The sequence below is a fragment of the Manacus candei genome, unplaced genomic scaffold, assembly GCF_025592945.1.
Source record: "Manacus candei isolate 608988 ecotype Guabito, Panama unplaced genomic scaffold, ASM2559294v1 h1tg000119l, whole genome shotgun sequence".
Taxonomy (NCBI): Eukaryota; Metazoa; Chordata; class Aves; order Passeriformes; family Pipridae; genus Manacus; species Manacus candei.
The window spans coordinates 3,043,495-3,145,436 of record NW_026138167.1 but is presented as its reverse complement, the minus strand read 5'-3'; the positions used below and the strand labels follow the sequence as shown (position 1 = coordinate 3,145,436).

Sequence of the window (101,942 nt, the reverse complement as noted above, 5' to 3'; positions counted from 1 at the left end):
TCACATGGCAGATAAAAGAAGGGGGATTACAAACTGGTAATTACCTCTGGTATGTCTCTCTGACTTTGAAGAGTTTATTAAAACATGAGTAGTTAACCTGAGACTACTGAAAAATGCAAAAAAAAAATCTTCCTTGGCCCTTTCAGCTGTGCCTGTTTGGAAGTTCCTGCTTTACTGGTGTAAACAAAGAACACTTGAGGTCTCATAAAGCACACAGGCATCCCAGATATCACTTTATTGTTATTTCCTGTAAAACTGTGCCTGAGCTCAGCTCTTCCCTCTCATTTGCTCGCTTGAAGTGAGGACATTGTGTACCCAGAGAGGCTTCAGGCTCACCGGCAGTGCCACTGCCCTGCCACGGTGAGTCAGCACTTGGGAAAACAAATCCTGGTAAAGCCACAAGGAAGTGTTTTAAACAGTATCTTCATATCTGGACCAAACTCCTCCTGGGAAGAAACTTGAGAGTTGTTTGAAAATATCAGTGTGTCCTTTGGAGGGTCACTCCTATTTTCAGCAGAGAGCTGGTAGAACACTCAGTGTTCCTGCAGTTCACCTTTAGAATAACAGGGCAGGGAAAGTTAAGCCCATTAGCTGAGGAGAGCCTAGAAGAAAATCCTGCCTAAATAAAATGAAACTGAGAGGGTTGGGAATCCCTTGATGGAACTCAGGAAGCTTCATTCTGAGTTTTGAAGCCTACAAAACCTCCTGGTTTTCCCTATTCTATTTACCTTAAGATATAAGCAGGTGGAATTATTTAGTTGATGGCTGATCTAATAATCTACAAATGTGATTCTATGTAGCCTTTAATCCTAAATTATCTTCTTTTTATCTTTCACAAAAAAAGGGGAAAATGGAGGGTAAACCAAAGGAAAGAGTCAAGGTCTCTTCCCTGGTCATCTCCTGATTTATTCTGCCCCAAGCAGGACCTTCAGTCACCTCTGTGGCTGCTGAGGCAGCCAATTTCTAAACTCTGCTTTAGCTTAGAAATGTATTATAGGGCCAAGAGGAAAAGACAATTGTAGCAATAATTTTAAATCAAGATTCATAGGTGATTTCTTTTTTGTGAATGGGATTTGCTTTCCATCTAATATCATCCTTTTTTTTAATGTTTCTACTGTAGTAGTGTTGCTGGCTGCCTGGTTTTTCTTCTCCTTTTTTTCTTTTTTTTTTTTTAAATTCATTAAATAATTTATATCCCTTTTTAAAATTATTTTTGTTAGCTCACAATAGAAGTTTGGGGGTTTGTGGGTGGCAGCTTTGATTTATGATTGTGATGCATGGCAGGGATTTATCATTTGACTGGTTTGCATCTTTAATCCGTGAGCATAATGAGCTGCTAAAAAGAGTTTGTTTAAACCAGAAAAAAAATGTATTCAAACGTCAGTACCACTGAGAATGGAATTTTGGCCTGATGCTTCTTTGAGTGCACGTGGTCAGTGAAAGCAGATGAACAGAATGGAAATAGCTGGATGTGCTTCTGGAATATTGTCCCTGCTTTGGGACTGGAGGGTGGAAATTCCCCTTCATTGTATTTGTCTTCAATCCAGTTGAAATCCAAAAAATGCAGGGCACTATTAGATTTTTTTCTTTTAGGAGAGCTTTTCCAAAGTTCACAAGAAGGTATGAGGTATTTTGGTCAAAATTTTGGATAGATTCTTACAGAGGATGAGCCCAAACTGCTGCATCACCAACGGGTGAGTGCAGGGAGTTTTCTTATAAAAGGCTGTATTTTGTCCATTACTGAAGAAGGAACAATGTACAGTTTGTATCCAGAGTCTTCCAAAAAGCACAGGAGGGTCTGGACTCTGAGAAAGAGTCTTTTCTTGGTTAAGGAAGTTATTCCACTATAAGTACTGGCATTTTGTCTGCTGTAAGATTAGTGTAATTAAGTGCAATTAATGTAATTAAGTTTGTCCCAAAACTGGTCTTTTGGGGGGAGTTATTTCTTCTTTTACTTAAATTTGTTTAGTCAGCTGTAACTGCAAATGTGTGACAATACCTTGAGGATGTCTGAACAGAGGAATAACAACCAGGAAATCCTACCTTGGTGTAACCACAGTTACTGCCTCATGTCCTGCCCCTTTACTCCTTCCTCCAGGAAATTTATCACTTATTTCTTCGGGAACTGTGTCTCCTTTGGGACTGAAGAGCCTGGATCAACACTTAGTGCCCTGGCAGTAATTAAGCCATCTTAGTTGTCCTCATTACTCCTTACTTATTCTCAGTTCTTTCATCAACCTTCTCCCAGGTTCTCCTTCTCTTCTCCTTCTCTTCTGTCAGCCCTCTCTCCTTTCTGCTGCCTTTCCAGAGTGCTGTGCAGGAGTTATCCCTTTTTCAAGCAGAGGAGACAGAAATTTGAAGAGACAGAGCTGAAGTTCTTTGTTTTAATAAACCTGATGTCGCCATATACTCCCCAGACCCTGTCACTTCTCGTGAGAGATGAATTCCAGATGAAAACTCCCCAGGGATCCTCTGGGAAAGCTGCTGCTGTGTGCAGATGTTGCATGCAGGAAATAACTGGGTTATGGCAGTGCACAGCAGTCCTGTGACTGGGAAGCTGTCTGGGAAACCCTCGAGATTAATTCAGCAAAGCCTTCAGAGGATTCCAAACAAAAGTGTCTTTTTCTAGGATATGGATCTCTTTTCCTAGACTTTTACAGAATTTCCATTGACACTGGTGCAACAGGGTCAGAACAAGTGTTTCTCACTGCCAGGTAAGCCATGGTTTGATGTAATTGCAAATTTGGCATATATAGTTCTAGCAAAATTGGATACAGGAGAGCAGTTGTCTGGATATGATGGGATAATTTTCCCCTCACATTTTCTTAGATAATACTTGATAACATTCGATATCTGCCTCAGCTGGAAAGGTCTTGGGGTTAGTTTGGCTCTAGATTTGAATGTTATGACTTACTCTTGAATCTGTATTTCCTCAGTTTTCCTTGTGCTTCCTGTCTTTATACAAAGCCAAAGCCAGAAGTTCCAAAACAGAAACCCACAGGAAAAGCAGCTCTGCTAATGTTTGTCTTGAGCAGAAACAAATAGCAAGAGAGATTTCCTGCAAAATAATTTTCTTGTGACAAATGTAGCCTGGATTCTAGACCAAATAGTCTGGTTAAATCTGCCTATTTTTAGGTCAGATTGTATCAGTTACTGATTTTTATTTAAAACAAAGGTAAGTGTTTTTCAGTTAACCATCTGTAGTTTTTTCAATCCCATTCAGCTTTGACAAATACATTTAGCCTTTACTATAATATTTGATTTATTTCTTGCAAAGGGGTGAATGGACCTGTGATAAAGATAAAAATTCAAGAAGTAAAATTATTTGGAGAAAGCTTATTTGCAAAGAGCTGATGTGAATGATGTAACTTTTAATTAGTATGTTAAGCACTTCACAAAAGTTTTGGGTTTTCCCAGCAAAAGGAAACTCCCTGTCCAAAGCATTTAGACTGGAATTCATCCCACTGAAGTTCAAACCCTGAAACTGTTTGCTCTCCCTCAATATCTGCTGCTTCCCCATTGATAACAGATGGAGGCTGGAGCAAATACATTTATCACTTGCAACATGCCTTCCATGTGTGGATCACACTGAACTTGCCACTGCAGATTTAAGCCTCAGTTAAATATCTAAAGATTAGGGAGATAAATGTGAGCTTTCTGGACATTCCAAGTGAAGATAAAAGGGTAAGAAAAGAGAAAAACACACCTGGATCAGGATTCCAGCAGTGGGCACTGGTGGCACTGGGGCTGTGTGTAAACTGGAGCTGTGAGCTCATACAGACTCACCCACTGAGCTCTGGGCTGGGAACTGCTGCAATTCCTGGGAAAGACAACTGGAATGAGACAGTGAAGGTTTCCCAGTATGCCCATGACTGCAGTTATCCCACAGCAGCACTGAACCTTGGCCATGGGCTGTTCTGTCTTTGGAGAGGTTTCTGCTGGGATTTCAGTGGAGGGAGGGAAGTGAGCCACACCTGGGTCAAGGTGGAAGTGCAGGAGCTACTGAAGAAAGGTAGTTTTGTGGTTGCAGGTGAAAAGGTGTCAGCCAGGACACAGTGGAGTCAGAGATGAGTAAGAAAGTCAGGAAAGGGGCCACAGTGTGAGTGACAGGTGAGAAAACTGGCTGGGCCTCTGAAATGTGCTGAAAGGAAGAACAACTTAAACACTAATGGACTGTGTAACTGCTGTTTAGCAGTTGTAATCTGGTGTAAATCTAGGTTATCATAGAACCCTGACTGGGCACTTCTGTAAGTCCCCATTATATTCAAATATTCACATATTATTTGATTCTCCACTGGAAATCAAGTATTACATGGAAGTATATCCATATATATAATAATATAAATAAAGAAGTCCATATCCATGGGAGTAAGTTCCACTGTAAGCAGCTGAAACAATTATGTTTTATTAATTGTGTCATTATATGTGTTTATATCTGTTACCCATTAATCTTTGAATCTCCACAACAGTACTGTAAATTCTTCTGTTTTCCCTCTTCAGCATTCCTGTCAGGCACTGTAGCAGTTCCCCAGCCAGCCTGGATCCACAGGAATGCCGACAGGCCAACGATTATGTGCATATGGATTGCTCAGTTCCTTGCCCCAGTTAAGTAGTTCCTGCTTTTCTATTCATAAGGGGTCCAGTTGGACTCCCTCTCCTCTACAAGGCTCCCAACTTGCCTGGATATCTTCACAAGTCAGATCACAGATGTCCAAGCAGAAATCAATGCTGCCATTCACTGAATTGTATAATTGTTGCCTTTTCACAGCGAAGAGTTCTTGATAAGATGCAGTGCAACAACAACAAAAAAGTAAAATCAGTGCATTTAATGTTGTCATGTTCTGAACTGGGCTTAGATGAGACAGTTAAATGAAGTTAAATAAGATCTTTCCTACTGAATCAGAAACTGCAAGTAAGCTTCCCTGCTTATTCACTGCATCTTTTTTTCATTTTGAGAGGGGAACAAAAATGGGGAATGTGCTGGAGGAAAGGAGCACCATCTAGTGTTTAAAGAATGATGCTGGAGAAGGAAACATTGCCATCAGTTAAAGCACAGACCGTGGAATTCTTTGGCTGACTTGTTTGCACATAGGAAAACAAAATATTCTGGAAATGTAACAATATGCTGTTCTTCCTGGGCATTGTGGTGCCTGCAGGATGACATGTCAGACTGCATCAGGAACAGCAATTTGGAAAAATATTCTGCCTGTTTGTCTGTGTTGGTGAAAGGAAAAGCTGAGGAAAGTTTTTTGTTCCCCACCTCCAAATAATTTAAATACTAGCAGGCCAAACCCACTCAGCCTTTGCAATAATGTGCAATACAGGAGGTGAGTGCTGTACACAACCCTTGGCAGTGACAGTCAGGGGTAACACACTGCAGGAACCTGCAAAATGTTTATCAAAATGCAGCAAAAGCAGCAGTTAAACCAACATCCCAGCAGGCAGGTCTGGACTGACACTGGGGGGGAGAGGATTTGGGGGGAGTGTTGTCTGTAGGTCCTTTGTTCTGGGAGGCAAAACCCGACAGATGTTCTGTGCAAGCTCTGAACTCTGGGGTTCATCTCTAACTGAATCCCTGCTTCTGAAAAGTTATCAGACAAGAGACAAAGTCATTTTTGCTTTCTGTTTTGTGAAAGGAAGCAGTGTATGCTCTCAGCCACTCTAATTTTGGAGCGTGATCTCACTTTCCCAAAAGCGCAGTACAGATGTGCTGCTTGTAATTTATTGGTGTTTCCTGTGCTTCTGTAAACATGACAGCATGAGCCTGGCACACACACCAGCTGGGCTCTCTCTGCCTCCAGAGTAATGAGAGACTCTCTTTTTTTTCTTGCATATTTACCTGTTTTTTCCAGAATAAAACGTGATCTTATTTGAGAACTGTGAATGCTTACATTCATTATGAGATAAAGCCATTACAATTATAGAGAGTTAGGCCAGTCTCTCATTTTTGAGAGGAAATATATTTCTATTTTCATGTGTAGTAGATGGCCTTGTCAGCCAAAAGTGCTACTACTAAAATATCAGTTAATTTTTGGGAGAGAAGAACACATCAGAATAAAAGGGAATTTCAAGTATTTTCATGTCTGACAAGCTTTGTGGTCCTTTTGGGAGTATAACCACTGTTTGTGTATGTGTAACATTGACTTGCCTGTTGCACTGTGCTTAGAAGTTATGTGCACCCCAAAAGCTTCAGTGGCCCTTGCCTCTGGGCAGGGGGGAAATCCTGTCTTGTGATATTGTTATTTTTATTTGTGTTCTAGACATTTCTTAGCAACAGAATGTCATCTGTGTCACCTGTGCATCCAGGACAGGAAAACATGAAAGGAAGAAGCAGGTAAAGGAAAAAAGTATTGTTTTCATTTATATTCACCACAACAACTCAGACATAAGTTGCTGTTATTTACCAGTCCACATCTGGATTTGTTTGTGAAAATAAAGGGCCTACATGAAATAAGGAACTTATTTCCCAAGAAGGGGAACTTTCTGTTTACATGAATCATTTGTGAAATTAGGGGGTTCTCCTGCCGTGTGTTGTAAGGAAGCTGAACAGAAAATTGAAAAAGAGAAGTAGTGCCCCCAAAGTTTTGAGGATTTTGGATCCTCTGGTTCTGGGATTTTCTGCAGGACGTAATCACTGACAGCCAGCAGGAGTCAGGGGTGCTCTCCAGGCCAGGCTTCACCCAACTGATGAGATCAGGGGTAAGTGCTGGGGCACTTCAACTTGTCTAAATGACTGAGATAAGGAACCAGCTGCTTCTAAAGAGAATCAGTGTTTTCTCTGTGTACCTTGCCAAGAAAGATGCCACCAGAAGAGCAAGAATACTCTGTATTTGGGGAAGAAGATGCTGAGAAGTATATATGGAAAAAACATTACTGGCCTGTTATTAAAGCAGGATCAGCCCTTCTTACTGTCTGCATTTACTAAGAAGTCCTCACCTTTTGACAGCAGAATCACAGAATCTGATATTCTAGCCTGAAAAAAAAAGGGGAAAAAATTAGTCTTAGTTTGCAATGTTTAATCTTTTAGTGGATCCAACTTCATGTCATGTGAGCTGACTGGGGAGATAACCTCCACACCTCAGTTGCTGTAAGGAATCACTCCTGTTCTCTGCCAACACTGGTTATCTCCTCCCTTGGCACTTCCCTTACCAGTAGGTGATACCTGGAGGGGAGGACTCCAGGAATTCTGCAGTCCCTTATGGCAACCTCCAGGTAGAACCCATGGACAATCACATTGAATATTCAGGTGTTTTATATCCTTTACATCCTTTAGCAAGGAATGAAAATGTTGTCTGGCTGATGAGATGGTTACTGAGAAATGAATCAAGGCATTTAGAAATGAGGACAGAGTAAGAAGCTCTGGGGAATTTAGGATTTCTGGGTAACTTGAACTTCCAAACTGTCAGAATTCAGTCAGAGGAACCTATTTCATAAATAGCATTAACCTAATAAAAACACCATTGCAAACATCAGCTCCAGCCATCGTAACAACTATTTTGACAGCAACCCTTTTGTGCTGTATTTAAGGGTGAGAGTGAAAAGCTGAATGTCATTAAACATGGAACAGTCTCCTCCCAGTTTTGGATGAATGTGCCACATCTGACTGTTTTCTGTATTTGTACCCAGAGCATGTTTGAAGGAAACAGGCACACACTGTGTTCCAAACATAAGGAAAAACGATGTGAAGTTACCAGTGGCAGTTTGATGTCTTCACAGTGAAGTTTTCTATTGCAGAAGTTCTCTACCACTAACAGCAGAAGTTCCCTGGAGGGAACAATTACATAAAAACACAGTCTGGTCCGTGGTCATTCACGAGTCTAAACCCCATAAGCTGCAGCTTTTCACCCATTGATGCCGCCTGCATTTTCTGCATTTTCCGTACTTTTCCCCCACTCCTTCGGCTGCTGCTGCGTTGTCAGGCAGGGACAGGGCTCGGGCTGGGAGACGACACGAGACTGCAGGAGAAGGGCGTTAATCTGACCCCGGGCTAAGGGAGCATTTGGAGGATCGTTTTTGGGCGGTCTCAGCAGTGTAACAGCGCACGGTCCGTGCGGAGCGCGGGGAGGCAGCGCCTTCCCCCTCAGCAGAGCCGCTGCCGGGCAGGGCCGGGATCGGGATCGGGGCCGGGATCGGGGCCGGGGCCGGGATCGGGGCCGGGTCCCCCCTCTCGGGGCCGGTGCCGGGGCGGGTCCGAGCGGTGCCGGGGCGGGGCGGCCCCGGGGCGGGACCGCACTACAAGTCCCGAGAGGCCGCGGGCCGGGCCGGCCCCGCTCCCTGCGCGGCCGCGGCGATGCCGGCGGGCTCCGAGGGCGAGGACGGCCCGGCCGGGGAGCAGCCCGGCCCCGGCGGCCCCAAGCTCTGCGGGTACCTGCAGAAGCTGTCGGGGAAGGGGCCCCTGCGCGGCTTCCGCACCCGCTGGTTCGTGTTCGACCCGCGCCGCTGTTACCTCTACTACTTCAAGGGGCCGCAGGAGCCGCTGCCGCTCGGGCACATCGACATCGCCTCCGCCTCATTCAGCTACCACCAGCCCGAGGCGGGCGCGGCCGCGCCGGGGGACGAGCCCCCCGCCTTCGAGGTGCACGGGCCCGGCGGGGCCGTCGCCGTGCTCAAGGTAGGCCCGGGACTCATCCTCGGCCCGGCCCGGTGCGCCCCTGTCCCCGGTCCTGCCCCAGCCCAGTCCCCGTCCCCACCCGGTCCCCCTCCCGGCCCAGCCCGTGCCCTGCCCGCGGGTTTTGCCCGCAGTGCCCCGCGCTCTGCCCCGCCGTGCCCCGGCGCGTTGGCACAGGCAGGGAGGTGCCGCTTCGCAAACGGGAGCGGCAGTGCCGGGCTGTCCCCGCTGTGTGCTGCGGGTCCGTGGGTGTCCCCTCCCTGGGTCGGTCGGTGTGGGGGTGTCCCCTCCCCGGGTCGGTCGGTCTGTGTCTGGGTGTCCCCTCCCCGGGTCGGTGTGGGTGTCCCTTCCCCGGGTCGGTCGGTGTGGGTGTCCCCTGCCCGGGTCCGTGTCTTTGTGTCCCCTGCCCGGGTCCGTGTCTTTGTGTCCCCTGCCCGGGTCCGTGTCTTTGTGTCCCCTGCCCGGGTCCGTGTCTGTGTGTCCCCTCCCCGGCTCCGTGTCTGTGTGTCCCCTCCCCGGCTCCGTGTCTGTGTGTCCCCTCCCCGGCTCCGTGTCTGTGTGTCCCCTCCCCGGCTCCGTGTCTGTGTGTCCCCTGCCCGGCTCCGTGTCCCCTGCCCGGCTCCGTGTCCCCTGCCCGGCTCCGTGTCCCCTGCCCGGCTCCGTGTCCCCAGCGCCCCTGTGAGGGCGGACACGCCGCTGCCGAGCGCGGTGCGGGACGGGCTGAGGGGCTTCTGGGGAAACGAGTGGGTGGAAGGAAAAGATTTCCGAAGAAATCTGGTGGGTTGTGGTTTTGGAGGCAGAGAGGGAGGGGCCGGGTCCCAGTGTTGGGGTGTTTATTTTGCAAAGATGGTGCGTGGCACAAGTCTGTGTCTGGGTTGCACTGGGAGGAAGGAAGAGGAGGGAGAATTGTTTCCTGAGAGTAGCAGAGGCTCCTTATCTGTACAAGGACTCGGACCTTCGCAGGGCGAGAGGCGAATGTGGGGATTGTTTTACATATCTTTCCTCTATTGTCACGCCTAGGAAAAAAAAAAACAACCGAGGAAACCATTTCCACTCAGTGAAGAAGAAATAAATCCTCCCGAGTATCCGTGATTTTTGATTGCTGTTGAGGCAGATGAGCCCCTCAAGGAACGTTCTTGTGCATTGAGTGTGACTTTTCATGTGAATTTTGTACTTTTTGAGCATAATCCATTAAATTATTAAACAGTACCACTTGCTGTTGAATATTGGAAGATATCTCTTACACACTTCTTAACAGTGGAGAGCTGAGCAGTGATAGCACGTGCTGAGATTGTGGGACGTGATTGTATCAAGCTCTTCAGCATTCTGTTTTGAGAAGTAGAAACGTCAAAATGCAGAATCATCAACATACTTTACTGAAGAATAAGCAGGTTATTTAACTAGAAAACTAATATGATAATAATTTTAACTTATTTGGTGAAGGAAAAGCAGTGCAATCACATTGTATAGCCTTAACCAAAGACTTTATTGCTTTCTATAAATCTACTTTTGTAGCCTGAATATCTGTGTTATGCAAGTTAAAGCTGCGGACTTGGTGTGAGCTTTGCTTTTTGGTAGCTGGAGAGTGTTTTGCTCAGTTGGGTTTTTTAATTAGCATTTAGTGATTTTTGTGTGGAAATCTTCAGAAAGATATTTAATGCGTGTTTTTTGTTGTGAGGATCCTTTTTCAGTAGGAGGGCCTTTACTGAGGACCGTGGGATTTGTGATTAGGAGTGCAGTGGGATACAGTATCTGCCACCTGTGTAATAAATAACTAGTCTGACAGGCAGACAGGAGGAGCCTTGGGTGTTTTCTGCAGTCATGAAGACACAAATCAAACCCAACACTGATGCAGAAGTATCAGGAACAGGGGGTTTCCTTCTACATATTTTTCTTGGTATCTTTTGGTCTGTGATGCTACTGCTCTGCCCATGTTTTTTTGTATCAGGGGTTTTTTCTGTACTCTGGGAAAGAAGCTGCATAGATTGGAGCTCTCCCCAGGTTTCCCTTATGGGGATTGAGAAGAGGTGCCAGTTAAGAAAGTCAAGTTCGTTTCTGTAATTAGCAGAAAAAGCTGATTTTGCTTTGTGTGCCTCTTGTGTTATGATGATTGCCCTAAAGTGGTTGAGTGATTGTCTGTAAAAATGCTCTTATAGGTGTTGGTGTACTAAGTCAGGAATTAATGAAGATCTTGAGGGATGTTGCAGGACCTACTGGCCTTCCATGGCCATGTGATTCACCAAGGCTTTTGCAGCTGGAATTAATTTTCTTCTACCCACCATGGTAGTTCTTTAAGGCCTCTAAAAACATCCTTTGGCTAAATTAGGTAGATGTGGAATTAAGAATTCAAAATGTTAAAAAAAAAAAAATCAACCCCAAACCTCCCCCACTCTGATCCAGCCCCTGTTGAAAACAAATGTGATTTAGTCTGTCAAGAAAACATTACACACAGAGCACGAGGAATAAGGTGAAGTCAAATGGATTCTTCACCCTGTCACTCACATGCCTTGTTTTCCTCAACTTGCTGCGTGTTCAAAATTTCCACATCTTGTGATCTGGCCTTTCCCAGTCAGGATTGTGGACTCAGAAGAGCAGTAGGAAATTCCAGATTAAACTGATGGTGCTGTTGAGGAATGCATTATTTTTCATAATGCCTCAGTTTTTGGTTAATGTAATGATTTCATCATCTGGATTGCTCAGTCTTCTGTCATTTAATGGGAGCTGAGGGATATATGATGTACTCAATCTTTGTTTCTCAGTTAGATAACAATTTTGGGAGAAACATATTGCTGCCTTTACAGCAAATAAAGTAAATTCTTCATATTTTAGGACTGTAGATAACCAACCTGCCACTTGTGTGATTGTAGCTTTTCTCTATGTTTCCAACAGTTAAAGTACAGTAGAAGAACATAAGTGTGTGTAAAAAGCTTTTCTATTTAAATATATATAACAAGTACCATTCCTTTAGGTGAAGAAGCTCAGAAAATTGTGTACTTTATGAATTATGGATAGATGATGTTTGAGGATATTTTATGGGAGGCATGCAAATCCTGATCCTGCAGATACTTGGTGTAACAGAATGCTGGTAATACAGTCAAGTGAACATTTGGCTGTGTGCACACAGTGAGGCCTCTCATGAAGGGGGGAAAATATATATGTGTATATATATATTTCTAAATATTTTTAAAGCAGTGTCTTGTAGACACACAAAGAAACACTGGCCAGTGATGCTGGACTGTGTCTGGACACTCCAGTGTGGGTGACCTCTCTGTGAACAGTGGTGAGCTGGGAGGGGAACAGGAATTTTTTGAAAGAAAAAAAATCTTTTCTGGGTTATTGGCCGAGTGTCAGCATTCCAGGCACTGCAGATTTCAGAGCCCAGATCCTTGGAAGTATTGGACACCAGACTTGCTGAAAGGAGGATTACTTTGGAGCTTTTGCTCTAATTTGTCAGTGCTCTGGAAGGATGTGGGTAATGATGGGGGGTTGAGCTTGGACAGCATTGCTGTGGGAACTAAGGCAGATGAGAGGGTGGCTCAGCTGTGAGGGTGATTTGTTGCCTGAGCTGATGCTTTTTCCTTCAAACTCTGCTGGTTAGTGGTTGCAATGCTTTAATTAAGAGTTGGGCTGCCCTCCAGACAAAGCCATCTGGCTCCAGATTTGCTGTTTGAGTGTAGCAGGATTAGTAAATCTTAAGAAATGCAAACTTTCTGGTGATTAAAAAAAAGCTCAGGGGAGACTTTCCCTGTGTTCAGAGGAGGACTGTGGCAAGAATTCTCATGAGATTCCTCAAAATATCAGGTCTTGTTGCATTTCTTTGCACTCTTCATTAAAGTGTTTAATGTTGGCATACATGTTCCACTAGTGTGTCCAGGTACAGGAAGCCAGAGGGTGTTTGTTTTTTCCAAATCATTCTGCTTGTGTCGTGTGTGCATCAGAAGGTGGCAGTTCTTGCATCATTCTTAGTGGGGGGATATAGGGAATGGTTTTAATTAATTAAATGATAATAATTTTCCATCATTGAAGTTGAAAACTGCATAGTACTGTGTGTCTCTTCACTTAAGTGTCTCTTGCTGCTACTGTTGCTTGTAGGTTTGCAGTAGTAATTCTTTTTTTTACACCAGTTTGGGTGGCATTCATGGTGGGTTTTTTTCTCTCTGTTAAAATGTTGCTGGTGTGGCTCTGCAGTAAGAAAGCACCTTAGCAATAGTTTAGTCCCAATAAGGATGTTTTGGTGAGATTTGGTTGATGCTGCAGCTGGTTAAATGTCCTGGCTCTCGTGCTGGGCAGTAGCCAAATACTCAGAGAAGTCATGAGAAATGGGGCAAGCATGGGACTGTTCCTTTCTTGGACAGGTAAAGTGAATTAAAAAAAAAAAAGTTTGCAAATTTGTTGTGTTTAGGAGTGGGGGAAGAGGGAGACGTAACATGTTCCGTGTGTGTTGGGTTTTTTTTAAACTGTCCATTTCAAACAACAGCTTCGAAGATTAATTTTGTTTAAACAAAACTCATTTAAACAGAGATTTTCCAGGATAGTGTTTTAACTGTAAATAACTAAGATGCTTACATAAACTCAGCAAAAACCATTCAAAGGGAGTGGAGAACTCTGGAAGAGAAGGAAGGCTGTGCGTGGGAAGGCAGGAAGGCGAGGTAAGGGGCAGGGCAGGAGCAACTGGGAATTTAAAAGCAGCCAACAAGGAGCAGCTCCATTTAAATTAATTCCCGGTTCTCCAAAGGTGACTGGGGAGAGAATAACGGGCCAAGTGGTGAGAAAGGGTCATTAAGTTCAGGGAGTCGTGGGCAGAAGTTAATTGCAGGTGTAACTGGATGTGCTCCTGGTTAGCTGTGTTGTGGTAGCAGGGAATGCTCGGGAGCTACATCCCGTGTCAGTGGAGCTCCTGGAGCTCTGCTGGGTTCTGCTGGAGCACGGGAAAACACGGCTCTAGGAGGCCTGTGTGTGAGTCCATCCGAAGGAAATGGAAGCTCTCAGGCTGAGCAGAAGTGAAGGCTGGTTTAGCCACTGGCTAAAAGTGCAAAGGGAATCCTTGAGCGCAAGGAATAGCGGGGGGATGTTGCTCTTTGCAGGACTGCAGCCTGGGGCCTGGAAAAGCTGCTGTGGTCATTGCCACGCTGCTAGAGGTGGCTGTGGGACTGATGCTTCCCTGTGTCCAGTTCTGTGACACTTAGTGAGAAACCTTACAGACAGTTCTAAGCTATTCTTTTGCCAGGTCTTTTTTTTTTTTTATGGGGGAAATGTTTTTCTCTGGTTTCCCATGAGCAGGCAAGCAAGAATATATGAAACTAATTTCCACTTCAGATTAGAAGTGTCTCACATATCTTTCCTGTCAGCTGAGAACAGTGAACCTGCAGTGTCCTTGTGTATGACTGGTCGATTTACTAATGTTGCCACGATTTATTTATCTTATATCTTACCCTGTTTATGATGTACTGAGAGGAGCTGGAGCAGCAGCTCCAGGAATAACCGTTTTCTGTTTAACGTCCTTGCACGGTGCTTTGGAGCCATTTGCTGTGGAATGTTGGGGACGTTAAAGCTCATACAGGTACAAAGAGCCAAATGGTAAAACAAAAATGTGTGTCTCTGATTGCTGAACGCTGAGATGGCAAATTGCTGAGCCAGAGAGAGCCCCTGGGGAAGCAACAGTTCTTGTTTGCTGTGCTGTTTGGGCTTTGTCTTGTAATTAGTTACTGCCAGGGTCAAAATATGATGGCAAATGGGTCCTCAATTTGACCAGACCAAAAGTGTTCTATCTATGATGAAGACAGTTCTATGCCATTGCTGTGCTTCACTGCATTTCTTTCATAAGGAAATGTGTGTTGTTTGTGGCTTTTCACTCTTTTGTGGCTGTGCCTTGCACAGGTGCCCTCTGTGATAAATAGAACAGGAAGTTAAATTGTCTTTAAAGAGCAAACTTAGTCATTTGCCCAAGCAAGGAGGGTTTTTCACTGATAATTCCACCAAGCACTTGGGGAAAAGGTAGAAACAAGGCTGGCTAAAAGATAAGCACTATTTTTTCTTACAAACCAAAGGACTTAGAGGAGTGTCTCCTCACAAGTGGTAACCTTTTGCTCCTGAACAGACCGTGTCACTGGGTCAGGTGCTTGTCCCAGACTGGCAGCTGAGGATGTATGTTGGGATAACAATAACCTTTCCATGGGAGCACCTGCAGTGTCAGCTGCCATCACTTGTCTCATGGTGTTATTTGTGTATTTTCATTTGACGTGTTTTGAAAAGACTTAGAGCTGTTATTCAAGGTGTGTTTGAATTCTTGCTCACTTACTACCTGTTCACTTTGATCACTTTGGGCTTGTAGATTAAACATTCCTGTTGGGTTTTTTATTTGAAGTATGATTTTTCTATAGGAGCTGTTTAGCTCGTGGGATCATCAAGAAATACAATATGTAGATTTAGTAATTAAAGTAGGAGGTGTTGAGATGCATGATTAGTTTGTTGGTTTCTGCTGGTGAGAAAGCAATTTAAAAGGAAATGGGAATCTTCTTGAGTGTGTATGGGATCTTTTTTCCTTGTGATATGGACTGTAGCTATGTGTTCAAACAGTGCTTTGTGTGTAACTAAAAGATGCTGCTGCGTTTCCTAATGTTTGAGTGTAGAACTGGAGAAGAAGAATGCATGTGACAGCTTCTAATAGAAAATGAATTTGGCTTAAAAATTAGGGAGGGGTGTGTGTGTGTGTGTGCATGAGGTGCCTCTGGTACACTGGTGGTTATTTCTTGTAAATCCTGCTGGTTCTGAGTGATGGTCCCTTGCTGCTCTGCTCGTTATCTGGGTTGGTTTTCCTGCTGCTCTTGGAATTGCTGTGTTCATGCAGCAGAGAACACGCAGCGATCTCACCACTGCTCTGGCTCTGTGTGTTCAGGCTGCCACTCGTCAGGACATGACCTACTGGCTGCAGGAGCTCCAGCAGAAGAGGTGGGAATATTGCAACAACGTGGACGCAGCCAAGAGGGACAGCCGGACCTCCCCCACCCCCAGTGACTTCTCCAAAGGTCTTGTTGCCAAAGACAATCCCGGTACGTTGGAAACTGGAGTAAAACCAGAAGGATGTCTCTCTCCAGTGTCAGCTCAGCAGTACAAGGCTGTGCTGAGAACAGCCTTGGAAGGTTGTTTTTTTGCACCTTGTTTCTATATAGACTTCGTTTACGGTGCTATAATTATTTAACATAAATGTCATTTTATATGTGATTTCGTATCTCTTAAAAAATCTGTTGATTTCTTGTAAAACATATTTTTAGAAATGAAGTAGAATGGAGTAGTGTTATGACTGGGTTTCACTAAGTACAGCTTAGATTAGGCAAGTTGTCTTTCAGTGCTTACAATATCTTAGTGTAGTAAATATCCTGAGGTGTAAACTCCAGGTTTTAATGTGAAAAAGTATTTTTTGGGTTCTGAATGACCATACTTTGTTCCCTAAAAAGTACGGTATGGTGGATCTGTCTGACTCTGATAAAAATGTCTTGCCTTTTAAAACTGGAAAACTGTTTACCCTGATACTACACAAGTGAAATTCAGTCTCTGTAATATGTTTAGGCAAGGAAAATGTAATTTCAGTGTCAGTTATAAAAATGTATTGGTGTATTATACAAAGCTATTCTGTATTTTTTACTACATTGCTCAGGCACTTGTGAATTGTTTTATTTCTGAGCCCCTACAGAAATGGATTGCTTGCTGGTTTCTGTTCTCCATAAATAAGCCTGAGTAAAATCCTGTCCTGTGCCAAGTTAGGCATTAGTAAAATTCTCTTGGGTCAGACATATTTCATCACCAGATTACATATTTGGTTCATCTCAATTTGCTATGTTAAGTGTTGTTTTCCCCAGCCTCCTGCCCTCCCCCAGGTCAGATCCAGGCTGCAGGGTTGCTCTCTAACCCGCTTTGTGCTTTCCCTCTGCCATGGCTGTGTGCTCAGCTCGGCTGTGCTGAGCTCTGTGTCCCTGGGGGCTCAGCCTGGCTTTGAGCCCCTGCAGTGATCCCTGCTGGGAGCAGGGCCCAGCTCCTCCATGGGCAGTGCCCCTGAGCTGGCAGGGAGCAGCTGCTTCTCCACGGTGGTTTTTGGCCGGTGTAGTTTCCAGGAGCGGTTTACTGTAGGGCCAGGTGAGCGCCAGGATTATCCTGGGAAATTGTTGGGAATGCCAGGTGGGATGGCTTGAGAGCGCCTTTGTGGCCACACACAGCCTGGTTGGCAGCTTGTCACACTGGTTGGTGCTGGTGGTGGGAAGGGGAGCAGCCTTTTGCTCTCCCAGCTCTTTGCCTTTCTGCCTTCAGCCTCTCACACTCTGCTCCTCAGGCTCCCTTTTTGTGTCCTGTTGTCTGACCCTGTGCCGAGCTGAGGGAGCTCAATGTTAGCCAGAAAGGAAGACTTCTTTGTCATTTCTGCCAGATTAAGGAGTGGAATATGTTTACTGGGCAATCAGGTGACTGCCAGAGCTGATGGAAAGGAGGGAACAAGGCACAGTGGAAAACACAGGGAGGCAGAGCAGAGGAGTAGCAGCCCTGCCCTCTTGGCAGTGGATTGTTGGATCAGATCAACTGGAATATGTAACTTGGCCACAAATCCATTTGTTCTTGTTTGTGCTGCTTCCCTCAGAGCTTGGGTACAAGGTGGAATAAACCTGCTGTCACTGCACCGTGTGGAGGTGCTGCTCCCTCACTCCAGTTTGGCAGCAGATCCAGTACTTTAGTCACTGATCTGGTATTTTCCTTTCCTCTAAATTGTTGGGGAGTTTCTGGATGAGCAAACTGAACGTCTTTGTGTGATTTTTTTTTTGATTATTATTATCTGAATTTGTTTTTAATTTAAATTATTATTGTTTTTAAATCTAGGACAAGGAATGTCAAGGTAAGATAGAGGAGCTCAATAGGCCCATCCCTTTCAGGGACAGCCTGCAGTTAAGCTGCATTATGTGTCATTTGGAACTGCATCTTGAGTATCTCATTTTTTAGGACAGATCAGTGATGGCTTTATTGTCAGCTGAAGTGTTTAAGTAAGAATTCCTTCTGGGGGAAATGCAAAGAGCCTGAGTGATTGATGATTGTTTCTTCTTTTTAATCAAGTGCTCCAAAAGTTTCCTGTAGAATTAGGGGATTCTCTAAGGCTCTGGTTTGGTGTTGATGACTAAGATGTGCTTTATACTGGAGCATAGAAATTGGTTTGTTTTGCTGGTGCCTTAGTGCAGATGCTCTCACTAATGTTTTAAAAGGGGAAGTGGTCTGTCTTCAGTCCAAAACCAGAACTGCTTACTGGAACCTTGCCTGTTTTGTCCTCTCCCTGGCCTGTCCCTTCCCAGTTTAGAAATCTGGACTAACAGGAACATACATAAAGCCAAGGTACTACTTTGTGGATCAACCTTGAAAGGTTTTTAAGAACGTTCAATGTAGTGAAAATCACTTTATTTGTCAGAGTGGGATGTGGGAAAGTTCGTGTTGCAAAAATTAGACTGCAGGATTTGTCATGGAACTGCCTTGCTACCATGGAAGTCAAATTATTTATTCCTTATGGGAAATGGAATTATTATTTTTTTTCTTGAAATTGATTGAATGTTAATGTAGGTTTTATAATTTCAGTTCTTGGTGATGTTATTCCTCACCTCTTAATTTGCACTAATAAAAAATGCAATGTCATGCATTTATAAGATTGTTGCGTTTTGAGAGAAGTTTAAAAACAAGATTTTATTTATTTATTTATTTATTTTACGCGATGATTGCATTAACAAGCACATGAATTAGTTGTGCTCACCTGCTGTGCAGTCCCTCCCTCTGACCAAACCACTGGCAGGGATCAAGCACAAGGAGCAGCCTCAGGTTCAGCCACACCTGGCAGGTCTGGGAGAGGAAATGCAGGTGTTAGGAACTCAGCTCTTGAGCAGTTCCTTTACCTGGGCCATCCCAAAAGGGATTTGGCAGCTTTGGTGAATGGTGCAGGTAGAAGATAAAACAAGCTGTGAGTATGAAGGCAGAATGTCAGTATTCCAGCCTGGCTTTGGGTATCCATGAGTTTTTGTGCTTTGTTTGTGGTTTGAGGGCTTGTTTGTTTCCTTTTGGGATGGTGTTTGAGTTGTTTGTTTGTTTGGTTTTTTTTTGTTTGGTTTTGGTGTTTTTTGGGTTTTTTTTGGTTGGTTGGTTTGGGGTTTAGTTTTGTTTTGTTTTTTTAGTTTTGGTTTTGTTTTCATTAAAACCTATTGTCTTTGCCCTTTATTAGACAGTGAATATGACCAAAAGCTGGTTTTAGCTAACCTATCTTAGCTGAACTGTGCTCAGCTCAAACAGCCACAGTCCCAAAGAACTTGGAATTCTGCTTGGCTGATAAGGCCCTGAAGCTTCTGTTCATAACAAATCAAGGCAGTGTAACTTGTACTTCTGTTTGAAACACCACAATGCACTTCTGTGGCAGATACCACTTTTCAAGGGTTTGAGAGATTTCTGGTGTCAGTTATCTTTTATACTTTGTATTCTTTATTACAGAATGTTCTTTCTACTTCTAACCTTTGATAGGGCTAAATAAAAGTAACCCTCTGCTGAGTAACTGGAGGGGACAGTTTGCTTAAAGCTGGGCTTGCTGCTTGTGCCAAGTAATGGTGAGAGCAGTGATAAAAGAGGGCATCATGATTTCCTAGAGTTTTATTAAAATCAGAGCCCATCCCAATGTGTTACTTTGTAATGCTGAACAAGTCTGAGAGAGTTGTCAGAAAATCCTTAATCCTTCAGTTCTTTGTGAATTATATTGAGAAGAATCTGAAAATTACATTTGGGCTTGTTTAACTTGCCTGTTCAGAGGCTTTGTGTAAGGCCACAAACTGCTTTGTGCTTCTCTATAATGGTGTTGCTATTCACAGTATATTCCATATTCCCAATTTTTCATTCCCTCTGCCTGCTGGAGGGAGATAGCAAGTTATCCAGGCTAATGGAATCACTGAGGTAACACAGGCACTGCAGGCTCTGCAGTCCATGTTTGACAGTGTGCTGTGTTGGAGACCTGCCTGGCTCTGTTGGATCAGCCTGGATCCTCTGGAATTCCACAGCTGTGGCTCAGGGCTCGTGCCAGCCCTGGGCTGGTTCCTGTGGGGCCGTTTGGGGCAGTGTGAGCAGCTGAGGAGGAGCTGCCTCAGCTCAACCACGGCTGGTAAATCCATGCTGATCCAGGAGGCCCTGGGTGTGCCTGCAGTGCCTGTGCCAGTGCTCTTGGCTCTGGGAATGCCCAGGCTGGATTGGCTCAGAGCTGGCTCAAGGCCATAAAGCTCCTTGACTTGCAGCAGTGTCACTTGTAGGGTGAAGAACTTCTGGGGCGAAGCACAGCCTGAAAGATGTCAGTGTTTTTGTGGCACTGTTGCTGACTCATCAGAGCTAAGCCTGAGCTTGTTTTACCAGGGGGTTTTGCAGGTTAATGTAATGAATTCCCCTTAATTTTTATAGCTTTATAGCTGCTTAAGCTGGATGAATCAATATTGACTCATTGAGGTTGTAAATCACTGATGAAATAATGCCTCCTGAGCATCACACGAGTCCTGTTATCAAAAGTAGGTGGCTGTGGTGAGAGCTCCCTGAGGAAAACAGTTTGCTGTTTTTAAGGTTCATTTAAACAGAATGCTTTATTAAGTTATGTTGCAATCTAAAATAAAACTCGACCTACCCTGCTAGCAGGCTTAGCAGTATATGATTTTACATAGCCACTGTTCTTTTACTTATTGAAGGTTTTGCCTATTTTTCTTTTTCTCTATTTTTTTGTTGTTGTTTTTTTTTTTTTTTTAATACAGATTTGAGTATCCTAAGTCAAAATGCTTCAGCAGAGAGAGCTAGAAATATTCTAGCTGTGGAGACTTCTCCTACAGACCTGGTGGGGGAACAAGCAGCTTCCCAGCCTGCCCCAGTCCAAGCAAGTGCCATCAACTTCTCACTTAAACAATGGAGCACTGAACTCAAGTAAGTTGGGAACGTGGGAGAAGGAGTTATCAGGAGCGTGGTAGTTGCTGGCTGAGACTGTTCCCTACTGAAAGATGTCTGTGTGTGGTGGGTGGAGCTGCTTAGAAGGACAGGGGTGGTGGGGTGGATCAGGACAGTGGGATCTCTCCAAGTAAACTCTTTGTTTTACCTCCTGTTTGAAGGGTGTGAGTGAGAACATTGTCATGTGGCATCACTGATACCTGAAAGGGAGACTGGAGTCTTGGAAAGCACTTCTGGGGATGGCTTTGCCCTCTGAACCCCAGCAGGGAGCTGGGAGTTGTATCCTCAACTCCTGCTGCTTTTCCCAGGTGCAGCATTGTAGCAGGTGTAGTGTTCAGTGCACTGGAACTGTTTTTATTGATCAAAATCAAAGCAGGACAAATCCTTACTCTTCATCTGCTTCTTAAAATAAATGAAAGCACATGGCACAGATTTGAAGTCGATGTAATTTGAATTCCTGAGCAAAACTGTGTCAGACCCTTTCTGAACAACATCAAACCCACATATATTATCCCCTTACTCATAATGAGAGAACTCTTCAGTAATAATTGCTTTAAGGAAAGCAGTTCTGCCAGCTTTCAGCCCTCCTGTTACAGTTTCTTTCTAACTGATTTTACACTTTGCTTTTCCCACACGTATTTTCCACTTGTACTTAAAGGCTGTTGCTGTGCTGGAGCAGAGCAGGTCACAGAGCAGAGCTGTAGCTCTGGTTAACTCGACCACATCCCTCCTGAGCTGTAAAATGCTGCTCATTTTCAGCAGCAGTGCTGAGTTAAACAGATGCCTTTTAAAGCTTTCTTGTTTAGCACAGAGATCTGAGAGGTTACAAAGTGGTGTTGGTTTTGGCTCTTTTTCTGGCTCCTTTTCTGTTGTTGGTTTTGGCTCTTTTTTTGGCTCTTTTTCTCTACTGTGTAGACTGTAATTGAAGTTCGAGAAAAGATGGCTTATGGCTGGATTGAGAAAGATGTCAATCCTGTTACTACATGTCGTGTTTTAGCTGGTAATGTTGTGTGGTTGCTTGGGTTTGTGTGGCCACTTTGCTTTGGTAGAACTTAAACTTGATCATCTTAGAAGGAAAAGTACATGGAACAGTTTCTGTTTGGTGAATTCCTGTATACTTGAAATGAGGTTTATTTGCTTTTTAAATTTTTTTCTTGATTTTTGGAGTGTTGTTGGGTTTTTTTTTTGTGCTGTTGGTTTTTTTTTCCTGAGTTGCAGATGCCATGCTTTGGGGAAGTCCAGCAGTGCCAGGGTGGGCTGCTCGGTGCTGCCTTGTTGGTGTGTCAGTGTTTCTGAGCAGGAAGGCAATGGTGGAGCTGAGGGTGGAGGGAAATACTTCTGGTGGCAGTGGCCCAGCAGACCCTGTAGCACAATATTCAAGAGTTGGCCTTCTCTGTATAGCTCTGACCCTCATGGCTTGAAGTCCTTGCAGGTCTTGGGAATGAACACGTGGTTCTCTTCCAACTTGGAATATTCTGTGAATCTATGTAAAAATCTATGATTCTATGTAAGAAAACTTCCCACTGCAGCTCTTTGAGGCTGAATGCCACCAGCCAGCAGGTCATGAACACTTAAACTCCTGTATCTAGCAAGATAAATTTGTTTTGAGACTTGAATCTGTAGCAGTTTTCATGAGAAAGAAAGATTTTTTTTTTTAGCCTAGGTTTGGTCAGGGACTGGTGAATTTTCCTTCTACAGGCTGTCCTCAGCTGCTCCAGAGAGAGGGGAGGGCAAGTATAATCCTAATTTTGATTGATTTTGCATAAATAGTGATCATTTTTACATGCTTCTCCTGAAGTGAATGATGCCCAATCAGTCATCCAAACTCTTCAGTAATGGCACAGGGGTCCTACAGCCTTTCCTATTGCACAGCCTTGGTTTGTGCTCAAACCAGTCTGAACAGAATTCCTGTGGGAAAAGTACATTTAGTCTTGTATTTTAACATGTGTGACCTCATTTGATTGACAAGTGGTGTTCTTTCCCTGGGTAAACAGCAGTCTGTGAGTGTGTGTCAAAGGAGGGGCACTTAATGGTATTGGACCTTTCTGCAGAACCAGGACTAGATGGTTGATATTTTCACAGCAGTGAAAGCTAATTATGAACCTTGGAAAATTAAAATTAAAATTACATAGTAGTGTATAAAAGCTGTAACTGTAAAAGCTGGTGGCAAAAAAAACCCCACTAAAATGTTAGAATTTATTTTAGTAAACATCTCTAAGCAGCAGGACTGTCGTGGGTGATGGTCTTCCTCCCTTCTCCAGCAATTCTACACCATTTAGGGCAGCAGTGCAGCCTGGTGGCCTTGGGAATATGTGTGCACTCTCCAGTGTCTTACTGGATTGGGATGGGACTAGTTATAGCTCCAATGGATGGATCCCAATGTTTCTAGAACTGTGTTGCTGGGAGCATGTCTTTGTCTTATTTTTGCTAATTTGTATTAAGACATGTAGATGTTTTAGAGCCTTGTCCTTCCTCCTGAGCACGTTTATGGTGTGTCTGACAGAGAAACTGTTGCTGTAATAGCTGTGTTTGCATCCCAGGCAGCAGTGGGGAAGGAATAATGGGGAAAAAATGAAGAATATGTCTTGAAGTTAAGCTGTGTGTGTATTTGCAGTAACTGAAGTTGAACCATGCTTTTCTGCTTTTCAGAATGTATTTTCAAGTACTAGTTGACATATACAGACATTTGGGCCTGAGTTTTTGTAATCTTCATGCCCTCAGCTACTTATATCTCTTATATATGCAGAATATAGACTTGGAAACATACTGAATTATAGTAACCTCAAGTTATAGAACCATAAAATATGACTTAACCCCCAAACATTTAAAAATAGAGAATCATTAGATCATATGATCAACTGTTGGGTAGTTTGACTGTAGTGGTCACAGTGTGCTTAGGAAAATAAATATTGTTTTCAAATTTAACTATCTGATCTTTTAATCTTATTTTAATGTAATAGAAAGCAATGAAGCAGTGCCACTTCAGTGCCCTGAACAAACCTATGCAAAAGCTTTACAAAACAGAGCATCAGCTATGATTTTTCATGGGCTTAACAGCAGTTTTTTAAGCAGCTTTTCCAGAAGTCACTTGACTACTTGTTCTTTGTGGTTTGTTCAAGCTTTAGAAGGTGGTGTTCAGACAGGTTTTAAATCCTGGAGTTGACCAAGTGCAGAGCAGGGGGCTGTGGAGGTGCCTGGTAAGAGTCAGCCCCTGTTCCCAGAACAGATGGAGAGGTGCAGGTGACACCTGTTGATTTTGAGTGCCCTGGAAAATGTGTCAGTCACTGCCCAATTTGATCTGTTTAATTTCCCTGGAAGGTCTGAAAAACAAAATAAGGCTTCTTGCCCCCGACAGAAACTGTGATTCTTTCTGGGAGAAAATTAAAGTGTAGCATAAGTTGATCTTTGAGTTTGTAGATTGCTGGAATGGTTTTATTAATAACCTTTAGGGTTATTTTTAAGTTGTACTTAAATATTTCTTGGTTCATCAGATTATGAAAATCTTGCACTGCATAATAATTAGCTTAGAGTTCATGTTGATCAGGTGTTAAATCTCATGTGAAGCTGAAAGACTGGCTTGGATCATCACATCATCTTGAGAGTGTAATATGGGTTACCTTCTGCTTGAGATTTGAAAAGGAAGAAGAGAGAATGTGGCTCAGTGAGTGAGAGCATCTTTGTGGGCTTGCACAGACTGCAGAGAAAATGCTGAGATAGCAAATACATTTCCAATTTTATACCTGAGATATTAAACTGATTCCTATGGGTCAATGTAGAATCTCCTTGTCTGGCTGAACAAAGGCTTTACATACTGAGCTGTGCTAATACTCATGGACATAAGAGTGGACATTTCTGATTGCATGGTGGTTGTGGAGGAAGCTGGGTAAGGTAACCTCATCCTACTGGGAAATGTATGTTCTTCCATGGAATTATCTGGCTGGAATTCAGAGGATGCCTCTGAAATGTTCTTGCAGATAATTGGCCATGTTCCACCTTAGGAAAGAAAAACTGCTCAGGAGTCTGTCATCAGTGACTCAGCCACAGCAGGTCTCTTGGGTGATCCCAAGTTTTGCATTAACCCAGGATATGGAACTATAACATCCATGTTTTGCCTGCATGCTGTTCAGTTCAGTGCCTGGCAGTTCCTCTAAAATTCTAAGCTACAATAACTGATCAATAAAGAGATGCTGCTTGTAAATCCTAACTTTTTGTACTTCACCACTGCCAAAACAGAGGGAGATGCAAAATACCATAGTGGTCTCCTAGAAATTAATATCCCATTAAAGCAAAATAATTCTTCTGTTCTTGAAACCCGTTGATGGGGCGTGCTGTTTGGTAGGACACCCTTTGTTTTCTTTGAGCTTTTATTTGGTATTGGTTTGGTCTGTGTTTTAGCTTATTTTTACTTTGCACTGTTTGAACTGTAGTGCTTGTCTTGCAAAGCCCTTTACAGAATGAATGCAAAACACAGAAATCGTGGTCACCTTTTCCTGCTGCCTTTTCCACAGAAATTCCATGTCCTCTCTAAGGAAAGGAAACAACGAGAACCGCAAGAGCATATTTTACACCACCGAGGAGTGGGAACTGCTGGATCCAACCCCCAAAGACTTGGAGGACTCCATGGCTCTGGAAGAAAAGAGGAAGCACCTGGCAGAAGGAAGTAAAGGTAGAAGTGGGAGGAAGGAAGGGGAGCATTTGCCTTCTTTAATGTAATGTACTGTGTTGTGTCTGTCTCTAGGAAGTAGTGGAAGCTTATCTTTTCTTCACAAACCACATCCAGAGCTCTGTAAATCCATTTTTTAAAAAACTAATTCCTTATGATGTGTTTGGAATCTTCTGCCATTCAAATACAACAGAATGAGGACAAAGCCTTGTTATCCACTGTTCTGGTTTCCTGAGTGTGTTACTGGCTTTAGTTCTGTCACTTGACTTGCAAAGTTAGGAGATGAAGGGAAATGCTGAGACTTTAATTACTCAGTTGAGTGTCACTCCCTGAAACAGAACTGCCTTTATACTCTAAATAAGTATGTAGGTGTTACATTGTCTTGCTTCTGAAATGGGGAAAAAGTAGGGGATGTACATGCAGTGGCAGCTCATCTGTGAATTGTAACTGGGTCTCAAATATGACCAGTGTCTGCAATAACCTCATGAAGATGTTTTTACAGCTCCTTAGGAGCACTTCAGCTGGAATCCAAGCGATTTGATCTGTTAGAAAACATCCTTCTCCCTGAGTACTCCTGTGGTGATGTAAACAGAGGTGAATTGTTACCCCAGTGCCTCTTCCAGGAGCAGGGGGCTGTGATACCAGGGTTGGGTTTGCTCTGACCACTTTGGAACTGTTAATTATTTGAAGCAAAGTTTACTTTGCCATAGTTAGGGGTACCTTTTATTTTGTGTGATAAATTAGTACTTGGGGAGTAAGACACGAAGAGAATTTTACAATTCATGAGCCAAGTCTTTTGTCTGGGAGGGGAGGAGCCTTTGAGCTCTATACTTTTCCCACCAAAGGAAGCAGCTTGGAAAATGAGGCATGTTTAACTCTATTGTACTGGGTAGTTTAGAAGCTGCTCAGAGTCTGATGTTAATGAGTGTATTTTTTTTAAGGAAATCTGAATGCTTTGAAATGCCTTTTTACTAAGTGAACCGAACTAGAAGAAATTGTTTTGTGCAGGACTGACTAGTTCAGCTTTTCCATTTGAGTTTGGCCGCATTCCACACAAAGCAAGGCGCCCCTTGCTGAAGGACATGATGGGATCGAGCAAGAACCGCGCCGGCAGCGACTCCTCCCCAACAGAGTGGTGCTCTGGCAATGGCAGCAAACTGGTCTCTGAGCTGCAGCTCAAGTATCAAAGCCAGCAGGAAGAGCTGGAGAAGCTGAAGAAAGATCTTTTGAGCCAAAAGGTAATTAAGCCTTCAGGCAAAGTGCCCAAAGCAGATGGATCTGGCAGGTGACTGTGAGTTTAACCTTTCTGGCCATCGAACTGCAAGAGCTGGTTGGTTGGTGTAAAACGATGGTGCTGAACAAACCTTGGTACATAAAGAGTCTTGAGACAAGAAGGACCATTTTTACATCTGTTGAAGATGAGATCCCTGAACAAAACCTTTGCACAGTGTTCATTAACTTGGTTTATGTATCTTCCTTATTCTCTGAAGTGATTTTGTTCAGTGTCTGTTTTGTTCTGTTCAGGTAGACGCAGCTTCTTTTTCCATTAGTACTTATAATTTCTGAGAAACTCATCCTTTCAGGTCCTCTTTGTTTGTTTTTTGATTCTCTCAATGCTAGAGAGAGGTTGGGGAATGGGCCTGACTTCTCTCTACCCTAACTGCATCATCAGGAGTGGTTTTGTAAAGCATAATCATCTATAAAACATGCATATAGTACTGCACTCATAGTGTTCATGGTTGTATGCCTCATAACTCCAATTTATTCAGCACCTTGCTTTATCTAAAAGAATTTCTACTCCTTTTAAGAAGAATAATTTTTAGGTCTTATATGGAGCTGCTATTTGTATTTTCTGTTGTGTGGGATGATCGAAGAGAATCCAAAGAAGGAATGTGAGCCCCATGTTTATAATCATTTGAGGAGTTATCTTTCCCAGGAGTACATTTGAGCTCCTGAGCCAGCTTCTGAGAAATCTCACTGGTCTAAGTGCAACACTGTGTTCACAGTTGCTTCTGTTTTAATAAGAAGACAAATTAAAATGGTGTGGCAAGATGTTCTAAAAAGCCCTCTTCAGACTTCCTTTTTGGCAAAGCAGCATGTATTGTTTCCTGCTCTTATTTTCTCTCTCTGTTAGAGAAGAGCTGTTAGTTCCTTTGCCTTTTCCATTCTGGAATGTTCACCTGTTAACCTTTGGGGTTTAAGCCCTCTCCCTGTTCCTCTCCCTACAACAGGGCTGCTTGCAGGCAAGGATTTTTTCAGCTTCCAGGTAACTGCTGGGCCACAGCTGTCCACTACTTCTCCTTAACCTGTTGGAGCCTTTCTAGGCAGGATCCTTAGCTCAAAGACATTTAAACCCTCAGTGTAGGCCAGTCACTGTAAGGTGTTAATCTGCTAGAAATCATGTCATGTCAGTGTTTCCCTTTTTCCTTAAAACTCAGCCCGAGCTCTCTTAAAAGCTGTTTATTCAGATTAAAAACCCATTCCAGAGCTTTCTTTTGCTTGATGTTAACTTTGTAAGTTATAAACCTTAGAAACTTAAAACTTCATGACCTTTTTTTTTCTTTAATTCTCAGGAACTTGTTCGACTCCTGCAGCAAACAGTCCGCTCCTCCCAGTACGATAAATACTTTGCCAGCCGCCTTTGTGAGGGGGTTCCCAAAGACAAACTGGAGCTGTTGCACCAAAAGGACGACCAGATTTTGGGTCTCAACAATCAGCTTGAAAAGTTAAACCTGGAAAAAGACAGCCTCCAGCAGGAAGTGAAGAACCTGAAATGCAAAGTTGGAGAACTCAATGAGCAGCTGGGTATGTTGATGGAAACTATTCAAGCTAAAGATGAGGTGATCATGAAACTCTCCCGGCAGCTCAGTGAATGTGAGGACAGTTCATCCTCTCCAAGTGGAGCAGTAAATTCTCCCACGGCCACCAGTGCTAATAAGGACCTGCAGGAACTGGACAGACTGAAAGTAAGAGCAATGTCTCTGTCTCGATGCATAGGGGACTCTGTGCTCCCTGTAGGGGTGCTTTGAGGCTGCTGTGCTGCTTGAGGTCACTGCAGCAGCTCCCCAGGACACTTCTCAGCTGAGGCTTTCTCTGCTTGGCACCCCCTCTTTGAATGTCTGTGACAATCTCACTGAACTCCTCTCCTTTGGGCTGCTCTGTCTGCCTGTAGTGCAGGGTCCTGGGCTTCCAGGGAATTAATCCTTGCTGGGGAGGAGCAGTGATGTGAGAAATAATCAAAGGAGCAGGAAGAAGTGAGTGTAAGAGGAAAATATCAGCATGGGGGGAAAGAAAGAGAAAGCTTGCTTTTTTAAAGATTTTCAGTATCGAAACCGAGGCAACAAAGCATGTGGAATGGCAAAGGGAAGCTCTGAGGAGACAAAAAGGGAGGAATTTAAGAACCTGTTTTACTAATGCTCCTACAGATCTCATTAATGCCTTTTTTTTGAACCTCAATGAATGTGTCACAAGTTCTTAATGGAGTTACTGAAGTTATCCACTTTGCTCTAAACATGCTTTTTTTTGCCTTTGGATAAATGTTGTATTCCAAATTGATTAACACTCCAAGGAATTTGGAATACAAGTAAGTAACTTAAAATATGCATAAACATTCATCATACCTTTCCTATATGAGACCCTGGTAAGTTTTAAACCTGATAAATGCTATTAGTAGCTGCTGTTTCCATGTTCTGAGGTGTGCTTTCTCTGGCAGGCATTTGCTGTTTGTAAAATATTTTTTATTAAAAATCTAGTTTGCCTTTTTTTTTTTTTTTTTAATCCACAGGACAATCTTCAGGGTTATAAGACCCAGAATAAATTTTTAAATAAGGAGATTTTGGAACTTTCTGCTCTACGAAGAAGCGCAGAAGCAAGAGAGAGAGAATGGCAGGCAAAGGTCAGACTAACACAGCATGTTCTCACTTTGGAAATGTCTAAAAGGTTTTCAAAATTTTAGCTGTAAATCTACCTAGGAAAGTGGAACAAGTTAAAAATCCCCCTTAACTCAGTCCTTACAGACCAATCTTTCTGGACGGGTTCTTGAAAGAAGTAATTTGCTGTAAATTTAAATTTGCTGGTGAAAGTTTTTTTGCAACTTATGAACACAGGCATATATATTTCTCTGAAAACATTATTTCCTCAGAATTCAGGGTGTGATGATTTTTTTGAGGTATGACAGGATGTGTAGAGCTTTCTTCTGAGCATGAAGGGTGACTGTGATACGGTGAATGTAATTTTGGGAGTGTGTTCTTGTATAGATGAACTTGAATGTAGAGGTGTTGCAGGTGAATAATGAATATTTCCATTGCCTGGGGTTGGGAAAATAAACACACACATAGAGATGGTAGGCTTTGCCTCTGGTTTTTTGGAAGCAAAGCCCACAGTGGCCAGGTTAAAATGCTGTATTTCTGGCATGGAAGTGTGTGTTTACAGCTCCTACATGCTGTTGCCTAACTCATGTCTTTAAAATGCCATTTGAGTTGTTCTTGTTCCAGCATGCATAGGCTGAAGCTGTTACTTGAAAGGCACAAAATGGTTGAGTTGTATTTCATGCAGTGTAGTGATAATTTAAGCTGGCTCACATTTTCCATATGCAAAAGTACATCTGGTGGAACACATCAGATCTGCTTTGCTGCCTTATGTTTGCTGGTGCTACACAAATGGGAAAGTCAAGCTGACTGTTCCTGACTTACAGGTTTCTGAGCAACATAAACCAACAGAATCACACTGAACCAGGTTTTAAAAGAAGTGTAGCACAAAGTAAGTGTCTGAAGACTTACATAATATATTGTTTTCTGCAGTACACCAGCTTGGAAGCCAAACTCTGCCAGATTGAAAGTAAATACTTGATCTTGCTTCAAGAAATGAAAACTCCAGTTTGTTCTGAGGAGCAGAGTCCTGCTCGTGAGGTCATCACACAGCTACTGGAAGATGCCTTGAAAGCAGAAACCAGTGAACAACCAGAACAGGCCTTTTTCAAACCACACCTGGTCAGGTAATTTGGTCCTGTTAAAATAAATGTCTGTGTGCCTTGGTCAGTGAAGGGGCTGCAGTCCCAGCAGGGAAAGTCTCTGGTGTTGGGAGTGCAACTGCCAGAGTCTCCTGAATGGTCAGACTGGGAAGTTCCCTTAACACATTTATTGGTTTATTGAGATAGTATACAACTTAGACTCAAATGTTGCCATACAGCTGCTGAAGGTGAGTTACTGAAGAGTTGGGTTCATTTGAACTTGACCCTGTTCTTAAAGTGCTTAATTTGTATGGTAATACATACTGGAATATGGCCCCAAGTCTTTTATATATGGAATTGTGAAAGTAATTACTAAATAAAAGATATATTTCAGAAAAATGTGTAATAATTGTTAAAACTTGACAGCTATGGAGAGTGGCTGTGGACTAACTCTGATGGGAACGTGGGAGTTTCAGGGCTGCTGAACACATGTAAAACCTTTTTTTTTTTCCTTTTTTTTTCCCATTGCAGTGAATATGATATATATGGGTTTCAGACAGTCCCAGAGGATGATGAGGAGGAGAAACTAGTAGCAAAATCACGAGCTTTGGACCTGAGGTCACTTTCCCTCAGTGAAAATCGAGAGATCTCAGCTGGAGTAAAATGGGAAAACTACCTTGCCAGCACCATGAACAGGGAGATGATGCGCTCCGTGGAGCTGAAGAACCTCATCCGCTCCGGAATTCCACACGAACACCGCTCCAAGATCTGGAAGTGGTGTGTCAATCTCCACGTTAAAAAATTCAAGGACAGCACAGTACCTGGGTACTTCCAAACCTTGCTTCAAAATGCTCTGGAGAAACAAAACCCTGCATCCAAACAGATTGAGTTGGATCTCCTGAGGACTTTGCCCAACAACAAACATTATTCCTCCCCGACATCCGAAGGGATCCAGAAGCTGCGGAATGTGCTGCTGGCATTTTCCTGGAGAAATCCTGATATAGGATATTGCCAAGGGCTCAACAGGTGAGATATTGCTAATCCTGAGTAATGAGCCTTTCAAATCCCAAATGTAGCAACACGCCGTGGAACAGAGGTTTGCCTTATGGGCTGTATGCTCAGCATTTACGGTGTTTTAAGAAACAAATAACTGGCACGTTTTTTAAAACAATTAAAAAAAACAGATGACCTGGATAGTGAATTCTGTAAAATCAGCTTGGCAAAAAACATGGAACTGAAATTAACTCATGTAAGAAGTGGGATACTTGAATGTAGTTTTACATTGACTTTGTATCACTTGTAGGGGATTGAGTTGCTTTTGTGTGCAAGAATTTGTTTGTTTTTTTCTTAAAACGAGCAGAAATAAATGCTTGAAAGCTTTTTTTATATTGTTAAGGCCACAAATTTCAGTATTTCACTCTGATACCTTCAATCAGAATAGCAGAATTCTCTGTGTTGAGAGAGCTAAAATCAGCAGCACCAGCACTTGAAGAAATGCTTAGAACAAGTTCAGCCTTTAAAATATTTTAGGGCTTTTTATTTTCATTAAAAGATGATGGTGTTATTTATGTTTATCTTAAGGGAGATAAAGCAAATGTGCTAGAAAGGATTTTTCTAATCTTAAAACAACTTTGTGTGTAATTCAAGAGCCATCTGTTCTTTCTTCTCTTCAATAAGAAAAGACAAAAGTCTGGGAATCAAGTATTATATTTAGGACTTGGAAGCTTCTTATTATTTTGTCTTAGTTCCTGGGAAAATGGCTTCTAGAAGATCACTTAGCTCTTGCCTTTATCTGATTTCTTATTTAGCTGAATAAAAACACTTGGTGTGGCTGAGAAGGCCCCATCTGAAACTTCAGTCACAGTGTTGCTGTTTAGTGCTCTCCTGATCTACCTCAGCTGAACAAAACCACTTTATTGTAATGGTTCTTAATATAGTTTGTGATGCTATAATAATCTTTTTCTTCAAATAAACCCTATTTTCAGGTTGGTGGCAATTGCACTTCTGTACTTGGAACAGGAAGATGCTTTTTGGTGTCTGGTAACAATAGTGGAAGTTTTCATGCCTCGTGATTATTACACGAAGACACTGCTGGGATCCCAGGTATGTGCTCTGCTCCTGGGAACTGCAGCCAGACAAAAGCTTTCCTTTGCAACTGGCTGACAGGCCTTCCTGGGGGTGTCTTGAGTTGACAGGGGTGGGGTCCAGGCACCAGGGCCCTTGTTTGGACAAGGGCTTGACACTAAATAATTGTTCAGTGCCGTGCTTGCAGCTCCAGCCTTAACCCCGCTTCTCATTACTGACTTCACAGCATGGAGTGGATTTATCCTTCCTTTCCTCAGATCTGGGGGGATGGTGGTTATGGGCCCTGAGGGAGTATTTTGCTGTCCTGGGAGCAGTCTGTGCTGTGGCACTGCTCTGCCTCCAGGTGCTGCCCTGTGCAGGCTGCCTTCTCCATCCACATCTCTCCCAGCTCATTGAGTGCTCCTGCAGCAGTGCACCCCTGGTGACCTGCCATGGAAACACACCCTCTGTGTGTGAGGAGCCCTGTGGGACAGGGGCTGGCTGCAGAAGCTGGCAGTGTGTCAGCAAGGGGGGTGTGCATTGGGATGGCTCTGCATTTGGGTGGGTATAGCCTGGAATTGTTATCTGGACACTCCTGGATTTCCTGGTTACCTCTTGAAAAACTTGCACTTACAGGCTGGTGACAGCCCTACTTGGAATGACTGCTGAAAAATTAAGAGCAATAATAACCTGTTTGTCACCCGTTCAGGTTGATCAGCGGGTTTTCAAGGACTTGATGAGTGAGAAGCTGCCACGACTTCACGCTCACTTTGAGCAGTACAAGGTGGATTACACCCTTATCACCTTCAACTGGTTCCTGGTGGTGTTTGTGGACAGCGTGGTCAGCGACATCCTTTTCAAAATCTGGGACTCCTTCCTCTATGAGGGACCAAAGGTGAGCTGAAGGAGCTGAGATTGTTCATTTGTTACCTGAGAAAAACTGCTCTGCTGTTACTGAGCACAGGGGGGAGGAAGGTGGTTTCACAAGAATCCTGTCACTTAAAATCACTGGTAGGGAAAAAAAAGAACAAAGGAGGAAATGTGCATAAATAACCAGCCAAAGCATTTTCCATTTTATCTGTGCTCTGCAAGTTAAGGGGTTGAGTTACATGGAAGAATTTTAAATACAAGTATTTTCCTTTTGCCACCACCTTTTTTTTCCCCCTTTGAAAAAAATAAAAGTCCAGGCAGTGCTGTTTATTCTTATGTGCAGCTGTCAATGAGTTTCTGGTAATTATATCAAGGTGAGAGCTACTCTTATAAAAAAGAAAGATGAGGTGATGGAGGCAGAAGTTAGAAGTATTGAAAAGATGTAAAAATTACTTGTAACCAAGAGCTGATTTTTAGCTTTTCTCTGCAGCAAATATTTGTTTTATCTCTGCAGACATTTGAAGCACAAATGACAAACAGTGACTCTATGTCATAAATCAAGGGGGGATTTGAAAGAATTTTCATTTTTCTAAAATTGCAGTGAAATAAAATCAGTGTGGGGAAAAAAAAAGTCATTGGTTTCAAACACTAAAGTAGATTTTGTAGGCAACTGGAGAGAATAGGTGAGTTATAAAATAAGACAAAAACTGTGTTTGAGGTGACTGCTCGCTGGCCTTGGTTGGGCATTTGAACACAGAGTGGTTGGCTGTTCATTCACATCAGTTAAACATCTTGGCAATTTGTGAATGCAGCCAGGCACGGACTGGCAAAGTTCAGAACTTACCAAAGCAAAGGGAAATAATGCTGCTTCCAGCTCATGCCAATGGTGATGGACAAACTGGTATCAGAAACTCCTCCAGCATCAGGTCCTCAGTGTGTTGGGAAAATTCAAGGCCTTGGAAAAGAAGCTGTTTAAAAATCAAAACTTAAATTTAACTGTGAAGTAACTTAATAAATGCATTGAATAGGCCCAGCAGTCTGGGTGCTACAACTGAATTTGGAACTAAAAGTGTCCAAGAATTTGAATCTCTGAACTGAGCCTTGTGTTCTGGATGGGTCTGTGGGACAGCTGGCCTTGGGTACAGCCACAACAGAAGTATTTGGCAGCTTTTGGAAACGGGGCTGGGCCAGGGAAGGGGGGGACAGAGGGAGGTGTGATTAGAGAGCTCATGTGCAGCCTCTGTGAGAGTAACCCTTCTCCTTGGGGTTTATCAGGATGATAATGAGAGCTGGTGCATTCTGTACTTACAAATCCCTAATACTGGGTGTTTTCTCAGGTAATATTCCGATTTGCCCTGGCACTTTTTAAATACCAAGAAGAGGAAATCTTAAAGCTGCAGGATTCCATGTCCATCTTCAAGTACCTTCGCTACTTCACACGCAACATACTCGATGCCAGGTGGGGAACTCGCACTCTGTGTCCTTGCAAGACTTGTAGTGGGGCATGGGAGAAGTGAGGGGGGGCTGTTTTGGTTTTATCTAGATCCTAAATCAGGTGTAAAGCAACTAGAGATGCAGCTGACTGCCAAGATTTGCCATGAGCACTCTAGATCTGGCAGAAGTGATGAATGCTGAGCTGGTAACTGTGAGGTGTGATGGAGGTTACCTGGTTTGGCTGTAGTGCCATGGTAGCAACACTTGAGAATTCCAGCCACAGGTGAAGTCTCCCCCTGCATTGCAGACACTATTTCTGCTAGCAAAGTGTTTTATGGTAAATAAAACCACGTCCTGGCTCAGGTGTTAAAAATGTGAGCCATGTCCTACAAGGCTTAGATCTGTACATCATTTAATGTATAGGCTACTGCTACTGGTTCCAGCTGATTCTGAGATATACTTGGAAGCAGAGAATAAACACAAATTAGATACTCTTCTGTTCTTCAGTCCTTACAGTTTGTAAATCAAGGTCTGGTGTTTTTAGGTTCCTGGTTTCAAGACTGTAGAGCAGCAGATTAATCTAAAAAGTCATGTTGGGGTTGGTTTAATGTCTGAAAATATTCAGGACATATATTGAAGCTCACTGATTTTCAATTTAGTGCAAAATCATATATTGAAATCTGAGGTGGTTTTTTTACTGTAATAAATTCCACATAAACTTAGGCTTCTACTTTGAATTCTGCTGGAAGAGCTGTTTAATATTTTTACTTCCTGTGTTTGTTTTGACTGGAGAGAAGTTAAAACTCAGTAATCTTACTCTGTGCTTGAAAAGGATTACTGGGACTGATGCAGAGAGAAAAAAATGAAATCTTTTTTACCTAATTTGAACAAAATTTTGATATTTAATCAGAGGTGAAGATTTCGGTTTCCATTCCTTTTCTGCTTCTGGAAATGATGTCTTGGTTCTCCTGTCTAAACTTTCTGGCATGGAAATAACTTATTTTAAAGGCTTCTAATATTGCTGTTAACAAAATGAGCTGATGGGGTATCACTGGCAGATGGGGAGTTCAAGCAAGGACAGCATTCAGTGCATCAAAGATATTTACAATACAAATATGCTCTGTAAGCCTTTGCCTACAGATTTAAAAGTGGGAGTTGCAAGCAGTGGTGCAGTGCCACCTAGGGAATAAGGATTTGCTGGGACTGACAAGCCAGGATTCCAACTGCCTGGTTTCTCCTTCTTTACGTTTGTACAAGTTTTACAGCATCAAAATTTGGACAGTACAAAAGCATGTAGAACGATGTCTTTCCTGATAAGGACCAAAAGTCATGTTGTAGAGGAAAAGTTCAGAAATCTTTTTTTAATAGAGTTCATGGGTGTCCTGGGTGGGTTAAAAATCTTTTCGCAGGGAATTTTTAAGTTCAAACTCTCTAGTAAAGAAATGTATCTACAAACATGTGCATGAGTATACTCTGGGCTGTAGAGTGTCATAGTTAGGTTTTTCTACAGGTACAGGTTGTGTTCCATGGCATGCTGTGTACAGTTGGAATATGTTCTGTGTAGAAATAGCAGGAAATCATTCTGGTTCACTCAAAAATACAAAACTAGCCTTAAATAAACTGTCCAAATAAGTTTTCCTAATATTTGGGTTCATCTGATAATTCAAGTAGACTAAATTAAATATTCCAATTCCCCTTTTTTCCTTAGTAAACAGTGAGATATTTTTAGGTGTAGATCAGCAACACTGATGTAGTTAACTCTGGACTGATTAGACAGGTCAGTTGCTGGGTGTGCTGTGACTGAAGGATGTGGTGCAGCATCACTCTGGGAGGGTGCTGGACCCTCTGGGGTGCTTTGCTGTGCCCTGACGAGCTTGGCTTGGCACCAGCTCAGAGATCTCTGTGCTCCAGCAGCAAAAGCCCAGAGCTTCCTTGCTGTATCAGTTTGGCTTGGACACGTTCTGTGTTCTCCTGGGCTGCATTTGTGTCATCCCAGGCTTTATTGGTCTCCTCGTTGTCGGGTTGTCTTGGTTAACTGGAGAGCTGACTGGTTTGGGGTTGAAGGGGCTTCAGTGGGTTATGTGGAGGAAGTTATCCAACCTACAGTGGGGTAACTGGGTGTACCAAGTGTTCAGTGGAGCCAGGGAAGCTCTGATTATCCCAGCTCATGTCTTCTGATCGGTGCTGTCAAGGCTGTGATCTCTGTAGCATTATACAGAGTTTGCTTTGTGAACTCCTGAGCATCTGATAACACTTCATTGCTTGAAATAACCTTAAAATGGAGTGCTTTGTAGAAATTTCTGGCAATCCTGATATCATCTGAGACCTGTTGAGTGTGAGAGACCAGAGATATGCCATGCAATAAGAACTGATAGGGATGAAGTTCAAAAGTGGCTTTAAAAAGCACCAACCGCGACTGATTGTCTTCTAACGTTGTGTCACCTTACAGGAAGCTGACTGCTATTGCCTTTGGAGACCTGAATCCCTTTCCCTTACGGCAGATCAGGAACAGGAGGACCTACCACCTGGAGAAGGTGCGTCTGGAGCTGACGGAGCTCGAGGCCATCCGCGAGGATTTCCTGCGGGAGCGGGAGACGTGCGTGGAGAAGAGGGACCTGATTAGCGACGATGAGGAGGACAGCTGAGACTGCCCGCCAGAAACTGTCCTCTGGCAGCGAGACCAAAGGGAGGGAACCTCCAAAACACTTTATTCCCCCTGTCAAACAGAATGTAAACGAGTTGCTTTTGGAAATATGCAGGACAGATTTCCAAACCCCAGCACTTTCAGCTGTAGCGCTTTGTGAGGAGGCCAAACACTTCTGTTTACATTGTTCATGGAGTCCTTTGTAGAGCACTTAATACCTGTCTCAGTTCAGGCAATCAGCTGAACTGCCAGTTGTTTTTTTTCCCCCAGTGCACCCTCAGTGTCTGGCTGTGAAACCAGAGTGAGAAAAGTCCCTGCTCTGTTTACTGCCCTCATTGCCATTCTGTGTGGTTTTGGTGTAATCCTGTTTTTTTGTAGTGCAGGTTCAATGTGAGAGGACATCATATTTTTTGGTCTCAGATTGGCTCAGTTCCTGAGGTCACTAACTAGAAAGGTATGGAGTGAAGCACAGGAAGAACTTTTACATTCCTTTGTCTTTTCCTGAAGTGACATGAAATGGATCTCCAAACAGAACACTTGAATATTTGTTCTCTAAAAGAAAGCTGAAACAAGTACCTATTTACCACTGAATGTTCAGTGTGTACTGAAACAGTGATATCAAACATCATTTATGCTTTTCAGGGCAGCTGTGTTGATAAAGATTCTCATTAATGCCAAGGGGTTTACAGATCAAATTCTGTTTAGAGCATTTTATTTCTCTTCATTTTTTTGATTGCAATGTTTCAAAAAAGGTCACAACCAAACTTCAGATATCGTGGAAGAATGGAGCTTGTCACAGGAGTACCATGCTTTAGTAGGTAATTATTTGTGTATCTATTGAAGGTTTGTTTTGTTATGGTTTGTTTCATTTTTTTTTTCTTTTAATACTTCTTCCTATTTAGGACTTAAGGTGAAGTCTTACTCTTCAAGAAGAAACAGTGTTCCTTTTGCATGAATGCAGACCTGTTGTACAGTAATGGTAGCTGTTATCAATCAGTCAGTCAGAGGAGCTGAAAGGTCACGAATTGAAGATCCTTTTCCAACAGAAAAATGCAATATTCTCTTCTGTGCTCAGCTTTACTGTGGGTGTTGGATGCACATCCTGCAAGACAGCTGTAAGGGGACACCTGGGGGTTGAGCTGCAGTGTTTCTGCTGTGACTGGAGGCTGCTCTTTCTCATTTCATGACTAGAAGTTCTGAGGATGAGGAGGGTGTCCTTGCTGGCTACTCTCTGGGCTTTGCAGTGTTTTTTCTTAAACTGTTACATCTTCAGGCTGTTGGATTAACTTAAATGTTGTGTCATGGTAAATCCAGGATTCAAATACCAGGCAGCAAATCACGCAGCTCTGGGGAAGTGGTTAATTGGCACAAAACCAAAATGAGTAATTGGGAAGAGTCAAGTGCATCCAGCTTTTATTTCTTGTGTTTTGTTTTTCTGAGATGTAGCTAGTGCTTTATTGGGTATAATCATGTAATCATTTATAAACATAAGTGTGTGTGCAGAGAGAAATCCTGCTTTTGTTTCATGGCACTTTTTTTTTTGTATTTTATTTTAGAGAATTTAGTTGTAGCCTTCTCCAAGTAAGCATATTATAAGTTAGTTTATCTGGAGGGGAAGTATTTAATCAGAGGTGAAGTTGTAACTTAGAGAACTACTTTTGATATAAAATATGCTTCCTATATGACAAAATTTTTACTTAGCCAGCAAATCATTGCCAATGAGGGACCCATGGTGTGATCATCTTGATTTGTATGTTCTTTATCTTCTAAAATGTCCCCTGCCTTGTCTATTGCAAGTAGTAGTTTGGGGTTTTTTTTAAAGTCCCTAGTTAGTCTTGATTGTGTCCTGGAGTTTGTCAGGCAGGGTTTTGATATTATTGCATGTACTGTATTCTTTTTCTACTTACAATCAGTATTTGAATACAAAAATGGGACCAGGTTTTCTAATTTTCTAGTTATGCTGTCTTGGTTTTGAAAGAGCTGGTCTCTAAATCAATCTGTCATGTTGGCTTTTTCTTGTTTATTTGCTTTAATGTTTTCAAGTGTTAAAGTTGTGGGGTTTTTTTTTTCCTAAGCTGAAGATCTTTCTTTCAGTGGCCACTATTGAGATACTAAGGTGAAGAACTTAAAGTATGTACTACCCTGTTTCTACAATCTGCTATTCTTTGGGTTTGAGTCTTCACTATGAACTAGTCCTATGACTTTAGGAGATGTTTCCAGACCGATTCCATTGAAGTCTTTAGGTTGTGAAGATAAAACTAACCATAGGGCAACTGTTCAGGAAGTTCTCAGCTGAGAAAACAGGACCTGTTACAAGACCACTTTTTTGTTCCAGTTGTGCTGGTGGTTAAATTTGTGTGTGCCTGTGTTGTGTGTTTCATTATATAAGTTGTTACCCAATTGTGCAGTAAAAATAAGTAGCTGTTTCTTCTGCCAGGGTGTGACTCCAATCCATGAATGTAGGAACCTTGTGCAAGTCATGTTGTCTCCAGGTTTTTTGTCTCCTTGCAAATATGAAATGAGTCGATGCTGTTATGCTCAAGTTCCAAACAAGCTGCTGGCTTCGTTTTGTTAAGCCTCTTTACTGATTCAGTGATGAGTTAAAAGGTCAAAAAGTTGCAGAGGCATCTAAGCTCTGGCCACTAGAAGTCTTCAGGGAGCAGAAATGAGAAGCAGGCAGCAGGAAGCGCCCTCAGGGGCAGCTTGCCCTGCTTGCTGTTGCAAATGTCTTAAGGTGACTTGGTTTTTTAGTGGTAACTTTGAAGAGCAGTAACTCCTTAGGGACATGCAGGATACTCAGGCAGTACTGACACTGATGGAACCAAGCCAAAATCCGGAGTGACTCAGGGTCTGCAGAAGCTGAAGTGCAGAGATACCCAGAGTGTGTGCTTGGGTGGGAGCTTGTGAAGTGGTGCCTGAGGGTTGAACACACTGCCAGCCAGCTGGGAGGAGATTGAGCTGTTAATGCAAATAAAGACTGCCAAGGTGATTTTTTTAACTTCAAGGTGATGCACATATGTGCCAAGAGTTCCTTGTGCATGGTTCCCACAATATGGGATGTAAACCAAACCACTAAGTTGCATCTTGCAGAATATTCTTCCATCTCCTTACACGTGTGCGAAGCTTCCTAGTGAAACTTCTGGTTACCTGTTTAAAATGTTGTATTACCTTCTGTTAAATAGGCCAAAAATTGGGGCACTACACCTCTAGTTACTAGAACTGCACAGTATTTCAGCTCTACCTGCCTGTGGGTACAGGTGGTGTTATCATCCAGTGTTATCACATTGTTTGGTGGTGTTCTTTTTACCAGCTATGTAATCAGTAAAAAGGATTTTTTGTTGCCCTTTAGGTGTCTTCTGTGAGAGGTTCTCCCCTTCCTCATAGTTTTTGTAACCATGGTAAGATATTTCAGCAGAAAGGGAAAGATATTTTTTTTTCTTTCTGGAGACATCAGGAATGACTGAATGGTGTCAAATTTGCCAGAGTTGTATGTTCACTCCTGTTTAACTGAGAAATGGAAAATGGATTAATTTAATGAAATTGTGTAGCAGTTTGTGACTGTTCCCTTAAGTGCCATGTCAGAAATCAGCAATATGCGGTACAAGAAATATGAATCACAAAACAGAAGTGATATTATCTTCATAAAGATCAATGTAAAGAAAAAAAATAAATTGTTTATTACTTTATAGCTTGCTTTTGTTCTTTTTTTTTTTTTCTTCCATAACAGATGAAAATGTCTGCAGGTGCAATCAGAACAAACCAGTAGCAGAGCTTGTATTTTTGTCTGATACTGTGATTTGAGAGAATCCAATTGGGCTTTGAAGCTTGAAGATGTGAACTATAAACATGTTGCATGCAGGTGGTGCTGACTGGGTCAACTTGGGATTGGTGTCCTTAGTTTTTTGGGAGAGGAGAGGAGGGAAGGGAAGATGAAATAATCATGAGTGTTTGCAGGGAACACACTTTCTAGGAAACATAGATTTGTATGATCTCTCCTGACACCAGAAGCCTCCCTTGGAGGCTTGGTACTGATGTTCTGCTAAAGGCTTTGTAGTCCAATGCATAATTTCAGCTGCTTTGAAAATTTAACCAAGTACTGAATTGATTTGGAAATCCTGTCCCAATGTCTGTCTTTCAGATATAACTTTTGCATTGTGGAGTTGCTTGATTCCCTTAAAGAGGCTATCAAGTACCTCAGCTACTTCTGATAGAAAACTTTTAACAGCTAAAGGTTTGTGAGGGAGGAAAAAACAGGAGTTGACGTAACTTGCGTGTCCAAGCAGATCTTTAGTAAGTAGAGGTGAATAGTGCACTGTTCTTGTCCTCTGGCTCTGCTGCAGAATGGCAAGCTGTTATAGCAGGACATATGGCACAGCTGGAAATCGGTTCAAAGGGGTTGCAAAACAGGATAGAGATCAGCAGTTGAGGCAGAACATGACTATGGCCTAAGGACCTCCTGTCCTGTATACTGCAAATTGAAGTCAGAAGTAAACAGAAAATTCTGGGAAGAGTGCACAGAGAGCAGTGTCCTCACTTGGACACTCGGCACATTTAGCTTGAGCAGGTTGTGTTGCCCTTGCAGCTGCTGGGGCCTGCACAGAACAGCTGAGACTCCCATTTGCTCCTTGGGACTAAGCTTGAGACATCTGTTCTCAGTGGAATTGCAGTAAGGATGTGAGTGGGGCTTAGGCTGGTTCCTAAGCAATGCATAACTTAGAGAGAGGATAAATGCAGTTGGCCTGCTCTGAACTGAGCCCCAATACCTGCAGAGCCTCACTGTGTTCTGGGTGCCTCAGGAGCAGAGCATGCACTGAACCTGCTGGTATTACAGCATGTCAGGTGTTCATTCTGTGGGATTTTCAGGAGTGCTAAACATAGCTTCCTTATCTGCAGCCCCTTGACCTCAGCTGAAAGCAGAACCCATGTAGTGCTGAAGCTTTAGGAATTCCCACACAAGTACCTTCCCTCAGATAATGCAAAGGAAGGGTGTGCTCTGGCTTGGAAACTCCCTCCCTGCAAAAGAAGGTAAAAGGTTCAGTCATAAGGAAGTTAGAGTGGTGTTCTGTGCTGTAGGAGCCAAACTTGCCTTCAGCTCAGTGATGTCCATCTGTAGTGCCAGCTTTTCAGAGGGTCAGAGTAGAAAGCAAAGCTCAGGACTGTACACGAGATGTGACTTAAAAACCAAACAGTTACTTAATAAGAAAGCTAACTATGCTCGACCCTAAATTAGTCTGGGGTGTTGTAAAAAGAAGTAAAGTAATTAAAACATCTGATACTAGAATATACCTGTTAAATGAAGAGGACTTTGGCCTTAATTAACATTCTCCTGCCCTTGAGCAATTGCATCCTGCCTGTGTCCCTCAGATGCAGTGGATCTTTGGTGTGTACAAACCAGTCCCATTTTTGCAGTGAGCTGCCTCTAAGACTTCAGGTTTGTGCTAAAGAACAGACTCAGTGATGTCTTCAGGAACTGTGATTGGTGATGAAACTGTAAAATAAGCTATTTGCCTGTGTTAATAAATGCAGGTGTTGTTTTTCTGGTGTTTGATCCTGGGACTCCCCCTTGGGAACATAAGGTACAGCCTTCCTTCTCCTTCACTTCCTGAAGGGGGCTGGTAAATGCATGGCTGCAGTGTTTGCTGGTGCTGCCTGCTGGAAACACTACTCAGCTTTGAGTTTTCCTTTCTGTGCTTGTCCTGTATGCACATCAAGGCTTTCACCTTCATTGCCAAAGATGTTACAGAGAAGTCTGAGTTAGTGTTGTAACGGTGAACAACTACAGAATAATTCAGGAGCTGCATCTTCCTTAGGCAGAACCTGTGCTTGGGCTTGCAAGCCCTATGGACATGGCACCAGGGATGGGATTCAGTCCACCCTTGCTCTTGGAAACCTTGCAGGGCTGGCCAGCAAATAGGAAATTCAAATTGGGGTTATTTGGGGTCTAGGGAGAGCTTGTCCCAGTTTGAAAAGCAGTTGTGCTGTTTTGTTCCCTTCCTTGCAGCTGGGAGCAAACAAAGGAGGTGGCCTTCCTGCTGTGCCCTTTGCTCTGGGAATTTTTATAGGACGATTGCTATGACTTCCACATGATCATATCACATTGTAGAGCTAAAGGCGAGGAATGCAGTGTCTGTATTTCCCTTTCAGAGAGTTCTGAATACTTCCACTGCCCTTTAAAACCTTTACTATTGCTTCCCTTTCCTGTTCTCAACCCTGTGTAACATCAGCTGCAGCCACTTTCCTTTTGGAATTGGGAGAGCTGGGTGGAACCCGTGGGCTGTGACCACTCCCAGGGCAGGCAAGCAGGGCATAGTTCAAACAAGTCTGAACCCAAGTTTCTTTTCAACTGTGATAATAAAAAGCACTGTCTTTAAGCACTTGCCTAGAACAAAATTATTTTTTAATTCATCTATCTTTGCATCTTCCTGCAAATGGAAACAGCCTTCCTAATTATGTATGGTAAGTTACCATAGCTTTGTGTTACATTAACCACAGGGAGAATTGGAAGTGAGGGCAACCTGGCACTTGTATTTGATTTTGAAGGTGTGAACAATCCATCATTCCTCATTAACAAATGATGGATATTAACTTGCCCAGAATAAATGTCAGGAGGCCAAACAGTATTTATTGCAATTACTGTCTGCCAAATAAAGAGGGAGAAAATCTAGTTTTACAGGTTTTGGGGATGTCTCTATGATAGGAGAGTGAGCCTATGAAGGATGTCATTGCTGGTAGCCAACACTTGGGGTGGGGCAGCTTGGAAAGCAGAGTGGCAGAGGTTTGTTGGGGTCGTGCACGTTAATGCAGCTTGAGGTGCACAGTGAGGACTGGGAACGTGTCTTTATAGCACATTCTTTATATTGTTTTATATCGCCGTTCTTTATATCACAGCACTTTCTTGAACAAGCAGTGGGCAATTTCACTGGGTGAGTTTCAGACCACACAATAACCAATCTAGGCTCGTATTAGAATACAGAACAAGGCTTATGCGACTTGCCTTATTTTCTTGGTATTGTTTTCATGTATCTACTAAAGCACTGTTCCCCTGTGCTGCTCTGGAACGCTTCGGACTAGCCCAGTGTGGTTTATCCGCGTCCCACCCGTGGGAATGCGGGGCTCTCACAGCCCCACGGCACTGCTGCGGCCGCGCCGGGAGCCCCGGACCGGGACACACTCACGGCCCTGTCCCTGAGGGTACCCCGGGTCCCAGGAGCCCCGGACCGGGACACACTCCCCGCCGTGTCCCTGAGGGTACCCCGGGCCCCGCCGCCCCCGCGGGGCTGCCCTGGGCGGAGCGCGGGGCCGGGCCCTCCCTCTGCCCTCCCTCTGCCCTCCCTCCTGCCCTCCCTCTGCCCTCCCTCCTGCCCTCCCTCGCTCTCGGCACGGGGCGGGCGGCGGGCACGGCCCCCTCAGGCTCCCTCCTCCGGCACGGCCCCCTCAGCCTGCTCCGGGCGCAGCCTCCCTGCTCCGGGCACGGCCCCCTCAGGCTCCTGCCGGCCCCGACCCTCCCCGCCCGGCGGACGCGGTAAGTGGGCGCTTCCCCCCTCAGCCCCCTCTCCATGTTCTCGCCGTGCGCTCCTCGCACCGAGCCGCCCTCACGCTGCTCCCGGTCCGTGTGCCGCGGTTCGGGCAGAGCCGAGGTGTCCGGCCGGGCGGAGCCCCGGTGGGTCCCTGCCGCGGGCCGGGCTGTCGGCGGTGCGGGCGCTGTCCCCGCTCGCACGGCGTGTGCCGGCTCCTCCCGCAGCACCCCCTCGGTGAGCAGCTCCCCCCGGGCTGGGCAGCCCAGCCGTTCCACACACCCCCCGTTACCTGTTGGCACCGCTCGGCCCGGCCGCCTTTCTGCCCGAAGCCGTTGGGGACGGTCGGTCCGGGGTTCGCACCTCAGCTCGCTGGCACCGTTCAGGCAGTGCCCTGCGACCCCATCGTGTTTATCCCCGAGTTCCCTCCTGCCTTTTCCCTCGCACAGCGTCCCTCGGGATGCGGTGGGTTTCTGTAACCTGCTCCTCTGGGGGTCCTGTTGCAGCAGCGCAGGGGGACTGCTTTGGCCTGGCCTGCATCCTTTTAGAGGGCAGTCAAAAAGGAAGATGTGAATTAGAGGGTGGAAACGTGCGGCAATTGCTCCTGCTTTGGCTGGTCACCCACCACCCGCTGCGGACCGCGCTCGGAGCGCTCACCTGCTTGCCGTGTGGGGAAAAGCGCAACTCTGCCGCTTTGGAGAGGCGTTTGCTCTGAAACATCCGTAGGTTTCAGACCTTCCCGTGCTTTTTTATTTGCGAAAAACGTGCGATGGCAGAGGCGACTTTGGGTCAGTGCCGCGCCTGATGTGCGGCGGTAATCCCTGCCGGCGCCTCGGGGACGGCAGCGGGCAGTGCCCCGCGGTGCCAGCGTGCCGGGCATTGCGGGCTTCCCCGGCTCCCGTGTCCCGGAGCTCGCCCCGGGATCATCGCTCAGGCACCCGAGGGGCTGGGATCGCTTACAGCGCCCGCCCCGGCCCCTGGCTCTGCGCTGCGAGCTGGAATCAGCTGCAGAGCCGGCGCCTTTGGTACGTGTGCCTGAAGCTTGGAAATACATCCCCGGGTCATTCACCACACGTGTAATTACTGCAGGGTAAATTTGGGATCCCTTGAGAGTCACTGGTAGGAGCTGTGGTTCCATAATGGGACTGAACGCTCAGCTGGTGGGTGTGTTTTGTGTCCGCTATAGACACGTAGGCAGTAATAACTGCCTCAGTTCTCTGACAGAAATATTTAGGCTGCTGTTGTTTCCTGAGAGGAAAATATTTTGGTGAAAGTAAGAGTTTTGATGAAATTAGTATAATTTTTAACTGTGCTAGATTTATTTGAAAGCAAAGGGTAAAAACTACTTGGGTAGTTTGGGTTTGGGGTTTTTCTTTCCTGTTGGATAAAAGAAAACAGAAGGAAATGTGAAAGAAGGAGTGAAAGTGAAAGAAGGGTGCAAGAGGAAAACACTTTAATTTTTATAAAAATCTGTTTTCTTTTAGCCTAGGGCACCAAAACTAGAAGACAATATAACTTTCATTTGTTTGGTGGGTTTGATTTTTTTTTTTTTTAATTTTTTTATTTTTTCCCACCCAAATGATTAATTTAAAACAGTCCAGTTTTGATTCTAAACTCTTTTGGTAGTTTTTTCAGAATTATAAAACAGTTCATAAGGGAAGTTGATACTTTGGTCTGTTGTTTTGTCATATAAAAACATGCCACAGGGGATGGTTCTGAGGTTGGCAGAGGGTTTAGTCATTCAGCTCATGTCAGGTGTACTTGAGAAAATAAGATGACTCAGCTGTTACCTCAGTCACTTGAAACTGGTTTCCTTAGAGTAGAAGACACCCTAAAGGAAAAGAAATCTAAAGCTGCTGGCAAGGCAAATGGTCCAACAGTTTTGGTCTCACCTCTGTTTTCTGTAATCTGCTCTCATTCAGTGGTGGGTGGACACTTATCATGGTTTGACATGTATAGACCAGTCACTGATTGTCACATAATTTGGTGATGACCAGCTAATAACTTCCCTGTGCAGAGAAATTTTTATTGAAGGAGAGAAATAGAACCTCCTTTCTTCTGCTCCTCCTAAGGCAGATTCTGTCACCCCCTACAGAAGAGTGGCTTTCAGTACATTAATTTGTCTTTTCACACAGCACAAGCTGCTCTAGAAAGGCACTTCTGTGCTGGAAGAAGAATGTCTGTACCCAGGTACTGATAGAAAGTATGTGTTTAAATTTGTGTCTTAGATCACAATGGGAAACTGATTTCTTAGGGTAAAAAAGCTCTCATTTCATGGTACAGCAGAGTTTAGGAATGTGGAGAGATTAGGCAGGAGATGTTTCTAGTGCCTGAAACTGCCATCTCAGAGGCCTGTATTCTATTTCTGGCTTTGCTAGAGCTTTGTTACATGTCTGTAGGAAAATCATTTGCCCAGGGTAAGCAATGCTTTGCTGCCTTGGTTTGTGTAAACAAGAGTTGGATACAGCAGCAAAAGGTGAGGTATTTTATACTTATATTAAACATTTACTGTACTGTGGAGTGTCATTATGGAAACACAGCAATACAGATGCTGAGTAGAGGCTGGCCTTGGTATGGAAATGCTCAGGAAAAAAAGTGGCTTGTTCTATTTCCTGAATGTACAACTTTTTTGTCTGAGTGAGTCAAAGATGAATTGACCATCTCTAATTCATTTCTACTTTCACTTATCACCATAAGTAAAATCACCACCTGACTAGAGAAAAAAAATAACGAAGGCTCTCATTCCTCCTTTGATGTTCTTGTGCTCTGTACTTGCAAACGGAGTCCAACAAAACTTGTAGTCTAAAAAAATCTTTGGAAGTGAAATCACCTTGATTTCCTAAGTTCAGTGTATAATATTTATGGAGTGTTATGTTCCTGCTGGTGAATGGCATTTTTATTTCGGGTGAATTTGAAGTGTGTGAAGGTTGTCTGTTGTTGGCCTATCCCCCTTGTGCTGTGTATTTGCTAATGGCAATTGTTTTGGGTCATCAAGTGTGTGATCTATTTTGGGCATCTGCTAACTGTGGCTGTTGGGTGAAAGCCAGGGAGAGATGTCTGTGGAAGGCAGGACTGGATAACGGGAGTGAGGGACGTGGCAAACACCAACACACCAGAGGTGCCCCTGGGGGGTCTGAACACTTTGCAGCAGTTTTGCCTTCAGCCTTCAGAAACAAGGCTCTAGGCTGAAAAGGGTGCAAGTTAAAAGATCAGTAAAAGGGATTAGAATTGTTTGGTTATCTTTGAGATAATATTGCATGAGTTCTGTGCACCTGCAGAATTTGCTTTGTTCTTTGGAGGGTGCTGGGAGAGGAGTGAACTTGTCAATCAAACATAAAAGTGACTGTGTTCCCAGAGGCATTTTAGGTGGGTTCCCCACTCTCAAAGCAATGTTTTTAACTTGCTCTTCTGAATGGCAATGAACTCTCTCTGAAAACAATTATTTTTTAGGTGTGTTTGCATTAATGTTGTTTGTAACCATGTACCTGGGATTCTGATGAGGGGAGTAGTCAGCTTGAGGGATTTACCATCTTTGGGCAAGTCTCAGCAGTGTCTCTTCATACCTGGGCATTTTCCTGCACTGGACTTTTGCATGTGCTCAGAACTTAATTTTGCAGTTCAAAAGGTTTGGGGTTTTAAGCAAGGCTTGGTATTGTCCTTTGTTTGCTTTTTTGAAGTCTGTGAGGGCTGAACTGGTTTTTCACCAACACCTCAGAAAATTCTGCTCTGAACAATTTTAAGCAGCATCAGACAAACTTAATAAGGAGCCAATAGCTCAGAAGTGTCCTCGTTCTTGTAAATGCTGCTAAAACATTTATTGAGTCTGGTTTCAAGCCCTGGGCAATATTGGTCAATGAGCTTTCTGTGAAATTATGAAAGATTGCTTGAAGAATACAGTAATTTGCATACAAAGTGCAGTTTATTTTCATTGAGAAGAAAAATAGACCTTTTTGTCCCGGGCATGAATGTGGCTTTGGGAAGGAAATTAATGAGCAGAGTAACAGAACAGCTCACCCGGCTTCGCCTTGACAAACTGAAAATACAAAGGCAGAAAATGGCTGAGAAAGTATTGGGGTGGAAAGTGGAAGTGGAAAGAAATAACCCACGTTGTAACACATCATTCTCACCACTGACAAGTGTTGGTTTCTGCAGTGTATTTTAATGGTGGGATGGTTTTTCTGGGCTTCTGTGTCACAACCAGTGTGGTTTCTCTCTGATGGAAACAGGTACCACTTCTCAGCCTGGGTGTTGTGTAATTAGTGCTCACTGCCTCATAAGGGGACATCTGATTTTGTTGATACCCCTTTACTTACTGCTACTGTTTTTTGAAAGAGTGAAAGTAATTCCCAACTCCTGTCAATGTAAGCATTGATGTAGTAGCCCTTCTGCTTGAAATAAAGCAGTCGAATAGTTTTCCTCCTAGGTTTTGCTAACATCAACCAAAAAGTATATGTAGAAGCACTAAGAGACTATTTCTGTTCCTTTGAAGCAATAGAAGGAGCATATTTGGAAAAGAATTGAATTGATACTCTACATTCCACCCCTGTGTTAGAAGTGAATGGTTTATAGAAAGGGTGGGGGCACACAAAGCAGCCAGTCCTTTTGCTGAGGTGAGTACATGACAAAAAGTGGGTGCATTTTGGTGAGCTGTTGAATTTTTACAAAGTATTTGCTGCTTATGAGATATGCTTTTGTCAGAGAAAAATCTTCAAATTATGTGCATTTCAAGTTGACAGGAATACTGCAGTTGCTCTTTGGTGCTTAGTCCTGTTCTATAATAAGTCTGCTGATCTATCAAAACAGCTGAATCTTCTTGCAACACTGAGTTGAGCTTATTTCTAAAGGATCAAAATAGAGCTTTATTTTGTAGTGAAATATGCTTCACAGTTTGCCCCAGTGGGATGCCAACCACTGCTATTTAAAACCATGCAGGAGCTGTGTAGAAATATAGAACCTGGAAGTTCCCAGTGCATCTGAAGCAAGAAGCATCTGGGATTCATACAGAAAAGCACATTACATGGACAAGTACAGATATAGTGCTGAAGCCTAGAGATGTGTGAGAATCACTGCATGGCTCAATGTAGTTAGATTTTGTCGTGATGCTTGGAGGCCTCACAGCTATTTTATGTGTTCTGATCTGAATAGTGGACGTTGTTTGGGCTGTTGGGGATGATGCCAGTGTTCATCTACACAGGGGACATCAAACATGTCCTAACCCGACCGGTTATTCTGTTCAAATCTATTCTGTCACCATAACTTGTGTTGCTGTGGAGGTGTGTCCCAAGCAATAATGTGATTTCTGATCATCTTCCCATCCCAAAGCAGCCCAGCATAATGCACTCACAGATGCTCAAATGCACCAAGGAGAGGCTTGTCTTTCCAGACCCCACCGAGCTTATCAGCTTAAAAATTGTGGTCAGGAAACAATTGCACAGACCATGCAGAGTAACAAGTGCTGCTTGTGTTCTCCTCATCTGAAACATCGAGTGTGTGGGGAAAGATGTGCTGAAAGCTCTGTAGATGGGATCCCAAAGCCTTTTCCCAGCAGCAGCTCAGCTGTCTGTTTGCTGTCCTGCCTGTGTGCCCCAGGAGCTCTGCCTGACCTGAGCAAAAGGAAGCTCTGCCTGGTGCTCTGCCTGGCTCGGGATCTGCCTGCTGGCACTTTATTGAAGGAGCCTGTAATGCTGATTCTCATGCTGGCTCTCTTTGGTGTAGTGTAGAGGCTTTATTGTCCATAAGTTTGTCAAATTATTAATTAATTGTTTTGCTTTCATCACATTTGTGTTTCAGGGTGTGTTCTGTTCTTCTGGTTCAGTATGTGCTCAGGTACATCAGCGAGGGCCAGGAATCACCTTCACTTAAGGGTGCTCACCTCTTTCCAGGTTTGAACCCTCACTGTTTGGCTGAGACTGCTAAATTAATTATTTTGATTGATCAGTGGTGACTTTGGCCATGAATGAGCTGCAGTGGATCCAAAGTGACTATACCAAAGTGTGTGTTACTGACACTTGGCCTCTTGGAAGACCCTAATGAATGTCACTCTTTATTGATATTCCAGCTGCATCATCTTTGAGCATCAATGAAAGACCAGGCATGGCTTTCTTCAAGCAGCAGAAGGTGGAGGACGTTTATGACATTGGGGAAGAGCTGGGAAGGTAAGGATGCACTGCTGACACCGGATGATTGTAAAAGCTGCCACGGGGGATATTTGCCATATATCTTCAAACTGTGACTCTGCATGCTAGCCTAAATCAGTCACAGTACACAACACAAACACAACCCCTGACCAAAACTGCACTTTGGATATTTTAGGGTTTTTTTAGTTGAAGTGTGCTAACTGTGTTTCCTGTTTCTTTTTTTGCAACTAGGACAACAAAAGGTATGTTCACATTGTCTTTCATAGATAGGTGTCTGTGTCTGTGCTGTAGACTGAGCTCACCTGAGCCAGCTGGGGAACAGGAACATCCCGTGCTGTTGTCACAGAGACAGCACTTGATTTTGTCTGGTTCTGGCCAGCCCTGCTCAGCACTGTGACACAACACATCCATATCTGCCTGCAAAACACTGTGCTTGTGTTCCTGAAAAGATTTACCTGTTGGGATTTCAGCTGGACTGGTTAATGCCTCTGTATAGCTTTTCATCCATAAAGGCTAATCTGCAGGTATTAATTACAGCTGTAATTACCACCTGTAATCATGCTTCACCATAAGCACCTGCTGAAACACTGCTGGGTGTGTGGGCTGGACACACAGGGTTCCCCCAGCCCTAAGTAACATGCAGAGCTCTGGGTGAGGAGAGCTGCTGTCCAGCCCTCCAGTGTTTTCCTTTTTAATATGTAAATAGCTAAATTAGGGCTATAGACACGTTGGCTTCTTTCCCAATGTCTGGCAGTTGGTTTTGATAAATAACTGTGTATGTGCAATTACCCTTTTTCAAGAGCCAATAATTTAGTTCCATTAAAACACTTCAGTTGAAGCTGTTTGCCTGCCAAATCTTTTTTTTTTTCACTCTCAGCTGTTTCACCTTTAGAGTTGGTGAGAAAAACTTCTTTTAAGGGGAATGGGGTTCGTTTGGTTGTTTGTTTTCCATTCCCTTCCCTCTCAGGAAGGCCTTGACTATTAACTTTTCTGTACTTGTTTACTTTTGAGTAATGACTAGCACTGAGAGTATCAGTCTGACAGTGCAAACCTGACCACAGTGAGCTGTGTAGGAATTCAGTGTGTGTGTGTGCAGGGTGTAATTGCTGTGGTTTTTTAACCTAGGAGGCCCTAGTATGTGCTGGAACAGTCAAAGTGCCAAAGGGAGAGACTGGAGACTGAGTAGCTTAATTTTAATTTGGTTTCCGAATTGGATTTGGGAATCTTTTGAGATGATGAACGTCACTCTCCTCTTCAAGCTGATGGATATTTGGCACTTTGAATGGAGGGGTTGTTGAAGCAACGTGGTAGAGGCTGGCCATTGCTGTTGAATCACCCTGAGAGGCCTCAGGCTGTGTGGTCAGAGCAGCCCTCCTCCTCCCCTGGCTGGGGGTACAATGTCACACTGTCTTTGGCAGTGTATTTTTACTTTCACGTGTGAGGAGCTCTGCAGAGCTCTTGTTTCAGCTCTGTGTTAAATGTGAAGTGTCACCTGGTTCATCATACCTGTATATCTCTGAGCAGGAACTACTGATAAGGGCCAGTGATAAATGGTATCTTGCTTTGTTAGAAGCAGAATAACATGCTGGACAGATTGCAGTGGCTGATGTGTTCCACTGCTGACTGATGCCCTTAGAACCTGGGGATGCCTTTTATTAGTTCACTGTGTTTGCAACAAGCTGTTGGTTGCTGGCAGGTAAAAGGGCTCCTTTCTTGTAATTTTGGCAGCAGGAGTCACTTAGAAAACTAAGGTTTCCAAACACCATCTGTGAAGAGTCTGTCCTGTTCTCGTCCTCCTGAGCCTGTGACTTCTTGAGAGCAAAAGTAGTTGTTAATACAGGACTAAATCCTTCTTCTGGCTCAGCCATAAGATGGAATGGAGGATGTCACTGCCAGAGCCAGCACCTGCTTGACTATTTGCACAGCACCAGGGAAGGGATGCCCCCTTTACACAGCAAATGCTGCTTCCCAGGGCTGAGCTGGGTCTGGGCTGGTGGTGACATGAGACATTCCTGTCCTAGGGCAGCAAAGGCTCCTCAGCCCCCACTGTGCAAACCCTGCAAACAGCATTTGTGACTCCTCAACCAGACCACACTCACGGTCCCTACTGGGCTGGCAGCAACTCAGAGGGTGCTCTGAGGGCAGTTGTGTCCCGAGCCCGGGCAGTGGTGTGAGAGCAGCCCCTCTGCAGGAAGGGGGAGCAGGTTTTCCATAGCTGCAGCTGCACGTGGAACTCCCTGCTTGGCTCCAACGTTCCCTCAGTCTTTCAAATATTAATCTTAGGTTTACAGCTCTGTTGCTCAATTTCTCCAAAGGGTAAACGCAGGGAACGATGAGTCAGGCACTTGGTGTTGGAGACAAGTTGCTGATGGCCTTGTCCCTTGTAGCAGCCCAATGTGTGCAATACTTGAAACACACACATATAACCAAGTCACTTCCCTGATATCAGCCAGTTTGCAAGTCTGAAGTCTGTGTGGACTGAGGTTCTCTAGCCACAGCTGCAAGGGAACCTAAAAAGAGGAGCCTATAAAATGAATTTAGTACATTGTTTCCACATCGTAAGCAAATAATACAGCTTACTGCTAGGATATTCAAATATTAATTTTTTTCTTTGTCAAAATTGATGGCAAGCAAAGGAGAGAGTTTAGGAAACTTATTTGAAAATGAATATGTATGAGGATTTATTTAAAAAGCCCTCAGTTTTACTAGGCTGGCAGTCTAGAAGAGGTAGAAAGCAACGTGGACTGAAGTGATCAGTGCCTGCAGAGGTATTAGGAGACTGTCTTCTCTCTCCCCCTCTCCCAAGGGTGCTAGATAGTGTGATCTGGGAGTACCTTTTTTAGTCCTCCCCAGCATTTAATGCTGTCACTCTTTGCAGGCGTCAGACTCTCTGGCAGATTGAGTTTTTCTGTGCCTGAGCTGTTGATCAAAAATAGATGCTTCAAAACTTATTTTTCACAGAATGTTTTCGATATGGATCCCTTTGTAAATGTGAGTTTGTGTTGCTAAACACCTGTTTTATTCAAGTAATGAAAAACTGCATCCTTTAATTTTGATTTTAATAAACTTTGTGAGAAACATTAACAGATTTGCCTGTTTTGAGCAGGATCCTGGTCTAAGCCCTTTGCAGGAACGTTGCAGCAGATCATTCTTAATTTATAAAAGGCTGTACCACAGAGCCATTAATCTCTTTCCTAAATGTGTTGCCAGCCAGGCTGTGAGAGCTGTTGACATTTGTGCCTCCTGGGCAGTGTCACTGTTACAGGTCTGAGGGTGGGAAGTGCCACGGAGCTGTCCCAAAGTGTTCTGTACCAGTGCCCACTGAGAAGGTGTGTCCCTGCAGGGAGGTGTGAGGGTGGCAGTGTCCTGGGGCAGTGTCCTGCTCCCTGCAGCTCAGCTCTGCAGTGTGGGAGGGCTCACACTGAACAGAGGCACTCCACAAACCCCAGAGGGATGTTTGTGGGCATGGAAGTCTCCCCTCTGCACTGTGGGAAGGAGCTCTGCCTTCCTCCAGCATGGGCCAGCCTTTCCAGTTGCCACTCCAGTCTCTGGCCTCTCTTACTGACTGGGACCTGTGCTTATCCCTCATTCCTGGTTCAGTCAATGCCTTCATGCCAAAGACAATTACTGGGATTTCTCTTGGTTAGTTTGGGCATAATCAAGTCTTCCTTTCTCAGCCCCTGCAGAGTGAGGCTGAGAGAAAGATAAAGCCAAGCTCAATCTTTCATCAATGGCTCATCATCCCTCCTGTAGTCCCCCCTCTCCAGCTACAGATTCCTACCTCCTCCTTGCCTTGAGACAGGGAAACCCTTTCTTCTGGGTGAAGCCTTAAAGGACAGCAAATAAAACATTTCACCAGTGGTGATGGGACCTTGGAGCCTGCCACACAATCACTGTTCTGACAGGGGAACTACCAAATATTTATTTATGTTGTGAAAACAAAAAGCAGAGATAACTTGTAGGGGAAGAACTTGGAAATCCATGATAAAAAGCCATGTCACCCAGCTAGTTGGACTCCCCCTGTAAACACAGGGGTGTGATTGCAGCTGGGAAATTTTCCCTTAACACACCAGGCAGGATCTTCATACCAGGCATTGTTTTCTATCTATAGAAATTGTTCAGTATTGTGCTTTCTCAGACCTTAACTCTTTTCTTAGATTAATTTGTACTTTAAATTAATTCTTTAAATTTTGAAGAATTGGATTATATTTATTATTTTATCCTACAACACACACAAAGCAAGTCTTTGCATTAGATGCAAAATGTAAATTTAGTTCTTGAGGACGAACCAGCACCTCTCTTAATGTTCCTTGTCACAAATCTTCTAAGTCATGTGTTTCATGGATAATGAATCTTCTGCTGAAACAGTTCTGGCATGCAGTACTTGATCAGGATCACTGTGTTTGTAATCAGCTGTCTGAAACAGTTGCTGATTTTGGACTTTTTCTTTTTATATTCTTTATATTCTCAGAGTAAGTGCTCTTAGCTTATTCCTTTTTTAAACAGATTTCCCTCTTAATTTTCAATGTTACTTTAACTATTTCCGAAATATTTTGATTTGTCACGGAAAGTGCAGAGAAAATGGGAGGTTTTGTTGCTTAGATTTTTTTCTAAAACAAAACTGCTCTGCCTACAGTAACTGAAAAGATCTGGCCTTGGTGATTTAGACCTGGCCTTGGCCTTACTTTGTAACAAAGTCGTGCATTCCTTATCACCAGCATCCACCTTGATGATGGAAGTGATCTCAGTGTATTGCCTTAGTCCATGTCTGGCTTTGAAAGTATAAATAGAGGTGAGTGACCTCCTTGGTAGTGCTCAGGAAGCTCAAATTCTGTAATGTCTTTAACTCTGAATATTAAGCAGAATATTAACCCCAGGAAAAAGCACTGAAGACTAATTCCAGAAAAAACCACTGAATTTTACCCCGTCTTTGCCTTGCCATTTTTGTGAAAATGAAACCATTTTTTCTGGTTTGCACTGAGGGAGAAATCAGATGGAAATTTGAACAACTGAGAAAATAGACTGTATAGTATTCACTCCATGCTTTTGAAATGAAAGCTGTTACCTATGAGTAAAAATGCACATGACATACACATAGTGCAGCTCAGCACTGGGCTGACAGTGCCAAAGCATTGGGCACATTATTAGCATGACCATTATTGGCACATTATTAACACGACCATTATTAGCACTTGTCTGATGGTCAAGCTTCATTTATTCAGGTGACATCTGTGAATCATAGTTAAAACTCTGCAGCAGCAGTTTTGAACCTGAGTGAAAACCTGTTGTAAGAGCTGAGCAGTGAAATGGGAGTTTCAGCAACCCTTTGTGGTTTTGGCCTTACAGATAATTTCCTCAAGTCTTGATTAAGATGCCAGCATAATTTCCTTCTGTTTGCTACATGGGGAAGGAGAAAAATCCTTTAACCCTTTGACCATACAATGTCCCCATTCAATGTACCTGCCCCAGGTGTATTCCTTTCAGTCCATATCTGGCTGGGTTTGGGCCTTTAAATGCCCAGGTACGGTGTGCTGACCTTCTGTGTGTGTGTTACGTAGACCCTGGTGTTGCTCCACTTAGCAAAAGGAACAACTTATCAAATCAGCTGTTCCTGCTGAGCGTGAGTCAGCTCTGACCTTCCCCAGCGCTCTGGACTCTGCTCGTTGCCACTCCAAGTGCTGATACTCGATCTAAAGCTGAGTCTGATAAGTGGGGAGAATTTTTCATCGTGTGCATTTTATTCTTGAGGCTCAGATGGCACAAACAGCTTGCCAGGCTGTCAGGGAGTCACCAGAACTGCTGTGCTCAGGCTGTGTCCCTGCAGACTCTGCACCTCCCCGCTCAGGAGCCACGTCGATTGTCACTGCAGGACTGGGAGGCTTCCAAAAACCCCAGGCAGCTTCGGGAGCTGCCGGTGATGCTTCGGGAGGTGACAGGTTTCTTGTGGCTCAGGGCTGAGGCCCCCATGTGGTGTTTTAGGGGCTGCAAGGCCGAGCCCGTTACTGTGCTGAGAGCTTGTAATGACTCCTAGCACGGATCAGAAACATTACATTTATCAAACTTCCTTTGCATTTCAAATGGTTTGTTTTCTCTCTGCTTATTCCTATAAAGCAGATCCTTCTGAGTGCACATTCCTCTGCTCTTCTGACTCGTTCCTGGCCCTGGACACGGAGGGTCAGGGTGTGTTGGTGACCTGTGTGTGAGCTGGAGGGAGGTATGGATGGATGGAAGGTGCCAGACAGGGACATTATCACAGACAGTCCAAAGGTGCTCAGCACTTCCCTCTCAGGAATATTGAAACTCACCCTCCACACTCAATCAGTCAGTAAAACATGAGTTGTGAGTGAAAATAAGTGTTTTTAAAAGTGGCAGCTGTTTGGTTTTTTTTCCTCTTTCTACTACTTTTTAGTAGTCAAGCAAAATTCCTGTTAAACGCTCTATTCAGAAAATCTGGGATCATTCCATTATAATCTGGCATCTACCACAGTTTAGGTTCTGTGTAGTTGCTTTAGGAGAGGTAGCTGCTTTTTTTGCATTTTTTTGGAGGAAAGAAAAAAACCACAAGTAAACCAAAACTCACTTTTATTTGCAGTTTAAACAGAAGTACAGTGATATTTATGACAATCTTATTTTTAAAGCTCTTTATGAAGTTATAGGAGGTGTCAGCAGAGTATTAAACAGATTAAGGTTTGGGTTATTTTTTTAGTTTCATTCCATAAAATCTTATGGAAACAGCAAGATGCTTTCCCTTCAGTGGCCTTGCCATGCTAGGATTGCTGGTTTGTTGTTTCAGCTCTTGCACTGTAGTTTCTTTGTAAAGACCGTGCTGTTGGACTTGCTATTTATTCCCTACTTAGGTTAAATATCTGCTGTACAAAATCCTGGTTTAGTCTAAAAAAACCACCTCTATATAAAGTAAAATGTAGTGCAAATTATTGCCCTTTACAGAAGGCTTCTGGGTCTTTTTGGTCGTGACCACAAACTTCCTGCAAAAACCCTTCAGCAAAAGCTTTTATGCACATGTTTTGTGAACCTTGCATGGCCTTTGGTTGAGCTGTGCTTCATAAATGAGCTGAGAGCACAAGAAATTAAGTTGTTACCAGCAGACCCCTGTCCTCTCTGCTGGGAAGAGCCTGGCAGTGCAGTCACAGCCAGCAGAAGTCTCCTTGGAAAGTGTAAGCAAAGAGGGAGGAGAGCATTTAGCTTAATAAAATTCCAATCATTTTGAACAGATCAAGCCTGAAATAGCTGTTATCCTCTCAAATTCAAGGAAGGCCTTCAGCAAGAATTCTCAGGGGCTTTGCTTTGGAAGTTAACAAAAAGCCAACCATAAATGGATAAATTTATTTGTGTGTTTTTTTTCCAAGAAAAAGAAACAGGAATGAAAAAGATTGAAAAGTAACAAGATGCAGACTTTCTAAGCTTGAGATGACCAATCCCACTTTAATAGTGGCAGAAAGGCACGGTGAACAAAACTGTTGACATAAAAACAGCTGTTGTTACTGAGAAGGAATTACCCTTCTTTGCTGAAACTAAATAAAGCAACCTCTTGAGTCTAGAGAAGCCCTGTGTTCAGATTGGCTAAACAGTATTGTTGTGATTCTGTTTGTGTCTGTTAACTGAAGAATGTACACATGATGGTTTCATAACATATTTTTAGAATTTTTACGGGTCTCTAACTGTAGATTGTGCAAAATTAAGCAAAGGGTGCTGGAAGCTCATTTCCTGGAGAAAGGACAACAGAAGGGGACTCTGACTTGGCTTGTGTCATAGACTGTAAAGTAACTGATTGCTGTGTCAATAAACATAAAGAAAATTGTTTTCAGAGTTCAAGATACAGTGTTGACTCAGAGCTCAGAGAGTATCTGACACTGGAGAGAGTGTCTTTTTAATATCTTGCTGTCAAAGTACCAGGCACAATTTATCATCCAGTTAGGGAAGGAGGCCAAATGACTGGCAGAAACTTTGCAAAGTCTAGTAAACCTTAAATTAATGCTCTAAGCACAGGCAACCACATATGTGAATGACATCCTTTGTCTTTGTTTGGGATGGGGTTTGTAACAGCAAATAAACCCTTTCAGGCTTGCATTCCCACCACTGAATGTCTCCCCACACCTGCTGTAGGTAAAAACCAACATCAGAGAAGAGTGACAGGTATTTATGGCACCATTCAAGTAAAAAAACCTGTAGAAAAAGTCTTGGTGTCTTGCTCTGTGCAGTGGGCTGTGATTGTACCCTTCCAACTTTCACAGCAGTCTGCAGGTGAATCTGGGCAGTTAAAGAAAGCGGTTGAGAACAGCTTGTGAATAAAAATATGAATGATTGTAGTTGCAATTATAGTGCTATCTAGAGACATGAAATCAGTTTGTAGGTCCAGCTTGTATGCTCAGCCCATATAATGTATTTGATTTTTGAGCAGCATTACCTGCATTTTACAGGCTTTGGGAAATGAAGTACAGAAGGACTGAGGTGTTGTTTTCCATCAAGTGTGCAGGAACCTAATTACTGTGAAAGTCAGTGGGAGGCTGGTGCCTAAAATCCCTTGCAAATCTATTCCTAAGTAAATTGTCCTGGCTCATGGAGGGAGTTGAGTGTCACTTCTTGAGTGGCAGAATGCCAGAGCACTGTCCTCTGACAGGTTCAGTTATTTTTCAAAGAACTTGTTGAAAACATATTTCAGAGTAAAGTGTGTCTGTCAGCGTGTTCAAAAGTATCATCTCTTTTATGGGAATTTCAAGCTTTAACAACTACCAAAATAACAATAACAATAAAAAAATGCATCTTTTTTAGAATTCTTTAGCAAATTAAATGAAGATGAACATGATCAGGACATTCCAACCTGGAGCTGCTCTGCTCCCTCTCTGCCATGTAAGGTTCTGCCCCAGAGCATTACCCTCCACAACCTGTGTTAAAAGTAGGCCTCGAAAAAAGAGCAAGAACTTATCCTGTTATTCTGGATTGTCCAGTTTCTCTCTTCCCACATCCTTTCCACATCCTCTCCTGAATCCTGTGATTAAATGAGCTGACCTTGTGCTCCTCTACAGTTTCTGAAATTAGACTCCAAACCCACCCAGTAACATTGCCTCTGTGTTCTTATTAGTGACAAATTACTGCCTCTGTTTTCTCAGTGACAAATCTCCTAGATGATAGTAGCAATGCAAATTATAGGTTGTCTTCATTTCTGGGATGAATTCCATCATTAATGGTGGACAGATTTGATGTTGTACCTAATTATATTACAAGTGACAGGATGCAGCTGCTGTTGTTCATAGTCTTGAGCTGTTACCACAGTTGAGCACAGCCTATGCTGAGTGTGTGACAGGCTGTTGTACAGCTGTCCAAAACATTTCTGAAAGGGAACAGACTTAACTGCCTGGAAAAAAAAAAAGAAATTAGGAATCATAATACCATTAAGGTTGGAAAAGATCTCTTAAGATCAGTGTCCAAGGCCTGTGCAGCCAATTTTCTCCAGGAAAATGCTGGGGGAGACATTCTGAGCTCCAGGTAGACACATCCAGAAGTGTCACCCTCTGGGCTTATCCTGTGTGTGTTGTAAATACAGCTGCTCATGGCCCAAGTCATCCTCATTTCAGCCATATACTAAGCCCAGGAATTCTGGCAAGGTCTTTTGCTGAAGTTTGGCCATCCGAGCTGTGAAATGGAGTTTCAAGGCTAAGCTCAGGCACAAATGCCCCCTGTGAAATGAACTGAATGGCTTCATTTCTCAGTGCTGTGGTGCCTGGGGGACATATTTCCCTTTCTTCTGCTTCTTTCCTGGGCTGGGTTGGAAGTTTTGGGGAGCTGACACCACTTGATTCTTATGTGCTGAATGCTGAGGCATGAGAAGGTGCAGAGACACTGTTGTCTTGGTGCTTGACCTTACAAGCTCTGTGGTTAACAAGAAATCCAAAGTGTATTGACTGTGATTGTAAAATCCTCTTTTTTCCTGGCTGTGCAGGCCTCCACATGAACCATCCATTGGTAATTGCACTCTGTCCTTAATGTCCTGGGCTAGGGAATTGTGCATTTATATTATTCCCCGTGGCTTCAACCTCTACTCAGTCACAAACTGGCTCAGTAAAGACTGTCTGCAAAAACCTGTTTTCCAGAGCTACAGGAAATAGCATGAAAACTGGGATAGGAGCAGGAGTGTGTGTGTTGGTGGGTACACATGCAGGGGAGCAATAGCAGGTCACAGGGGACTGTGCCATTATTATTTTTTGTGAGTTTTTGCATAAACAAAAATATATAAAATCTGCAGTATCCCTAGGCAAAGGTGACCGTGTTTGTTCCCATGATCAGCACTTGTAAAAAAAGTCTTTTCTCCCTGACTTTGCTGTCAGAATTTATATCCCCAGAGAGAATTCAAGGAAGCAAACACAGAAATATTAGTGCCGTGTCTCTTTAGGAAGTCTGGACCAAGCAAGATGCACGTCTTGCAAAATATGGTCAGACAAGCAAAAAAACCATGAAACCCGTATTACACACCAGCAGCTCTCAGCACTGCACAGCAAACTCTTCCAGCAGAATGTTTAAGGCAAGTTTGGGGATTTTGTAGAAGGAATTTCTCTGGGGTTTGCAGGTAATGAGAAAATCAGGAGAAATGGGAATCAATTAATGCATTTGACAAATGGCCACAGTCTCTATTGCATTTGTGCATGATTTGTCCTAAAGGGATAAGGACCCTTGTCCCATCTGTTCATGCCTCTCTCCTCAGAAGTGTTCAGGACCCATATTAAAATGAAAAGCCCAGAGAAGTACTTCAGGCTGGCTGGCTTTTGTTTGAGCCCTTTGAAATGAGGGGCTGCCTCTACCGTGGAGTGTTGGCTCTTGAGAGCAGTTGAGCACCAAGTGACAGCCTTCATTTTTAATTTCTCTGCCTTTGTAGTTTGAGGACAGACTCCAATCAGATGTCTGTGCTGATGAAGCACGAAGTACAGCCTGTAATACATCTCTCATTTACCAAGCCAGTGGAGGATACAATAATATTGAAAACAGGAACAGCTCAGTGCTTCTCCTGTGGAGTCGGGGGGGGGGGGGGGGGGGTGCACTTCATGAGTTTGTTTGTGATTCTTATCAAGAGATCCTGTCTGGTGAAATCACAGTAGCTAAAGGTTAAGGTTACCTGTAAGATCAGTCTTTTCCTTGCAAGTCTGGACATAATGACCTGAGTGAGGAAGTATCTGATACTAAATGTGTATTCTGGGACTGGAGATCTGCCAATCCTTAGGAGGTAAGGGGGAAATTTTGCAGTGGCACTGCTTTAGGAGCCACAGTGAAGAAAATGTTACCAAACTGTAGGTACATGCCCTTTAACCTTAGTGCAGTCCCTGTACTGTTTGGTACAGTGGGAAATTCTCTGTCCTTGAGGTGCACTGAGATACTGCTCTTACTCTAGTTACATTTGCACCTAAATTATCAAGTGAAGTGCAGAAATATTGAATGAACCATTCTTTTATTTGAAAACTCATTACTGGAGGCCAGTTTCTACATTTCCAGAGGGTTATCAATCCTTTGAGTGCTTCTCTAGAGATTATTCCTAAGGCAGATATTTGAATGCATGCATGTCCTTTCAGAACATCCAGTGGTGCACTGCAGACTTGAAGGTCTTAAACACTGCCCAGTGAAGGAGAGGTGGCTTGAACCTTTTGGGGCAGATCTGATTCTGTTTTTTAGAGGTTGTAACATCTGCCCTCCCTTTTGCCAGATGTTGTTTGGCTTTGCTAAATTTCAGACACCGTGGGAGGCTGCCTTATGCTCCACTGCCTTTAAGTGCAGAATTCCAACAGTCCTCTCTGTTGGACCAGAACAAGCTCAGCAGTGCTGCTCAGGCCTTGCAGGGTCAAGCTTATTTGGGAAGCTGTGATTATCTGAAAGCCTTTTTGTCACCTTCTTACCCCTGCAGTGGCCAGTTTGCCATAGTGAAGAAGTGTCAGGAGAGGAGCACGGGTGTGGAATACGCCGCCAAGTTCATCAAGAAGCGGCAGAGCCGGGCGAGCCGGCGCGGGGTGAGCCGGGAGGAGATCCAGAGGGAGGTCACCATCCTGCAGCAGGTCCTGCACCCCAACATTGTCAAACTGCATGACATCTACGAGAACAAGACGGATGTGGTCCTCATCCTGGAGCTGTGAGTAAGGGCACTGCCCTCCAGGGGTGGGGGAGGGCAGCAGTAACTGGGAAGCACTGCAGAAGCTGCCGGAACACATCATCATCATCATCATCATCATCATCATCATCATGGCCAGGCTTTGGGAACGAAGATTTGGGGAGGGCTCTACCCACGTTTGTTACAAACACACTGGTGGCTAAAAAGGCCAATATTAGACAGGCACGACCGGTTGCAAAAGGCACAGCAGAGAGACTCCTTAGGTGGTAAATTCTGCAGGGCACGATTCTTTCTGCGGTGTCTTTTCCCCTCAAGGGTGATCCTGCTGCGTTCTCAAAGGCATCAGCAGCGTTAGAGATGGGGTGTCTCCAGGCCTCCCAATTTGAGGCTGGAGTAGACCAGTTATGGTGATCAATATGGCCAAGGCTGAGATGTTGTTTCCAGGAGTCCTTGTATCTCCTCTTCGAGGCTCCTCTCTTGCAACAGTCAGTGGCATGTTCACCACAAAGCAAGATCTTAGGGAGGGGGTGGTTGGTCCTTCATCCTGGAGACGTGTCCTGCCCAGCACAGCTGTGTTCTCAGCAACGTGGCCTCAATGCTTGTGACTGCTGCCTGTTCTAGAACAGATGGATTATTCACATCATCTGCCCAGTGGATGTTTAGGATTGTACGGAGGCAGCGTTGATGGAAGCGTTCAAGGAGACGCAGGTGGTGGCTGTAGATGACCCATGATTTGGATCCATATAAGAGAGCAGACAGCACTATGGCTCTGTAAACACTGATCTTGGTACTTTCCTTCAAGTGTTTGCTTCCCCAAACTCTTTATGAAGCTGGAACACACGGGCACAGATAAGGGAGCTGCTGCATTCCCAGGCCTCACAAGTTTTGGCAGGAGCACTGAGTGAGGTTGCTGGTAAACAGTCCCCCCTTTATCCGTGTGCCCTGGGGATACAGGTGCACCTTAATGGCAGCTGAGGTCATTTGACACTGAGCCAGGGAGTGTTGTCAACTTGAAAACAGTTTGCTAACAGAGGGATTACCTCATGTCTGCCTCCTGCTGCCCTGCCATGAACTTTGGAGGAAGTACAAGTGGCCACTGAAAGCTCATTTCATTTTCCCTCCTGCTTTCACACGTGGGAAGCCATCAAACCCTTTGCAAAATTTGCAGCCATTCTCACTACTCCCATGTTTTCCACATTTAGATGAGCTAAGGGAAAAGAGGAGAGGAGGGCAAGGGAAGAGGTTTTTTAATCCCTAGTCTTTGACTGTCAAGGATGAATAGCAGCAGGATGGAAGGGAAGCAGAGCTCTTACTCCTCCCTCATGCCACCACGTGAGGGGGGCAAACCCCTGCCATTTAGGTCTTGTGACAAGTGAACCTCCTAACCAAGCAATCTGTGGGCTGCTGTAGCCTCACCCCACCATGCAAAGTGATGCAATTTTTCAGTGTGTGTGAGGCATGGAATACACAGTCACCATGGCTGAAGTGATGTAGACCATCTGTTCCCTGGGGAACCAGCCTTTGACCTTGGGCATGGAATCCAGGCAACAAGGCTTTTATCCCTGAGCGAGATGAAGTAACCACTGGCTTTCTAGGGGAGCCAGCATTCAGGCCAGGCAGCATTCCTGGAGATTACTGGGACTGGAGGATGGCATATGAGTAATGATGAGCATCTGTTACCTTTGACTTCTGTGTCTATGGCCAAATGTTGATCTCTGCAGCCACGCTCTGGAAGGCAGGAAAGGAACTTGCTTTTTCTGACTGGCAGCCACTTTGGGCTAAAACAACCTCCTATTTCATCCCCTTCTGCTTTTTCCTGTCCTCACATGCCCTGACACGTTCCGTGTGTCCTTTTGTCAGGCTCTAACATACTGCTCAAAGTCTGGGTGCAGCACAGTTTTGACCTGATTAAGGCCTCTGCATTCAGCTGCAGTGTACAAATTGAGGATGATGATAATTGCTAATAAAGGTAATTAAATTGTCTGTAAATAGATGATCTCTCTCCCTCTGACACTCTGCTCTGTCTCATACTCCCTGCAGTTTATCAAGGTAAGCTTACAGCACCTGGCCAACCACTCTTATGTTAATCTACAGTGGACTTCAGCCTCAAAAAAATGTCCCCAGTATTGTTGGTTAATTGAAGAAGCTGCTCTGGTGTTTAAAAGATGCTTTGTCCAAAATGTTGACCCTTTCCCAGACTCCCTGTGCTGGCACAGGCGAGGCTGTCTCCTCCTCACCCAGGGGTCACTCCCCCAGGTGCTGTTACTCCTGTCCCAGAGCAGGAGGAGCAGTGCCAGCTCCACTGCTGTGAAGTGCAGTGTGGCAGGTGCACAGTGTGTCCTTCCTTGTGCACACTGTTCAGGCATTTCCTCCCCACAGCTTTTTGTGCCTTTGCTGTTCTGTGTCCCCTGGGCCCTGCCTGGAGCCTGCCTTGCCCAAACAGCAGCAGCAGCTGCCTGAGGCAGGTTTGATGGGCACCCCAGTCTCCTCTACTGGGAAGTGTCAGGGCTGTGTACACAAAGCAGCTCCTGCCGAGAAATGAGACAGTGTTGTTGTTTACTTTTCCTTCCAAGTCCAATAAAAGACAAAGGTATCATTTTCTCTCTTCCTTGCTGTGGCAATAAGGTGACCTGGTGTAAGGGAAGGAGATGGAACCAGAGGAAGGAAATTTTCTGTGACCTTTGAGAAAGGAGCATTTGCAGGTGGTGATGTTCATCCTCCCTAGATGTTCAAATGTAACTTGTAGTGCAGTTATGAGTGTTGTACTGCAAAGGAATTGTGTTTTTTGGGTTGGTTTTTTGGGGGGATTCCATAATGGCTGGCTTTTGGGATTGCTAAATCTCTTCTGCTTGAGGGTTTCTCTGAGTTCAGGTGCATAACATGGATAAGAATGATCCTGCACTAAACTGCTTACCACTCTCTAGGTACAATTTACTCAAACCTGGTTTTAAAGCCTGAGTCTTTTGTTAGTGAGAAATCATCACATCTCTTCTACTGAATTTTCCCTTGGATTACTCTTTTAAGATCTCTACAGCTTAGGCTAATGTGTTAGGCTATACTACAAGAGACTGGAGATTGTCATGTATGCCAGTCTCTGACCTTCAGAAAATGAGATATTCATGTGGTTTTGGTAGGAGGGAGTCTTTTGCTGATAAAGTAACAAAAGGACTTCAAACTCCCTGGATCTTTTCGTGTTGCTTCCTGTTTTACTTTTAATGTTTTGTTCTGTACCTTGGAAAGCCCCTTCTCCAGCCTGATTCACAGTTAGTGTGAACGAGAGGGAAGTGGGAAAATAGATCAAGGAGCTCCCAAGTAAATCCCCTGTGACCTTCATTCTTGCAGGCTGCACATTTTCTTCAGGATGCCTTGGGCTTAGCTGGTTGCCCAGGATGTTGGTGAGGTTGCCACTGGGGAAAAATTCCTGGTGTGCCCTGAGCAACCAACCCAGCTGGTTTAAGTGACCACTCTCGGGGGCAGCAAGAGAGAAAGAGAATTAAGGGACCTCCAGTCTGGGCAGCTGAACCATTTTTCTGACATTCCTTTGTGTAGAAAAGGAGATTCCTCAAAAGGAAGCTCCCAGTCTCCTCCAAGAGGAAAGTATCCTCTGACATCCTTAGCACAGTCCTCCGTGCCAGGGCAAGGTGAGCAGGGGGGCTTTTCCAAGTGGCTCAGCTTCTGTACTCTCCTGAAGTGGTGCCTGCTTTGGCTTGTCCTGCAGGACTGTGTGGGCTCTTGGTCTGGGCTCAGAGAGGGCTGCTTTATTCTTAAGCCTGGTTTGAGTCCACCATAAGAAACAATCAGCAAGGAGATTTCACAGGATGAAAGAGGAAGAGAGAGCAGTGTGCCTACATGGTTAAATTCCAGCCAAGTACAAGAGCTGTCCCAGCCCAGGTGGCTGCCTGATGGCTTGATGCAGTGTCTGCCAGGGGGGATTGCTTAAGTGCACTTGGAATAGAAATAGTTGAGAAAAGGAGCCTCCCCTGCTCACTGACCACACATTTCACTGACACACCACCAGGGTTTTCTTACAGATTTCCTTACTGGTTTGTCACAGTGGGCTGTAATAATTTTTAAACTAATGAACCAAGGCCCCTAAACCTACTACAATATGGAAAGGAGGCAGTGTTCCCTTCCACCTGATATGCACAGAGTACAACAAAACCTGTCCAGCCAGGCTGAAATTAGTGCTGAGACCCTTGGGGCGTGTCACCTAAAAAAGAAAATCAGAGATCCAATGAGAGTCTCACAGGCCGAGTAACTGAGGTGAATAGAAAGGAGAAGAAGGTGGCAGTCAAAGACAGAAGTTGCAACATATTCCTGGGTTGTATAAGCTTATTTTGGTTTGCCAGACAATTTGCCAGAGTTGTAACAATTAAGGCATCAAGTGACTCTGCCCAGGTGAAGTGAGGTCACTGCCAGCTGAGGTGTCCTGCCTCACGTTGCTTACAGAAGTTTCTGGCTATGTGAGAGCTGTGAAAAAATGCCCAGTAATCAATGCCCAGGTCCCCAGGCTCTGCCTCTGGAACAACAAAGTGTGTGTCACCCACAGCAAGAGCAGAAGTGAAGGCACCAGCACGATGTCACTCTGGCTCTTGACATGTTGTCCTTGTTTGCAGGTGACTTGTCCTTGCAGGATTTGTAGCTGGTCTTGTGCTTGCCCTCTGAGTGTGAGCAAAGGTGGGTGGTCACCCTGTACCCAAGAGCAACAACTGCTTTGTGGGTAAATTTAAATGAGAATAAACCAATAATATTAATGACAGCATGAACTGGAAACAATAAATGTAAGCATAGTTATGAATAGCAGCTGCAAACAATCCCCAATTCGATATTTAGAGCATCTTGTTTCATAATGTATAGAAAAATAGCACTGGAACTCTCAGTAGAAGGCACAGAAGTGAAAATAAAAGTCTTGGGTACTAAATAAGGAGAAAATGTATTCCAATTTTGATGTGAAAATTCATAGTGACTAAGAGCACTTCCTTGATTTGGGAAAACAATTTTAGGTACCTTCCAACCTGCTGCAATCCACTTTCTTCTTAAAAATTCAGCACCAAATAAATGCTTTCCTGTCAGTTATGTCAGGCAAGATTCTGTGTGAGAGCAGGGGAATAGCTGTTCTGCAAAGAAAAGGGATTCTGCTGGCAGGTCTTGCTGCCTCCTGGTTCTGATGGCCACTGCTAAGAAGTGATTCTTACAGCCTGTTCATCCAAAATGAAAATGTTGAAAAATAGCAGTTGAAGTGGTTAAGTCGACCTATTGAAATAGGAACATGTCTGTGGATTCATCAGATAATGTAACTTTTTTGGGTCCTGTATAATCCCTGATGAATCAAACCTTACAGCATCAATGGAAAAGCTGGTCCTTAATTTCCAGGGGAGAGAGCTGAAGCCAAAAGGAAGTTTTGGCCCACCTGGGACCAGAACACAAACCCCATGGTTGTCTACAAGAGCAGCCTTTTTCTAACTGCCTTGGGGTTCTTTGCTCCTTTAGTTTTCTGTGCTTACATTTTATCTTATGTGTTACAATGCAGTAGATAACAGGTTGTTTTCTGGTGTGTTTTGCAGGGTTTCTGGAGGAGAACTTTTTGACTTCCTGGCACAGAAGGAGTCTTTGAGTGAAGAGGAAGCAACCAGGTTCATCAAGCAGATTTTGGATGGTGTGAATTACCTTCACTCTAAGAAAATTGCTCATTTTGATTTAAAGGTAAAGATGCTGTTTTAGACTTTAGCTGATCTCTAGTTGCTAGTTTTGGTATTTAGTGCCAGTAAGGTCAGGTGGTCACTGAAGATGTTGCAAGACATGCAAGATAGAAATCAGAAAGCATAAGTAAAGAATCATTTCACTGGTAGTGAATATTAAATAACCTAAAATGTATTCACATAATAACTCTCCTGGGTTTTAAAGGACTGGGTTTGGAGCTTTGTAGTGTTAAATAAGACATGTATTTTTAAGCAGTGATCTGATTAGACAGAGGATGATTCATCATTATCTCCTCACTTGACAGGGCTCCATCAGCTGCAGTGGAGCCACAGTGCCTTATACCACCTAAGGAATCAACCAGTGCCAGAGGTGTGACTGTGACTTTCTGCCATTTCAGTCTGTTCTGGCTGCTTTAAGAACTTTACATCCTGTATCTGTGGTGAACACATGTGCCCTAGATCCATGGAAGAAAAACTGACTTGTTAGCCTGAGGCTAAAACATTCTTGGTCTAAGATTATGATAATAAATTATTCATATGTTCTCTTTCCCAGTGTGGCTCTGACTGAGAATATGTGTTAGCAGGAGCAGTTTCCATGTTGGGATCTGCTGTGGAAAGGCCAGCAGGGAATCAAACTCTCACTCTTGCTCTTGAGCTTATGGTTAAGTTCTGACAAATTAATGCATTAAAGCTCTTCATGGGAGATAAATTGAACCCAGAGTTTACTCTGAAACCTGTGAATTGGGGCCATGGAGGGGAGCAGATAAGGCTGAGAAACTTGGTTCAAGAAAGAAGTTTATGACATTTCCCTTAAATCTGGTAAAAGAGGAAAGTCTGTGGTTGAACATGATACTTTTAATTTCACAGTTCCAGCTCCAGATTTTCCTGCAATGCTGTGAGGAATGCCACATGTTCTTTTAATAGCTTGCTATCATATGGTCTAGGACCTCTGATCCCAACTCTACCCATTTTCAGCTGGTGAATCCCAGATCTTCCTGGCCTTGTTGCAGCTGTGAATTGTCTCATAGAGAAGATCATTTTCTCCTTCCCTAAATAGGTTCAGATGTGACTAGAATCCCTCAGGAAGCATTTAATAAAGCTTCTCCCAGTGGCTTGCAGTACAGTATAGAGTCAACTGGGCAGATGTTATGAAATATAAAACCCCTTCATCAAAACCACTGTAAATGGTTAGGCACAAGTATGTGTTTCTTGTTCTACAGTGTTGTGTTTGCAAAGGGAAAAAAAAGGCACTTGAAAACTCTGTTACTTTCCAAGATGTTAATATTTTAATAACATAGATCCATCTTTTATTTTTAGCCTGAAAACATTATGCTTCTAGACAAGAATATCCCTATTCCACACATCAAACTCATTGACTTTGGCCTGGCTCACAAAATCGAAGATGGAGTTGAATTTAAAAACATTTTTGGAACTCCAGAGTTTGTAGGTGAGTGACATGTTCCTTTGTCTTGTATTACAGGTTCCATGAGGAAGTTGAGACATCTCATTTCTATCAAGGTGACTTAAATCTAGAGGTTTGCTTTATTTTTCTGGGATAGATGAGAGGTGCTTTCTATAAACTGGATGTGCTACTCCTGTGAGAGTAAACTGCTGCCAGATAAATGCTTAGAGATGTAAATTTAGGATTGAGATTGTGAAACTCTGCAAATACAAATTATAGTTTCTTCCCTTGTTGCCTGGAGTAAGTAGATCTCCCTGTGTTGTGGTGTGTGAGTACACAGTGACATGGGTACCTCTGTCATTGCTTTCTACATTAAAATGCCTCACACCATTCAGCTGTTGAGCACAAACCCTTCAACTCCTTCACATTTTACCACCTGATTCTCTTTTTGTTCCTCACTGATCACAGTTATTATCTGTCTCACTTGGATTTTGGGTTAATCCTACTTCTTTCTCATAGTTTCAATTAGAGGCTTTGGGGTTGGTTTGGGGAGTGAGGAGAGAATTGTAATTAATGTTCCAGTTAAACACAACTGTTGCAGATCCCTTTTTTCATCTTATTTACCCTTTACTCTTTTCTCCTGCTTGCAATCTTGTGTGGGGATATTTTCCAATGAGGAAATGTTTCCTATAAAACAGTTTGACATGGATAGCAATGTAGTCTGGCAAGTCATTTCAAACTCTTGCTCAAGAGCTCTTTCTGACTGGCCTTTACAAACTTCCTATAATGGCTCCAGTTAAACACAAAACAAAAGCTCCAATTCTTGGGGGCAACAATGTTCTTGGGAGGTGAAATAATTTGTTATTTTTCGTAATTTGCACTGTAATTAGTGTATAATATCTGCTTTGCCCTTACTGTTGAGTTGCACTAAGCTTTAAGTTACCCTACATAATCTCTTCTGGACAGTTGTGAACTTAAACTCCTGTTTGGGGTATAAAATTACAAACAGTGCATCCTATAACTAACTTTTCTCTCTCTCCCCCCACTTTCTCCCTCTTGGTAATTCTTGTCCTGCTACTCCAGCCTGGTAAAAACACATTATTTCATTGCTGATGTTTAATTAAATGTTTCTTACAGCTCCAGAAATCGTAAACTATGAACCACTTGGATTAGCTGCAGACATGTGGTAAGTTTTTTAGAATGTTAGTAATTTTTTTCCAGGTTGCTCTACAATTACTTTTTCCTATTTGGCTCTGAGTAGAATCCATTGCGCTGCCATGAAGTAAAACAAAAAACTTAAATACAGCTAATTACTCTGTTCTGTCATATCATTTTTATGCATCCTTTTAAATTAAAAGATAAACATTTAATTTCTGCGAAATTACAATGAAAAGCTTGAGTGCTGGCAGTTGCAGAGTTAAGTGTTTGCCACTGTCCACTGCAGAGGAGCACTCTTAGAAGAAAACAGTGCAAGCAGTGACTGCTTTTGATAGCTTTATTTCTAAGAGCACTTGGTGCAGAGGAGACCTGTGCACTAATCTCATCTGCTGAGAAGGCAGGCAAATGAGGTCACCCCAAATAAAACATCCTTTGCCTTTCTGATGTGTGCTGTAGTACCCACTAGAGCAGAAATACATGGAGACTCCAGATACCCACATTACTTACTCTTACATGTAAAATTAATTCTTTCCCTGGAACACTGTCCTGTAAAAGAGATGTCAGCAGTTACCTAAGGCCACAGTGGCTCTCCTGCCTCTATTGCAGCTGCTAATTCACTTTTTCATATTCTGTACATTAGGAAGAACACAGGTCATGTATAACCCTTGCCATTGATCTCTTTGTTTTTTAGGAGCATAGGAGTCATCACCTACATCCTGTGAGTACAACAGCTTCGCCCCAGTGCAAGTGTTCCTGCAGCTCTCTTGCATTAGTACAGGACAGCTCTGCCTGCAGTCACCTGAGGACAGACCTGCACACAGGGGGTGGGCAGTGCTTTGTCTCACAGTGTTGCCCTGCAGCCTTTTCAAGCTGGAAATAAGGGCTAAAAGTAGGGGGGCACTCTGAGCAAACTGAGAGCAAATGGCCCCTGACACCACTGGGCACTTCTGCTTCCCGTGGGACCTCATCAGCTCCAAATGGCAGGGAGTGGAAAAGCCAAGCATATCCATTGCTGGTGGAATGACTGAGCTACCAGCATGTGGAGAGCATAGAAAGGGTAACAGCACCCTTTCCAAGGTGTGTCATTTTGGGTGGAAACAGGGAGGTTTCAGTTTGCTTGTCAAGGCAGCAGAAGTCTAGATTATTATGCATAAATCTGGTCACCCATGTTCAATTTAAGCTGGAAAAGGAGCAGAAAAGTTGACCCTGGGAACTGAGAATTCAACTTACAGGGCAAAAAAAAGGGTTTGTTAAAGCTGGTAAAGCAAAGGCTGTTTGGGGATAGCATTATAGTTAAAAAGCACAGGGGGAAAAGTAGATCACAATGCTTTTTAGGCACAGATACTCTTTAGAAGAAAAGTGTGTCAACTGGTGATGAATAAATAAAAGGAGGAAATTCTGACAAGCTCAGGCTCTCAAAGAAATGAGTTTGTGTGGGCATCTGGGGACAAGCAGAGAAGAGTTTTAAGATAGAGCTTAACAATTTGGGGAACTGCTTGTGTGACAATGAGTGTGACTGAGGGACAGCACTCCTTGCTTTTCCTCTGGTTTGATATGGGAATTGCAGAAGTGAGCAGTGGTCCTTGGACTAACTGCTTCCACTGAAATCAAGCTCCTGTGACTCCTGGGGAGCAGCACACGGTGGATATTCTATGCTGGGAAATGTCTCACCCTGGGCTCAGCTGTTCCCTGTGATACTCAGAGGACTGACCTGCTGCCAAGCTTAAAAAAGGGGGACTCTGGCATTGGGTGGATTTGCAGTGCACAGCTCGGGGCTCAGGACAAGTTTGGAGGCCTGAAGGGGAGGGATTGTTTTTTCAGTGTGGAAAATAAATGAAGTGGAATTAAATCCACTCTTCAGCTATACCAAAGGCTTAGACCTTGAAAGCTGTAAGAGGTATGGGCTGAGAAACCTGATTCAGTGCAACAGATTCCCTCTGTCCTGCAGTGCACAAAAAGAGAGGGATGCTGGCTGAGCCCAAGCTCAGGGAAAGGGGTTTGAAATGTTGTCCAGATCCTTGTTTTTTATGAGCATTCTGGTCTCCAGTGACACACCTGTACTTGCCAGGGCATTAAACTATGTAAATTCTATTTATGGGTGTCCATATATGATGAGAGGAGAACTTAGGAGTTGAGGATAAGCAGGTGGGAATGCTTGGCATGCCATGAATGATGCACAGAGCCAGCTGCTCTGGGGGTCCTTCAGTGGCATTGAGGGCTCTGTGCTGGGGCAGAGTTACAGGGAGAGTTTCTGTGCTGCACCCAGGGGAGGAGATGTTTTACCTGCTTGACTGGTTGTCATGGCCGTGGGGATTAAGGTAGAAAAATGTCTCCCAGCAAATGAACATGCTTTGTGTCATGGGAGGGAGCAGCTTGCACCATAAACTGTGGACTAGGAATTTGCTTGCCTTCAACTATGTGACTGAACCTGGGGGTTCTGATTGACAGGAAGCTGAATATGAGCCCAGGTGTGCCCAGATGGGCAAGAAGGCCAATGGATCCTTGCCTGGATCAGGAACAGTGTGGCAACAGGAGCAGGGAAGGGGTTCTGCCCCTGTGCTGAGCACTGGTGAGGCCACCCCTGGAGTGCTGTGTCCAGTTCTGGGCCCCTCAGTTCAGGAAGGACATAGAGGGGCTGGAGCAGGTCCAGAGGAGGGAACAGAGCTGGGGAAGGATCTGGAGCACAAGTGGTGTGAGGAGAGGCTGAGGGAGCTGGGGAGGCTCAGCCTGGAGAAGAGGAGGCTCAGGGGAGACCTCCTCACTCTCTGCAACTCCCTGACAGGAGGTTGTAGCTGGGTGGGGTCGGGCTCTGCTCCCAGGAACCAGCAGTAGGACAAGAGGGCACAGTCTTGAGCTCTGCCAGGGGATGTTGGACATTAGGAACAAGTTTTTTACCAAGAGAGTGATTGTGCATTGGAATGGGCTGCCAAGGAGGTGGAGTCACCATCCCTGAAGATGTTTAAGAAGAGCCTGGATGTGGCATCAGTGCCATGATCTGGGTGACAAGGTGGTGTTGGGTCAAAGGTTGGACTCAATGATCTCAGAGGTCTTTTCCAACCTGATTGATTCTGTGATTCTGTAACTACTGTTGCCTGTTAATTTGAAAGCCTTTTGTTCTGAATTGTTCTGAATAAGCAGGGTGTGTTTGTGATCCTGCTGTAGCAAACGTGGCAGCAATCAAATGGGTGCCATCATCAGGTGTAGAGACCAAAATGCAGACAAGCCCTCAGTTCAGTAACCAGTGGAGTGATTCACTGGGCTTTAGTGCTGAGGTCTGTCTGCTGTTACATGTTTACAGGCTGTGAGTCAGGATATGACAAAAGTCATTTGCATTAGATATTAGAATTTGGGAATGCTCTGATTTTAGACCTCCAAAACTAGGTCCCAAAGAGAAAAAAAAATCAGAGTAGAGAGAGCACTGCTGGTTTGGGCTTCCAGCAAGAGGCCAGAAGGTGGAATTACAGCTACTTCACAGCTCAGTTTGGGGAGAGGGCAAAGAAACCAAGGCTCTAGACCAGCTTTCCAAGCTTTAGTTTTGGAACAATGCCTGTGGTCTGTGGTGAGGTGCCTGCTTGTAGCCTTCTTTGTGGGCAGCAGAAGTGGAACAAAAGCCTAAGAGGGAGTATGTAAAACCTGTTAAGAAATGAGAGTGACTGTGGTTAATGGCAGGAAAGTCACTTCATCAGAGACAGCTGGAGCACCTCACTCGTGCTGCCTTGCTGTGGCAGATGCTTTGGTGTCATTGTGCAATTGTAGAGAGAGAGAAAGCAGTTTATGCACTCAAATGTTTTATTCTCTGGGTAAAACCACATATGGTAGCTGGGGATTGACCTAAAAGGCCAGGTGGTGCCATCCAACTTTCTGTTTGCCCCCCAAAATTCCCAGCCAACATGGTAGTGGCAATGCAGAGTAAAAGGTCTATTGAGCAGGATCATGTAAACAAGTGGTTTAGTACTCAAAAGTTCAATTTAGAGTTTGCTGCAGTCCTCTTTTGAGCCTGCTGCATCCTGAAACTGTGCTGTCAAAGCTGGACATAATAGATAAGCACAGTAATAGCCCAGAAGATGATAAAAAAGGGATGAGATCAAATTCCTTGGTATAAATAACATTTCCTGTAAACCAGAGTTTTGCAAGTCATCATCCCTGTGTATTGGGGAGGGAGGAACCTGGAGGAGAGGCAGGGCAGGAGGAGTCTGCAGTGACTCTGCTCTGACACTCAGCTTTCATGGAGCAATGGTAAATAGAGTCATCAAAGATGAAGATCAACCCTGTCAGCTCATGGATAGTCCAAGCAGGAGGAAAGCTTTCTTTCCAGTAAGGACTGCTAAATGGCATTTTATTATGATGGTGTCTCCATTGTATCCTTGCAGCTGGAGCAGGGTGCTGACAGAATGAACATTTGTGTTGTTCAGGAACTGTTGGATTTTATTGCAGCCAAAGTCCATTTGTCTGTGGATTCCTTTCACTGAGCAGCATGGCCCTAGCTCTCCAGTGGAGCTGGGCCTAGGCAAGGCTTCTGATCACACATTGTGTTTTGGAGCCAGCTGAGAGAGGTCTCTTGGCTGAACCTGGTGTGCAGGGAACTTGTGGGCAGCACAAACAGGGGCAGGGCTTTTCCTACCTGAAGAAAATCTACAGAAACACTACTTTATCTGAAGGTGATAGAAGCTTCAGTCTCAGGGATAGAAACTGTCCTCAACTGAAGCCTCTTGTAGTTTTGTTAGCAATGACTTCAATGAGGCACTTAGGAGAGGGGAATGTGTGCATTCCTGTCTGTGTGCACCCATTAGTGCTGCACTAGAGACTTCCAGGGTGAGTCTGGCTCATCCCCATAGATGTGGTGGGCCAAAGCTGGCCCTGTTGTTTCCCACACCAGAGCCACAAATGTCCTCAGAGTATATTACACAGTCACTGTCACTTCACCGGGGGTCTTGCTCTGTTTATTTTTCCAACTGATTCTTCCTTGTGGCTTATCCAGGCTTAGTGGTGCATCACCCTTCCTTGGAGAAACTAAACAAGAAACGCTTGCCAACATCACAGCTGTGAATTACGATTTTGATGAAGAGTTTTTCAGCAATACCAGTGACCTGGCCAAAGATTTTATTCAGAAGCTTCTGGTGAAAGATACACGGTAAGGAAAAGATCCAGAAAGATCCGTTTGTCCCTCAAGATAAACCTGGTGAAACGTAGCCCGATGAGGTGTGTGCAAAGCTTTCCTTGCAGTTGCATTGCCATTCCAGAGCAAGGCAGGGGGTGCCGCCCCTAGTTAATCACTGCCCCAGAAGCTCTAAGGAACCAAATCTCCTCAGTTAAATTTCATGTTCAGGACTGAATTCTCACCTGAGCCAAGCTGGTACAACAGGGTGTGGCTGAAGGGCTGAAAATGGTGTGCAGAACCTCGAGTTCAGGGTAACTCCCACTCCACTGTTTCAGTCTATTATGAACTACTTACAAGGAGGTGATACCATCCCAGAATATGCCCCCAGTGGTGCCATGCCAGAAAAATCTTTACATGTGCTGATATGGAATTGCTGTAAGTCTCTCTGCAGTCACCCAGAGTTTGTGTGACAGCTCTGCAGATCTTTATTCCCAGTTCAGAGGAACCACAGACTTCCTGCTTTTAACAAAGCTCATGCAGGAGTAGCATCTCCTTCCCTGTAACTTTGTCCTGGAGGGAAGTCAGACCATTGTGGTTCTTTCTAGTGGCTTCAGTGGGGGAGGAAATAGGTATGAGAGAGCTGTTGGTCAAGATTTCTGCAGATCATCAGGCCTCAGAGTGGGGAGAGCTAGCTGGGGTTTGAGAGGTTTGCACAGGTCCTGCAGCCTCTTTTTAGGAAAGGAGAAGTCAGTGATGATACTTGTCCCACATCCCTGTGCAACACTGTGTTTCTTTCTTTGATTCTCAGTGCTCTTAATGTGCTGTTCACCAAACTGCCACAATGCAGGAGGAAGTTAGAACTGATCAAGTTTGATTAGGTTTAAGTATTGCTCTCAGAAATGTTGCTTTCAGGAAACAACAGCTCCTGCAGTGCTGTAATCTCCTGTTCCAAAGGACAGCTTTGGTACAATTACTGCTGTATCAAAGACACACTTGTATCAAAGGTGTACAGCAAGAACTTATTCTAAGCATGTCAGATGAACAAAACAGATATTGTGTTACTTTGTATGGAAGGGTGCACAAAAATACAGGTAGGTTTTGATGAAGAATTAAAATCGTGTGGAGTGAGGCCAGTTACCCACTGCAGTTCAGAACAGTAACTAAACTACACAGAAGCAGCAGGCTCAGGGAGTAACAACCCTGACATTTGAGAGTTGGTCCTGGTATTATCCTGATAAATAATTCATAGGAAACCTGGGAGAAGGGTGGGTCAATGGACTCGTGTACCAGGAATTTCTCATTCAAGTCTGTGGGGGTTTTGTGTTGATGTTTTTCAGGAAGAGGCTTACGATTCAGGAAGCTCTGTCTCATCCCTGGATAACGGTAAGACTGCATAAACAAACATCCTGGTTTTTGCTATGAGCAAAGCAGGGATCATATTCTCACTCTTAGTGGTGTGTTACATGGAAAACTGCCCCCTAAGTGCTTAGTGATCCTGGGTGTTTCAGAGATCTACTGGGAACAAATTGGCTGGGTCTGACTAAATCCCTGGATTTCTGCAAATGACTTCTTTTATCAGCATAACTTTCAAAAAGAGGGTGACCAAGCTCTGATCTTTATTGCACATTACAGCCTCCCAAATTGGACTGGGCTTTGCATTTTTCCATCCTTCTCTATTTGCATGGACACGTGTGTTGGTTTCAGTGCTTTCTTGAACTGAGAGTTGACTGCTAGTCAGTGTGGAAAATGGATTTCTCTCAAGAGATAACTGCTGTGTACCACGTGTGCTGATTTGCTTACATTTTGTGTGTCCATACGTATTTTTCATCATAAACATTGCCTGCTTGTGTGGATAAGTCTCTTATTGAAAATACATTTAGCTAATCTCAGCATGACTAATGAGGATTTTTGAAGTTCAGTTTTTGCTTTGCGTTGCACAAAACGTTAATTGGAGTTTTTCAGGGTTGTTGTTTTTCCTCTCACAAGTATCCACAGCTTGAGACTATTAACTGCTAAAAATTAACATGAAAATAAGTTGCACAGCTGCATTATTTGCTCTTATCACACTGGAATGAACGCACATCACTTGTCACATTTGTTTTTGGGCTCGTGTGTTTGGTGTCTTTTTTCTTTTACTCATATGCATGAAGGCAAGCCTGTGTGAGCAAAGGATCTCCCAACATTGTGGAAGTCCAGGCTGCATCCTCTGTGTGCAGATTTTGAGTGCCTGCCCTGTCTTGTGAACGCTCAGTAACACTGGTTCCTCTGTCCGGTGACTCGCCAGCTGAAAGAAGAAACCAAAGTGCAGGAGCCCAAGAAGGTTGGGAGCAGCCAGCTGAAGACGAAGCGGCTGAGGGAGTACACCATCAAGTGCCACTCGAGCATGCCCCCCAACAACACCTACATCAACTTCGAGCGCTTCGCCCGCGTCGTCGAGGACATTTCGCGCACGGAGCGCGGCTGCGGCACCTTGGCCGCGTCCCGGGACTCCCTGCAGGAGGACGTCGACGCTCTGCTGTCCATCTACAATGAGAAGGAGGCCTGGTACAAAGAGGAGAGCGAGAGCGTGCGGCACAAGCTGTCCCAGCTGAAGTACGAGTGCCGCAAGATCGAGTCCCTGAGGAGGCATTTGCAGGAGGACATCAAGGCCGTGGACACCAGTCTGGCAGGCGTGGCTGGGAAATACACTGGTCTGCAGGGCCAGTATGAATCCCTCAGGCAGGAACTCTCTGAGGAGCTCAAGTGGATACAGGATTTAATGAGCAGTTTTCAGCTGGAAAATGAAGTCTGTGCGAGCAGAAACTTCGACTCTGTTTTCAGCAAAGATGTTAACGAATCACTGATGGAGCTGCTGAACAGATCTCGCTGTGAGGAATTCCTTGCAGGGTTGAATCTTGGTGTAGCAGAATCCCATCAGTGACGCTGAGATCAGGCTAGGGGCAGGGTTTGCTGCCTCTTTCCAGTACACCAGTTTGAAAAGGTCCCAATGTACAGATTCTCCCCAAAAACATCACCTAGAATTAAAGTAGAAGTTCTGAGGTATTGCACAAGGTGCTGACCAAAGCCATAATCTCCCAGTGCTTTGTAGTGTTGAAGGGTTTTTTTCTGTGTGGTTTTTTTTTTTTTTTTTAGAACTTGCAGGAACAAGGTTCTCACAGTGGTATGGACATATCTAAACCTACAGCCTTTTGTATTGCCTATATCATAGTGCATTGTGTATTACAGTTCCTGAAGGTACTAAGTTATCAACTTGGAATAAAGAATAAGTCAGCCTGTACTTACTAGAAGCTGGGTGCCTGGAAACTAATGCAAATCTCATTATAGTACCTTTGGTTGGCTGAAGGAAACAGTGCAGGGAGTCCTACAGACCACATGAGAGAAGTATTTGCAAAGGTTAATAACTCTGTCCTGTAAAACAAAGTAAATGGTGTAGTAATTTAACATTTACTGTGGAAATTCTCTATGAAATTGCTGCCAATGAAGAAAAGGATTACTTTAAAGCCAGTTGTGCAGGGTGAAGTCTTTTACCATCAGAAGTGTTACCTGAATTTTAAACTAAAGGATTCAGTTTTCTGTCCTATACCAAAGAAATCCTATTCCAAAGACACCACTGGGAACTTGTAATGATCAAATAACTGCAATTTTACAGTTCAAATGTTAATATGTGACTGAGAAGTGATATCATAGTCCTCTAGTTTGTTTTCTACAGTGAAGAAGATGACAAACTACAACTAACTTAATCTGTGGTGTGGGATTTGAGACTAGTGCTCTTGCTGTAAAGATTTTTTTTGCCTTAAGTTTTAGAAAGTAAAAGAAAAGTTGACCCAAACTTGAATCCTGCCCTGCTGTCTTGTGTTCAAAGAAGCCATGTGGTCATACTGTATCAACCTGCACAGGTGTTCCATCTCATTTTTGAACGCAGTAAATAGTTATTTATGCAGGGTGCCATTGTTCCCTGCAGGTTAGTCAGAGACTGAAGATGTCAGGCTGCTGTGTGCTGTGGGCATTTGCTGCAAGGTGACTTTGTGCAGCTGCAAGAATCAGTGAGATAGTAGCTGATGTCCATCTAGAGTGGATCTTATATATATAAAGTATGTCTTTCACTGCCCCTCCTCCCTTCTCCTTTTGCAGAGGAGTTAATGACCTAAATAAATGGAATTGTTGTTGTTCCTAACATGATTAAGAAGAATGTTTCCTACATGGCAGCAGGGGGGCCACTGTACTCTGCAGAAATTGGAGGAGAGTATGCTTTTATCTTTTTATCTCAAAGATGTGCAGAGGCTGGTGGGAATTCAGGGCTCTGAAAGCAGTTGTTCAGCTGGGGGACTGTTGCTCCCGTCACTGTGCTGGGAGGAGGATGGAGACTGGATGTGCTCCCTGTGGCCTCCTTCTTGGCACGAGATGTAAAATTCTCAAAAGCTTCCAAGTCCCATGGGTAGCCAGGAGATGACCCTGGCAAGCTGGTGTTGGTGGCTGGGGAGAACTGGGCTCTGTTGTGACAAACAGCACTGAGAGTTTTGTGTGTGTCCATTTTTTATTGTCTCCAGATGCTTCAGTCGTCACTTCTGCAGGTTCCTTTGGTTGGAAGACCCACTGGATGCTATCCAGGGAAACCAGAACACAGGATTTTTTTACGAGGGGGAGAGTTTTAATTCTTAAAATGTAACTTGAAGCCTAGTGAGAGTTCGTATTTGCAGCAAAGCCTCTCAGGAGCGAGTCTGCCCTCCCTCAGCCATGATCTCAGGTCGTTTGTTCACACAGATTTTCTGTATGAACAAATGCACAATGAGAAGGACCATCAAATGGGGCCACTTTGGGTGAGGGTAATGTTGTTGTGACTTGTCCTGGAGGCTGGTTGACACAGTGCTTTTGAGAAGATGTTCTGATGTGAGACAGTGACAAGGTCCCTGCTTTGCAGGGTACATAAATGGAGGGGCATTATACACAGGCTGGGGTAGAGTGAGCTGTTCAGTCAGCCACGGTTCTGCTGTGGAAAGGGCACTGGGACATTTTTCATGGTGACTGTACAGCTGACATTTAGCCAGTGACATTTTTTCCACTTCAAATCGATTCCTGCCAGCCTGTTGCACTGTGCTAGCCACTTGCAGCATGAGGAAATGGTATTTAGTGCTTCACTGTCCTGGTTCTGTTGTGTCAGATGGTGTATCACATCTGAATGTGATGGTTGGCTCCTTGAACTGCTGCTGAGATACTGCACAGCTGCTAAACCTGCGGCAGCTGATGAGAAAAGGGCATTTGTAGTCACAAACATTTTCAATTATGTTGCTGAAAAAGATGTTTAAATTGTCACTGATGTGTCTTCCATTCTCCTTTGGTCCTCTTGCTGCTCCAGGTGCATGGCTTGGCTGCATTCCAGTCCAGTACAAATATTTCTGTTATCCCCTCCTGCATATGCAGATCAGAACAGCTGGAATGGTTGTCACTCCATGAGCTGAGAAGGGTTCATACCTGGTCTTTCCCTTTTCACTTTTGCCAGATCTGGGTTTGAACCCTTCCTCCCCTCAATCTGTTAGATACAGTTCTCTGGTTTATGCAAATTTTGATGTGCTTTTGAAGTGGAATGTGCTTAATTTTCAGAAGGACTGTGTGTCAAGCTTTGTGGAACATCTGTTCCTTAACACCAGACTGAAATCCCCAAATGCTGGGCACATCTGAATTCTGATAGATATTCTTTTTTCTTCCTGTTTGCCATAGCCAGGTATTGCAATTCTTTCCTTACATATTTACTGCCAGGGTATCAATGTCTTGTGCTCTCATACTCTGGGTGTGGTTAAAGGACAAAGCCAGTGTTTTCAGACAGCATGTATCCCTGTCACCAATACCAAATGACAGCCAACTTTTTCCCATGTTACTGTAGTGTTGTCATCCAGAGAAAATGCAGGTGGGGCAGGTGTGCACTGAGAATCAGCTTAGCAGCTTTACTAAGTGAAAGCAATCCTTAGCACCCTCTAGTTTTAGGATTTTTTTCTGAGATCAAAGGAGTCCTGTCCAGGCACAAGGTGGACTGGATTGAATTATTTTTCTTCTGCTTTTCCCTGTATGAACCCACAGCCTCCCCAGCCAGCACTCTTCAGCCAGCTCCAGTGCACGTGGGGAATTGTACATATTTTATGCACCAAAGGGAGCCAGACAATTAAATTGCTCTTTTATCTTCCAGCCCATGGACAAGCAACAGGCTTTGGTTCGGAAATCATCTGTTGTTAACATGGAAAACTTCAAAAGGCAATATGCCAGGAGGCGGTGGAAGGTACGGCGGGGAGCCTTCAACCCTCCTCACGTGGGGCCTCCCAAACCCGGTGGGATCAGAGGGCAGGACAGGGCTTGAGTGAAAAATTGCAGCAGGCAGCAGATAATGAGGTGTTTGGATGTGTCTGTGTGGACATGTGTGGTCAAACTGCCCCTCTTCCCTCTCTCCACAGCTTTCCTACCGCATCGTCTCGCTGTGCAACCACTTGTCCCGTTCCCTGGTGAAAAGGGTCCTGATGCAGGAGGAGAGTTTGGTAGGTGCATTTCCTAAAGGGGGAGAGGAGAAGAACCAGCTTTCCTGTGCAGTGGTTTTTGCTGTCCTTACCTGGATGCACAGCCCAACAGGACGGCAGCGGTTTGGAGTGGGAACCCTGATGGGACCGTGGCATCCTCTGTGTGTCTTTAATGGGCTGTGCCTGGTGTTACTGTGACAGCAATGTTGTGCAGGGAGAGCTGGTGACTCCATAAACCTTTGAGATGCTGCCCACATTTACTGTGTAAAGGAGCAGCAGCTGATGTTCGGATCCCATGGCAGTGCCCCTGCTGGCTGAGATATGAGCAGTCCTGGAGGGAACTTGCTGCTGCTCTTGTGCCCAGCTGTGTGTGATGGAGGGTGGGGGACCCCAGAAGCGCCTGTGACCTTCTGGAATGCAGCTGTGAGGGTCCTGTTGGCTCTGCTTTCCTCCACAGATGATGCACTGATGATATCAGAGCACCATGTGGAGCAGTGTGGTATCTCATTTACGTGCCTGAGACATTGTGGCCTTTCTGTTTCAGAGGGACTGTGAGAGTGACAGTGAGGATCTTTCCCAAAGAGAAGTTCCTCCTCAGAGGAGAAGCAGCATATCCTAATGTGAAGAGAATTCCATGGGCAGGAGACACAGGAGACTTCCATCCCTGCTGAAGCAAGCAGCCCTGAGTCACTGGTGTGATGCTTCTTGCTTCTCAAACAGCACCAACAGCTGGGTGATGGTATTAAATGTCTACTGAGCATCTTGGAAAACTGGGAAGCGAGATTCCCAGGGAAATGCCACAGCACAAGCACCAGTTGGAGTGCTTTGAGTGTTTCAGTGATACTTCAATCTGTTTGTGATGTTGGCTGCACTCAGGGTGTTGGATTTCTACTGATATTCCTTTCCTGCAGAATAATTCCTGTCCTGCACAGTGGTGAAGACTTTGTGCATTATTACTGTTTCAGTCAGGGAAATTGTTAGTGAGTTGTCAGGACATTTTGTAATGCAGTTTTGGTGTTTGTTAATAGCATGGATATGTGATGGCAGATCTCTGCCAGGGTTTGTTAGCTGTGTGCAGGGCTCTGTCACTGAGGAGAAAATCCTGATATCATTGCACATCTTTGATTTTGGCAACAGTTCTGCACTGCAACAAGGACTGTGCTCTGGCTGAGGACTAACACAACCAGTTGTGAGTACAACTAGTTGGGGCCACTGAGAGGATGACACAGGCCAAGGCAATTTTTGGATGAGAAAGAGAAAAAATGCTGTAGTGATTTACATGCACCCAAATCCAATGTTTTTACAGGATGATGGCAGGATATTCACCAAAACAGGGCCTTTAAGAACCCCAGGTATTTGAAGAAATAGTCTCTGTTGGACTTTGTTATTGTTGTCAATGTTATTTATTGTCAGCAAATTGGAGATGGGTTAACACCTATTTGTGCAGGAGCTATTTACATTTAACCCAGACAGCAAACATCTGCTTTTTATTCAGGGGGTTGTATCCAAAATTGAGGAAGTGAGCACTTTGATACTGATGTAACATCTTTGCACTGGGAAGTTGCATCATTTTAACTATTATTAGTTTCTAAGCCAGTATTGTTCAATTGGTACCAAAAAATGTGTATAGAATAGGTTATTTTTTTTCATTGAATGTGTTTGTTGTTAGAAATTCATATTTATTTTGCCATTTAATAAATTAAAAATCAGAAAGCCTATTAGAAACAACTATAGATGGACAAGGAAACTGGTTTTGTTTGGCTTTATGTTGGTCACTTCTAGGCTGAGGTTTTAGAGCAGAAGGTGTGAACTGGTGTTGAAAACTAGTGTCAGGTGGTTTCCAGTTTCTAAGAAATAAATAAAAACATGCTACTTTTATTTATAACTTGGTATCCCTGCTTAGGTAGTGACTAAAATGCAGTTGATAAGAAAGTATTTCTGTGAAAGGAAGGGAATGTAGGAGAAGCATTGGAGAAGGGAGGCAGAAAGGAGGATTTGATGGAAGAAGCATAAAATGAAGGAGGTGGTGGGAGGAAAAAAAGCAGTGGGGAGGAAGGAGTGTGAGAGGGACACATAGGGAGTGAAGGTGATCCTGGACTGGGAAGGTTGAAGGAAGGGAAAGAGAATGTGGGTGCAGGAATTGTGGAAGCAGGAGAGTGGATGTTTCTGCCAGTATGGCACTGCATTTTGCTACTATTTATTTAATTTCCTTTTATTTCATGTCTTGTGCTGCCACTTAGCCTGTGACATGTGCCTGCTCAAGGGATAAGGGGCAGTGCATGGGCTTCTCTTCACATTTAAGAGATGTATTTATGAGCTTTCTGTGTAATTCTTGAGGCAGAGCCCTCAAAAAGTGCTGTGTTAAGAGGGAGCAATAACAGGAAAACCTGTTGTTTCAGTGTGTCCTGGTTTCAGCTGGGATAGAGTTGATTTTATTGTTAGTAGCTGGTCTGTGTTTTGGGTTCAGCAGGAGGGTATGTTGATCACACTGATGTTTTAGGGGTTGTTCTGTAGTGTTTCCCCAAGTGAAGGACTTTGCAGTTTCCCAGGCTCTGCCAGTGAGGAGCTGCACAAGAACCTGGGAGTGAGCATGGCCAGGACAGCTGACCTCAATGGTCACATTCCAAAGGGACATTCCAGACCATGGAATGGTGCTCCATGTATGAGCTGGGGGAGCTGGCTGGGGCACAGTCACTGCTCAGGCTGGGCCGGGCGTGAGCAGTTGTACTGGCATCACTTGTCTTCCTTGGGTGTTACTGCTCTCTCTTTTCCTTTTCATTATTGTTAATTATTGTTATTATTATTATTATATTTTGCTTTAGCTCAATGATAAAACTGTTCTTATCTCAAAGTAACCCACGAGGTTTAATTCCCAGGACGGGGTCAGTGAGTGAGTGGCTGTATTGGGGCCTCGTTGCTGGTTGGGGTTAAACCACAACCCGGTGTCTGGAGGGCACCTCTCACAAAGAGAACACTACAAATATAAAACCTGTCCAGCAAATTTTGCCTCCTGCTTTCCCTGGGATGTGGAAAATCGAGTAAACTCCAAGCCAGTGGTGTTTTTCTGAATTTCTGGAGTTTCAGAAGCACCTTCCGTTCCCAAATTAGAGATTGTGGGATGTGTAGGTAAATTGCACTTCTGCAAATGAAGCCCTGGTTAAAACAGCTGTTGGGTTTGGGTCAGGGCTGTGCTCTCATGGAGGTGAGGTCACTGTTCTCATGTGAAATCCTGGCAACTACTGAGCCAGATGGGGAGTAGGGGAAGGCCAGACAGGGCAGTGCAGGGCCGTGTGAAGCCATAAGCTCTGCCTTATTATTTGTACATTAATAAAAGATGTAAAGAGGTGTTTTAACAAAGCCAGGAGAGGCAGCTCAGGATGTTCAGTCTCCATGATCTCTGTGCCCAGGTGAGGTGAGGACAGGCCCCCGGCACCTCCTCTGTGCCCGTGTTGGTGTCATTCTTTACCATTGCTGGTGTTTGAGGAACAAGCTACAGGTTCTTTTTATTAAGGGACTAAAGAAAAAGAAAGGCATGGGAGGGAGGGGAAATGCAGAAACTTCATTAAAACAATTTATGTTCCAGAATTTGCTTTGGTGGGTGAGAAAAATCTATTTTCTGTGTACTATTTTTGAGTAGTAGGGAACCTGGAGAAAAATGAGGTGATAGTCTGAGGGAGGGGGGGAGAACAAACAGCCTCTAAGTATTTTTATTAAAATATTAATATTTTTATTCTCACTTTAGTGCTGATTTTTTTTTTTAATCTACATGTATTTTTATGAAGAGAAATACCGATTATTTTTTTGTGTGCCTGGTGGGAAATAGTACAGACTGTCAAAAATAACCAGAGATATTTGTTACTGCGATTTGCTAATAAAATTTTGCGAAGCAGGACGAGCGTCTGCGTGTCTGTCTGTGTGTCCGTCTGTCCACACGAGCTGCCGTGTGGGCCCGGGCGCAGTGAGGGGGGTCGGTCCCCGAATTCTGGGAGGGAGGGAGGGAGGGAGGGAAGCGGGAGCTGCCCCGGGAAGCGGCCGCGAGAGGGAGCGGGGTCCGGGCCCGTTCGTCCCGTTCCTCCCGGCGGGGACACCCCGGGAGCTGATGCTCCCTCCCGGGATCGGGGAGGGGTCACGGGGGCTCCCGGGAAGCACAAGGGAGGGGATGGGACGGGAGGGACCGCGGGGGAGCCGCCGGCCGGCCCCGACACTTCGTGTGGCTCGTAGGTGTGCTGAGGTGAGAGGGAAGGTCCGCTGGACCCTCCTCAGCCCCGGCGTCCCCACCCCGCCCGCTGTCCCTTGGCAGGGAGTGAGGCCTGGCCACTTCGGCCCCACTGCTGCCCTCACCGCTGCTCAGTGCTGTCCGAACTCCGTTTACTTTTGTTTGCTCCTTTTTTCTAATACGTGCATGTTCCTACACACATTTATATGTAGCTCAGGGAAGCTGTATGTGCAGAGGTGTATTATATATTTAACAGTGTTGGGTTGAGAATCAAAGAGAACTCAGAGGCATTTCTTTTACCTCTCTCTTTTCTGTATGGTCACTGTGACTGGCTGACATTCTCTGTGTTTTTCACTTAAATGTGTGCTCTGTCTTCACATAAACCTCAAACCTAACCAACCTCAGGGGTAGGCAGCACATTATTTTCAGGGTGTTCCAGTGAGAGGAGTCACAAGTTCAAGTGGCCCAGGTGCACCTGATGGCAGGGAACCATCACCTGGAGATGATCACGAGCCTGGACCCTTTTGTCTGGCAGGAATCTTTGTCTGTCTGCCATTTTGGCAGGCGAAGTGGCAGATGCAGCACAGGGCTGAAAAAAGCAAACAACAGCCCTTCTCCCCAGCAAAGAAAACCTGCAATCTTTGGCTCTCTGGTGCACTTGCTGGGCCAGACCAAAGGTGCCAGGACAGAAAGGTCTTGCTGCCCAGGGAGTGCCCAGGCTGGCCCAGCAAGTGCACCAGAGAGACAAAGGTTGCAGGCTTTATTTGGTGGGGATAAGGGCTGTTTGATTTTTTCAGCCCTGCACTCCAACTGCCAGTCCCACTGCAAAAATGGTGCACAGACGAAGATTCCTGCCAGACCAAAGATGCCACGACAGAAAGCTCTTGCTGCCAAATCTTCATTTGTATCCATTTTGGGGAGGTGGGACCGGCTATTTCAGCGCAGGGCTGAACAAAGGGGAAGAGCAGCCCTTTGCCCCAGGACAGAAAGCCTGTGAGCTTTGGCTTTGAGGTGCAGTTGGTGGGGCAGCCTGGGCACTCCGTGGGCAGCAAGAGCTTTCTCTGGAGGCAGGTTTTCCCTGGGAGGAATCTTCATTTGTATTGCTTTTGGGGGGGGGGGCGGCAATTGCAGTGCAGGGCTGAACAAAGGGTACAGCAGCCCTTTGCCCCAGGACAGAAAGCCTGTGAGCTTTGGCTTTGAGGTGCAGTTCGTGGCGCAGCCTGGGCACTCCGTGGGCAGTCAGAGCTTTCTGTGGTGGCAGCTTTTCCCTGGGAGGAATCTTCATTTGTATCGGTTTTGTGGAGGTGGGACCGGCTATTTCCGCGCGGGGCTGATCAAGGGGGAAGAGCCCATTCCCTACCAATGCATGGCCCCCCATTGCTCTTGGATCAAATAAATGTTCTGGACCCGTGGGAACACGTGTGCCCTGTGTCCACACGAGAGCAGCAACTGGCAGAAGACATCTGCTGCCAGAACTTGTCTTGGCTGCTCCTTCAGTGGGGTGGCACCTTAATCAGAGATACAGAAGAGGTTTGCATCCCAGAGTTCCCCCTACCCCCTTCACTTCTCCCCAGTGCCCTGGATATCAGCTGGGAGTCGCAGTCAGACACGGAGCAACTGGAGCACTGAACATCAGACTGGACAGCTTTTATTTTGCAGAATACAATAAAAAAGTCCAAATAACACAAGGAAACTTGACAAGATCTTTGAGCAATCTAATCTTAATGCGAAAGTCAGCAATGGATGGTGATTTGGTGCTGCAGGTCATCACTTCCACGCAAAAATCAATCCCACAAAGGATTCCTGCTTCTGCCTTCTGATAGCTGCTGAGCAGGGCCACCAATTGCTCCAGCTGCTGCTCCCAACAGCCCCCTGCAAGAGCACAGACATCAGTGCCCACTGGCTTTGGCTGCCCTGTGGCAGAGAAGTGCCCCGGGGACACAGCTGTGTGGGGCAGGAGAGGGGCACCAGCCCTGCCAGGACTGGGGGCGGTGGCAGGTCTCCTTGGGCGAGGACTGGCCAGAGCTGCTGATTTTGGTGCAGCCCCGGGCAATGGGGTGGGAGCAGCATTGGTGCCCTTGCCCCTACATTCAGCAGGGCCACCAGCCAGCACTTCTCCCAAGGAGCCCGTTCCAGCTTGTGTGGAGGCCCCGTGGCCTTCCCGCTGCGGCTGCCTTGGCAGCCGAGGGGGCTCCTTCTGCTGCCGTGGACAGGTACAGCAGGGGAGGGTTTGCTTAGTTTTTGAGCTGTGCCTAAAGTGCGTGTCCAGCTGTCTTAGATACTTTGGAGAACGGACTCCTTCTGACCTGGGGCAGGTTGGCCGGGCTGGGGGAGTCCCCAGGGCACGTGGCAGTGTGTCACCGGGCCCTTTGTGACACGTGAGGACATAGTACTGGTGGTGAGGTGGCCACACCTCAGTGCTCCTCGGAGCGTGCGACGGGAGGACGGGACGGAGCGGTGCTGTGCGGAGCCCCCGTGCAGCCAACTCGTTCCTTTCTGACCGGAGCGTTTTGGTGGATTTTCTGTCGTGCAAGTGTCCTCGAGGCCGGACCGCGGGACTTGGTGACACGGAGCTTTTGTGAGGTGTCCCCAATCCCTGCGGCAGCTGCCCTCAAGGCCGCACTGCAGGACTTGCAAACCCATACTGTTTGGTTGGCTTTTCTCTCGTTCGGGTGCCCTCGAGGCCAGACCACAGGATTGGTGACCCGGAAATTTTCCGAGGCGTCTCCAGTCCCGGCGGCAGGTGCCCTCGAGGTCATTCTCTGGGACTCTGTGTCCCGGAGCTTTTCCCTGGTGTCTCCATTCCCTGCAGCAGGTGCCCTCGAGACCCGACTGTAGGATGGCGGAGAGACGCTTCAGCCTGTGCAGGTTTCTCAGGGGGAAGAAAAAGAAGGAAGGCCCTGGGCCTGCCCCAGCACAGCAGCCTGAAGAGGCAGAGCAGCCTCAGCCCCTGCAGGAGGGTGAGTGGCACAGCTGGGCCACAGAGCTGGAGCCTGCAGCCAGATGGGGCTCTTCCCATCCCATTCCGTGTGGACATGGCCAGGGAAAGGGAGGGGGTAGGAGGGCCTGGGGCTGATCCCCCGGCAGCTCCATGCACTGGACATCCCAGGGCTGGCCCTGCCTGTGGAGCACAGGGGTGGGCTGTGTTCTCTGGCCTCTCCTGCAGCCCCTCAGCTCTGACCATGCTCACTCTTTGCCAGATCCCGGCCGGGACTGGACACAAGAACAGGACCGTGCCCGTGGACGCTTCCGCAGGGCAGCACAGGTACCTGCAGCCACGGCCCCCTGGGCTGGGCCTGCTGTCCCTGCTCTGCCTGGCACCGCTGGCGGAGCTCTCCATGGCACATCCCTCTCTTCCCTGCCCTTCGTTCTCCTGCAGGCTTGTCTGACATCCCTGGCCATTCGGCGTAGAAAGACCAGGATCACACCAGCTGAGGTCCTGGCACAGCCTGACCCCACGCCGAGTGAGCACAAGGCACACCCTGAAGTCGGCACCGCGTCGACTGACGGCACAGCAAACTGTGACAGCGCGGTGACCGATGACGGGACAAACTCCAACACGGCGCTGCCTGAGCTCAGCACGGAGGCTGACGGGGCAACGACTGAGGGCATGGCAGACACTGAGAGCACACCCGTTCAGTGCCTGCCCGATGCTCCCAGTCGGGACGTTCTTGGGGACGGAGCTGTCTCTGCTCAAGTAAGCAGCCTGCGGGCAGGGATTGTGTGGGCCCTCCAACTGGTCTGCTGGGCCCCCTCAGCCTTTGAGACCAGCAGAGTGTGGTGGGATGGGAAGCACTTCTCGGGGGACAGTGGGCAAGTTGCTCCTTCTGGCTGCCCTCCACATGCCCCCTCCAGGCCAGAGAGTGGGACTTAGTGAACTGGAGCTTTTCCAAGGCATCTCAGTCCCTGTGGCAGGTGCCCTCAAGGCCAGACCATGGGACTTGATGGGCTGGAATGTTCCCAAGTCTTCTGTTGCAGGAGCCTTCAAGGCACGACTGAAGAACTTGTTGACCCAGAGCTTTTCCATGCCATGTCTCCTGCAGGAAGCCATGGAGCCAGACAGAGGCATGGAGCAGAGACCTCCCAGCGTGCCCAAGCAGGCCTGGGTAAAGGAGGATAAGGAGGAAGGCCCTGGTGTTGCCCCAGCACAGCAACCTGAAGAGGCAGAGCAGTCCCAGTCCCTGCAGGAGGGTGAGTGGCACAGCTGAGCCACAGGGCTGGTGGCTGCAGCTGGCTGGGCCTCAGCCCATCCCATTCCGTGTGGACATGGCCAGACAAAGGGAGGGGGTAGGAGGGCCTGGGGCTGATCCCTGGCAGCTCCATGCACTGGACATCCCGGGGCTGGCCCTGCCTGTGGAGCGCAGGGCTGGGCTGTGCTCTCTGGCCTCTCCTGCAGCCCCTCAGCTCTGACCGTGCTCACTCTTTGCCACATCCAGGACGGGAGCAGACACAGGAGCAGGACCGCGCCCGTGGACACTTCCGCAGGGCAGCCCAGGTACCTGCAGCCACGGCCCCCTGGGCTGGGCCTGCTGTCCCTGCTCAGCCTGGCACCGCTGGCAGAGCTCTCCATGGCACATCCCTGTCTTCCCTGCTCTCCATTTTCTTGCAGGCCTTTCTGACATTTTTGGGTATTCGGCGTAGAAAGACCAGGATCACACCAGCTGAGGTCCTGGCACAGCCTGACCCCACGCCGAGTGAGCACAAGGCACACCCTGAAGTCGGCACCGCGTCGACTGACGGCACAGCAAACTGTGACAGCGCGGTGACCGATGACGGGACAAACTCCAACACGGCACTGCCTGAGCTCACCATGGAGGCTGACGGGGCAATGACTGAGGGCATGGCAGACACTGAGAGCACACCCGTTCAGTGCCTGCCCGATGCTCCCAGTCGGGACGTTCTTGGGGACGGAGCTGTCTCTGCTCAAGTAAGCAGCCTGCGGGCAGGGATTGTGTGGGCCCTCCAACTGGTCTGCTGGGCCCCCTCAGCCTTTGAGACCAGCAGAGTGTGGTGGGATGGGAAGCACTTCTCGGGGGAAACTGGGCAAATTGCTCCCTCTGGCAGCTCTCCCATGTGCCCCCTCCAGGCCAGAGATTGGGACTTGGTGAACTGGAGCACTTCCAAGGCATCTCAGTCCCTGTGGCAGGTGCCCTCAAGGCCAGACCATGGGACTTGATGGGCCTGAGAGTTCCCAAGTCTTCTGTTGCAGGAGCCTTCAGGGCACAAATGCAGGGTTTGGTGACCCAGAGCATTTCTGTGCTGTCTCTCCTCAGGAAGCCACGGAGCCAGACAGAGACATGGAGCAGAGACCTCCCAGTGTTTCCCAGGTGGCCTGGGTGAAGGAGGAGGAGGAGGAAGGCCCTGGTGTTGCCCCGGCAGAGCAGCCTGAAGAGGTGGAGCAGCCCCAGCCCCAGCAGGAGGGTGAGTGGCACAGCCAGGCCACAGGACTGGTGGCTGCAGCCAGATGGGGCTCTTCCCATCCCATTCCATGTGGATATGGCCAGGGAAAGGGAGGGGGGAAGAGGGCCGGGGCTGATCCCTGGCAGCTCCATGCAGTGGGCATCCTGGGACTGGCCCTGCCTGTGGGCTGGGCTGTGTTCTCTGACATCTGCAGCCCCTCAGCTCTGACTGTGCTCACTCTTTGCCAGATCCAGGCCAGGAGAGCTGTGCAGACACCGACAGTAGGCCTGCTCAGAGCAGGAATGATGGTCCCCCTCCAGAGGTTTCTGAGGAGAACGGTGTCTCTGATGCAAAGCAAGTAAGCAGCCTGTGGCCAGGGCTCAAGCCCCCAGGGATGGTGTGGCCCCTCTAGCCAGCTCCCTTGGGCCTCCTCAGCCTTTGAGGCCAGCACAGTGTGGTGGGAAGGGAAGCACTTGTCAGGGAAGCTGGGCAAGTTGGCAGCTCTCCCCCATGCCTCCTCCAGGTGCCAGCCTTAGTCAGGAACGTGCACCAGAGACTGGCAGCCAGTGCTACTCCAGAAGAGAAGCTGCTGGCGGAGTTTCTGAGGGTGACTGAGGCACACCCTGCTGATGCTGTGGTGACCCTCCTGCACTGTGCCCCATCATGTGACAGGTACAGGGCGTTCCTGCCTTCGGGGCTCGGGGCTCACCAGCCTTCAGAGCACATCACCCTGTCCATCCCGTCCCACGTGGTCAGCCAGAGGGATGGAGAGTTCCAGGACCTCCTGGCCCCTCTGTTTCCCAGCCCTGCCATATCAGCCCCGATCCTGCTGCCATGGTCCCTCCCTGCTCCTCAAGGCACTTTGGCCAGCACCCCCCTGACACAGAACTCTGGCCCCGCAGAGCTGCTGCCATCATGTGGAGGACCATCACCTCATCAGGAAGGACAGTGGGAAAGGTGCTGCCAGAGTTGCTCTGTGTGATGGAGAACTGGCCAATGCACAGCATGTCCACCTCTGACGGGGACGAAACAGATGTCTTTGCCCTGGCTGTGAGTTCATGGGAAGGGCTTTTGCTCACCCCCAGGTCACCTCTCTGGTGGCTCTCCATCCTCCCCCAGCACTGCATCTCCCTGCCTCAGGCGCTGGGCTGGAAATGTAGGTTAGGGGCAGGTTCAGGGGCACCAGGCCAGGTGCTCCCCCTGCATCCTCCTTGGCATCTCCCTGCCACGCTCAGGCCCTGCCACATGGACATCTGGGCACTGAGAGCTGTGTCCGGGTGGTTTATCTTTTGCAGGCAACCAGGGTGATCTGGGAGATTCTGCAGATGTTCCGGTTCACGGAGTCATTGACAGAGTACTCCCCCCATCTCCTCGTGGCTCTGCTCTTCCAAGTTCTCATCAGCACAGAGCAGATGCCAGAGGAGGTCGACACCTTCTGGAGGGGATGCTGGCAGCAACACGATCTTCCCACTGAGCCCAACAGGTGCTCCATCCCAGTCCTCCCCTGCCTTCTGTGCCCTTGGGGCTGCTCAGGGCTCCCAGCATGACCCGGGCTTTGCTCTGCACACAGGTTTGCAGTGCTGACTGTGAAGGCTCTGCTTTGCCACCTGGAGTGTGAGGAAGTTGTGGTTTCAATGGAACGCAAGCGCGGCTGGGACACGCTCCTCAGCCCTGACACCTACCACTACGCAGTGGGTCTGCTGGCCAGGTGAGACCCCCTTGTCCCTGCTGCCCCTGTCATTTCTGCCTGTGCATGGGGCACCCCACACAGTGGTTGTGGGCCAGAGGGCCTTGTCACTGAGGGATGGCTGAGCAGAGTGGCAAAGGCTGGGAGAGGTGGGTGCACAGGAGGAGCTGCCTCCCAGGGTGCCCTTGTCCTGGGGAAAAACCAGCCCTCTGTGAGTCCATCCCAGGAGAGGTTGGCCCACCAGGCTCAGGGTCAATGGGTGCCTTTTTCCCTCTGGTAGGGAGATGCACGGTGTCTCCAGCCCCTTGTGTTCCCGCATCACACTCCACCTGCTGGAGCTGCTGAGCAGGGAGGAGCCCCACTTGGAGCTCCTCACCATGGCATTCCTTGTGGAGGTGAGCCTGATGGCGAGCGCTGCCTGGCCGAGCTGCCTTCACCTCTCTGCCCTCTTGGAGGGCCCAGCCAGCCCTGTGTGGGTCTGGGCTCCTGCCAGCTGGGCACCCCGTCACTGCTCTGTGCCTTTCAGGTCCTGGACGGGCTGGACATGAGTGACTGGGGAGACAACATTCTGCAGAGCCTTTCAAGGCACCTCAGGAGCGAGTGCCCAGAGAGGCGTCGCCTGGCGCTCCGAGGCGTCCTGGTGCTCAGCCAGGATCCCGTGATGGTGAGAAGGGGCAGTTGGCTGAAGCTGTGCTGGAATCCTGGGGCTGGGGAACGCAGTCACTTGGGCTTGGCTGGGCTTTGGGAGCTGTGGCAGCTGCTGCCAGCTCTGCTGCCTCCCTGTTCAGCTGCCCCAGTCCCTCAGGAAAGGCCTTTGGCCTCCGGGCCCCGCGGCAGCACGAGGGGCTGCCCCACCAGAGAGGGGTAGGGGCTGCAGCCATTCATGGATTCACAGCACAGCACTGCGTTCCTCACAGGCTGATGGTGTGCAGAGCCTGACACAGAGCCTCCTGGAGCTACTGTGGGATGCAGACGGAGAGCTGACCTGGATGGTCCTCTCTGTATTCATCAATGAAGTCCAGGACAGAGGCATCCCAATCTCCACTCCCACTGCCCTGGATCTGGCTGAGGCACTCCAGACACTCTTTGGCTACGTAAGGCTCTGTGCCCCCCACCCCAGGCGCTGGGTGCTACCAGGAAACTGTAGCCTGTGGATTTGCAGGCCTGTGCCCCAGTGGGCCTGGAGCAGCCGGTGCTGAGGTCTTTTCCTCTTCCTTTCCATCAGGACAACATCCACGTGCAGCTGCTCTCCATTCACCTCTTCCGAAGGGTGTTGAAGTTGGTAGTGGAGGAGGGAAAACAACCCCTGCAGACGCACGTGATCCAGAGCCTGCTGCCACTCTTCTTCCTCTCGCATGATGAGAACGAGCGCCTGGCAGATGTGAGGACTTTCTGGACTCTGGTGTCCCCGTGGGAGGGGGCCAGGCTGCCTCCTGCCCTGGCACCTCCTGGGCCCCAGCCTCCTACTGGTCTTGGTGCGGGGACATGGGTCCTGTGCCCTGGGCCGTGGTGCCATGTTCTGGTCTCTGTTGCTCTGCAGGCCTCTTGGGAAGTGCTGATTCGTGCACTCAGGTTCCTGAAGAGAAGGGATCTCAAGAACCTGCTGGAGGCGGACAAGCCATGGCGGTTCTGCAACTGCCTGGTAAGGGTGGTCAGGAAGGCCCAGCCCCAGGCTAGGCCAGCCCCCATTCCCCGATGCCCAGAGTGCGGGGCCGGCACTGTGCCCCTGCCCACTGCTGCAGCTGCCCATGGGACAGCAGCCTGCGCCCCACCCGCTGCTGCCTTGCCTGGGGCGTGCGGGCTCCTCTGCAGGCTGCTCTGCCCCCGAGCCAGGCTGCCATGGAGCCCCGGCCCAGCTGGGCTGTGGGGCAGGGCGGCCCCGCGGCTGCCGGGGAGCAGCCAGCCCTCTGCTCCCTCCAGAGCCGGCCCCTGCGGCTGCTGCCCGGGCCTCAGGGCTGTGCGGGCAGGGGAGGCCAGTGCTGGGCGCAGGCAGCGCCCGGCCAAGGGGCAGAGCCCCAGCCAACCCTTCCCTGCCGCTCTCTGCAGGTGGAAAGCGAGAAGAAACGAGTGGTGGAGTTCATGTGCCAGGCCCTGCCACACCTGGAGAGCCCACAGGAGCCCCTGCGAGAGGCGGCCCTCAGGTTCATTGGTGAGCCACAAGGTCCCTCCCGCCCCACTGCAGCTCGGCCCCAGCCCCGGCTGCTGCAGCGGCAGCAGGATGGGCCCGGGGATGTGCTGGGGAGCCCCGAGTGCCCTGGTGGCTGCCGCCCTGTGCCAGCCCAGCCCTGGGGCGTCCTGAGGCGGGAAGGCCCCGGGCTCAGCCCTGCCAGGGCAGGAGGGTGCGTGGCCGGGCCGGCAGCGCCGCCGGGGGGGAGCTGTGCCGCTGGGGCCCTGACAGGGTCTGTGTTCCCAGGGATCGCCGCCAAGTACCTGAGAAAGGGGCAGGAGGAGGACGAGCTCATCACAGAGGTCATCACTGACAGTGAGTGTGGGCAGTGGGCTGTCAGCAGGGGCTGGCGGGAGGACCACAGAGCCTGGGCAGGGAGTTGCAATCCTGCCCCAACTGTGCCGGGTTCTGCTCCCTGCATGGACAGAGCAGAGAGAGATTCCAGGGGCACGGGGGGATTGGTGGCCAGCACCTTCTGGCTGATCCCGTTGGCCCTGCTCCCTCCTGGCCACAGCAAGAGCTGGGTGGGATGGCTCTGCCAGGAGGGGCTCCTCGGGTCCCTGCAGATGCTGGCTCTGATCTTGGCTCCGGTCTTTTCTCTTCCAGCCATTCAAGGCATGACTGCTGACAGCCCTGCCATCTCAAAGCGGGCAGCTGAAACCTTGAAAATCATCAAGGATGTCCACAAATCTAAACCTAAACCAACACCGAAATCTAAATCCACCAGGTTCCGGTAGCCTCCATTCCTCTCTGTTCCAGCCCTGAGAGGAATGACTGATGACCTCAGACTCGCCATTGCAGGCCTGGCCATTCCAAACTGTACATGCTAAGGGCTGTACAAACAGCTCCCTGCTCCAGACTCCAGCAGCTCCAAGAGGAAAATGCCTCTGAAGAGGAAAATGCCTCTTTTCTGCAAGGATGGCCTTTTACACCAGTGTGGGAATATCAAATATATCTATACATCTTATGAAACACAGAGGCCCAGCAAGTTTTTTCATGCCTGGTGTCCACAAAGGGGAAGAGGGGAAAAAGGGCCCTTGTGCTCAGCAACACTTGCCCAGGTGTGCAGCGGGGAAGGGAAAGTGCCCAAAAGGCCCTTGGCCTTGGGGGGTTCTGTTGGAGCCTCAACACTTCCAGCAGAGCGGGTGGGCAGAGCCTGGAGCTGTGGGGCTCCCTGAGAAGCTGGTCCTGGGAGGTGGCCACAGGCCCTGTGCCAGCCGGGAAGCAGCATCTGTGGCCTGCCCATGTGTTGCTGTCTGGCTTGCTGAGGGCTGGCAGGTGCCTCCTGAGCCAGCTCCCGTGGAGCTCCTTCAGGGCTGCGCCACTGCCGGGCTGGTTGTGGGGGCTGGGGGAGAGCCTGAGGGGACGGGGCACTGGGAGATAATAAAGGGCTGAGGTGCTGCAGAGGACCTGCTGGGACAAGGGAGTGGGAAGCCCTGAGGGGAAATCGTGAGGGGATGGAAGGCAGGAGCGGCAATTTCAGCGCAGGGCTCTGAAAAGCAAACAACAGCCCTTTCCCCCAGGAAAGAAACCCTAAAACCTTTGGGTTTCAGGTGCAGTTGGTGGGCCAGCCTGGGCACTCCATGGGCAGCAAGAGCTTTCTGTCCTGGCATCTTTAGCGTGGGAGGAATCTTCATCCATATGGAATTCTGGCAATTGGACAGCCTAACCCTGACCAAATCCGTAACCCTATCCCTAACCCTAACCCTAAACCGAACCATTACCCAAACCCTAAACTCTAAACCTAACCCTAACTAACCCTAAAACAAACTGTAACTCTAAACATAACCCTGTCCCTAACTCTAACCCTGATCATAATCGTAACTAACTCTAAACCTCACCCTAAACTTAACCCTAATTCAAAATCCTAACCCTAATCCTAACCCTAACCCTAACGACTGCCCTTCCACCCAGGAAAGAAAGCCCTGACCCTCCATCTCTCGAGTGCAGTTGGTGTGCCACTCTCAGCACTCTGTGGGCAGCAAGAGCTTTCGGTGGTGGCCCCTTTTGTCTGGCAGGAATCTTCATCTGTATGGAATACTGAGAGTCAGGCTGGCAGTTTGAGCGCAGGGCTGAAAAAAGCAAACAAGAGCCCTTATCCCCAGCAAAGAAAGCCTGGAACCTTCAGCTTTCAGGTGCAGTTGGTGGGCCAACTTGGGCACTTGGTGGGCAGCAAGAGCTTTCTGGTGTGGCACCTTTTGTCTGGAAGGAATCTTCATCCATCTGGAATTTTGGGAATCGGGCTGACAGGTGCAGTGCAGGGCTGAAAAAAGCAAACAACAGCCCTTATCCCCAGCAAAGAAAGCCTGCAACCTTTGGCTTTCTGGTGCAGTTGTTTGGCCAGCGTGGGCACTCCGTGGGCAGCAAGAGCTTTCTGTCCTGGCACCTTTTATCTGGGAGCAATATTCGTCCATGTGGAATTTTGGGAGTCGGGCTGGCAGTTTCAGCACAGGACTGAAAAAAGCGAACAACAGCCCTTATAAATTTGATTTTAGCTGAAATGCAGATCAGGTCTCGTGTTTCTGACCTGCCCAGCTGGGAGCCCTCAGCACCAGGGCAGTGAGCAAAGCAACCTCCACATCCCTGAGCCATGTGGCAACAGGACCTCTTGTGGCTGTGTTGAGTGAAAGCCTCGGCCATCCCCAGAGCAGCAGGTTGGTGCCTGATCCCAGGTGACAGTCCAGGGCAGCCTCCAGAGACAGCCACTCCCCCACAGCTCAGTCCAGCACGGAAGGAAAGGAGACTTGGAGAGGAGTCACGCTTCAGGTGTGCAGCTTCTGTTCTGTGAGTCACCGAGGGCCCTTTAATAATGATGGAATTCTTTTTCTGTCATGTTTAGAATGATTTGAGAGCCACGACAAGGGGCTGAAAAGCAGCTGAAAAGGTTTATTTATTTATTTTTAATGGTGCTGAAAAACACCTCCAGCTGTTCAGCTTAACCCGGTGTAGTAGGTCCCTGCTCTTCAGCCTCTGTCTCATGGGATTTTAATGCCCTTCAGAGGGCAGGCACCTTGTTGGATGTGCTAATTAATAACTGTAGAATCACACCAGGGGTTTTGAACTTTAACACATCTCCAAGTTGCTGTTTTGTTTTAGTTGGAAGGGTTTTAGAGCCTCCCAAACACGGGTGGGATGCAGCTGAGGTGGCACAGACTGCACAGCACGGACTAAGTGCTGGAGATAGGCTTTATCAGTGAGATCCATATGTTCAGAGGGAAAATCTGCCAGCTTACACTGTCCATAAGGTACTGTGGGGAAAAAAAGAGTGAGGCAGTTTTCATGAAAATGAAAAGTTTGGTTTTGCAGCATAAGTGCCAAGGAGGCAGAAAATACAAGTTCAGTGGTTATGTTCCACTTAGGAATGTACAGTCTGGGGCAGATGGGGCAGGGGAGGCAGGGCCTGAATCACTTGAGAAACAGCAGTGACCCTCTGTAGGAATATCTGGAAGGAAAAGGCCTCTGAAGAAAGTCTCTGAGGAACAGAGTGAAGATAAATGTGCCTGGACACTTCTCTACATTGTCCAAGAAGGAGGAAGTTTTCAAGACCATGTGGGTTCCTTTCTTACTGTCTCACTTTTGCAGCAGATTTCTTGCCTTGTTCTCCTTACCCCAAACTGTACTTCCACTCAGCTTTTTCATCTCAAGGAGCACCAGCTGTTTATTTCTTTAAAAAGCCACTCTGGGAGAATTCCAGATGTCCATTCTGTTTGTCTGGAAAATCAAGAGGCTACGGGCTGCTAGAAATGGGACTGAGAATTTTTTCCCATTGCTGATGGTGAACACAACACTTACTCTTTTTAATGGCTTTGGCTCCACTGAGTAAAGCAAAACCTAATGGGCTGTTCAGATGGGTTTCACTTTTGAGAAGTTCAGGTCACAGAAAGCTCCATGGGCCAAAGAAAGGTGTGGGGCAACCCAGGCTGTTTCACCACTGGCCCACCTGCCTTGGGTTACAAGTGTCTGTGCAAGCAGTTCATGTGCAGTGTTAAAGGCAGACCCAGCAGGGTGTTCTCACACCACTCAACGTTTGCTGTTAGAAAACTCTTCTGTTAACAAAAGAGGGCAATAAAAGCCTCTCCTGTCAACTTTAACCTGAAATGAAAACACAGCAGCGCCCGAGTGTGACAAAAATGGCAATGCTGCCTGCCAGTTTGGGGGATGACCTTCAATGCCTTTGGGGACAGGCTCTTCCTGACCAAACCTGCACTGGCAGCCTGCAATGCCTCAGCTCCGAGCAATTTTTGTAATTAAAATTAATTAAAGTGCTTACAACCTGCTGTGATCTGAAGTGCCTGTCTGTCTCCCTCCCTTTGTTGCTGTTGTTACTGCTCACATGCGAGGGGATGCCTGGTCTTTAACAAACTGCAGGATCTGCAGGAGCTTTGGAAGCCCGTGACAGAGCAATGTTAATTTGGGAGACACAGCTGAATTTTCGAAAGGAAAGTAAGTGACTGACCTGTCCTAGTTAGTGCTTTTGCTGACACTGGAGCTTCTCAGAAAACATGCTGAAAATCAGAGGGCTGAGTTTTGGGAGGTTGCTGATGGCTGTGCAGGACTCGGTTCATTGTATATCACTGAATCAGCTTCATGCCTTTGTTTGGAGTGGTGATTATCAGGGTGGCACCTTCTTTGCCCCCTAAAAGGATATGAAATGGACAATACACTGAAGGGGAAGCAGCTGACAAGGTATTACCTACCTGCAAGGTGTTATTTACCTGCAAGTGGCACATAAACACCCTCCTGAGGCTGTGAGGGATGTCACGGTTCCTTCTCCTTCTGTCACCACTTCTGCAAAACGTAGCCTGGCAGAGACACACTGAGTGATAAAACTCTTATCACTCCAGAGGGCACTGACAGGAGTCTTCCAGCTCTGGGGCTTTCAGTTCCACCAGATAACAGGACTTTGGGGGAATCTTTTGGGCTCCAGGAGGGCGACTGAACAGTCCCCACAGGGCTTGGGCTGTTCTTGACCCTGCACCCACATATCAGGGAACTCCTGTGAAAAGAATTAGATTCTCTCCCACTCCCTAGTGCAAGAATCAGGGAAAATCCCTCCTCTGAGGCTGTGGTAAACAACTTCTCCTCATGAAAAAAAGTTGTGTTATGTGGGACCTTCCAGAGCAGGTAGTCTGAGATCTCTGCTCCTGTCTCCTGCTTGAGCATCCAGTGAGCTCAGTGAGGCTCTCCTGGCAAGCTGAGAGAACACATGGCCCCAAATGACTGTAAATCAATCTGATTCCAGTTCCCTCCACTGCTCTTGAGCAACACAGGTGGTACTGACTCGAGTAAATACACCTCACGTGGCAACACCACACATCATGCTGCGATGACACCTGTGCCAAGGCCTCAGAGGGGTTCTAAGGGGTGCTTCCCCCATTGAATCTCAGCACCTGAATTTAAGGCTGACAAAGCAGTTGACAAAATTAACCAAATCCAAAAGTTGTTAGGCAGTTTAACTAAGCTGTTGGAGGGTAAATAATATTAAGAGGTAGCTGAAATCTTCTTTCTCTTGGCCTTGGTTACTACCAGTGTCTTTCTCAGCCTACTTTGAAAGTAATTAAACCTACCCAGTATAGGTTTGGTGCAGTAATTAAGGGAAATAAATCATCTGCTTGTGAACCAAAATGTGCAAATTGCTCAGTTTAAAGCAAAAA

The 101,942-nt window shown here is 46.0% G+C and overlaps 4 protein-coding genes and 2 long non-coding RNA genes across 13 annotated transcripts; 3 read left to right on the top strand and 3 right to left on the bottom strand.

Annotated features, from left to right (window-relative positions):
• Window positions 1-1,438: 1,438 nt before the first annotated feature.
• On the bottom strand, window positions 1,439-8,544 carry LOC127462148 (uncharacterized). The gene is made up of 3 exons (XR_007900315.1): window positions 8,447-8,544; window positions 6,937-6,973; window positions 1,439-4,777 (listed from the first exon to the last, which is right to left on the bottom strand). It is a non-coding gene; the product is annotated as an uncharacterized LOC127462148 (long non-coding RNA).
• Window positions 7,790-40,890, top strand: TBC1D2B (TBC1 domain family member 2B). Of its 3 annotated transcripts, none has more exons than XM_051770495.1 (13): window positions 7,790-8,611; window positions 15,504-15,657; window positions 20,395-20,560; window positions 25,090-25,247; window positions 26,304-26,482; window positions 27,818-28,210; window positions 29,029-29,139; window positions 30,044-30,237; window positions 30,724-31,218; window positions 32,178-32,295; window positions 32,966-33,151; window positions 34,464-34,585; window positions 37,010-40,890. In XM_051770495.1, the coding sequence occupies exons 1-13, from the start codon at window positions 8,291-8,293 to the stop codon at window positions 37,203-37,205; spliced, it is 2,793 nt and encodes a 930-aa protein (XP_051626455.1). In that variant the 5' UTR covers window positions 7,790-8,290; the 3' UTR covers window positions 37,206-40,890. The 3 variants fall into 3 exon arrangements, with proteins under 3 accessions (XP_051626455.1, XP_051626454.1, XP_051626456.1); XM_051770494.1 differs by having other exon boundaries at window positions 7,791-8,611; window positions 26,253-26,482; XM_051770496.1 differs by lacking the exon at window positions 7,790-8,611 and adding an exon at window positions 8,691-8,849 and having other exon boundaries at window positions 26,253-26,482.
• A 971-nt stretch (window positions 40,891-41,861) lies between these two features.
• LOC127462127 (uncharacterized) lies at window positions 41,862-46,359 on the bottom strand. The gene is made up of 3 exons (XM_051770545.1): window positions 45,376-46,359; window positions 45,011-45,259; window positions 41,862-42,217 (listed from the first exon to the last, which is right to left on the bottom strand). Exons 1-3 carry the CDS (start codon window positions 45,854-45,856, stop codon window positions 42,171-42,173), a joined length of 777 nt encoding a protein of 258 aa, XP_051626505.1. The 5' UTR covers window positions 45,857-46,359; the 3' UTR covers window positions 41,862-42,170.
• Window positions 44,578-86,710, top strand: DAPK2 (death associated protein kinase 2). Of its 4 annotated transcripts, XM_051770524.1 has the most exons (12): window positions 44,578-44,726; window positions 50,777-50,873; window positions 62,761-62,982; window positions 68,526-68,664; window positions 69,978-70,107; window positions 71,200-71,248; window positions 71,912-71,938; window positions 76,199-76,351; window positions 77,656-77,701; window positions 82,497-82,586; window positions 82,759-82,839; window positions 83,363-86,710. In XM_051770524.1, the coding sequence occupies exons 2-12, from the start codon at window positions 50,812-50,814 to the stop codon at window positions 83,435-83,437; spliced, it is 1,074 nt and encodes a 357-aa protein (XP_051626484.1). In that variant the 5' UTR covers window positions 44,578-44,726; window positions 50,777-50,811; the 3' UTR covers window positions 83,438-86,710. The 4 variants fall into 4 exon arrangements, with proteins under 4 accessions (XP_051626484.1, XP_051626483.1, XP_051626485.1 ...); XM_051770523.1 differs by lacking the exons at window positions 82,497-82,586; window positions 82,759-82,839; window positions 83,363-86,710 and adding exons at window positions 50,509-50,600; window positions 78,603-80,153; XM_051770522.1 differs by lacking the exons at window positions 44,578-44,726; window positions 82,497-82,586; window positions 82,759-82,839; window positions 83,363-86,710 and adding exons at window positions 47,672-49,328; window positions 50,509-50,600; window positions 78,603-80,153.
• Window positions 86,711-89,226: 2,516 nt separating this feature from the next.
• LOC127462109 (maestro heat-like repeat-containing protein family member 6) lies at window positions 89,227-97,260 on the top strand. Of its 3 annotated transcripts, XM_051770503.1 has the most exons (18): window positions 89,227-89,617; window positions 89,756-89,994; window positions 90,235-90,299; window positions 90,414-90,731; window positions 91,078-91,225; window positions 92,683-92,792; window positions 92,958-93,106; window positions 93,337-93,484; window positions 93,730-93,917; window positions 94,005-94,142; window positions 94,402-94,516; window positions 94,648-94,785; window positions 95,039-95,215; window positions 95,347-95,502; window positions 95,662-95,763; window positions 96,168-96,270; window positions 96,535-96,603; window positions 96,895-97,260. In XM_051770503.1, exons 2-18 carry the CDS (start codon window positions 89,874-89,876, stop codon window positions 97,023-97,025), a joined length of 2,376 nt encoding a protein of 791 aa, XP_051626463.1. In that variant the 5' UTR covers window positions 89,227-89,617; window positions 89,756-89,873; the 3' UTR covers window positions 97,026-97,260. The 3 variants fall into 3 exon arrangements, with proteins under 3 accessions (XP_051626463.1, XP_051626462.1, XP_051626461.1); XM_051770502.1 differs by lacking the exons at window positions 90,414-90,731; window positions 91,078-91,225 and adding exons at window positions 91,644-91,961; window positions 92,308-92,455 and having other exon boundaries at window positions 89,227-89,994; XM_051770501.1 differs by lacking the exon at window positions 91,078-91,225 and adding an exon at window positions 92,308-92,455 and having other exon boundaries at window positions 89,227-89,994.
• Window positions 97,261-99,221: 1,961 nt separating this feature from the next.
• LOC127462141 (uncharacterized) lies at window positions 99,222-101,489 on the bottom strand. The gene is made up of 3 exons (XR_007900307.1): window positions 101,004-101,489; window positions 100,745-100,924; window positions 99,222-99,536 (listed from the first exon to the last, which is right to left on the bottom strand). It is a non-coding gene; the product is annotated as an uncharacterized LOC127462141 (long non-coding RNA).
• Between the last annotated feature and the right edge of the window lie 453 nt (window positions 101,490-101,942).

What these genes read in the sequence shown, in the direction of transcription:
- TBC1D2B (XM_051770494.1), top strand. Translation starts at nt 8,291, where the DNA reads ATGCCGGCGGGCTCCGAGGGCGAGGACGGCCCGGCCGGGGAGCAGCCC. An exon ending in AAGATCTTTTGAGCCAAAAG is followed by an intron (nt 26,483 to 27,817) that starts GTAATTAAGCCT and finishes TTTAATTCTCAG; the next exon opens with GAACTTGTTCGACTCCTGCA. An exon ending in AGGAACTGGACAGACTGAAA is followed by an intron (nt 28,211 to 29,028) that starts GTAAGAGCAATG and finishes TTTAATCCACAG; the next exon opens with GACAATCTTCAGGGTTATAA.
- LOC127462127 (XM_051770545.1), bottom strand. Translation starts at nt 45,856, where the DNA reads ATGGAACCACAGCTCCTACCAGTGACTCTCAAGGGATCCCAAATTTAC. An exon ending in TTTCCCCACACGGCAAGCAG is followed by an intron (nt 45,260 to 45,375) that starts GTGAGCGCTCCG and finishes GCCCTCTAAAAG; the next exon opens with GATGCAGGCCAGGCCAAAGC. An exon ending in GGGCCGAGCGGTGCCAACAG is followed by an intron (nt 42,218 to 45,010) that starts GTAACGGGGGGT and finishes CTTCTTTTGCAG; the next exon opens with GGAGGGAGTTTCCAAGCCAG.
- DAPK2 (XM_051770525.1), top strand. Translation starts at nt 50,812, where the DNA reads ATGGCTTTCTTCAAGCAGCAGAAGGTGGAGGACGTTTATGACATTGGG. An exon ending in ATTGGGGAAGAGCTGGGAAG is followed by an intron (nt 50,874 to 62,760) that starts GTAAGGATGCAC and finishes TTACCCCTGCAG; the next exon opens with TGGCCAGTTTGCCATAGTGA. An exon ending in GTGGTCCTCATCCTGGAGCT is followed by an intron (nt 62,983 to 68,525) that starts GTGAGTAAGGGC and finishes TGTGTTTTGCAG; the next exon opens with GGTTTCTGGAGGAGAACTTT.
- LOC127462109 (XM_051770503.1), top strand. Translation starts at nt 89,874, where the DNA reads ATGGCGGAGAGACGCTTCAGCCTGTGCAGGTTTCTCAGGGGGAAGAAA. An exon ending in TGTGCCCCATCATGTGACAG is followed by an intron (nt 93,107 to 93,336) that starts GTACAGGGCGTT and finishes CTGGCCCCGCAG; the next exon opens with AGCTGCTGCCATCATGTGGA. An exon ending in CACAGAGGTCATCACTGACA is followed by an intron (nt 96,604 to 96,894) that starts GTGAGTGTGGGC and finishes TTTCTCTTCCAG; the next exon opens with CCATTCAAGGCATGACTGCT.